This window comes from Oncorhynchus tshawytscha, unplaced genomic scaffold (genome assembly GCF_018296145.1).
Source record: "Oncorhynchus tshawytscha isolate Ot180627B unplaced genomic scaffold, Otsh_v2.0 Un_contig_210_pilon_pilon, whole genome shotgun sequence".
Lineage (NCBI taxonomy): Eukaryota > Metazoa > Chordata > Actinopteri > Salmoniformes > Salmonidae > Oncorhynchus > Oncorhynchus tshawytscha.
The window spans coordinates 50,830-170,000 of NW_024609700.1; the positions used below are offsets into that span (position 1 = coordinate 50,830).

The 119,171-nt window shown below is 43.3% G+C and overlaps 12 protein-coding genes across 32 annotated transcripts in view; 10 read left to right on the top strand and 2 right to left on the bottom strand.

The window, feature by feature from the left end:
* Positions 1-673: 673 nt before the first annotated feature.
* On the bottom strand, positions 674-3,296 carry LOC112239196 (zinc finger protein 263-like). Its single transcript, XM_024407686.2, has 4 exons — positions 2,826-3,296; positions 2,638-2,741; positions 2,466-2,529; positions 674-2,287 (listed from the first exon to the last, which is right to left on the bottom strand). The coding sequence occupies exons 1-4, from the start codon at positions 3,133-3,135 to the stop codon at positions 1,194-1,196; spliced, it is 1,572 nt and encodes a 523-aa protein (XP_024263454.2). The 5' UTR covers positions 3,136-3,296; the 3' UTR covers positions 674-1,193.
* A 757-nt stretch (positions 3,297-4,053) lies between these two features.
* On the top strand, positions 4,054-14,340 carry LOC112239202. Its single transcript, XM_042317058.1, has 5 exons — positions 4,054-4,619; positions 4,740-4,876; positions 5,295-5,507; positions 10,980-11,195; positions 14,278-14,340. The coding sequence occupies exons 1-5, from the start codon at positions 4,322-4,324 to the stop codon at positions 14,338-14,340; spliced, it is 927 nt and encodes a 308-aa protein (XP_042172992.1). The 5' UTR covers positions 4,054-4,321.
* Positions 14,341-14,834: 494 nt separating this feature from the next.
* On the top strand, positions 14,835-36,988 carry LOC121845514 (gastrula zinc finger protein XlCGF53.1-like). 6 transcript variants are annotated; one of them, XM_042317050.1, is made up of 5 exons: positions 14,835-15,679; positions 25,943-26,288; positions 26,795-26,931; positions 27,180-27,395; positions 28,825-30,108. In XM_042317050.1, exons 2-5 carry the CDS (start codon positions 25,991-25,993, stop codon positions 29,920-29,922), a joined length of 1,749 nt encoding a protein of 582 aa, XP_042172984.1. In that variant the 5' UTR covers positions 14,835-15,679; positions 25,943-25,990; the 3' UTR covers positions 29,923-30,108. The 6 variants fall into 6 exon arrangements, with proteins under 6 accessions (XP_042172984.1, XP_042172989.1, XP_042172988.1 ...); XM_042317055.1 differs by lacking the exon at positions 14,835-15,679 and adding an exon at positions 36,769-36,988 and having other exon boundaries at positions 25,940-26,288; positions 28,825-29,040; XM_042317054.1 differs by lacking the exon at positions 14,835-15,679 and adding an exon at positions 33,976-34,266 and having other exon boundaries at positions 25,940-26,288; positions 28,825-29,040.
* LOC121845513 (zinc finger and BTB domain-containing protein 20-like) lies at positions 15,672-24,193 on the top strand. Of its 4 annotated transcripts, none has more exons than XM_042317042.1 (4): positions 15,672-16,025; positions 16,346-16,482; positions 17,985-18,197; positions 22,426-24,192. In XM_042317042.1, exons 1-4 carry the CDS (start codon positions 15,728-15,730, stop codon positions 23,662-23,664), a joined length of 1,887 nt encoding a protein of 628 aa, XP_042172976.1. In that variant the 5' UTR covers positions 15,672-15,727; the 3' UTR covers positions 23,665-24,192. The 4 variants fall into 4 exon arrangements, with proteins under 4 accessions (XP_042172976.1, XP_042172975.1, XP_042172974.1 ...); XM_042317041.1 differs by having other exon boundaries at positions 17,982-18,197; positions 22,429-24,190; XM_042317040.1 differs by having other exon boundaries at positions 17,982-18,197; positions 22,426-24,189.
* On the top strand, positions 24,227-58,571 carry LOC112243848. Of its 11 annotated transcripts, none has more exons than XM_042317033.1 (17): positions 46,284-46,371; positions 49,078-49,277; positions 49,815-49,980; positions 50,072-51,578; positions 52,026-52,195; positions 52,335-52,398; positions 52,792-53,267; positions 53,357-53,493; positions 54,024-54,117; positions 54,232-54,409; positions 54,623-54,762; positions 54,944-55,080; positions 55,847-55,940; positions 56,053-56,388; positions 56,488-56,656; positions 56,788-56,912; positions 57,641-58,571. In XM_042317033.1, the coding sequence occupies exons 4-17, from the start codon at positions 51,383-51,385 to the stop codon at positions 58,019-58,021; spliced, it is 2,697 nt and encodes an 898-aa protein (XP_042172967.1). In that variant the 5' UTR covers positions 46,284-46,371; positions 49,078-49,277; positions 49,815-49,980; positions 50,072-51,382; the 3' UTR covers positions 58,022-58,571. The 11 variants fall into 11 exon arrangements, 9 of the variants coding, with proteins under 9 accessions (XP_042172967.1, XP_042172970.1, XP_042172964.1 ...); XM_042317036.1 differs by having other exon boundaries at positions 46,304-46,560; positions 55,850-55,940; XM_042317030.1 differs by having other exon boundaries at positions 46,305-46,560.
* Positions 58,572-60,241: 1,670 nt separating this feature from the next.
* On the top strand, positions 60,242-65,977 carry LOC112239474 (zinc finger protein 135). 2 transcript variants are annotated; one of them, XM_042317027.1, is made up of 4 exons: positions 60,242-60,545; positions 60,913-61,070; positions 62,965-63,052; positions 63,164-65,977. In XM_042317027.1, exons 1-4 carry the CDS (start codon positions 60,320-60,322, stop codon positions 64,942-64,944), a joined length of 2,253 nt encoding a protein of 750 aa, XP_042172961.1. In that variant the 5' UTR covers positions 60,242-60,319; the 3' UTR covers positions 64,945-65,977. The 2 variants fall into 2 exon arrangements, with proteins under 2 accessions (XP_042172961.1, XP_042172962.1); XM_042317028.1 differs by having other exon boundaries at positions 60,243-60,545; positions 62,980-63,052.
* A 40-nt stretch (positions 65,978-66,017) lies between these two features.
* Positions 66,018-69,376, top strand: LOC112239475 (zinc finger protein 135-like). The gene is made up of 4 exons (XM_042317029.1): positions 66,018-66,369; positions 67,355-67,524; positions 67,878-67,950; positions 68,083-69,376. Exons 1-4 carry the CDS (start codon positions 66,147-66,149, stop codon positions 69,018-69,020), a joined length of 1,404 nt encoding a protein of 467 aa, XP_042172963.1. The 5' UTR covers positions 66,018-66,146; the 3' UTR covers positions 69,021-69,376.
* Positions 69,377-74,177: 4,801 nt separating this feature from the next.
* LOC112239476 (zinc finger protein 200-like) lies at positions 74,178-81,082 on the top strand. Its single transcript, XM_042317026.1, has 4 exons — positions 74,178-74,775; positions 75,136-75,293; positions 76,174-76,243; positions 79,786-81,082. Exons 1-4 carry the CDS (start codon positions 74,550-74,552, stop codon positions 80,178-80,180), a joined length of 849 nt encoding a protein of 282 aa, XP_042172960.1. The 5' UTR covers positions 74,178-74,549; the 3' UTR covers positions 80,181-81,082.
* A 187-nt stretch (positions 81,083-81,269) lies between these two features.
* On the top strand, positions 81,270-84,827 carry LOC112242272 (zinc finger protein 696). The gene is made up of 4 exons (XM_042317023.1): positions 81,270-81,731; positions 81,858-81,949; positions 83,242-83,350; positions 83,463-84,827. Exons 1-4 carry the CDS (start codon positions 81,479-81,481, stop codon positions 84,656-84,658), a joined length of 1,650 nt encoding a protein of 549 aa, XP_042172957.1. The 5' UTR covers positions 81,270-81,478; the 3' UTR covers positions 84,659-84,827.
* Positions 84,828-85,103: 276 nt separating this feature from the next.
* On the top strand, positions 85,104-91,042 carry LOC112239473 (zinc finger protein 629). Of its 2 annotated transcripts, XM_042317024.1 has the most exons (4): positions 85,108-85,631; positions 88,667-88,764; positions 88,846-88,948; positions 89,212-91,042. In XM_042317024.1, the coding sequence occupies exons 1-4, from the start codon at positions 85,328-85,330 to the stop codon at positions 90,045-90,047; spliced, it is 1,341 nt and encodes a 446-aa protein (XP_042172958.1). In that variant the 5' UTR covers positions 85,108-85,327; the 3' UTR covers positions 90,048-91,042. The 2 variants fall into 2 exon arrangements, with proteins under 2 accessions (XP_042172959.1, XP_042172958.1); XM_042317025.1 differs by lacking the exon at positions 88,667-88,764 and having other exon boundaries at positions 85,104-85,631.
* A 13,850-nt stretch (positions 91,043-104,892) lies between these two features.
* Positions 104,893-113,035, top strand: LOC112239471 (fibrinogen-like protein 1). Its single transcript, XM_042317059.1, has 8 exons — positions 104,893-104,952; positions 105,383-105,551; positions 105,802-105,961; positions 106,250-106,262; positions 106,387-106,525; positions 107,057-107,145; positions 111,262-111,458; positions 112,289-113,035. Exons 1-8 carry the CDS (start codon positions 104,893-104,895, stop codon positions 112,515-112,517), a joined length of 1,056 nt encoding a protein of 351 aa, XP_042172993.1. The 3' UTR covers positions 112,518-113,035.
* A 746-nt stretch (positions 113,036-113,781) lies between these two features.
* Positions 113,782-119,171, bottom strand: part of LOC112239472 (microtubule-associated tumor suppressor 1 homolog A) — a 34,140-nt gene continuing 28,750 nt past the window's right edge. The window contains exons 8-10 of the mRNA XM_042317062.1: positions 119,163-119,171; positions 117,910-118,007; positions 113,782-114,950 (exon numbers count right to left, since the gene is read on the bottom strand). The exon at positions 119,163-119,171 is cut by the window's right edge and continues 108 nt beyond it. Coding sequence (XP_042172996.1) covers positions 114,734-114,950; positions 117,910-118,007; positions 119,163-119,171 — 324 coding nt within the window. The 3' untranslated portion in view covers positions 113,782-114,733. The remainder of the gene's footprint in view (positions 114,951-117,909; positions 118,008-119,162) is intronic.

Below are 119,171 nucleotides of genomic sequence, written 5' to 3' on the forward strand. Positions count from 1 at the left end.
AAACAACCATTTGATTCATGCCTTCAGCTTGATACCAGCAGCATCCCATTGCTGGTTTGCCTCTGAAGCTAAGCAGGGATGGTTCCTGGATGGGAGACCAGGTGCTGCTGGCAGTGGTGATGTAAAGCCAGTAGAGCACCCCCCTCTGGTCTAAGGAGATCCCCAGGGCAGTAGAGGGGACATTGCCCTACGAATGGTGCTGTCTTTCGGATGGGATGTTAAACGGGTGTTCAGACTCTCTGTGGTCATTAAAAATCCCATGGCACTTATCGTAAGAGTAGGCGTGTTCACCCCGGTGTCCTGGCTAAAATCCTAATCTGGCCCTCATACCATCATGGCCACCTAATCATCTCCCCAAATGGCATATATCACTCCTCACCTTTCTAGCTGCTGTTTGGTAAGCATTCTGGCACAAAAATGGTCACTCTACATCACCTTGGTGGTGGATGAGGTGAGTTTCTCCCTTACTATGTAAAGCACTTTGAGTACCTCAGTTGGTAGAAAAGCACTATATAAATCCAATCAATTATTATTATTCAATTACATTAGCCTACTTTATTGTATGAGGACAGACACTAAATATATATTAATTCCATCACATCTCTATAATTTTCTTGTAGCCTATCAGTCTTATAGTACATCAATATTGTTGAGAGGCAAAAGGAAATTGGAATTCTTATGAGATTGATCTTTATTGAATTTCGCTTGCTTATATTTCTGCGTGTTAACTATGGCTTTTAACTAGGTCTATGTATTGTAATTTACCCCCAGGACATTGCTGTAAATCACAATGTATTCTCAGTCAACTCACCTGGTTAAATAAATAATAAATACAATTCAAATAAATTACTGTACTGCACCAATGATTTTTAAAATCTTCACCTGTTATAAATTATGGATTATCAGTCCACTCTGGACCAAGCATCAAGCCAGTTGAACTGAAAACACAACCACTACACACAGAGGGTAGTGTTCAATGTGGTAACTATCCAAACTAGAGGTCGACCGATTAATTGAGGAAAAACTCCTGGCCCTACTTATCATTATGCCAGGTGGAGTAGTGTGAAGTTACCCCTAGAAGCTGATCTTCGGTCAGTTTAGTATATTTTTTTCCACTAATGCTTAAGGTTAGGATTGGGGAAGAGGAAGCTGATTCTAGATCTGTACCTAGGGGAAACTTCACCTTGGAACACTCAGGGCAGCACAACGTCCTGTGGCCTGCTGCCAGTGTGGATAAGGAGATGCCTCTTCATGTGGCCGGACTGGGTGAAGCACTTCCCGCAGTAGATGCAATGAAATGGTTTCTCTCCGGTGTGGACTCTCTCATGCATCTTCAGCTGGTGGCTGTGGGAGAAGCGCTTGGTACAGTGGCTGCAGCCATACGGTTTCTCCCCCGTATGGACCCGCATGTGCCTCCTTAGGTATGCCGGCTGAGGGAAGGGCTTTCCGCAGAGGCTGCACCGGAGCTGCCTCTGGGTGGAGTGAGACGTCAGCTGTTGTGGCTGCTTTTCTATGCCTTTCAATGAAGAAGTGGAGCCTCTGTTGAAATTCGGGAAGGGGGCTGGCTTCCCTCTTTGGGGAACCTGGTGGAGGGTAACCCTTGGGGATGAAAATCTGTTTCGGTTGGACAGTCCACTGAAATCTGGCAACTTGGACCTTGATCCTACAGTTGTCCCTTGTTCTGCATGTTGAGTGTCAGGGGGACACTTTGTCTGTCCAGACTCCATTCTCCCTCTTCCTCTGTTGTCCACAAGCTGCCTGCTGTCTGAACAAACCTCTCCAGATGTCACCTCTTGGCCAGTTATGCTCCATTCTGAACTCATATCTGCCTCCACTTTAATGGGAACTGAGTCCACCATCACCACATCAGGCACCCAGTCCAGAGAGCCTGAAGTAGGCATGCAGACCCCAGAGTTACCAGGCACCCCTCTCCTCTCTGGATGTTCAGACAGCCTCTTGGATTCTGGCCCTGCATTGTGAGGAGCATTCACAGTTGGGTTGTCAGTCTCTTGGTTCTCTGTCCATTGGGACAGGCTGTATTCTATGGGTTGATGGTCAGTTTCCCAGGTCACACCCTCAGCAACCTGATGGTCCTGTCTTGCTCTGTTGTATTGTGACGCTGGATGCTGGAACGTCTGGTTTTCAGGGTCTATATTGAGTGAGGTGTCTGGAGCTCTGTGTCTGTTGCCCTGCTGGTCCAGAAGGCCTGTGGGTTCAGTATAGGATGAAGAACCTGGTTCTGCCACAATGATCTTCTCACTGCTCTCACTGACTGGTTGGACAATCTCTGAAATGGGTCAACGTAAAGCACAGCATCAGCTTCCTGTAGTGGAGACGGATTCTTCTTTGCCTTATTTATTAGTTATTGGTAATGACTAAGAAGTTAATCAAATACAGCAATAAACATTGAAGGCTTTACTCAACATAAAGTGTAAATTGCATAGACATGATAAGTTGCATAATACCTTCGGTTATGCTGGTGTCAAGATTTTCCATTTTTATATGAGGTGCCTCTTGCATATCTGCCATCTGTGTTTTTGTATTCACCAGAAAATGTTTTATTAGAAATATATCCTCACCAACATTTGAAATATGAGAACACAAATAATCAATTTGACCCTGTCTATGACAATTGACCTGCATGGCCCCATCCTGGTCTGTCGCTGTGCGTCCTGCGTCTCTCCGGTTGGTGACATCCTGCATACATTTGCCCCCTTCACTGTAGGCAGAACGATTTTCCACTGCACCAGAAAAGAGAACCCTTCATAAACGTTACATTACACGTCATTTTTAATATGTTAAAATTTAGTTTAAAAAAGACCTACAATATCCAAGTCTGCTTTTTGCCTTTTCTACGAAGCTCTCTCTCTCCCGGGCAACATGATCGGTGTCCACTCGCCTGTGAACTGTGCGTCGCAGGGCTCCAAATCTCTCTGCGCTCCGTCGAGAATTCTGGAATTTTGTCAAAACCAGCTTCCTCCGCAGGTTATCAATTTCTTTCTGACTATGGGAAATTTCCAAACGTAAGGCAGCATGGCCATCATCTACAAGTTTGCAGATTTCGGCAACGGCTGCATTCGCCAAAACCTCAATGATGGAGGCTAGCTGAGCATGAAAGACAACGGTATTGGACATGCCCTTCCTTGGATTGGTACTATTTATATGTTAAACACTTGTATTATAGTCCTACTAGCTCATTTGCAATGCAGTGTTCAGTTAATGTCCTGAGACGTCACACCATAGATATGCGGTATGCTTCGAACACATCTCTATTTCGTTTGTTTTTGTTCCGGAAACAAAAGGTTGTCGGCTACTTCCTCGATATTTTTCCAAAATAAAGGTTGCAACACACAATATTTATGTTAGTTTCAACATTGCCACCTACTGTATCGTAGCTGCTACTTAAAGGAATCAAATGTTTTACAAATCAGCCTTCTTTGACTTATAACAAAACAGTGAATTAACTCAAACACACACATTTTCCTTCAACAATGATTATTTACTATTTAGTTCAAGTACAAAAATACACAATCATCATACAATATGACGTTCAAATGAATAAATCAATGACCTCAATAAAAGTAAATCGAAGAGTAGACTCAGGGTTAATACTTGTCTCAAAACTAACTGAAAAACCACACTGAGAATGTACTCTTAAGTAAACGCTTGCTAACTCTGAACAATGTAACAGTTTAAAGAGAAAAATATTTGAATATAGCATAAATAGCTAATGGGACTGAGTGGATTGATCATGTATAAATTATGACAGCTGAAGATTTTAAACATCCCTATGAATTTGCTTCCATGTAAGCATTTCACGGAAAGATTGTATTGGGCGCATGTGAGAAATAAAAATGTGATTCAATATGTTTTGGTGCAGTGGCAAACCAAAGAACGGTATTTAATCATTTAAATTTGCATCTCAACAATATAGATGTACTATTAGACTGATCGGCTACAAGCAAATTATAGAGATGTGATGGATGGAATTAATATCTATTTAATGTCAGTCATACTGTTGTTATTGCTGTTTTTATCATGAAACGTGGTTTACACCAGAAAACATGTTTATTATGGAGCTACAACATTGTTGTTATTGTGGAACACTCCTTTACAGTAGGTGGCGGTGTCCAACTTTCAACTCTACCATCCAGCATAAGGAAACATAATCTCACCAGCTAAAAACAAAGCTAGCCAGCGATGTGTAGTTTCTGATATGATTCTCTTTATTTTAATAGCTAGCTAGATAACTGTAAATTATCATAACATAGAAAACATAAAAACTGTTTCATTGAAAAGGGGCCAAAAGCGTCGGGGGACAATGTCGGGTTCCGTGGTCGAGTTCCAGGCGCAGATAGCCTCAATCATGGAGGTGCTAGCCAACGCGGCTGTAGCCGAAATCTGCAAAATTGTTGACGATGGCTATGCTGTTGTACACCTGGAGATGTCCCAAAGCCACAAGGACAACGACTTTCTCCGGAGGAAATTGAAATTGATGGAATTTCAGATCGCGAGGTTTCGGGCTGAGAGAATAAAGTCTTCAGAGGGGTCCGTCCACAATCGCTTCCATGGAATACGCCTCCTAAACAGACACAACCATCGAGAGAAGGCAATGACAGGTTGGTGGTGATGATGAATGTGACAGTGTACAGATAGTCTAAATCGCTAAATCGTTGTTTGGTACTTTGTAAAGCACCATTGATGGATGGGGTCAAATTAACCTCCCCCTTTACTTCCAGGACCTACTTGGCAAAGCAGAGCCAGACTTTCGAACAGGAGTTTTGGGAACAGCAGCATTCAAAGAGACAGACAGCCCATAGACGTGGACCAAGACGATGTCTCTCCATCAAAGCATATGGAGGCTACAAGTAATGAGGTAAGTTCCAATTTTAATAGGCGATTTTAGACTGTCACAGACTTATGTCTGTTTTAGTCTCGGACACCAGACACTTCCTTCCGCCTGGGGATGAGGTTATGTCTGTATAGATGTGTATGTCAGCACATTATAACTAGTGATGTTGTGGTTAAAAATATGGTAAAAAGTGATTGCCGTTTGCGGTGAGTAAAGTAACACTCCCTATACTTTCAATGCATTTTTGTGCCAAAGGGTTATAAAGGAATGTGTAACATACAGACGGTGGAGTTTACCCTCCACTACACCACTGATTATAACACAATAACAACAAGACAACTTCTATGAATTTCACTAAATTCCATGTCATGTCCATATCTCCATTCAGTAGATAGTGTATGCTCTGTCTCACTCACTCATCTCTCCCACTTAACCCCATCAGCAGTCAGCAGAGACAGAGGAAGGGGAACCAGACCTGCTAATCATCAAGGATGAGGGGGAAGCAGATGACCAGGACTCTAGGATCAGCCACCCAGCTAGAACAATGGAGGGCAGCAGAGAACTAACCACCCAACCGGCTGCAGCCACCACAGAGGACCCCGCCTTCCAGCTCAGTGGCCCCAGAGGCAACAACAACTACAACACCGCTATGGAGGTCAGTGGATCTGACGCCGTCCTCCTCCAATCAGAAACAGGGAATGTGAACCAGGGACCCCAGCAACACACAGGATTTGAACCCAGAGCAGAGAGACAGAGTCTGGACACTAAGTGTGACATGAACAGGGACCTCAATCTCCTAAGAGGTTCTTTAAACCAGGTGTGGAGAGAGGTAGTAGGGACGGATGATGGCGCCTCTGCTGCTCACACTAAAGTAATGGACCTAGGGAATGGCCCAGTGGGCCCAGAAACACAGAATAGCTCAGACATAGAAATGAGAAGTGTAGGGTTAGAAAACCACAGGTTTTCCCCCAAGTCGTTCCATTCTTCATCAGAAAATGTGATAGTGATTGACTCTGTATCCAGTGGCCAGCAGGTAGATAGAGATTTAGAGTGGGGTCAGGTGGGTACAGCTACTACACAACAGGTCAATGGGACTGGAAATAGGCAGGGAGTGGGAGTGTTTGAGAGGAACGCACCAATGATTCGCCCCGTTCACCCCGAATCGATGAGAGACAACACTATGCAATTGGTTTCACCCGGATTCCGGCCCTCAGAGATAAATACAGGCATGCATCTTGACACAGGAAATGCAGGTGAGGCCAACAAAGCTAGTTGGTGTTCGTTGGCAAGCTTCCATAGACACTCTGAAATACCAGGAAGAGGAGCTCAACAACCAGCTCATGCCTCACTTCCTTTCTGCCATTTTAGACCAAGCACCACAACTTCCTGTCACTCGAATAATCTTGCCACAGACATTACACCTGGCACCATAGAACGACCGTATGGTTGCCCAACATGCCATAAGAAGTTTGTCCACGAGAGTGACTTGCGGCGGCATGTGGCCATCCACACCAGAAAGCGATCATTCTCCTGCACCTTGTGTGAGAAGAGCTTTGTGTGCGCCAGCCATCTCCAAATGCACCTGAACGTCCACACTGGGGAGAAGCCCTTCAGTTGTGCACAGTGCGGGCGCAGGTTCTCCCACTCCAGCAATCTGAAAAGACATCAGAAGCTTCATCATTGAGACAAAGGCTGTGACCGTCATGGAGTTTTGGATGGTGGTAATTGATCAGCCTAATAACCTTGGTCACCATTATAACCGTTTGAATTGCAAAAGACAAACATTTTCTTCTTTCCTCCGCTCCTGAATAGTTTCAGCAAGGAGCAACAACGTTTCATCACATTGGAGAGTCCATGTTACAGCAGAAACCATGGAGATCCTATTAAATTACTAGAGGGGCTATGTCATAAACACTCAAAGTTCTAGAGTGGGGTGAAAATGTCAGCCATTTTAGTCAGGGAAAAATCCAAACCAGTCTAATTGGAATGAATGGCAGTAGAGGCAGAGGTGATTCATAGATGCAGTAAAGAGGTCAATGGAATGCAGACCGCGGGGAATAGAAGAAGGATGCCAGATTGGCGCAAGTTCAACAAATCTTAACTAACAAAGTGGATATTCACAAATCCGTCATGATTGTGCCTCTGGAGTGGAGCAGCGGTCTAAGGCACTGCTTCGCAGTGCTAGCTGAGTCACTTCAGATTCTGGTTCGATCCCAGACCCATGAGGCAGCGGACAATTGGCCCAGGGTCGTCCGGGTTAGGGGACAGCCGGGTTGTCCTTTTCCCATCGCACTCTAGCGACTCCTGTGGCGGTCCATGCGCAATGCACCTCCACATTAGTGCGTCTGGCTTCCAGGTTAAGCGAGCAGTGTGTCAAGAAGCAGTGTGGTTTGGCGGTGTTGTGTTTCGGAGCACGCACGGCTCTCGACCTTCGCCTCTCCCGAGTCCATACAGGAGTTGCAGCGATGGGACAAGACTGTAACTACCAACTGGGGAGAAAAAGGGGTAAAAAAATTCAATACAAATCCGTCATGATTGATGTATTGTAACAGGTCCACAATGTGGTTACTAAAGTCCCATTTGGATATATTTGGCTGTTTTCGCTGCATAACATTTAGAAGTAGTCCCTTTTCAGATTTAGAAGAAGTGACTGCTAAATGCTAACTCCCGTTCAAATAAACTGTTAGCATTGCTAGCACAGAGCAATCGTTGGTGGTAGTTTTTAACTGTAATGCAGTTGAATGATGAAGATAACATGAACATATATTGGGGTTGACATCCATACAACCATTATACTCTGATTTTTTACCTCAACATAGTGTGAAATACACACATAAACAATAGCCTAAATGTAGGCTAATTTAGCTGGGTGGCAACAAGGAGATTCATTCCTCTACGGCATCTTTCACCCACACGTTTCAATGGCATTCATATTGTTTTGGTCGAATTCCATTGACCTCAACTGCATGTACTGTATTTCTCTATTTTACTTATGCAGAACAATTCAAGTAAGGCGTGTGATATCAGAGATTGTGTAATAGAATGATTGTTAACCTAAAATATTGTCATAAAATTATAAATACAGTTTATATAGGTTTTATACACATTTTCTGTATAAATAGTCTCTAAAATATATATAAACAGACCATACATGTCTCACGGTTGGTTTCTTTGAAAGCTGTGAATGTTGTAATATGATACAATATCAGTACTTATTGCATTTACAACTTGTATAAGACCTATCATCAACTGATGTCAGCCAGTGTATGGCTGTGGATTGACTGCACTGTTTGTATGGAATGTTGGCATATTGGCAGTTCATTTGAACAATTATTGGAAATCATTCAACTTAAACTGGCTGGCTAGTTAATAAATATACTGTGCAGATAATCTTCAATGTATTGTTTTACACAATATCTTATCGCAGCACACTGGCTGACCATGGCTGACCAACTCACTGAACAAAATGGCTGACTTTAATACTGTTATAAGACCTTTCATGTCCATTCTTGTGTTCTAATTCCTAATTCTATGGCAGAAACGGACTCGGCCACAAGAAAGCCTGACTGTCCCATTTTCTGTCAGCTGTTCGATCCGCAAAAAAGCGTTAATTGACATGTTTTTGCGGTTATGACGGTTAATTTACTTTTCATGATGGACTTCATCCATAGCCATCAGTTACAGGGTTGTACGGTAATTGTGCCAACCCTAGACACAGAAGCAAGAGATTCCTATGGAAAACAATCTATGGATAACCTTCATGTCAGTTAGGTTATAGCAATACATTATTTTTATTGTCATTTATTTATTTGTATTATTTTTTGTATTTATACATATTTGTATTTTTTAAATATATATTTTTACTCTGCGTCGTTGGGAAGGGCTCGTAAGCAAACATTTCATAGTAAAGGCCTGGATTCAATCACATCAAGCGTTAACCTGGCTGGTTAACCTGGCTGTGTTCAAGGTGGAACTATGTTGGAGTTGTAGCCGTCAAATCGATGAGCAGCTGGTCTTGTTATCATTGTCACAAAGCCACATCCGCCCCACTTGCGTTAGAAGTTCGGAACGTGAAAGTGTAGGCTATTAAACAAAATAATGAGGATTTCTATCAGCCTAATCAAGGTGTGGATTACATCTCACATTCCAGTGTTCGAACTTGTAAACAAGGCTGCATGGGATTTCTCTTAATCCAACTCTGTGCATCCAATGGCGATGTACGCTTTAGGTATAATGCCAGGAGCCGCTTGTGGATTTGACAGCTCTAACGCAGTTCTACCTCTGACACGCCAAAATAACCACTATGTGGATGTCGGCTAAAGTGGATCTGATTTAATAGATCGCAAAATCTGCACCCATTGTATTTGGCACATGTGACTTGAAAGTCCTGCCTACTTCCTGGATCATGTCCCTTGCTGTTTTTAAATGGGATTCAAGAGTATGAAATCAAATTCATATAAACGCTGTCTTTTAATATACACTCATTACCAAAAGTATGTGGACACCTGCTCGTCAAGCATCTCATTCCAAAATCATGGGCATTAATATTTAGTTGGTCCCCCCTTTGCTGCTATAACAGCCTCCACTCTTCTGGAAAGGCTTTCCATAAGATGTTGGAACATTGCTATTTCTGTATGGACTTCGCTTTGTGCACGGGGACATTGTCATGCTGAAACAGGAAAGGTCCTTCTGTTGCCACAAATTTGGAAACACAGAATCATCTAGAATGTCATTGTATGCTATAGCGTTAAGATTTCCCTTCACTGTAATGAAGGGGCCTAGCCTGAACCATGAAAAACAGTCCGAAACCATTATTCCTCCTCCACCAAACTTTATAGGTGGCACTATGCATTGGGGCAGGTAGCGTTCTTCTGGCATCCGCCAAATCCAGATTTGTCCGTCGGACTGCCAGATGGTGAAGCGTGATTAATCACTCCAGAGAACACGTTTCCACTGTTCCAGAGTCCAATGGCGGAAAGCTTTACACCACTCCAGCCGGCGCTAAGTGATCTTAGGCTTGTGTGCGGCTGCTCAGCCATGGAAACCCATTTCATGAAGCTCCCGACGAACAGTTATTGTGCTGACGTTGCTTCCAGAAGCAGTTTAGAACTCGATAGTGAGTGTTGCAACCGAGGACAGACGATTTTTACATGCTTCAGCATTCGGCTGTCCCGTTCTGTGAGCTTGTGTGGCCTACCACTTCACGGCTGAACTGTTGTTGCTGTTGACGTTTCCACTTCACAATAACAGCACTTGCAGTTGACCGGGGCAGCTCTAGCAGGGCATAAATTTAAACAAACTGATTTAAAATGTTAAAAATTAAATAAAAAATGTAAACATTTTTTACCCAATTGGTAGTTACAATCTTGTCACCGTACGGACTCGGGAGAGGCAAAGGTCGAGAGCCGCCGTCCTCCGAAACACAACCCAACCAACCCAGCCGCACCAATGTGTTGGAGGAAACACCGTACACCTGGCGACCATGTCAGCGTGCACTGCGCCAGGCCCCCTGCCGGCTAAACCGTCCCGTAATCCAGACGGTGCTGGGCCAATTGTGCACCGCCTCATGGGTCTCCCAGTCTTGGCCGTCTGTGACAGAGCCTGGACTCTAACCCAGAATCTCTAGTGGCACAGCTAGCACTGCGATGCAGTGCCTTAGACCACTGTGCCACTCAGGAGGCCACTGATGAACTGATTTGTTGGAAAGGTGGCATCCTATGACAGTGCCACGTTGAAAGTCACTGAGCTCTTCAGTGAAGTCATTCTACTGCGAATGTTTGTCTCTGGAGATTACATGGCGATGTCCTTGATTTTATACACCTGTCAGCAACGGGTGTGTCAGAAATAGCCAAATCCACTAATTTAAAGGCGTGTCCACATACTTTTGTATATATAGTGTATATGCACAATTATATTCGTATAAGTGGATTAATTTACTGTTACCCAAAGTCTTTTAAAGATTTTTGTGCAAAATACAAGTATACCCTCCAGTTCTCCACTGATAAGAACACAATAACAAGGAAACTGCAATAACTTTCACAAAATCGATTGTCATGTCCATATCTCCATTCAGTAGATAGTGTATGCTCCGTCTCACTCACTCATCTCTCCCACTTAACCCCATCAGCAGTCAGGAGAGACAGAGGAAGGGGAACCAGACCTGCTGATCATCAAGGTGGAGGGAGAAGCAGATGACCAGGACTCTAGGATCAGCCACCCAGCTAGAACAGTGGAGGGCAGCAGAGAACTAACCACCCAACCAGCTGCAGCCACCACAGAGGACCCCGCCTTCCAGTCCAGTGGCCCCAGAGGCAACAACAACTTCAACAACACCGCTTTGGAGGTCAGTGGATCTGATGTCGTCTTCCTCCAATCAGAGACAGGGAATGTGAACCAGGGACCTCAGCAGCACACAGGATTTGAACCCAGAGCAGAGAGACAGAGTCTGGACACAAAGTGTGACATGAACGGGGACCTCAATCTCCAAAGAGATTCTTTAAACCAGGTGTGGAGAGAGGCAGTAGCGACTAACAATGGCACCTCTGCTGCTCACACTAAAGTACTGGACCTAGGGAGTGGCTCATTGGGCCTAGAAACACAGAATAGCTCAGACATAGAAATGAGAAGTGTAGGGTTAGAAAACCACAGGTTTTCCCCCAAGTCATTCCATTCTTCATCAGAACATGTGATAGTGATTGACTCTGTATCCAGTGGGCAGCAGGTAGATAGAGATTTTGAGTGGGGTCAGGTGGGTACAGCTACTAAACCACATATCAATGGGACTGGAAATAGGCAGGGAGTGGGAGTGTTTGAGGGGAATGCACCAACGATTCGCCCCTTCACCCCTGATTCGATGAGAGACACTATGCAATTGGTTTCACCCAGCTTCCGGCACACAGAGAAAAATACAGGCATGCATTTTGGCACAGGAAATGCAAGTGAGGCCAACAAATTTAGTTGGCACTCGTTGGCAAGCCTCCATAGACACTCTGAAATACCAGGAAGAGGAACTCAAGAACCAGCTCATTCCTCACTTCCTGTTGGCCATTTTAGACTAAGCGCATCAACTTCCTCTCACTCCAGTAATTTCGCCACAGATGTTTCACCTGGCACCGTAGAACGACCGTACGGTTGCCCAAGCTGCCATAAGACGTTTGTCCACAAGAGTGACTTGCAGCAGCACATGGTCATCCACACCAGAAAGCGGGGATACGCCTGCACCTTGTGCGAGAAGAGCTTTGTGTCCCCTAGCAAGCTCCAAGTGCACCAGAACGTCCACACTGGGGAGAAGCCCTTCAGTTGTGCACAGTGCGGGCGCAGGTTCTCACACTCTGGCAATCTGAAAAGACATCAGAAGCTTCATCATTGAGAACTGACATGGAACAAGAGATTCCTGTATCATGAGTTCAAACGTCATTGGTTCTAACATAGTCGTTTGTTTGCAGGATGTTTGCCCTGGTCTCATACGTCTACAATACAACGTGGTTCATATTTACATTATCTACAAAGACTGTTACGTTTTCTTGGCTTCTTTAAGGCCAACAGCATCACTCACATTGACTGTTAAGGTTGATCATGGTTGTGTTCTTCTAATAATACTGTGTGCGTCACACTAAAGTTATAGCAGATACTGAAATTCTACTGTGAGACTGAAAAAGTTATGTTTTTCTGTAACAATTTGACCAATGCCTGTTGCTGTTTATTCATTCATTCCTATAATTCCATCAATAAATAATATTTTTCAAATAATTCCATGGTGCTTCTTTACCCTATAGAGATTGATCTTAAATATACAGGTAACTCCCTAAAAACACTTGAGTAAATGAGTGATACAAAGCATATTGAAAGCAGGTGCTACTACAACGGTGTGTTTCCTGATTTAATTAAGCTGTTAACATGCCATCATGCTTAGGGTCCTGTATAAAAATGCTGGGCAGGCTATTATTTTGGCTACCATGGCTATGCTGCCATAGGATGATAATGCCCCCATCCACAGGGCAGAAGTGGTCACTGAATGGTTTGATGAGCATGAAAACGATATAAACCATATGCCTTGGCCGTCTCAGTCACCAGATCTCAACCCAATTGAGCACTTATGGAAGATTCTGGAGTGGCGCCTGAGAGAACATTTTCCACCACCATCAACAAAACACCAAAATAATGGAATTTACCGTGGAAGAATAGTGCTCCAATAGAGTTCCAGACACTTGTAGAATCTATGCCAAGGTGCATTGAAGCTGTTCTGGCTTGTGGTGGCCCAACACCCTATTAAGACACTTTATGTTGGTGTTTCCTTTATTTTGGCAGTTACCTGAATATTGACCCTAAATATATACACTACCGGTCAAAAGTTTTAGAACACCAACTCATTCAAGGATTCTTCTTTATTTTTACTATTTTCTACATTGTAGAATAATAGTGAAGACATCAAAACTATGAAATACACATGGAATCATGTAGTTTGACTGGTAGTGTATGTAGATTAACCCGAAATATATATTGACCCTACCTATATATATATATATATATATATATATTCTCACATTACTTCCAAATGAAATCAGGCAGATCGAAGGAAAGGAAATTATTGCAGTCCAATATTAGTTTTAAATGTTTTGAGAACAGATAAACTTCATATGTTCTGTGTCAATGAGTTAAATCAGTAAATTAACAACTTAATTCAATCCATTTGATCAATAATATAGCCTCATAATAGCTGAGTTATAATAGAAATGTATTTGTTTGAGAGCTTTGTAGAGATCATGCCTGTCTACTTAATTCCTCCCTCCTCTTGTCAGGCCAAATCTACTGTGGAACAGGGGGACACAGAGGGGGAATAGAGTCTGGACAGACAGAGAAGTGTCCCCCTGACACTCACAACGCAGCGCTATGGGGAACTGTAGGGTTGAGGTTCAAGCAGACACTACGTCACTGCCAAATCTAAGGGTAGAGCTCGAAAATTCAGGCCCCTTGGGTGCTGCCATAGAGTTACATTAGAAGTGCCCATCCAAGAAGGCTCAAGGTCATTGGCCACAAACATTACACAACAAGTTGGAAATTGCAAATTCAACAATTAGTGGTTTGGAAGGGATCAGTGACTGCAAGCATTGCAAAGCAATCACTAGCCTGCTATTCAGTGGAGTGGGTGTGTGTTCCCAATTTTAATTTTAAGGTTGTCTTTTACAAATTTAAAATGATAAACATTCAATATTGGCCATGCTGTCAATCCAGCATGATTTATGCTGCGCTCAAAACAACTGTTAACTCAGAACTGGAAAATCTGACTTCGGTGAGTTCAAGACAACTGAGAACTCAAGCTCCGACTGGGAAAATACGTTTTGAAAGGTCATCTAACTTGGAATTGTAAATCAGGAACTCGGGCCTCTTTCTAGACCTGATTCAACCTTGTTTTTTTTTCTCTCAAGTTCCCAGTTGTCTTGAAAGCACCATACATCCAGAGAATGCCTGACTTTGATGACAAAGTTTGATGACAGAATTTGCCCACGAAGGACCGCCACGCCACCTTCCTGTTCAATTGAGCACAGCACAACAAGGTTAGTCCAAAAATGTCTTGTATGCTGCTGCATAAATTATGTAATATGACAGGGAGATATGTATACTGTAGCTAAGAAAGTAATGCTAAGTGTATGTTGTATAGTAAGCTGTTAGTAACCCATGTGCCTCACCCTAATAATGTGGTCTATTTTCCCCTCTTAATTTTGCCTACTGTTCTGACTTGGTGGTGCACATGTAGCCTATAACCTGTTTTAGAGAAATGTAATCATTGGATATTGTAAGAGCTTTCATTGTCTGCTTATATGCCCCCTTTATTTATCCTACGGTTCTGACTTAGTGCACAGGGAGAACACTGTAACAACGGCCCATGTTCTGAAATCTGACGCTGTACATTTCAAATGTGCTGAACAAATAGTTGACCACGTCCGTTCTAGCTTGCTCATTAATGTCTTAATCGAAATTATGGATTGCCTCTTTAAAAAACAATCTGATATGGCTGACTTGCTTCAACAAATGTGGTTTCTATTGACAATTGAGATGTATAAACTAGGGCATAAGGGGGCAACAAGTGGATAAAAGGCAGTAAATTAAGCTGGATTAGCTGTTTCGCTGCCAGACAAAGCTCTGCTGATAGCCAGGTGTAGCAGTGGAAAGGTGTTGAGACTGCTATTGGGACTCTGCTGTTGGGACAGCTTTATGTAGGCCCTAACAGTTTGTGGGCCCCGTTTGTCACCGTTATTGTGCAATTAATGTATTGTTTAGTGTTGTGTTGAATAGTGGCTTTGCTGGCATGCACCCCCAATTTTTGGGGGGGTTTGCCCAACCAAGATTTACATGCAAAAATCGCCATTGAGTTCAAGTTTCCAGATTTCAACGAATGGCCACCCGAAACAACTTTTCATCCCCAACGGTTACTCTCTGCCAGGTTCCCCGCAGAAGGAAGCAAGCCACATTCGCAAATTAAGAATTGAAATGTCCCTTTGCCTCTCAACAAGATATATTTACTGTTTACTATTTATAATAGAAATAACACAAATAGTGTAATGCTTTTTTAAATGTTTAAATCATGAAATATTGTTTCAAGCAAATATCATGTTTATAATAGCTACAACATTGTTGTGGTGTAGCACTCCTGTACAGTAGGTGGCGCATATGATCACATGAAAGTGATGAGGAACAGGAAAAAATGATCTCAACCGCAAGCTAACGTTACAAACAAAGCTAGCTAGCTATCGATGTTCAGTCTCTGATATTATTGTATTTGTTTTACTAGATTGCTAGATAACTATATTTCGTCATAATATAGAAAACATAAAGACTGTTTTCATATTGAAAAGGGGCCAAAAGCGTCGGGGGACAATGTCGGGTTCCGTGGTCGAGTTCCAGGCGCAGATAGCCTCAATCATGGAGGTGCTAGCCAACGCGGCTGTAGCCGAAATCTGCAAAATTGTTGACGATGGCTATGCCGTTGTACACCTGGAGATGTCCCAAAGCCACAAGGACAACGAATTTCTCCGGAGGAAAATGAAATTGATGGAACTTCAGATCTTGAGGTTTCGAGCGGAGAGAACAAAGTCTTCAGAGGGGTCCGTCCACAACCGCTTCCATGGAATACGCCTCCTAAACAGACACAACCATCGAGAGACGGCAACGACAGGTTGATGATGAATTTGACAGTGTGCACATAGACTAAATTACATGAGTCTTCAATTGATCCCATCCATCAATTGTGTTTTACAAAGTTTAAAGCAAGCATAATACATCCATGATGTATGTAAAGTCAAAACATTTAGCGCCCAGCTGTATTATTGACATTCCATATATGACGTTTCATGCTTACTTTGTACTGTCAATACAGCTAGGGTCCCTCTAGCTCTATATACACATTACACACGTCATGAACGTATTATGCTTGCCATGTTCTTTGTGAAACACCATTGATGGATGGGGCCAAATTAACCTCCCCTTTATTTCCAGGACCTACTTGGCAAAGCAGAGCCAGACTTTCCAACAGGAGTTTTGGGAACAGCAGCATTCAAAGAGACAGACAGCCCATAGACGTGGACCAAGAGGATGTCTCTCCATCAAAGCATATGGATGCTACAAGTGATGAGGTACAGTTGAAGTTGGAAGTTTACATACACTTATGTTGGAGTCATTAAAACTTGTTTTTCAACGACTCCACACATTTCTTGTTAACAAACTATAGTTTTGGCAAGTCGGTTAGGACATCTATTTTGTGCATGACACAAGTAATTTTTCCAACAATTGTTTACAGATTATTTCACTTATAATTCACTGTATCACAATTCCAGTGGGTCAGAAGTTTACATACACTAAGTTGACTGTGCCTTTAAACAGCTTGGAAAACTAAAAAAAATTGAGGTCATGGCTTTAGAAGCTTCTGATAGGCTAATTGACATCATTTGAGTCAATTGGAGGTGTACCTGGCCTACCTTCAAACTCAGTGCCTCTTTGCTTGACATCATGGGAAAATCGAAAGAAATCAGCCAAGACCTCAGAATTTTTTTTGTAGACCTCAACATGTCTGGTTCATCCTTGGGAGCAATTTCCAAATGCCTGAAGGTACCACGTTCATCTGTACAAACAATAGTACGCAAGTATAAACACCATGGGACCATGCAGCCGTCATACCACTCAGGAAGGAGACGCGTTCTGTCTCCTAGAGATGAACGTACTTTGGTGTGAAAAGTGCAACTGCACATTGGACAAAGGTCATACTTTTTGGAGAAATAATCTCTGGTCTGATGTAACAAAAATAGAACTGTTTGGCCATAATGACCATCGTTATGTTTGGAGGAGAAGAAAAAGGGGGAGGCTTGCAAACCAAAGAACACCATCCCAACCGTGAAGCACGGGGGTGGCAGCAGCATGTTGTGGTGGTGCTTTGCTGCAGGAGGGACTGGTGCACTTCACAAAATAGATGGCTTCATGAGGAGGGGAAATTATGTGGATATATTGAAGCAACAACTCAAGACATCAGTCAGGAATTTAACCTGTTTTGGAGACTGGTTAATGTTTGTAATTTTGGATGACTGATGTGCCCAAAGTAAACCTTAACATTCTTAAAATTAAGTGGTGATCCGAATTTTTACTTGGATTAAATGTCAGGAATTGTGAAACTGAGGTTAAATGTATTTGGCTACAGTGTATGTGAACTTCTGGTGTATGTGAAGTCCCAATTTTAACAGACGATTTCAAACGGTCACAGACTTGTCTGTTTTAGTCTCGCACACCAGACACTTCCGCCTGGGGATGAGGTTATGTCTGTATAGACGTGTATATCAGCACATTCTAACCAGTGATTTAGTGGTAAAAATAGGTGGGTAAACTCTTATCACCTATACTTTCCCCTATACTTTCCCCTATACTTTCAATGCATTTTTGCACTAAAGGTTTGTAAACGCATGTGTAAAATACAGAAGTTTTGTTTAGTTGGAGTTTACCCTCCACTACACCACTGATTATAACACAATAACAACAAGACAACTACTATGAATTTCACTAAATCCCATGTCATGCCCATATCTCCATTCAGTAGATAGTGTATGCTCTGTCTCACTCACTCATCTCTCCCACTTAACCCCATCAGCAGTCAGCAGAGACAGAGGAAGGGCAACCAGACCTGCTGATCATCAAGGTGGAGGGAGAAGCAGATGACCATCACTCTAGGATCAGCCACCCAGCTAGAACAGTGGAGGGCAGCAGAGAACTAACCACCCAACCGGCTGCAGCCACCACAGAGGACTCCGCCTTCCAGCTCAGTGGCACCAGAGGCAACAACAACTACAACAACACCGCTATGGAGGTCAGTGGATCTGACGCCGTTCTCCTCCAGTCAGAAACAGGGACTGTGAACCAGGGACCCCAGCAACACACAGAATTTGAACTCCATAGCAGAGACACATAGTCTGGACACAAAGTGTGACATGAACAGGGACCTCAATCTCCTCATCAGCATGCTTCAGTTCAGCTGGTGCCTAGCCGAACCGTACGAGTGTGCTTGCATACTCCCTTAAAAGACCTTCACTTAAAAAACAAGAAAAATACGGCAATTGTACTGTTTGTCCATTTTTAAACATCGTCGCCAGTCTATACCTCCTCAAAATGGTCCGAATGAATCTAAGATAACTCAAGAAATCTTAATTTCAATTTGCAATTTTACATCTAACTAAGATGTTTGGTGCTGTAGTTTTCAATGAAAAAATGTGCATGAAAACGAGTCGTCTCTTGAATGACAACAATTACTTTATTGAAGAATCCCTATTGTTGACCAATCACCAACGAAGGGGCGTAGACTTCCGCTCTGAACTTCAGCATGCCTCCAGAAAAAAAATTCTGTGCCCGAACAGCTGAAAAAAACCGAAAGTCCAAAACGAACAAAATTCTCACATAATGTTGTCATAATACATGCACGATCTCGACCGAACTGTTTTCGACTGGGAAGCATGCAGACGCCTTAAGAGACTCTTTAAATACAGCCACCCATCTTGACACAGGAAATGTAGGCGAGGCCAACAAAGCTAGTTATTAAGCCTCCGTAGACACTCTGAAATACCAGGAAGAGGAGCTCAACAACCAGCTCATACCTCACTTCCTGTCAGCCATTTTAGACCAAGCTCCACAACTTCCTCTTACTCGAGTAATCTTGCCACCGATATTAGACCTGGCAATGTAGAACGACCTTACGGTTGCCCGAACTGCCATAGGAAGTTTGTCCAAGAGTGACTTGCCGCGGCATGCAGTCATCCACACCAGAAAGCGGACATTCTCCTGCACCCTGTGTGAGAAGAGCTTTGTGTGCGCCAGCCATCTCCAAATGCACCAGAACGTCCACAGTTGTGGTGAAGCCCTTCATTGTGCACATTGTGGGCGCAGGTTCTCCCACTCCAGCAATCTGAAAAGACATCAGAAGCTTCATCATTGAGAACTGACACCGATAGGGCTGTGACTGTCAAGGAATTTTGGATGACGGTAATTGGTTATAACTGTTTGAATTGCAAAATACTCACATTTTCTTCTCAGCTCCTGAATAGTTTCAGCAAGGAGCAACAACAACTTGGAGAGTCCATGTTACAGCAGAAACCATGGAGATCCTATTATATTACTAGAGGGGCTATGTCATAAACACTCAGTTCTAGAATGGAGTGAGAATGGCAGCCATTGTGGTCAGGGAGAAATCCAATCCGGTCTAATTGGAACGGATGGCAGTAGAGGCAGAGGTGATGCATTTCCTGCTTTTATGAATTATAAAAGTAAGACATGTGATATATCAGAAATATAATGATTGTTAACATAATATATTGTCATGAAATTATAAATACAGTTTATACAGGTTTTATACACATTTTCTGTATAAATAGTCTCTAAAATATATATAAACAGACCATAAATGTCTCACTGTTTGTTTTCTTGGAAAGCTGTGAATGTTGTAATATGATACAATATCAGTACTTATTGCATTTACAACTTGTATAAGACCTATCATCTGCTGTTTTCAGCCAGTATATGGCTGTGGATTGACTGCACTGTTTGTATGGAATGTTGGCATATTGGCAGTTCATTTGAACAATTATTGGAAATCATTCAACTTAAACTGGCTAGCTAGCTAATAAATATCGCAGCACACTGGCTGACCGTGGTTGACAAACTCCCTGAACAAAATGGCTGACCTTTTATACTGTTATAAGACCTTTCATGTCCATTCTTGTGTTCTAATTCCTAATTCTATGGCAGAAACGGACTCAACTACACAAATACCCGGCCTTCCCGTTTTCAGTCAGCTGTTGGTTCCCAATAGAAATATCATTATTATATACATTACCAGTCAAAAGTTTGGACACATCTTCTCATTCAAGGGTTTTTCTTTATTTTACTATATTCTACATTGTAGAATAATAGTGTAGACATCAAAACTATGAAATAACACACATGGAATCATGTAGTAATCAACGTGTTCAACAAATCAAAATATGTTATATTTGAGATTCTTCAAAGTAGCCACCTTGATGACACACTTGTCATTCTCTCAAACAGCTTCACATGGAATGTTTTTTCAACAGTCTTGAAGGAGTTCCCACATATGCTGAGCACTTGTTGGCTGCTTTCCCTTCACTCTGCAGTCCAACTCACCCCAAACCATCTTTATTGGGTTGAGGTCAGGTGATTGTGGGGGCCAGGTCATCTGATGCAGCACTCCATAACTCTCCATGATGAAAGGGCCCTTACACAGCCTGGAGGTGTGTTGGGTCATTGTCCTGTTGAAAAACAAATGATAGTCCCACTAAGCGCAAGCCAGATGGGATGGCGTATAGCTGCAAAATGCTATGGTAGCCATGCTGGTTAAGTGTGCTTTGAATTCTAAATAAATCACAGACTGTGTCACCTGCAAAGCACCATCACACCTCCTCCTCCATGCTTCACTGTGGGAACCAGATCATCAAATTTGGACTCATCGGACCAAAGGACAGATTTCCATCCGTCTAATTTCCATTGCTCATGTTTCTCGTCCAAGCAAGAGTCTTCTTATTATTGGTGTCCTTTAGTAGTGGTTTCTTTGCAGAAATTCAACCATGAAGGTCTGATTCACGCAGTCTCCTCTCAACAGTTGATGTTGAGATGTCTGTTACTTGAACTCTGAAGCATTTCTGAGGCTAGTAACTCTAACGAACTTCTCCTCTGCAGCAGCGGTACCTCTGGGTCTTCCTTTGCTGTGGCGTTCCATTTTTGCGACTGCACTTTCAAAGTTCTTGACATTTTCCTGATTGACTGACCTTCATGTCTTAAAGTAATAATGGACTGTCATTTCTCTTTGCTTATTTGAGCTGTTTTTGCCATAATACGGACTTGGTCTTTTACCAAATACGGCTAACTTCTGTATACCACCCCTACCTTGTTACAACACAACTGATTGGCTCAAACGCATTAAGTAGGAAAGAAATTCCACAAATGAATCTTTAACAAGGCACACCTGTCAATTGAAATGCATTCCATGTGACTACCTCATGAGAGAGAGAATGCCAAGAGTGTGCAAAGCTGTCAAGGCAAAGGGTGGCTACTTTTGATAAATATCAGATCTCAAATATATTTTGATTTGGTAAAAAAAAAAAAAAAAAGTGATGTCTTCACTATTATTCTACAATGTAGAAAATAGTTTAAAAAATAAAGAAAAACCCTTGAATGAGTGGGTGTGTCCAAACTTTTGACTGGTACTGTATAAAAACGGTTATGACGGTCTTCATCCATAGCCATCGGTTACAGGGTTATACGGTAATTGTGCCAACCTACTTCCTGGATCATGTCCCTCGCTGTTTTTGAATGGGATTCAAAAGTTATATAATCAAATTCATGAAAACGCGTACATTTAAGATATATCTTAAGTTATGGGCGGAAGGGTAGCCTAGTGGGTAGAGTGTTGGACTAGTACCCGAAAGGTTGCAAGTTTGAATCCCCGAGCTGACAAGGTGAGAGTCCAACACAAATCTGTCGTTCTGCCCCTGAACAGGCAGTTAACCCACTGTTCCTAGGCCGTCATTGAAAATAAGAATTTGTTCTTAACTGACTTGCCTAGTAAAATAAAGGTAAAATAAAAAATAAATAAATAAACTGGATGGTTCGAGCCCTGAATGCTGATTGGCTGACAGCCTTAGTATATGAATTTGTATACCACGGGTATGACAAAACATATTTATTTTTACTGCTCTAATTTAGTTGATAACTTAGCACTCTGCATTGCGTCTTGGTAAGAACAGCCATTAGCCGTGGTATATTTGCCACATACCACACCCCCTCAGGGTTTATTGCTTAATTATATTTGTATTAGTGGATTAATTTACTTCTAGCCAATGTATTTTATGATGGTTTAAGCAAAATACAGAAGGTGGAGTTTACCCTCCACTACACCACTGATTATAACACAATAACAACAAGACAACTACTATGAATTTCACTAAATCCCATGTCATGCCCATATCTCCATTCAGTAGATTGTGTATGCTCTGTCTCACTCACTCATCTCTCCCACTTAACCCCATCAGCAGTCAGCAGAGACAGAGGAAGGGGAACCAGACCTGCTGATCATCAAGGATGAGGGGGAAGCAGATGACCAGGACTCTAGGATCAGCCACCCAGCCAGAACAGTGGAGGGCAGCAGGGAACTAACCACCCAACTGGCTGCAGCCACCACAGAGGACTGCGCCTTCCAGCCCAGAGGCAACATCTACAACAACAACAACTACAACAACACCGCTATGGAGGTCAGTGGATCTGACGCCGTCCTCCTCCAATCAGAAACAGGGACTGTGAACCAGGGACCCCAGCAGCACACAGGATTTGAACCCAAAGCAGAGAGACCGAGTCTGGACACAAAGTGTGACATGAATGGGGACCTCAATCTCCTAAGAGATTCTTTAAACCAGGTGTGGAGAGAGGTAGTAGTGACTGATGATGGCGCCTCTGCTGCTCACACTAAAGTAATGGACCTAGGGAGTGGCCCAGTGGGCCTAGAAACACAGACTAGCTCAGACATAGAAATGAGAAGTGTAGGGTTAGAAAACCACAGGTTTTCCCCCAAGTCGTTCCATTCTTCATCAGAACATGTGATAGTGATTGACTCTGTATCCACTGGCCAGCAGGTAGATAGAGGTTTCGAATGGGGTCAGGTGGGTACAACTACTACACCACAGGACAATGGGACTGGAAATAAGCAGGGAGTGGGAGGGTTTAACAGAAATGCACCAATGATTCGCCCCAAATCGATGAGCGACAACACAACACTTTTGGTAGCACCTGGTTTCCATCCTCCAGAGAAAAATACAGGCATGCATCTTGACACAGGAAATGCAAGTGAGGCCAACAAAGATAGTTGGTCTTCATTGGCAAGCTTCCATAGACACTCTGAAATACCAGGAAGAGGAGTTCAACAACCAGTTCCTGCCTCACTTCCTGACGGTTATTTTAGACCAAGCGCCACAACTTTCTCTCACTCCAGTAATTTCGCCTCACACTTTAGACCTGGCACTGTAGAACGACCATACGGTTGCCCGAGCTGCAATAAAAAGTTTCTCCACGAGAGCGACTTACGGCATCACATGACCATCCACACCAGAAAGCGGGCGTTCGCCTGCATGTTGTGTGAGAAGAGCTTTGTGTCCCCCAGCAAGCTCCAAGTGCACCAGAACGTCCACACTGGGGAGAAGCCCTTCAGTTGTGCACAGTGCGGGCGCAGGTTCTCCCACTCCAGCAATCTGAAAAGACATCAGAAGCTTCATCATTGAGAACTGACATGGAACAAGAGATTCCTATGTAAAAAAAAGCTATGGATTAGCATTATGTCAGTTCGTTTTATAGCAACACGCTGTGAAAGTCCTGCCTACTTCCTGGATCATGTACCTTGCTTTTTTTTTATGGGATTCAAGAGTAAATAATCAAATTCGTGAAAACGCTGTCATTTGATATACAGTTGGGTCCAAAAGTATTTGGACAGTGACACATGTTGTTGTTTTGTCTCTGTACTCCAGCACTTTGGTCATATTTATGATTTTTATGCCGAAAACTCTCACTCGTCATTATTCACGATTCATTCATGATTATCTGCAATCATGGTAGCATCCATATTAATGTGGACGTGTTTAGAAACACATTCTATTCTTATTTACAATAAAAGTGACTCCAGAATGACACAATACATGATGTACCATTCACAGCTTCTACCCTCAAGCCATTAGACTGCTAAACTGTTCATCAAACGGCTACCCAGACAATTTGCATTGACCCCCTTTTTTACACTGCTGCTACTCGCTGTTTATCTATGCATAGTCACTTTACCCCTAACTACATGTACATATTACCTTGACTAACCTGTACCCCCCTGTATATAGCATTGTTATTGTTATTTTATTGTGTTACTTTTTAAAATTTGATTTGATTTATTTTGTGCAAATATTTTCTTACTTAAAAATAAATTCTGCATCGTTGGTTAAGGGCTTCTAAGTAAGGATTTCACGGTAATGTCTACTACACCTGTTGTATTCGGCGCATATGACAAATACAATTGGATTTGATTTCTATTGGGTACAAAATTATCTGTAAAACAACCAAAACAAAATGCAAATGCATCCAACAAGTAGAGTCACACGTTTGATGAAGGTAGGAATATCGCACAAATATGATGAATGGTTCATTTGATAGAAGACAACCTATCTTGACATTGTCAAGTCTTGAAATCTGGCACGAATCCCAGACTTGTTTTGTGATCAAAAAGTCGTATTTCTCTTAATTTCCAATGTAGTGAGAGGGGTTTTATCGCAATGGTACATCATACCGGCCAAATTTCTACCTTCTTGAACGGCAATAGCTCCTATACCCATGAAAACCCCTTACCCCTGGTATCAATAGAGCATCGCTCACACAAAAACAATATAACGTTCAAAATGGATGAATCTTTCCTGTAAAGTTTCCAGTCTGTAATTTAACCTCCTAGTCATTGTATCAGTTCAAACTCAAAGTGCTGGAGTACAGAGCCAAAAGCACAACCAAACATGTTCCCTGTCCAAATACCTTTGGACCTCACTATAAGCAGGCAACAGTGTGTGAATCATGTTGGACATATTGGAATCAGAATCAAATAGATTTACACCAAAACAGTCTTTATGGGCAGCAGTGTTTTACATGATTCTAAACAAATGATCTAATTTACTCAATTCATACATTAACCACCATCAAATGATATTATTGCACCTATATTGGATTTTGGACACCATATTGGATTTGAGGTCAAATCTAGGGTGCCCCCCAAAATAATCTGTGGTTTAATTACATGAGTAGGGGCATAAGATACAAAATCCTTCAAGGAACCTTGGACCCAAAATGTTTAATTTTGATGTCTAAGCCCACTTGTTGTCTTTAGAGCTGATTACAATAGCCACAACAACAACAACAACGTGTAACTATGTATTTTTATCAGGCAGGACCAAACAGGGCTGAATGAGAGCAATGACTTGGGAAGTTGTCTATTATTCAGCTACCAAAAAGTATACATTCGTCATAAATATTAATAGTTGATATTTCCACCTATTGTATCTCTGTGTTTACAGGTCTATATTTCCAAGATACATTAAGATATCCTGATGCTGTTTGCCTGTGTATGTGGGGCAGACCGCAAATATTGGGTTACATATGGTTATGTGGGAATGCCACTTCCAGCCAGGCATTATTGTGCACTTTTCTTAGTTTAGGGCGTTTGTCACAATATCTATCAATTAACCACTTCTTCAGCAAAATAATTTTACACAATCATCCATTTGAATAAATGACAGCCATTATAGATGTGGAAAAAAACATGTTTTGTAATAGCTCGGGTACAACGTTGTTGTGATGGAGCACTCCTGTACAGTAGGTGGCGGTGTTAAACTTTAATTGCACAGTCCAGCATAATGATGAAAAGGAAAGAATCACCGGCTACAAACAAAGCTAGCGATGTTTCGTTTCTGATAGGATTGCCTTCATTTTAATAGCAAACTATATCCTGTAGATGATTATAATATTATAGAAAACATAAAGACTGTTTTCATATTGAAAAGGGGCCAAAAGCGTCGGGGGACAATGTCGGGTTCCGTGGTCGAGTTCCAGGCGCAGATAGCCTCAATCATGGAGGTGCTAGCCAACGCGGCTGTAGCCGAAATCTGCAAAGTTGTTGACGATGGCTATGCTGTTGTGCACCTGAAGATGTCCCAAAGCCACAAGGAGAACGAATTTCTCCGGAGGAAAATGAAATTGATGGAACTTCAGATCGCCAGGTTTCGATCGGAGAGAACAAAGTCTTCAGAGGGGTCCGTCCACAACCGCTTCCATGGAATACGCCTCCTAAACAGACACAACCATCGAGAAACTGCAACGACAGGTTGGTGATGATAAATGATTACCGTGTACACAAAGAACATCTTAGAATCAACATTATTGAAAATAATATAATTATTATAATACTTATTTTAGAAATCCTTAGCCCTTCTTGAAGGCGCAGAAGGCCCATTGTCACCCACTGTGTATGTGGTAGCACTAATTTGTAGAGTGGCTCTATTGTTCCTCACAACATGATTTTTTTCACTATCCTTAAAGTCTAAATAATCCCTATGTTGTACTGAAATATGAACACAGAAATACATTAGAGCAGGTGCTGTAAATGTTTTGTACACTCAGTGTATGCCGTGCTTACTTTGTACTGTCAACACAGCTAGGATCATTCCAGCTCTATAGACACATTATAATACGTCATACAAGTATTATGATCCCCTTGTTCTTTGTAAAAACACCATTGATGGATGGGGTCATATGGAAGATGATCATCATTTTGTTAACATCATAGTTATTCATTATTATTATTTTTTTTACCTCCCCCTTTATTTCCAGGACCTACTTGGCAAAGCAGAGCCAGACTTTCCAACAGGAGTTTTGGGAACAGCAGCATTCAAAGAGACAGACAGCCCATAGACGTGGACCAAGACGATGTCTCTCCATCAAAGCATATGGATGCTACAAGTGATGAGGTAAGTTCCAATTTTAACAGACAATTTTAGACTGTCACAGACTTATGTCTGTTTTAGTCTCGGACACCAGAACGCTTTGCCTGGGAATGAGGTCATGTCTGTATAGCTATGTATGTCAGCACATTCTAACACAATAACAAGGCAACTACTATGGCTTTCACTAAATCCCATGTCATGCCCATATCTCCATTCAGTAGATTGTGTATGCTCTGTCTCACTCACTCATCTCTCCCACTTAACCCCATCAGCAGTCAGCAGAGACAGAGGAAGGGGAACCAGACCTGCTGATCATCAAGGATGAGGGAGTCGCAGACGACCAGAAATCTAGGTCCAGCCACCCAGCCAGAACAGTGGAGGGCAGCAGAGAACTAACCACCCAACCGGCTGCAGCGACCAGCAAGGATCCCGCCTTCCAGCTCAGTGGCCCCAGAGGCAACAACAACTACAACAACACCGCTATGGAGGTCAGTGGATCTGACGCCGTCCTCCTCCAATCAGAAACAGGGAATGTGTACCAGGGACCACAGCAGTACACAGGATTTGAACCCAAAGCAGAGAGTCAGAGTCTGGACACTAAGTGTGACATGTACGGGGGCCTCAATCTCCTAAGAGATTCTTTAAACCAGGTGTGGAGAGAGGTAGTAGTGACTGATGATGGCGCCTCTGCTGCTCACACTAAAGTAATGGACCTAGGGAGTGGCTCAGTGGACCCAGAAACACAGACTAGCTCAACCATGGAAATGAGAAGTGTAGGGTTAGAAAACCACAGGTTTTCCCCCAAGTCATTCCATTCTTCATCAGAAAATGTGATAGTGATTGACTCTGTATCCAGTGTGCAGCAGGTAGATAGAGATTTTGAGTGGGGTCAGGTGAGTACAGCTACTACACCAGATGACAATGGGTCTGGAAATAAGCAGGGAGTGGGAGTGTTTAACAGAAACGCACCAATGATTCACACCGAATCAATGAGAGACAACATGACGCAATTGGTTTCACCCGGCTTCCGGCCCTCAGAGATAAATACAGAAATGCATCTTGGCACAGGTGAGGCCAACAAAGATAGTTGGTGTTCGTTGGCAAGCCTCCAGAGACACTCTGAAATACCAGGAATAAGAGTTCAACAACCAGCTCATACCTCACTTCCTGTCTGCCATTTTAGACCAAGCGCCACAACTTCCTCTCACTCCAGTAATCTCGCCACAGATGTTTCACCTGGCACTGTAGAGCGACCGTACGGTTGCCCAAGCTGCCATAAGACGTTTGTCCACGAGAGTGACTTGCGGCGGCATGCAGTCATCCACACCAGAAAGCGGACATTCTCCTGCACGTTGTGTGAGAAGAGCTTTGTGTGCGCCAGCCATCTCCAAGTTCACCAGAACGTCCACACTGGGGAGAAGCCCTTCAGTTGTGCACAGTGCGGGCGCAGGTTCTCCCACTCCAGCAATCTGAATAGACATCAGAAGCTTCATCATTGAGAAGCGACACAGAATCAAGAGATTCCTATGTAAAAAAAAGCTATGGATTAGCATTATGTCAGTTCGTTTTATAGCAATACGCTATGAAAGTCCTGCCTACTTCCTGGATCACATCCCTTGCTGTTTTTGAATGGGTTTTAAGAGTATATAATAAAATTCATGAAAACAGTCTTAAGATATATGTGCAGTTATATTTGTATTAATGGAATAATTTACTTCTGTCCAATGTCTTTATGAAGGTTTTTGTGCAAAATACAAAAGTTGGAGTTTACCCTCCACTACAGCACTGATTACAACACAATAACAACAAGACAACTACTATGAATTTCCCAAAATCCCATGTCATGCCCATATCTCCATTCAGTAGATAGTGTATGCTCTGTCTCACTCACTCATCTCTCCCACTTAACCCCATCAGCAGTCAGCAGAGACAGAGGAAGGGCAACCAGACCTGCTGATCATCAAGGTGGAGGGAGAAGCAGATGACCAGGACTCTAGGATCAGCCACCCAGCCAGAACAGTGGAGGGCAGCAGAGAACTAACCACCCAACTGGCTGCAGCCACCACAGAGGACACCACCTTCCAGTCTAGTGGCCCCAGAGGCAACAACAATTACAACAACATCGCTATGGAGGTCAGTGGATCTGACGTCGTCTTCCAATCAGAAACAGGGAATGTGAACCAGGGACTCCAGCAGTACACAGGATTTGAACCCAGAGCAGAGAGACCGAGTCTGGACACTAAGTGTGACATGTACGGGGGCCTCAATCTCCTAAGAGATTCTTTAAACCAGGTGTGCAGAGAGGTAGTAGGGACGGATGATGGCGCCTCTGCTGCTCACACTAAAGTAATGGACCTAGGGAGTGGCCCAGTGGGCCTAGAAACACAGACTAGCTCAGACATAGAAATGAGAAGTGTAGGGTTAGAAAACCACAGGTTTTCCCCCAAGTCGTTCCATTCTTCATCAGAACATGTGATAGTGATTGACTCTGTATCCAGTGGACAGCAGGTAGATAGAGATTTTGAGTGGGGTCAGGTGGGTACAGCTTCTACACAGGTCAATGGGACTGGAAATACGCAGGGAGAGGGAGTGTTTGAGAGGAACGCACCTACGATGGCAAGCCTCCATAGACACTTTGAAATACCAGGAAGAGGAGTTCAACAACCAGCTCATACCTCACTTCCGGTCGGCCATTTTAGACAAAGCGCCACAACTTCGTCTCACTCGAGTAATCTTGCCACACACGTTAGACCGGACACCATAGAGCGATTGTACGGTTGCCTGAGCTGCCATAAGAAGTTTGTCCACGAGAGTGACTTGCGGCAGCATGTGGTCGTCCACAACAGAAAGCGGGCGTTCGCCTGCAACTTGTGTGAGAAGAGCTTTATGTCCCGCACCGATCTCCAAATGCACCTGAATGTCCACACTGGGGAGAAGCCCTTCAGTTGTGCACATTGCGGGCGCAGGTTCTCCCACTCCAGCAATCTGAAAAGACATCAGAAGCTTCATCATTGAGAAATTGGACAGAAGCAAGAGATTCCTATTGAAAAAAGCTGTTCTAGCAATATTATGAGTTCAAACTTGATTTGTTCTACAGTGCATTTATGGAAGTATTCAATCTATACACACTACCCCATAATGACAATACAAAACAGGTTATACATTTTTGTATGTATATATGTATATATGTGTATATATATGTATATATGTATATATACTCTGTACTTTGTTGATGCATATTTGGCAGCAATTACAGTTTAAGTGTTCTTGGGTATGACGCTACAAACTCGGGGAGTTTCTCCCATTCTTCTCTGCAGATCCTCTCAAGCTCTGTCAAGTTGGATGGGGAGTGTCGCTTCACAGCTTTTTTCAGATTTCTGCAGAGATGTTTGATCGGGTTCAAGTCCGGGCTCTGGCTGGGCTACTTAAGGACATTGAGACTTGTCTCGAAGCCACTCCTGTGTTGTCTTGGCTGTGTGCTTAGTGTCATTGTCCTGTTGGAAGGTGAACCTTCGCCCCAGTCATGTCCTAAGCGCTCTGGAGCAGGTTTTCATCAAGGATCTCTCTGTACTTCACTCTGTTCATCTTTCCCTCAACCCTGACTAGTCTCCTTGTCACTGCCACTGAAAAACATCCCCACAGCATGATGCTTCCACCAACATGCTTTCCCATAGTGATGAGCAGTGCCTGGTTTCCTCCAGATGGGATGCTTGGCATTCAGTCTAAAGAGTTCAATTTTGGTTTCATCAGACCAGAGAATCTTGTTTCTCATGGTCTGAGAGTGCCAAAAGGCAACTAATGAAAACTCCAACCGGGCTGTCATGTGCCTTTTTACTGAGTGGCTTCCATTTGGCCACTCTACCATAAAAGGCCTGATTGGTGGAGTGCTGAAAAGATGGTTGTCCTTCGGGAAAGTTCTCCCATCTCCACCGAGGAACTCTGGAGCTCTTTCAGAGTGAACATCGGGTTCTTGGTCCCCTCCCTGACCAAGGCCCTTTTCCCCCAATTTCTCAATTTGACATGGGGCGGCCAGCTCTAGGAAGACTCTTGGTGCTTCCAACTTCTTCCATTTAAGAATGATGGAGGCCACTGTGTTCTTGGGGACCTTCAATGCTGCAGAATTTCTTTGGTAGCCTTCCCCAGATTTGTGCATCAACACGAACCTTTCTCGGAGGTCTACGGACAATTCCTTCAACGTTATGGCTTGGTTTTTGCTCTGACATTCACTGTGAACTGTGTGACCTTTTATACAGACAGATGTGTGCCTTTCCAAATCATGTCCAAGAAATTGAATTTACCACAGATGGACTCCAATCAAGTTATAGAAACATCTCAAGGATGATCAATGGAAACAGGATGCACCTGAGCTCAATTTTGAGTCTCATAGCAAAAGGTCTAAATACTTACAGTACCAGTCAAAAGTTTGGACACACCTACTCATTCAAGGGTTTTTCTTTATTTTTTACTTTTTTCTACATTGTAGAATAATAGTGCAAACATCAAAACGATGAAATAATACATATGGAATCGTGTAGTAACCCAAAAAAAGTGTTAAACAAATTCAAATATATTTTATATTTGAGATTCTTCAAAGTAGCCACCATGTGGCATTCTCTCAAACAGCTTCACCTGGAATGCTTTTTCAACAGTCTTGAAGGAGTTCCCACATATGCTGAGCACTTGTTGGCTGCTTTCCCTTCACTCTGCAGTCCAGCTCATCCCAAATCATCTTTATTGGGTTGAGGTCGGGTGATTGTGGAGGCCAGGTGATCTGATGCAGCACTCTATTACTCTCCATGATCAAATGGCCCTTACACAGCCTGGAGGTGTGTTGGGTCATTGTCCTGTTGAAAAACAAATGATAGTCCCACTAAGTGCAAGCCAGATGGGATGGCGTATCGCTGCAGAATGCTGTGGTAGCCATGCTCATTAAGTGTGCCTTGAATTCTAAATAAATCACAGACTGTGTCACCAGTAAAGCACCATCACACCACCACCTCCATGCTTCACGGTGGGAACCACACATGTGGAGATCATCAAATTTGGACTCATCAGACCAAAGGACAGATTTCCACCGGTCTAATGTCTATTGCTCATGTTTCTCTGTCCAAGCAAGTCTCCTCTTCTTATTGGTGTCCTTTAGTAGTGGTTTCTTTGCAGCAATTCGACCATGAAGGACTGATTCACACAGTCTCCTCTGAACAGTTGATGTTGAGATGTGTCTGTTTCTTGAATTCTGTGAAGCATTTATTTGGGCTGCAATTTCTGAGGCTGGTAACTCTAATGAACTTATCTTCTGCAGCAGAATCTCACATATAAGATATATTTTGATTTGTTTAACACTTTTTTTTTTACTACATGATTCCATACGTGTTATTTCATAGTTTTGATGTCTTCACTATTATTTTACAATGTAGAAAATAGAACAAATAAAGAAAAACCCTGTAATTTTGTTTTTATTTATTTAACTAGGCAAGTCAGTTAAGAACAAATTCTTATTTACATTGACGGCCTACCCCTAACCCAGACGACGCTGGGCTAATTGTGCGCCGCCCTATGGGACTCCCAATCACGTCCGGTTGTGATACAGCCTGGAATCAAACCAGAGTCTGTAATGATGTGTCTAGCACTGAGATGCAGTGCGTTAGGCCGCTGCGCCACTCAGGATTCCCCATCGGGAATGAGTAGGTGTGTCCAAACTTTTGACTGGTACTGTATGTAAATAAGTTATTTCTGTTTTATTTGTATACATTTGTGAAAATGTCTCTTTGTCATTATGGAGTTGTGTGTGTAGATTGATGAGAAAAAGAGCTTGTCATCCGTTTTAGAGTAAGGCTGGAACGAAACAAAATGTGGAAAAAGGGAAGACTTTTCCAATCCACTGTATGTCTTCAGGATGTTATCCCAGGTCTCTTATGTTTTATAATACACCACGAGGTTCATATTTTACATTATCTGCATACACTTCAACCTTCTCTTATCCACTGTATGTCTTCAGGATGTTATCCCAGGTCTCTTTATAATACACCACGAGGTTCATATTTTACATTATCTGCATACACTTCAACCTTCTCTTCTTGCCCAGGGACCCCCTCCCAGGCAACCGATCATATGTTAGCCAAAAAAATGACATCTTGAATGATAATGGCAAGGAGAAATAGTAAACTTTTTATTTTATTTTTTGTAGATTCAGTATTTTGACATACCCACATTTTATCATTTGAAGAAGTTTAAACTCTAACATGGCCTACTGGCTAGCAAGTTAACTCCAAACACAATTTCGCTAAGTGCAGCTATTTAGCTGATTTTAAACAAAGGTTAGCCATGTGTTGACAGAAGTCTATGTTAAAGTAAAGAACTTACTAGCAGTCAGTGGCACTTGCCACACTGGTAGCCTATTCACAGGTGCTTTTTCAAAGCCTATGAATGCCAGTGTATTTGGCTCCAGTGAGTGTAATTTACCCAATATTAGGAAATGTGTTGACATCTTTAGAAATAAAATATTATCTCTTCTAATTCAAAATGTGTTTATTCTGTTTTTGCGAATGATATTCATAAACATTGTAAATACACTTTTTACATGTATATATAATTATATATTTATTTTTTTGCAGACCCCCCTGCAGTTTTTGTTGATCAATTCCTATAATATAATCAATAAATAATATTCTCACATTGACCCTAAAATATACAGAGAGAAAACAGGCAACATGTAAAGTGTTGGTCCCATGTTTCATGAACTGAAATAAAAGATCTCAGAAATGTTCCATATGCTCAAAAAGCTTCTCTCTCAAATGTTGTGTACAAATGTTTACATCCCTGTTAATGAGCATTTCTCTTTTGCCAAGATAATCCTGACAGGTGTGACATATCAAGAAGCTGATTATACAGCATGATCATTACACAATAGATTTTTTTGTCGATGGCCATTTGAATGCACAGAGATACCATGACGAGATCCTGAGACCCACCTCCATCACCTCGTCTTTCGGCATGATAATGCACGGCCCCATGTCACAAGGATCTGTATACAATTCCTGAAAGCTGAAAATGTCTGTTCTTCCGTAGCCTGCGTACTCGCAAGCATGTTTTGGATGGATCGACATGTACGACAGCGTGTTCCTGTTCCCTCCAATATCCAGCAACTTGAAGAGGAGTGGGACAACATTCCACAGGCCACAATCAACAGCCTGATCAACTCTATGTGAATGAAATGTCACACCAGATACTGACTGGTTTTCTGATCCACGCCTCTACATATTTTTTAAGGTACAGTGTCTGTAACCAACAGATGCATATCCATAGATTAGGGCCAAATGAATTGTTTTTAATTGAATGATTTCCTTATATGAACTGTAACTCAATTGTTGCATGTTGCGTTTTCTTTTTGTTCAGTGTATACTGTATTCAAATCAAATTGTATTTTTCACATGCGCCGAATACAACAGTTGTAGACTTTACCGTGAAATACAATGCTCTTATTCAGAGTGATTTAATAAATGACTATCTGAACTAAAAGACTAGTGCCCCATAGTACTCATTTTGTCATCATGAAATGCTTTGAGAGGCTAGTTAAGGATCATATCACCTCCACCTTACCTGACACCCTAGACCCACCTCAATTTGCATACCGCCCCAATAGATCCACAGACAATGCAATCGCCAAAGTCATCGCACTGCACACTACCCTATCCGGACAAGAGGAATACCTATGTAAGAATGTTCTTCATTGACTAGTTCAGACTTCAACACCATAGTACCCTCCAAGCTCATCATTAAGCTTGAGGCCCTGGGCCTGAACACCCTTCCCTGTGCAACTGGGACCTGGACTTCCTGAGGTAGGAAACAACACCTCCACTATGCTGATCCTCAACACAGAGGCCCCACAAGGGTGTGTGCACAGCCCCCTCCTGTACTCCCTGTTCACCCATGACTGCGTGGCCACGCACACATCGAAAGTCAATATTCAAATTTGCAGACGACACCACAGTAGTAGGCCTGATTACCAACAATGACGAGACAGACTACAGGAAGGAGTTGAGGGCCCTGGCGGAGTGGTGCCAGGAAAATAACCTCCTACTCAACGTCAACAAAACATGGACTTCAGGAGACAGCAGAGGGAGCACGCCCCTATCCACATCGACGGGACCGCAGTGGAGGAGGTGAAAAGTTCCCGGAGTACACATCACTGACATCTGAAATGGTCCACTTACACAGACAGTGTAGTGAAGAAGGCACAACAGTGCCTCTTAAACCTCAGGAGGCTGAAGAAATTTGGCTTGGCACCTGGAACCCTCAAACTTTGACAGATGCACAATAGAAAGCATCCTGTCGGGCTGTATCACCGCCAGGTACTGCATCGCCCGCAACCGCAGGGCTCTCCAGAGGGTGGTGCGGTCTGCCCAATGCATCATTAGGGGCACACAGCCTGCCCTCCAGGACACCTACAGCACCTGATGTCACAGAAAGGCCAAAAATATCATCAATATCAACCACCTGAGGCACGGCCTGTTCACCCCGCTATCATCCAGAAGGCGAAGTCAGTACAGGTGCATCAAAGCTGGGAACGAGAGACCAAAAAACAGCTTCTATCTCAAGTCCATCAGACTGTTAAATAGCCATCACTAGCCGGCTACCACCCGGTTCCTCAACCCTGCACCTTAGAGGCTACATGTACATAGACATGGAATCACTGGTCACTTTATTAAAGTGACTAGTGTTTCATTATTAATGTTTACATACTGCATATGTATATAATGTATTCTACTGTATTTTAGTCAATGCCACTCCAACATTGTTCATCCTAATATTCCTTAATTCCATTATTTTACTTTTCGATTTGTGTGTATTGTTGTGAATTGTTAGATACTACTGAACTGTTGGAGCTAGGAACACAAGCATTTCATTACACCCACAATAACATCTGCTAAATATGTGTATGTGACCAATAAAATTAGATTGTATTTAGTTAGTGCATTCATCTTAAGATAGCTAGGTCGGACAACCACATATCACAGACAAAGTAAGTACATTTTAAAAATGTTTTAGCGATCAGCAAAGTCAGAGCTAGTAGGAGGGAAAAAGTGAAGAGCGAGTGTTAGTTCATGAAAGACAATTATGGGAGATTCTGGAGCTTTTTCCACCACCATCAACAACACCAAATGATGGAATTTCTAGAGGAAGAAATGTCGCATCCCTCCAGTAGAGTTCCAGACACTTGTAGAATCTATGTCGAGGTGCATTGCAGCTGTTCTGGCAGCTTGTGGTGGCCCAACACACTATTAAGAAACGTTGTTGGTGTTTCCTTTATTTTGACAGTTACCTGTATATTCTCACATTGCGTCCAAATTAAATCAGGGAGTTGGAAGGAAAGGACATTTTCCTATTAAAAGTACAGGGAATTACCGCAGACCAATATTAGTTTTAAATGTTTTGAGGACAGAGAAGCTTCAGATTTTCTTTGTCCATGAGTTGAGTCAGTAAAGGAGCAACTTCATTCAATCCATTTGATCAATAATGTAGCCTAGTCACTTTTACCCCTGTATTACCTCAACAACCTCGAACTCAGGAACATTGAATCGGTACTGGTACTGGTACTCCTTGTATATAGCCTCGTTATTGTTTTAATTGTGTTACTATTTACTTTTTTATTTAGCAAATATTTGTATTTTTACTGTACTGTTGGGAATGGGCTCTTAAGTAAGCATTTCACTGTAAGATCTACACCTGTTGTATTTGGAGCATGTAACCAATACAATTTGATTTGATTTAGTAATAGCTGAGTTATAATACACCTGTATTTGTTTGTAGAGTTTTGTAGAGCTCATGCCCGTCGACTTAATTCCTCCCTCCTCTTTTCAGGCCAAATCTACAGTCAAAAAGGAGGACACAGAGGGGGAATAGAGTCTGGACAGACAGAGATGTGTCCCCCTGATGCTCAAAACACAGAGTGAGGGAGAACTGTAGGATCCAGGTCCAAATTGCTAGATTTCAATGGACTGTCCACCCGAAACCGCTTTTTCATCCCCAAGGGTTACTCTCCACCAGGTTCCCCAAAGAGGGAAGCCAGCCCCCTTCCCGAATTTCAACAGGCTCCACTTCTTCATCAAAATGTATAGAAAAGCAGCTGCAACAGCTGACGTCAGCCAAGAGGCAGCTCCGGTGCAGCCACTGCTTCAAGGGCTTCTCCCACAGCCACCAGCTAAAGATGCATGAGAGGGTCCACACCGGAGAGAAACCATTTCACTGTGTCTACTGTGGGAAGTCCTTCACCCAGTCCTGTCACATGAAGAAGCACCACCTCATCCACACTGGCGGAAGGCCACATGACGTTGGGTTGCCCTGAGTGTTCCAGGGTGAAGTTTCCCCAAGGCACAGATCTAGGATATGCTTCCTCTCTCCCAATCCGAACCTTGACTGGTTGTGGAAAATAAAATTAAAACTGACCTAAGATCAGCATCTAGGGGCAAATTCACACATCTCCACTTGGCGTAATGATAGGCACGTGGTGTGAAAAAACTCCTGGCCCTGGTCGTAAGGGAAAAAGCTCCACACTTCTGGGGTTTTCATATAAAAACTGGGTCCATGTGTTAACAGTTTGGAAGGTTTCCACATTGAACACTACCCTCTGTGTGTAGTGGTTGAGTTTCAGTTCAACTGGCTTGATGCTTGGTCCAGAGTGGACTGTTAATGTATATTATTAAAGGTGAAGATTTTAAACATCCTTATGAATTTGTATTGGTGCAGTGATGATCCAAAGTACAGTAATACATTTAAAAAATCATGAAAATTCATGAAATGTTTACACGAAATAGCATGTTTCTTTCGTATGTACATTGTTGTAGCACTCCTGTACGGTAGGTGGCGGTGTTACACTTTAAATTCTACAGCCCAGCATATGATTACATTACTGTGACGAGGAAAATAAAGCTAGCTACAATCAAAAGCTATCTGTCGATGTTTAGCTTCTGATATGATTGTATTTGTTTTACTAGATTGCTAGATAACTATATATCGTCATAATATAGAAAACATAAAGACTGTTTTCATATTGAAAAGGGGCCAAAAGCGTCGGGGGACAATGTCGGGTTCCGTGGTCGAGTTCCAGGCGCAGATAGCCTCAATCATGGAGGTGCTAGCCAACGCGGCTGTAGCCGAAATCTGCAAAGTTGTTGACGATGGCTATGCTGTTGTACACCTGGAGATGTCCCAAAGCCACAAGGAGAATGAATTTCTCCGGAGGAATATGAAATTGATGGAACTTCAGATCGCGAGGTTTCGGGCTGAGAGAAAGTTTTCAGAGGGGTCCGTCCACAATCGCTTCCATGGAATACGCCTCCTAAACAGACACAACCATCGTGAGACGGCAACGACAGGTTGGTGGTGATGATGAATTTGACACTGTGCACATAGACTAAATTACATGAATCTTCAATTTGATCCCATCCATCAATTGTGTTTTACAAAGTTCAAAGCAAGCATAATACATCCATGATGTATGTAAAGTCAAAACATTTAGCGCCCAGCTGTATTATTGACATTCCATATATGACGTATCATGCTTACTTTGTACTGTCAATACAGCTAGGGTCCCTCTAGCTCTATATACACATTACACACGTCATGAACGTATTATGCTTGCCATGTTCTTTGTAAAAAGACCATTGATGGATGGGAGCATATAGAAAGTGATCATAATTTATTAAACTGTCATACACTATATATATAAAGGTATGTGGATACTCCTTCAAATTATTGGATTCGGCAATTTCAGCCACACCGTTGCTGACAGGTGTATAAAATCGAGCACACAGCCATGCAATCTCCATAGACAAACATTGGTAGTAGAATGGCCCGCACTAAAGAGCTTGGTGACTTTCAATGTGGTACCTCCATAGGATACCACCTTGGCAACAAGTCAATTTGTCAAATTTCTGCACTGCCAGAGCTGCACCGGTCATCTGTAGGTGCTGTTATTGCGAAGTGGAAATGTTTAGGAGTAACAACGGCTCAGCCGTGAAGTGGTAGGCCACACAAGGTCAAAGAACGGGAACACCGAGTGCTGAAGCGCAGAAAAAATTGTCTGTCCTCGGTTGCAACACTCACTGCTGAGGTCCAAACTGCCTCTGGACAATACATCAGCATAAAACTGTTCGTCGGGAGCTTCATGAAATGGGTTTACATGGCCCGAGCAGCCGCACACAAGCCTAAGATCACCATGTGCAATACCAAGCATCGGCTGGTGTGGTGTTAAGCTTGTTGCCATTAGACTCTGAAGCAGAGTGATGAAACACTCTTCACCATCTAGCAGTCCCACGGTCGAATCTGGGTTTGGCGGATGCCAGGAGAACGCTACCTGCCCCAATGCATAGTGCCAACTGTAAAGTTTGGTGGGGGAGGAATAGTGGTCTGGGACTGGTTTTGGTGAGGCCCCTTAGTTACAGTGAAGGGAACTCTTAACACTTCAGCATACAATTACATTCTAGACAATTCTGTGCTTCCAACTTTCTGGCAAAAGTTTTGGGAAGGCCCTTTCCTGTTTCAGCATGACAATTCTCCCATGCACAAAGAGAAGTCCATACAGAAATGGTTTGTTGAGATCTGTGTGGAAGAACTTGACTGGCCTGCACAGAGCCCTGACCTCAACCCCATTGAACACCTTTGGGATGAATTGGAACGCCGACTGCGGGCCAGGCCTAATTGCCTAAAATCAGTGCCCGACTTAAAGCAAGTCCCCGCAGCAATGTTCCAACATCCAGTGGAAAGCTTCCCCAGAAGAGTGGAGGCTGATATAGCAGCAAAGGGGGTACCAACTCCATATTAATGCACATGATTTTTTAATGAGAGTTTTGACAAGCAGGTGTCCACATTATTTTGGCCATGTAGTTCTAATTATTATTATTTTATTTCTAGGACCTACTTGGCAAAGCAGAAACAGACTTTCCAACAAGAGTTTTGGGAACAGCAGCATACCAAGAGACAGACAGCCCATAGACGTGGACCAAGACGATGTCTCTCCATCAAAGCATATGGATGCTACAAGTGATGAGGTAAGTTCCAATTTTAATAGACGATTTTAGACTGTCACAGACTTATATCTGTTTTAGTCTCGGACACCAGACACTTCCTTCCGTCTGGGGATGAGGTTATGTCTGTATAGACGTGTATGTCAGCACATTATAACCAGAGATGTTTGCAGTTAGTAAAGTAATACTCTCTATACTTTCAATGCATTTTTGCACAAACGGCTTGTAAACGTTCACGTAAAATACAGAAGGTGGAGTTTACCCTCCACTACACCACTGATTAGAACACAATAACAACAAGACAACTACTATGAAGTTCACTATATCCCATGTCATGCCCATATCTCCATTCAGTAGATAGTGTATGCTCTGTCTCACTCACTCATCTCTCCCACTTAACCCCATTAGCAGTCAGCAGAGACAGAGGAAGGGGAAACAGACCTGCTGATCATCAAGGTGGAAGGAGAAGCAGATGACCAGGACTCTAGGATCAGCCACCCAGCTAGAACAGTGGAGGGCAGCAGAGAACTAACCACCCAACCGGCTGCAGCCACAACAGAGGACCCTGCCATCCAGTCCAGTGGCCCCAGAGGCAACAACAGCATCCACACTGCTATGGAGGTCAGTGGATCTGACCTCATCTTCCTTCAATCAGAAACAGGGATTGTGAACCAGGGACCAGAGCAGTTTACAGGACTTGAACCCAGAGCAGAGAGGCAGAGTCTGGACACTAAGTGTGACATGAACGGGGACCTCAATTTCTTAAGAGGTTCTTTAAACCAGGTGTGGAGAGAGGTAGTAGCGACTGATGGTGGTGGCTCTGCTGCTCACAATAAAGTAATGGACCTAGGGAGTGGCCCAGTGGGCCTAGAAACACAGACTAGCTCAGACATAGAAATGAGAAGTGTAGGGTTAGAAAACCACAGGTTTTCCCCCAAGTCATTCCATTCTTCATCAGAAAATGTGATAGTGATTGACTCTGTATCCAGTGTGCAGCAGGTAGATATAGATTTGAGTGGGGTCAGGTGGGTACAGCTACTGCACCAGATGACAATGGGTCTGGAAATAAGCAGGGAGTGGGAGTGTTTAACAGAGACGCACCAATGATTCACACCGAATCAATGAGAGACAACATGACGCAATTGGTTTCACCCGGCTTCCGGCCCTCAGAGATAAATACAGGCATGCATCTTGACACAGGAAATGTAGGTGAGGCCAACAAAGCTAGTTGGAGTTTGTTGACAAGCCTCCATAGACGCTCTGAAATACCAGGAAGAGGAGCTCAACAACCAGTTCATACCTCACTTCCTGTTGGAATTTTAGACCAAGCACCACAATTTAATCTCACTTGATTAATCTCACCACACACGGTAGACTATGCACCGTAGAACAACCGTACAGTTGCCCGAACTGCCATAAGAAGTTTGTCCATGAGAGCGGCTTACGGCAGCACGCTGTTGTCCACACCAGGAAGCGGGGGTTCGGCTGCACCTTGTGTGAGAAGAGCTTTGTGTGCGCCAGGCAGCTACAAATGCACCTGAACGTCCACACTGGGGAGAAGCCCTTCAGTTGTGCACATTGCGGACGCAGGTTCTCCCACTCTAGCAATCTGAAAAGACATCAGAAGCTTCATCATTGAGAACTGACAAGGAAGCAAGAGATTCCTATTGAAAAAAGCTGTTATAGCAATATCATGAGTTCAAACGTTGTCATATGTTTGCCTTAGTCTATCTATTGCATGTTAAAAAATGTTTTTATCATTTGTTACATTTTAGTAATTTAGCAGACGCTCTTATCCAGAGCGACTTACAGGAGCAATTAGGGTTAAGTGCCTTGTTCAAGGGCACGTCGACAGATTTTTCACCTAGTCGGCTCTTGCAGAGCGCTACAAATTTGCAAAACGTATGACATATTACGAATTACAATTTGTGTTGGCTAACGTTAGCTAGGTGATTAGATAGCTGGGTTAAGGTTATGTGTTAGTTTAAAGGGTTATGGTTAGGGGAAGGGTTAGCTAAAATGCAAAGTAGCTAAAGTTGTCCATAATGAGATTTGAACACTCAACCTTTCGGTTGCTAGACTTTTGCGTTGTTCACCCACCCATCCACGCCGACCAACCACACTCCTTTCATTTTTGCCTTAAGTAACCTTCTTTCTTATGTAACTATACTAAACGTAACATATATTCTTTTGAGGGTCACAGATTTAGATGTACTATGTTACATCTAGTCTATGAGACAAGGCTGGTTTACAATACAATGTGGTTCATGTTTACATTATCGGCATAAACTGTTAAGTTTTCTTAGTTCCTTGGCTCCTTCAAGGCCAACAGCTTCACTCACATTCACTTGTAAGGTTGATAGTGGTTGTTTTCTCATAAGAATACTGCGTGCCTCACAACATAGCAGATTCTGCATTTGTACTGTGAGAGTGAAAAACTGTCCTTTTGTACCAATTTGTTCATTAAATCCTATAATTCCCTCAATAAATAATATTTTTCAAAGAATTATGGTGCTTCTTATTTATTAAATTTTTTTACCCACTTTTTCTACCCGATTTTGTGATATCCAATTGCGATCTTGTCTCATCGCTGCAACTCCCTAACGGGCTCAGGAGAGGTGAAAGTCGAGTCATGCGTCCTCCCAAACCAATGTGTCTGAGGAAACACCGAAGTCAGCCTGCAGGCGCCGGGCCCGCCACAAGGAGTCGCTAGAGCGCAATGAGCCAAGTAAAGCCCCCCAGCCAGACCCTCCTCTAACTCGGGCGGCGCTAGGCCGATTGTGCGCCGCCCTGTGACTCCCGGACACGGACGGTTATGACACAGCCTGGGATCGAACCCGGGTCTTTAGTGATGCCTCAAGCACTGTGAAGCAGTGCCTTAGACCGCTGTGTCACTCAGGAGGCCCCTCATGGTGCGTCTTGACCGTAAATACAGTTTATTAGGTACACCCATCTAGTACTAGGTCGAACCCCCCTGTAGCCACGAAGGGAGGCACCTGGTCAGCAAAAATGCTCAGATACGCTGTGGTGTTCAAACGTTGCTCAATTGGTATATTCCTGTGCCAGGAAAACATTACACCACCTCCACCAGCCTGTACCGTTGACACCAGGCAAGATGGGGCCATTGACTCATGCTTCTTGTGCAAAATCCTGACTGCATGACGCAACAGGAACCAGGATTCGTCGGACCAGTGCTAGCCAACGTGGCTGTAGCCGAAATCTGCAAAGATGTTGACGATGGCGATGCTGTTGTACCACTCCTCAATTGTCCAACGTTGGTGATGGCGTGCTCACTGGAGCCGCTTCTGCTTGTTTTTAGTTGATAGGAGTGGAACCCGGTGTGGTCGTCTGCTGCAATAACCCATCCTTGACAAGGACCGACGAGTTGTGCGTTCTGAGATGCCGTTCTGCACACCACTGTTGTTCCTCGCCGTTATTTGTCTGTCTGTGGCCAGCCTGTTAGCTTGCATTATTCTAGCCATTCTCCTTTGACCTCTCATCAACAAGTTGTTTTCGTCCACTGGACTTCCGCTGACCGGATGTTTTGTTTGTCGTACCATTCACAGTAAATCCAAGAGACACGGTTGTGCGTGAAAATCCCTGGAGGCCGGACGTTTCTGAGATACTGGAACCGCGCACCCGGCACTGACAATCATACCATGCTCAAAGTTTCTTAGGTCGCTTGTTTTACCCATTCTAGCGTTCAATCAAACAGTAACTGAATGCTTTGATGCCTGTTTGCCTGCTTTATATAGCAAGCCAGGGCCACCAGACTCACTGTCTGTAGGAGCGGACCATTTTCGTGAAGGGGGTGGTGTACCTAATAAACTCACATTGACCCTAAATATATATTCTCACATTGACCCTAAATATATATTCTCACATTGACCCTAAATACATATTCTCACTTTGACCGTAAATACATATTTTCACGTTGACCCTAAATATATATTCTCACGTTGACCCTAAATATATATTCTCACGTTGACCCTAAATATATATTCTCACGTTGACCCTAAATATATATTCTCACATTGACCCTACATATGTATTCTCACATTGACCCAACATATATATTCTCACATTGAGCCTACATAGTGTATTCTCACATTGCTTACGAATGAAATCAGTCAGTTGGCAGCAAATTATGTTTTCCTTTCAAAAGTACAGGAAATTATTGCAGTCCCAATTTTAGTTTCAAATGTTTTGAGGACCGAGAAGCTTCAGATTTTCTGTGTCCATGAGTTGAATCAGTAGATTAACATCTTAATTCAAGCCATTCGATCAATATTATAGCCTAGTAATATCTGAGTTATAATAGACCTGCATTTGTTTGAGAGCTTTGTAGAGCTCATGTCTGTCTACTTAATTCCTCCCTCCTCTTTTCAGGACAAATCTACTGTGGAAGGGGAGAGAGACCTCCAGCCATGGAAGAAAGAAGATGGTCTGAGGGAGATGCCAGGTAATGATTTATGGATTGCTGTAATGAAAAATGACATACTGATTGACAACCTCATTGTTTTATTTGACTGCATAATGACCATCATGCTTTTGCTGTCTCTTCAGGCACTGATAGTGGCCACAGAATGACAGACCCAAACACACCGACCTCTCTAGACACGGACCAAACAGAGCTCACTGAGCAGCTCAGAACCAAACACAGCATAGTGACTGTCAACAGATCAGACAATGTTTTCAAGTCAGACCCGGAGCCTGAGAGCCTGAGCCAGGTGTTCCAACTCACAGGTCCAGGACCTGTTGCTAAACAGCAGCGCAGCCTAAACTGCGAGAGAACAACCGATCTGCCTGTAAACTCCCGTAAGCGAAGAGGCAGTGATATAGAGAATGATCGGCCGTCTTGTTCTAGTTATGTTGCAGAGACAGTCTCAGGAAGCCCCTCGCCTCTCAAAAAGGTGAACCCCATTCCCCCACTTCCTCAGATGGTGAGGGGTGAACACGAGAATTCCCAGGGCAGTTCAGAGGTCAAGTCTGAGGTCATAGTTATTGACCCCCTCCATGTTGACGAGGGGGAAGATGGGGATGGCACGCCCTCGTCCTGGAGACAAGGTGACATCATGGAACACGGGCATCATCATGGAGGACATAGTGAAGCAGATGCCATGCTTCTCGGAGGACATTCGAGTAACGCTTATCATCATCATCATCATCCTCACCCAGGTGTCCAGCCAGCAGCGAGACAGAACTCATCTGACAATCACTTTTACACCATCGGCTTGGATGGCGCATTCAACAACCGCCTCGGCACCTTTCAGAACCCCGCAACCACCGCCACTCCATACGCCACGGGAACCGAGGAGCTGCAGTACCCCACCTGGGTGGATTTCCCTGGGAGCGCCCCCGACACCCACCTGGGCGACGTGACTGGGACTCATCAGGACAGAGGGTCTAGGGAGGAGGGGGCGAGGTCCTACAGGTGCAACTTCTGTGAGAGGGAGTACCCTCACCTGTGCCAGCTCAAGATGCACCAGAGGGTTCACACAGGGGAGAAACCGTACGAGTGCGCCCTGTGTGGGAAGCAGTTCAGCCAGCTGTGTGGCCTGAAGAGGCACCAGAGAGTACACACAGGGGAGAAACCTTTCAGATGCGCTCAATGCGGGAAACAGTTCTCTCATTCCAGCAACCTGAAAGTGCATCAGAGTGTCCATACAGGGGAAAAACGTTTCCACTGCACCCAGTGTGGAAAAAACTTCTCCTTTCTGAGCAATCTGATAAGACACCAGGCAGTTCACGCAAGGAAATGATAGGTTGTATTGATTTGTTGTGTTGATTTAGGATTGTGTTTTCTGAATTGATTGGAAATTGAATGAGGTGTGTGATTGCTCTGGCTAAATGCTGCAACTCTGAATTTTTCGACTTGTTAGTTATACACGTGTTCAACCAGTTAGCAAGTCAGAGGTTTCCCAGTTCCGACAAGCACCTACACGCGGCATTAAAGGTCGTTACCTGTTCTTTGTATTCACTATTATTTTGTATTCTGGAGCAATTTGTAAAACATTTTTATTTTTAAGAATGACTCAATGTTTGCTGCAGATTGTTGTTATATTAGTTCAACATACAGTAAGTATCATGTTGTCTATAAAGTTAAACTTTTATTATACAACTTCCTACAGTATTTGTGTGTTTGAAAATAATCAGGCCAGAATAAGATTGTCACAAGGAACATGCTTGTGTTAAAGTTAGCGTTTTTTGTGATGTTTTGAGAAATAAACCAACTCATGGGAAATGAGATGAACATATTTTGTCTTTGAGAATAATGCATAAAGCTTTATCATCAGACGGTAAACTGTGATCTCAGTGTTTACGCCCTCTCCGGAAGTAGATGGTTTAACCCCGGAAAAGGGTATTGCTAGCTAGCCTGCCAAGTAAGGTTGGCTTCATAGCAATCACAGAAAAATAAAGTGGTGACAGCTGCATAGAAGTACGGTATTTGACAAGAGTTAAAGGGTATATTGGGGGGTGGTGTCTCGTCCCCCCAGGCCGTTTGCATGGTGTACTGTACTACCCGATAGGATCATGTAGTGGCATGGTAACGTTAGTGGGTTTTTAATGAGTGTAGGTAGCAGCTGCAGAGAAAGACCTTGGAGTACGAGATTTTACTGCAGAATAAGTAATTATGTTGGGGGCGGGGGTGATTTGAATGAAATAGGGGTATATACTGTAGGTGTAGGGTTAGTTGGTGGATTTATTTATTTTAGGAACAGGAATAATGAGAATTTAATGTAGGTAGGAAATGACTGGCCTCACTTTAGTACAGCAGCGGTGTATGTACATTTAAATTGTATGCGATAGGCCAATCCCGAAGAAGGAGAATCAAATCAAATGTATTTATAAAGCCCTTCTTACATCAGCTGATATCTCAAAGTGCTGCATAGAAACCCAGCCTAAAACCCCAAACAGCAATGCCGGTGTAGAAGCAATGCAGAGAAGAGGCTAGCTGGCTTGTGCTTGTAGTCAAATAATAAAAAAAGATGTTCAACGAAATCGTTTTTCGTGCGCGTGTAGTGTCCGTTATGGAAACTTTAACAGCAGCAGCTGTGCGAGCAGTGTGTCACATAATGGAAGAAAGCTACGCTGCCCTTCGTGTGGAAATGGAGTGTAGCCATGAACCGAACAGGAAGCCCCTGACGATGGAGAAGGAGACTGTGCAAGCATTCAACCCTTGCCGTTCTCCTGATCGTATACAAATGGAAGGTGAGATCACAAATCAAATTATTTGTCACATGCGCCGAATACAACGTGTAGACCTTACCGCGAAATGCTTACTTAACATTACAAGCCCTTGACCAACAATGCTGTTTTTTTAAGTAAGGGGGGGAGGCAATATACCAGGGGTACCGGGTCAATGTGCTGTGGTACAGGTTAGTCTTGGTAATATGTACTGTACCAGTCAAGTTTGGACACACCTACTCATTCAAGGGTATTTCTTTATTTTCTGCATTGTAGAATAATATTGAAGACATCAAAACTAGGAAATAACACAAATGGAATCACGTAGTAACCAAAAAAGTGTTAAACATTTCAAAATTAATTTTATATTTGAGGTTCTTCAAAGTAGCCACCCTTTGCCTTGATGACAGCTTTGATCACTCAACCAGCTTCATGGAGTAGTCACCTGGAATGCATTTAATTTAACAGGTGTGCTTTGTTTAATGTTAATTTGTGGAATTTCTTTACTTCTTAAATGTGTTTGAGCCAATCAGGTCTGTTGTGACAAGGTAGGGGTGGTATACAGAAGATAGCCCTATTTGATAAAACACAAAGTCCATATTATGGTAAGAACAGCTCAAATAAGTAATGAGAAACGACAGTCCATCTTTACTTTAAGACACGCAAGTCAGTCAATCTGGAAAATTTAAACTCATAAAAAAGGTGCCATAGATTTTTCAACTAACCTGCTCTTGGCGATACTAAAATATAATTTCAAAATGGTCTGAGAAGAACAACATTGGCAGGGCAATTCAAGCGTAGACAATATGCAGTAATGTATTGGGCCTGTAGCCTACTGCACAAACCTCATTGCTACTGAACTGTTTTTAATTGGTTAATGTTGCGTACATGGGCTTAGTCATGTTTTTTTTTTTTTTATCTGAGCGGAAGAGCTCGGCTGGCATTTTGACTCCGTGATCTTGACTCAGAAAAGGTTGGTGACCACTGATCTAGAGGTTAGCTCTGCCCTGGACCCGAGCTAGAAGATAGCTAGCTACCTATAACCCTGTATGGGTGGTTGCTTGGCCCACACTCAATCTTGGGTTAGGGTTAACTATCAACTAGCCCTTTTGACTCCAATATGGCTTGTGTAAATGAGAGCAAGCGATCACCCAGGTAAACACTACACATTGGGGGTGAATGAAGGAGTCAGTTGTCCCCAATAAATGTGGGATCCAATGTAAATCCCTTTAAGTACAGATCATCATTAGCTGTAACACTATGCAGTCAATGTTATGGCAACTCTTTTTTTCTAGTAAGTTAGATATTATGGAATATGGGCCTTCGTAGCTAGGGTACTAAAGGTACTGTGATTCACATTGTATATTAATGCGCCTTCTGCCTTACTATTATTCGACCATGCTGGTCATTTATGAACATTTGAACATCTTGGCCATGTTCTGTTATAATCTCCACCTGGCACAGCCAGAAGAGGACTGGCCACCCCACATATGCTCTCTCTAATTCTCTCTTTCTTTCTCTCTCGGAGGACCTGAGCCCTAGGACCGTGCCCCAGGACTACCTGACATGATGACTCCTTGCTGTCCCCAGTCCACCTGACTGTGCTGCTGCTCCAGTTTCAACTGTTCTGCCTTATTATTATTCAACCATGCTGGTCATTTATGAACATTTGAACATCTTGGCCATGTTCTGTTATAATCTCCACCTGGCACAGCCAGAAGAGGACTGGCCACCCCACATAGCCTGGTTCCTCTCTAGGTTTCTAGGTTTTGGCCTTTCTAGGGAGTTTTTCCTAGCCACCGTGCTTCTACACCTGCATTGCTTGCTGTTTGGGTTTTTAGGCTGAGTTTCTGTACAGCACTTTGAGATATCAGCTGATGTACGAAGGGCTATATAAATAAATTTGATTTGATTTTGATTTGATACCCAAATCTTAACTGGTATGTTACCCCACCAGGTTTGAGAAAGACCCCTGTTGATGAACAGCAGGATGAAGACGAGGCCAGCGGTGCTGATATGGAAGATGATCCCATGGACCACAATGATCCCACAGGTCATGATGATTACACTCCACTGTTACCGATGTCATCGCAAGGACCATCACAGCCTGTTAAACCAAAGACCACATCCTCTCTGGTTAAGCTTACGGAAGATGAGGTCAGTGGAGCTTGTGATCATATACTGGGGGCCTAATTCATAAATGAGACTATATGAATTATACTCACATTTCGTAGCAAATTATACGTTTCAACGACATGTACGGACAATACCAAGGTAAACAATGCAACTTCTTAATGTTAAAATAAATAAGAAGCATAATTTAAGGTTTCATATCTAGATAGCTAACTTGTACTAAGAGTTGGCTGGCTGGCTGGCTAACGTGAGTTGGCTGGCCGGCGTTGCTTTCATATGTTTGGGACATTGAATATATGTGAACATTCCATGATATTTGCTATCCACAGTGTGTTGCGTTGGAGCCAGTAATGTGTTATTGTCCGTGGTTGTTTGTGTGTGATGTCAGATATATATATTTTGTATATTAATGCGCCTTACCCCTAATACTTAATATAATCCTATCCTTTCTGCATACACTTTAATTGATACTCCAATAAATATGGCACCATAGAACTCTGTTAAGCCCCACAATTAGCCGATCTCATTATTTTTTTACTGACATGAAGTTATTTGTTTCAGGTGCACCATTCGATTGTTCCTGTCAATTCTCTACTATCACTCACAAGATGCACAACCTGCTGCAAATTGTTCCACTGTCCACTTTGTCTCAGCTTTAAACCAACCAAACGCTCAAGATTACAGCGCCATGTTGATGTGCACATGAAAAATGCGGTGTCTTTCAAAGGTATGCAGATGTTTTAACCATGTAGTCTGGTAGATTGTATTATCATTCTTGTCAAGATGTGCATTTACTCATTTCCATCTAATTTTTCTAGATAAAAAGATTTGTAAATGCAATTTGGACTGTAGGACAGATGGCCATTATCACTGCCCCCAGTGTGAGAGAACTATCATCAGGAGGGATGCCATGACAAGTCATCTGCTGTTGTGTCAAGGGGCTTCAGCTCCTGTTTCATCAGCTGCACTGCACTCTACGCATGCTGTACTGCCCACACCTGCTGTAAACCAGCGTATTAAAATCACCACCCATATCCAACTGCCTCAAAGACCAGCCTATAGGACTCTGACGACTATGTGTGATCACTGTGGCTTTGTGCTCCTGAGAAAGAACTTGAAGCAGCACCTGCTGAGGAAACATCCAGAGATAGCCACTCCATTGGAGGGAGCACAATCAGATCCTGTGTCTGTGGCACAACAACACGGCACCATGAAACATGCTGAAGGGACCAGGCGGAGACGGAGACTGGCCGCCACCTGCACCATATGTGGGCGTACGGTGACCATGAAGAACATGCGAGCACACATGAACAGAAAACACCCTGATTCCTGGTAGATGCCTGCTTTGCAAACAGGCATTATAGCCTGATCCCAGATCTGTTTGTGCTTTTGCCTTTTGTCATTGAGAAGCAAAACAATTTGGCCAAGAAAAAGAGTACAAGGAGTGGAATGTTAGCAAAACAGGTTCTGGATTTCAGGATATAGGCTTCATGCATCAACTACTTAATTGATGGCTGAATTCTATACATTTTTTTTATAACAAATCTTGTACATTCATGTTGTATATATTTTTTTACCATACAAATGGAGAAAATTGCATTTGTTAATCTGACCCTTCAGTCTATTGGGTTACGGTTATGACCTGGCTGCCAGTTCCATTTCCAAGGCCTGAGTGCTGGTCTTGCAAACAAGCACAACAAACAATTGGAGAGGAAAACTATAAACATTTTGTTATTTTGAACATTTCTTGCAGTCTCTATAACTTGTTAAAGTTTACTATTGTACAAAGTATGTTGAAAAGCTGGGGAATCATGCTCCACTCACTCACACCAAATAATGGTGGTTCAAATCTAGGCTGTAATCTGCTGTAATCAAGTTATTTAGTTTAGAACAAAAGATGTAAGAAGCTGCTAGACTCAAGGGCGTATCTAAACGTGTATTTACGGTATTTCACCGGCCCGCCCAACCTCATCAGCTGTCCGGAATTAATCTAAAGAAAACTTCCGGAGGAGGTGAAGAGGTGTGAAAAGGTGAAGCCACCATCTGATAACAAAGAGGATGTTCACTGTAGCCTTCTCACATCACAGTAGGAACAAATTAGATTGATTATTGTAGTCTACTTGGTAACCATGTCTCACGAACTCGCTTTTCGTTGTCGCGTCACCTCCATTATGGAAGCTTTGACAGCAACAGTCGTGCAAGAAATCTGTCAATTTATGGGAGAAAGCTATGCTGCTCTTCGAGTGGAAATGTTGCATGAACAAAATAAAAAAGAGACAAGGATGGAGAAGCCAGCGAACTGCCCCAAGAACTTTTCAAAACCTGGTGAGATGTTAACAGTTAGCTATTTGGTGTACAACACAAATTTTAGCGTCTGGTGTACATCCATGGTTTAATTAGGCAATAATGTACGAGGGGGTGTGGTAAATGGCCAATATACCACGGCTAAGTGCTGTTCTTCTGCACAACATCGCAGAGTGCCTTGACACAGCCCTTAGCCGTGATATATTGGCCATATACCACAAACACCTGGGGTGCCTTATTGCTATTATAAACTGGTTTCCAACGTAATTTAGAGCACTAAATATAAATGTTCAGTGTGCGGTCTGAAATACCATGGCTGTCAGCAAATCAACATTCAGGGCTTGAACCACCCAGTTTATAACACGCAATAAACCCAGAGTGCTAAACCACCACTATAGCGGTGTCTGTAAAAAATGTTTTTTATATATAAAATCATTAATGCGTCTATTTTCATTATTTGTATGTTAGTTAGCCCACCAAGTTTGGGAAACTTTCCAATCGTGGGGCAGATCCTGAATAAACAAGAGGCCAACTATCATTGGCTAGAAGACGGTGCTGTTTTTGAAGGCCTAGCATCACCGGTGCCAGAGACGGAGAGACAAGAGCCATCACAGCCCCCTGGTCAGATTACAGACACGGTAAATTCAGTTTGGTTTGTCCCACCTACTTTGTAAGTGAGGACCACCACACGAGATGTTTGTGTTGTTGTTGCATCCCCAACATAACTGGCGGTAGTTTAGAACGTGATTCATCAATAATGACCTTGTCTTTTGGAAGGTACCATGGCCAGTATGGCTCATCAAACAGGAGGAAATGGCTGATGATGATTTGGAATCGGAAGGTTAGTTGAAGCAACTATATTCAATCACGATGTAAAGTATTTTATTTCACTTGTATTACATTGTGTATTTGTCACTTATATATACATTTATTTTTGTAATGTCCATTTAAAAAAAAATCTATTCCATAAACAAATTGTGTGTGTGTGTATACGAACAACAATTTAGACACACAAACAGACTACATCTCATCTGCCCAGACCAGCATGCTCACACCCCATCCCTGGTGCCTGCATTATTGTTTGCCGCTTGGCCTTAAATTGAACCGATTTATTTTTCTTGGTCGCCCTTACTAATTCAATAATGAATCATTACATTTGTCCATTGTGTCAATGTCAGCGGATTGATTGACTTCCAAGTTTCTGTATACGTTGTTTTGTTTTTTTCATTTCCAGGTTACGGCGAGTGGATTCCAGAGACTCCCAAGGCAAGCCAGAATATCACAGGAGAAAGTGATGAGGAAGAGAGAAGTCAAGCCTCTGGGGGATCCAGAGAACTTGGACTCGACGACTTCAAGAGAGAACAGAGTCCGTTGTTGGTGTCAGCTGAGGATGCTGTGACACCCATAAAGACAAAGTATAAAGCACGCATGTTAGAACACACTGGGAAGCCACGTTTCCGCTGCGATATCTGCGGTGAGAAATTCCAGCGTCAGAGCGGCTTGACCAGGCACCAGCGGCACAAACACAACACCGTGAAAACCTACAGTTGCACTGTGTGTGGGAAAGGGTTCACCTACATCAAATCTCTCAACACGCATGAGCTCACGCACTCTGATGTCTCTATCAGTTCAACTATAACTCTGGATGAAGCCAAGGCAAGGAAAAGAGGTCTGACTGATGAACCCACAGACCGAAATGCAGCAAGAGATGTGAGTTGTGTAAAATGTTGCCCATTACCAGTACCTTGAAGATGCACGACTGATCACAAGGCGTCCATTGTTTTGATGTGTTTTTCTAGATGATCAGTGCCATCCTTCACTCAAAGCCAGGTGGAGAAAAGGTATTCCAGGAGTATGGGAAAACCAAAGGTCTTACGGATAGCACACGGAGACTGATGGTGAACATTATTGTGGCCGACATGATGGAAAATCATGGGTACGTATCATGACAAATGGTATAATATTTAAGTGTATGATTTGTCAAACTTAAAGGTATTAGACACCCCAAAATGAAAGTCTGCTAGATGTTTTCAGACCTTAAAAGCAGACTACTGTCAATATACTATATGTCCACATCATTGCTTGATAGATTTTTGTTGCCAATTCTTTCCATTCATTTTGAGGTATAGTTACTATATCCACAAACCAATGGTTCAGAATGGAAACATGGCTCGACAGTAGTGTACTTTTGAGGTATGAAAACATCTTAAAAGCTTTCATTTTAGGGTGCCCTTTGACACAAGCTCCATTACTGTGGCATTGTGATTTTAGGTCTGAAACACCAGTCATGCATGCATTCCCTGTATGTAGAGTACAAGCCTGTCTGTTGATACCGAGGGGGTTTCCCTAGAGACATCGCTCTGCTTTAGATCACAACATGTGGTGGGGCTTCAGTTTAGCTGAGAAATTAATCACTGATTATCGCTTTTACTAGAATTGTTACTGTTTATTTTATCTTCCTCAAAGTAGGATCCCCCCATCAAGTGTCCGCACCAACTACGCCCTGGGGATTGTGACTTTATTCCCCTTCTTGAATGATCCAGATTCAGAGCATGGCTATGTAAGTATGGACGGATGACTGAATTCTCTCTCAGCGGATACCAGGCCTACAGTTCCAGGATGTTAAATTAAATGGTGTTGATCATTTTGAACTGTTTCCTTTTTTGATTGACAGGAACAATATTACGACGCAGCTAGTGGGTCTGGTTATCTGACCTGGAGAATAAAGACAGTGGGGCGCAACAAATCATGTAAGACCAAGAGGAGAACCAAGTCCACCTATCAAAAAGGTCCAAAGGCTCAACACAGTTCCCCTTCAGCTGTTGAGGAACTGTTAGGTGATGAATGCAAAGGCACAGCTAAGTTACTCCTGCACAATATTATCCCAATTCTTTGCTAATTTCACTCATCTGTTATCAGTTGATCGAGACATTTGGTAAATCATTTTTGTGTTGTTTTTGTAATGTCCATCAGATTGTAGTTAGAGCTCTTTAGCAAATAGTAGTAATGGTAGGGAGTTTTTTTTCAGAATTTTCCCTGAAAGTTACATCTTTGTAATCTTTCAGATGAACAAGTGTCCATGTCTGAGGTCTTGATCTGCTCAGTTGGGTCTGATTCCTCTGGATCAGCTTTAACTCTGGAAAAATCCAAGGCACGAAAAAGACGTCTGACTGATGAACCTACAGACAGAAATGCAGCAAGAGCTGTGAGTTGTGTAAAATGCTGCTGTTAGCTCCACTACTAGCGCGTTAGTGATAATACTTTAAAACACGTGTAGCTGTTTCTGTTCCGCCTATTTACATACCCTTGTCTTCTTGTCCATTACCAGTACCTTGAAGATGCTCGACTGATCACAAGGCGTCCATTGTTTTGATGTGTTTTTCTAGATGATCAGTGCCGTCCTTCACTCAAAGCCAGGTGGAGAAAAGGTGTTCCAGGAGTATGGGAAAACCAAAGGTCTTACGGATAGCACACGGAGACTGATGGTGAACATTATTGTGGCCGACATGATGGAAAATCATGGGTACGTGAATAATTCAATGTGTTAGAAATGTGTGATGACGGGGCCTACCGGGTGGCGCAGTGGTCGCAGTGCTAGCTATTCCACCAGAGACTCTGGGTTCGAGCCCAGGCTCTGTCGCAGCCGGCCGCGACCGGGAGGCCCATTGGCCTAGCGTCGTCTGCGTTAGGGAGGGTTTGGCCGGCGGGGATATCCTTGCCTCATCACACACTAGCGACTCCTGTGGCGGGCCGGGCGCAGTGCACGCTGACCAGGTCGCCAGGTGTCCGGTGTTTCCTCCGACACATTGGTGCGGCTGGCTTCCGGGTTGGATGCGCGCTGTGTTAAGAAGCAGTGCGGCTTGGTTGGGTTGTGTTTCGGAGGACGCATGGCTCTCGACCTTCGCCTCGATGCAGCGATGAGACAAGACAGTAACCACTAACAATTGGATGCCACTAAAAAGGGGGTAAAAGTAAAAAATGAAATGTGTGATGACCAAAGCTGTTATGTTTAACTGCATGATTTTAGTCAAACTTCAAGTACCTGTGTGTTCATACTGGTGGGTATGAACAGCTTTAGATCAAACCATGTAGCGGGGCTGAGAGAACATCAATTTTTTAAATGTTTTATTCAACCTATTTAACTAGGCACGTCACTTCAAATAACTGTTCATTTCCTGATGGAACTTCCTATGTACTGATGGGTGGATACATACAATACACATTAAAACATAAAACAGTATTTTATTTAAAACATTTTATTTAGCTATTTTTTGTAATCTTCCTTGAAGGAGGATCCCCCCATCAAGTGTCCGCACCAACTACGCCCTGGGGATTGTGACTTTATTCCCCTACTTGAATGATCCAGATTCAGAGCATGGTTATGTAAGTATAAATGTAGGACTGAATTCTCTCTCGGGATACCAGGTCAAAAGGTCCAGGACATTAAAACGGCGTTCATCTTTTTTTTTTAAACTGTTTTCTTATTGATTGACAGGAAAAATATTACGATGCAGCTAGTGGGTCTGGTTACCTGGCCTGGAGAATAAAGACAGTGGGGCGCAACACGTCATGTAAGACCAAGAAGAGAACCAAGCCCACCTATCAAAATGGTCCCAAGGCTCAGCGAAGTTGCCCTTCAGCTGTTGAGCAACTTTCGGGGGATGAATGCAAAGAGGCGATATCTGTGCTTCAGCATACAACAACTAATGAGTCACTGGTTCGAGAGAAGATGATGGCAACGTTCCAATACAGACAGCAGGTGGTTCATGATCCGGGGAAGTCCTCAACTGTCCTAGATGTCTTCCCCAGATTCCTTGACACTACAGGCTTGGTAAGACTGTATGAATAGAATTCATAATGTTTTGGTGATGTTAAAAGAAAGTGTAAAGAGAATTCATTTTGAATGTTTTTGTTGTTGAATGTACTTCAGATCAACCAAGATTTCACCAGACTTTTCGGAGAGGTGGTGTCTGGGACATTTATGGCGAAGTGGCCAACATTTTTCAAACCCAGGGTCATCGCAGATTGCAAAACCCTTCCCTTCAGCGAACCTGTGGAAGACCTCCTCTCATCTGCTCAGCAGGAATCGAATGATTATGGTACTAGTGCAGAACTCAAACATGTTCTTTTGGTATTTCCAATGACTTTTCTAACTTGACCATACAATGTCTGAGTGAAACTGGCATGTGAGCTTTTACTGAGCATTTCTTGTTTTCCACTGAAAAATTAGGATGGGAGAGTGACTTGGCAGCCATTTTGTTGCTTCTGCATCTCCTACCCCCGACCTCAAAGGGCCCAAAGACCGCAAAGATCCGTACCTCTCAAGCTGCTGACCATCTGGTTAGATTTATGAAGGTTTGTGCACCTTTCTTTAGGACAGTAGTTGTTAACCCCAGGGGAGGAGCTCTGTATTGTTAACAGGAGCTTTATGACAGTTTCACATAATGTTCTCCAGAGGTGTAGCCAAAGTCAATTATATCCCATGTAAATAGGATAACCATCCATTTTATGAAACTCTGAGTGCATATTTGAGTTAAAATATAGTTAAACTAAACCCTCATTGCTAGGTTGCTTAGATTAAGATTATGATCACTTTATTGGTCAATTGCATATAAGGTCCAACCGAAATTTGACTTTCGCTTTTAACCCAACCCTGCTGAAAGACACATGCATATTCAGGTTTTGGAGAGGTGCGGGGGCTGCCACACTGGGTGCCTGGGGAGCTGCTGTTGTGGGAAGTAAAGTGCCCGTGGGCACAACGGAAGGCAATGGCATCTAGAATGGAACTGGCAACCCTCTGCCTGCTTACTCACCTCTAACCGCTAGGCCAGCGTTTCCCAACTCAAGTACCCTCAACAAGCACACGTTGCATCACCTGACAAACTCACTTGATTCAACTTAACGGCTTGATGATTAGTTGACATGTTTCAGGTGTGCTTGTCCAGTGCTACAATAAAATGTGTACTGTTGAAGGTACTGGAGTTGGGAACCACTGTGCCAGGCTGCCTACCTAGTGGTCATGTGGTCTGCCCTCGGGATTGTGGAACACGTTATTTACTGTTGTCTTGTACTCTTTTCCTCAGGTAGGGACAAGTATGGTGACCTTCCTTGAGACAGTTGGATATGAGCAGCAGCCCTTCCTCCTCTGTGTCGGTGAAAGGAAGAACAGCCTTCAGAAGTTTTACATCGTCGTTGACCAGAAGGCCATCCCATGCAAGGCCCAAACATCAGTGGCAGCTTTTGACGAGCTCTTTAAGGCACACTATGTCTTCAGTGTGTCCTACCATGAAGCGTTGTGTAACTTCTACACATTCATCCAGACCACTGTGTACGGTATCGACGTGGGGAAGGCAAAGGAGTCCTCAAGAGTCAAGGAGATTAGAGTAAGGCTGCTTAACAAAGACCAGGGGAGTGGTGCCGCCGGAGCGCAAGGGAGCAGCGCTCCCGCCCTTTTTGCAATTTGAGAATATAAGTTAGTAGTTGAATAGAATAGAGCAGTATCACCATCTGCTCTATTTCGCTCCTGAAACAGTAACTCAAGAAGATCTAAGTGCGTATCCCCATGAAGCTGATTGAGATCAAATGATTGTCATGCAGATGCAGTTTGGACATTTCACCGGTAAAACTCAAATAATTATCGTTCACCAATGACACTGATGGCCTATTTGTAAATTAGATACCCTCAAACACCAAGTTAGGCATATTACATTTTAGTGAGAGAGTGTGGGCATGGGGCAGATGTTGCAGTTGGAGGATGCATTTTGTGCATATTGTATTATACTATTAATTACGTTACATCTGTCAGTACAAACTTTGATTGTAAAATTATGTAATTGACGTTTTGGGGGTTGGCTCCCGAACCTAACAAAAACAAATGGCACTATACCACTTACATAGACATGTGAATTGAGATGTGTTTACATGTTTTATTTGTAAAATACACTACAGCAGTTGTGCATTGCTTTTTTGACAAGTTTCATCATGGTTTGTCAATAAAATGTAATTGAATCTGGACAGCAGTTGTTGTAGATGATAATACATCAGTCAATTTAAATAAATCAATTAACTAATCTATGGATGTCACATAACTGGAAATACAGATATGCATACATTTAGTACATTTCACTATATGTAAAAAAGCAAAAGGTAGGGGCGTGGATCAGAAGACCAGTCAGTATCTGGTGTGACCACCATTTGCCTAATGCAGCGAGATATCTCCTTCACATAGTGTTATTCCAGCTGTTGAATGTTGTCCCACTCCCCTTCAATGGCTGTGTGAAGTTGCTGGATATTGGTGGGAATTGGAACATGCTGTTGTACACTTCGATCCAGAGCATCCCAAACATGCTCAATGGGTGACATGTCTGGAGTATGGAATTATGTTTAGATCCTTGCAACATGGGGCCGTGCATTATGCTGAAACATGAGATGATGGCGGCGGATTAATGGCATGACAATGGGCCTCAGAATCTCGTCACGGGACCTCCGCATTCAAATTGCCATCGATAAAATGCAATTGTGTCTGTTGTCTGTAGTTTATGCCTGCCCATAACATAACCCTCACCGCCACTCTTATCAACATTGACATCAACGAACCACTTGCCCACATGACGCAATACACGCAATCTGCCTGGTTCAGTTGAAACCGGGATTCATCTGTGAAGAGTACATATCTACAGCCTGCTAGTGGCCATCGAAGTTGAGCATTTGCCCACTGAAGTCGGTTTCCTCGCAGAATTGCAGTCAGGTTAAGACCCTGGTGAGGATGATGAGTTTCCCTGAGACGGTCTCTGACAGTTTGTGCAGAAACTCTTTAGTTGTGCAAACCCATAGTTTCATCAGCTGTCCGGGTGACTGGTCACAGACAATCTGGTGAAGAAACTAGATGTGGAGGTCCTGGGCTGGTGTGCTTACACATGGTCTGTGGTTGTGAGGCTTGTTGGATGTACTGCCAAATTCTCTAAAATAACGTGGCAGGCAGCTTATGGTAGAGAAAATTATTAAAATTATAATTATTGAATTATTATTATTAAAATTAAAGTATCTGACAACAGCTCTGGTGGACATTCCTACAGTCAGCCTGCCAATTGCACACTCTCTCAACTTGAGACATTGCGGCATTGTGTTGGAACAAAACATTTTAGTGGCCTTTTATTGTCCTCAGCACAAAATGCACCTGTGTAATAACCACGCTGTTTAATCTACTTTTTTTGATATACCACACCTGTCAAGTGGATGGATTTTCTTGACAAAGGGGAAATGCTCACAAACAGGAATGTAAAACAAATGTGTGCACAGTTTTAGAGGAATAAGCTCTTTGGAAAAGCTGGACACTTTCTGGGATCTTTTTCAGCTCATGAAACACTACATGCTACGTTTATATTTTTCATTATAAATTATGGAATTGAGATTCTTCTGATGTAAATCCGTTTTTTTTCTTATTTTGTATACAACACAAATATTGCGGGAAAATGGAGGCCGATGAAGGTCGTCACTAGTTACCACAGCTGCAAAGTCATACATCCCGCCTATTTCTACAATTTATTCTAAAGTTGTATTTTAATCCTAATATTACCTACACTGCTAACCTTAAATAAAGACCAAAAAGCAAATTTTGTTTTTAAAATTCTTTACGATATAACCAATTATTACTTTGTGGCGGTGGTAACCTCGTCAGCTGTCCGGAACGAAACTGCTAACACCAACTCAATTGTTCCGCAAGTAGTTAATTTCCTAGTTCACTCCTGTAAACTCCTGTAGCCATGTCTTTCGAACTCGCCTTTCGTAGTCGTGTTGCCTCCATTATGGAAACTTTGACAGCAACAGCCTTGCAAGACATCTGTCAACTTATGGGAGAAACCTATGCTGCTCTTCGAGTGGAAATGGTGCATGAACAAAATCAAAGTTCGAGGACAAAATTGCAGGCGATGGAGAATGGGACAGGGGTGGAGAATCCAGCGAACTGCATGGAGCGCATTCATAAACTCAGTGAGATTAAATATTTTACGATAGTTATACCTATATGCTAATTGTCTATAGGAAGTGGGGATAGATATACAATAGCTAGCTATGTCGTCTAGTTAGCTAGCAGTCGCCTATTTATGAAAGTCCGAGAGCGCTATTATTCATGACGTCGCCTGATCCTTCAGCGCTACAGTAGGCCTATTGCTGTGCTCCTAATGTAATGTCTTTAGCTTTAGTGAAGGTGCTTTACAAATACAATATATTTATCCGATAAATATCTACCATCATGGGTGGTGATTGCATATTTCCACTACATGTTTTTGAAGTTTCAGTCTCGTATAACCAACATTTTCAGAATCTCAAGCTTTATTTGTGTTCGTTTCCCCGCCAGGTTTGAGAGACTTCCCAGTTGTCGAGCAAATCCTCAATGAACAAGAGGCCAATGGTCTTTGGCTAGAAGGTGATCCTACTGTGGAAGACGAAGGTCCACCCTCACTGGTGCCAGAAGGAGAAGAGCCAGCACAGCCTCTTAGTCAGACAACAGACATGGTGAGTTGAGTTTGCTGATTTTGTAAAGGTAGAGGCAGGTAACTGCCAAAATAAAATACGTGAAAATATTGTGTTAATAGGGTGTTGGGCCACCAGAACGCCTCCAATGCGCCTTGGAATAGATTCTACAAGTGTCTGGAACTCTACTGGAGGGATGCAACATTTATCCATGAGAAATTACATAATTTGATGTATTTGTTGATAGTGGTGGAAAATGCTGTCTCGGGTGCTGCTCCAGAACCACACAGAGACACACTTTAACCCCCCTCCTTTTAGACCCCTCTTTCAAGGTGTCTGAGAGTTCTTCTAGCCATGGTAGCCTAACTAATGGGCAACTGGGCATATTTATACATTCCCTAAACATGATGGGATGTCAACAGGGCCTAAAATGAACTTTTTGGTCCACCAGCCACTGTAAGGTAGATTTAAATATCTACCAGCCACTCAGATTTTATTTACCAGCCAAAATATTATCTTTAAAATTACACCAACAAAAACCAAGAAAATGGATGAGCATGCTTTGTAATGTTTGAAACAAATGTATTACTAGTAAGAAGTAAAGTGGTGTATTGTTTTCATTTCATTTCATACGACCTGAATCTTTTAACCAAAATATCATAGATGAGACAAATGTTTTCACCTTGCCCTTTAAGGGTGGGAGGTTACCATGATAATGCTACTTGAGTCATGTTTGTGCCTGTGAGTGAGTCTGACTAGTAGCAGCTGTCTTTTCCCTAGGAAGTTGAAATGCAAACATTGAAAAAAAAATAACCTACCTTGTGGAAAAATTTTTAAATATCCAAGAAACAATGTCTCACTTAAGCAGACTTTAGTTTAAAGTAAATTAGACCAACTTGAATGCCTTACTTTCATTGTGCGCACAGCCCCCAGCCAGGCAGTGTTGCAGCGCAAGGTGGGATATGTTATATACTGTAGGATTCGTAGTTACTTGACTTTGAGTCATTTATACTTGCTTGTATGAACTATTTTCCTTTAGTAATTTATAACTGTGCAAATCATTTGACATTTTGACAACTCGGATGACATTTTCTGTAGGCTGCCGCAATGACCCATTGGAACCCAAACTTGGCATGAACATTTAGCTTACAAGACGTTTTAAATGTAAGGTCTGGTAGATGATTCAGTCAGTGCCATTAGTGATGATATGACAAGGCACTGGCTGGTTTGTGGGTCTGGGATGAGGGCTGTGTGTGTGGCAAAGCACTGCCGTTTGGCGTGCAGCATGTTGGCAGTGCTTGCTGTGACTTGTAGTGCAGCACATCGCGGGCTGTATGGAAGTGTGCCAAAATGACTTGACAACCCAATGTGCCACAGACCGGATTTGGCACGAGATATAGATATAGGAGGAGAATGCAGATTAAAGAAGTATTTTTAAGCCTTGAGACATGGATTGTGTATGTGTGTCATTCAGAGGGTGAATGGGCAAGACAAAAGATTTAAGTGCTTTTGAACGGGGTATGGTAGTAGGTGCTGGGCGCACCGGTATGTGTCAAGAACTGCAACACTGCTGGGTTTTTCAGTTTCCCGTGTGTGTCAAGAATGGTCTACCACCCAAAGGACATCCAGCCAACTTGACACATTGGAAGCATTGAAGTCAACATGGGCCAGCATCCCCGTGGAACGCTTTCCACACAATCTAGAGTCCATTACCCAACAAATCAGGCTGTTCTGAGGGCAAAAGGGGGTACAACTCAATATAGGAAGGTGTTCTTAATGTCTTGTACACTCAGTGCATTCCATGATGTGTTCAACATATTCCATTATTTTGGTGTTATTCCCCCTGTAATGTTTTCTATAGATATTTTTTTAATTTATGAAAATGACCAAGATGTTAGTGTTATCATTTTATTTATGATTACTAGTTTAATTAAAGGCTGTCTTTTGGAAGGGGGTGGAGACATGGCCTGCACCACCGGTCATCAAACAGGAGGAAATGGATGACGACGACATGGAGTCTCAAGGTCAGTTTCATCTTTTACTCTAATCTATGTTCAATACAAAAGCACAGACTAGCTCAACTACACTAACTTGTAACAATTATAGTCACTGTGTGTTGTTGTTGACTTCTTCAGCGTACGACAAGTGGATTCCAGTGACACACTGGGCCAATCAGAATATCACAGGAGAAAGTGACGAGCAAGAGAGAAGTCAATCATCTGGGGGATCCAAAGAACTTGGACTTGACGACTTCAAGACGGAACCGAGTCCGTTGCTGGTGTCAGCTGAGGATGCTGCTCCACCCATAAAGAAGAAATATGATAAAAGGTACACCTGTGAAATATGTGGAAAGACTGAGAACAAGAAAGCCAGAATGACGAGTCACATGCGAAAGCACACAGGGTTGCCCTTTAACTGCGATATCTGTGGCGAGAAATTCCAGTGTCAGAAATTATTGACCAGACACAAGCGCTTCAATCACTACACAGGGATCATCTACAGTTGCTCTGTGTGCGGAAAAACGTTCATGCAGGTCACATCTCGCGACACACATGAGCGTGGTCACACTGGAAAAAACTATTGGTGCTCAGACTGTGGCGAGACATTCAAGGAGCGCCAGGAACGCGACACACATGAGTGTATTGTTTACAAGGGAGACCGGCCCTTCAGCTGCTCCGAGTGCAACAAGGACTTTGAAAGGCAGTACCATCTCAAAAAACACCAGCTGGAAAAACACTCTCTAATGGTGGAGCAGACTGTCGAACCAGAACCTGAGTCCAAGGACATTGAGGACCAACAGAGTCAGTTTGAATCTGAGAGTTCTGAGGCACCCACACATTTCACCTGTGACATATGTGGAATGACTATTATGAATAAAGGCAACATCAACAGACACATGTTAACACACACAAAGAAGCCCTTTAGTTGCGATATCTGTGGTGAGAATTTTAAGCGCAAAGCCCAATTCACCCGACATCAGGGCAAACACGCGAAAGTTGAGAAAGTAGAAAAACCCTACAGTTGCACTGTGTGCGGAATGATGTTTGTGTATTCTAAAATGCGCAACAACCATGAGCGCAAACATATTGGAGAAGACTATTGTTGTTCAGACTGTGGCAAGAAGTTCAAGGAGCGTCAGGAGCACGAGTGCATTGTTTACAAAGAAGACCAGCCCGTCAGATGCTCCGAGTGCAATGAGGACTTTGAAAGGCAGTACCATCTCAAACAACACCAGCTGGAAAAACACCCTCTAATGGTGGACCAGACAGTCGACCCAGAACCTGAGTCCAAGGACATTGAGGACCAACAGAGTCAGTTGTTTGAGTTAGCGGAGAGTTCTGAGACTGAGGCACCCACGCGTTTCACCTGTGACATATGTGGTATGATTATTATGAATAAAGGCAACATTAACAGACACAAGTTAATACACACAAAGAAGCCCTTTAGTTGTGATGTCTGTGGTGAGAATTTTAAGCGCCACACCTGTTTAGCCAAACATCAAGGAAAACACAAGAGTGTTGAGGAGAAAATAGAACCATACAGTTGCTCTATGTGTGGAATGAGGTTTGTATTTCCTAAAATGCGTGACAACCATGAATGCAAACACATTGGAGAAGACTTCTGGTGCTCAGGATGTGACAAGACGTTCAAGGAGCGAGGGGATCGCGATGAGCACAAGTGCACTGTTTACAAGCGAGACCGACCCTTCAGATGCTCAGAGTGCAATGAGGACTTTGAAAGGCAGTACCATCTCAAAAGACACCGGCTGGAAAAACACCCTCTAATGGTGGACCAGACACGTCCCGGACATGATACTGCAACGGTAGTACATGGAGCACAGCCTTCAAATGACAATGACCCTAAGGCCGATATGAGTACGTTAGGTGGAAAAGTTCCAGTAACAAACTCGGGTTAAGTTGACACAAGTGAAATGGCTTCAACTGAATGAAGTTGTTTTGTTCAGTACAAAAAGGATAGACATGGATTTGAATGAAGGGGTGACAGATAGCGTTGGAAATAGTGTGTAGAACAGTGATGGGACTGGGATTCAACCCCACACAGGCAGGATATCGCATCTCCGCCTTTACTGCACAACTAACTTCAGGCACCTGGATAATGTTTTTCAGCCATCTTTAATGCTCATGTTGGGCCTAGATTCGATCTGGACTGTTACAGCGTGCTTCACGTTTCAAATTACGTTTCCGATTGCAGCATTTAACGTGAATAGACTGTGATTCCCAAACCACCCCCTCACCCCTACCAACTCACTCGGAGGGCTCTCCGTTGTCACGTGTTGTTGTCAACTCCCGAGGGTGACTTCCAAAGAGAGGCGAGGGGATCAATAAACTGTCTACTTCGGGACACACTCGTGGGTATACTGATGATTTGTCTGGACTTATGGTTTGTTTACATAGCAGGTTAGGAGAACTAACGCAGCCGGTTAGGATAATTAACATAGTAGGTTAAGAAAAGGGTTAGAGTTAGGCTTAACTAAAATGCTACAGTTGTCAACAAATAGATGGAGCTGTAGGTCTACTCCGTCTAGCCACAACCATCAGCTATGTCAGGGGTTCCCAAACCCAACCCCCTCCCCTCCCCTCCCTTCCAACATTGTGGAACATCCTGTGCCCCACTTCTATTTTCTAAGTATATTTCTCTGTTCACACTTCCCTTGATGGCGGGGAGAATTTTGCAGGTTTAAAGCTCATTTTTCTTATTCTATACATTTAGCCAAATCAGTGTGTTAATGCGATATGAGTGACTCAAACATTACAACAATCTATGGCCTAAAAACGTCTTGACAGAAAGGGTTGTATTAGAGTTGTTAATCAAAATGGAATTGAGAAATATTTGTGACTCTGGTTTCAGTAACAGCATTTATTTTTTAAAGGTTTGTCAACTCGATATGTTCTTGTTTATTGAGAGGAATAAAAATGTGTAAAAACCTGTATCGTTTGGTTTTATTTTGCAAATCGAGGAGGCAGATAAACGAGTGTTTATGGTATATCACCGGTGCAACCTCGTCAGTTGTCCGGAAGCAAACGTCTATCAGCAATTCAAACACTCCAACAGTAACTTAACACTGCAAACTAAGCGTGGTTAGTGAGTTTTGTAGCCATGTCGTTCGAACTCGCTTTTGGTTCTCGTGTTGCCTCCATTATGGAAGCTTTGACAGAAAAAGCCGTGCAAGACATCTGTCAACTTATGGGAGAAACGTATGCTGCTCTTCGAGTGGAAATGTTGCAAGAACAAAATCAAAGTTCGATAAAGTTACAGTCGATTGCAAATAACATCGAGAAGGAGAAGCCAGCGAACTGCATGGAGATCATTCAAAAACCAGGTGAGTCAAAGCTAGCTACGTTGGTTATGCGTATAGGCTGTGTCTGTAGGAAGCTTGGCTACAATTAGCTAGCCATGTCACTTACTCACTTGAAGCCTACAGTAACTAACGTTACACATCTCCCGGTCGAAGAGGAGATCTAATAGTCGCATGTCTGGGGGACGCTCAACCTCCAAGTCTGGACAGTAACGTTAACTAGCCTCAACGATTCCGGGAGACTCGTCTCTAACATGTATCGTTAGGCTCACTTTTTGTTAACAGTCCCAATCACAAGTCAGATTGTTGAATAAACTTTATTTTACAAGTTGCCTGCAGATTTTTGTCCTTATGTTGGAGGTAAATCTGAGACACTACGCTGGTCTGTATTTGTCTTTCTGGTTCGTATTTTCAATGCAAACCCAATTCGCACGCCACTTGCACAATATGTCAACAATGGCCGAGTTTAACCGAAGCACCGACCAAACATTGTCCCACGCAATCACCTGGTAAATTTCACAAACGCACCCAGTTGATTAAGAAGGAATGCGCTTTGGTTGACCATGTTCGGCTATTGTTTACACATTGTGCATCACGTGAAATGCGTCAGGAGAAAATACAAGCAACAGAACCTACTGGTGCAGCAGAAAGTCGGGTTAACACTTTCCACCGCTAAAAGGACTATCGGACAACCGGTAAAGTATGTTAAAATGGCATTGTATTCACAATTCTGGCTTGTAAAGAATTGCTTCTTTTTTTACAGCAACTTATTTCTGACTTATGTCCATGGAGTAACCTTGGTAACAGTCTGTAGGCGGATTACTATGTTATCACCTCTTTAGTAAAACGTAGCTATAGCAAATGCAACCTAGTTCTCAGAAAAACATAGTTACGCCATCCTGCCATGAGTAATGATTGCATGTGTCCAATATGTTTGGGAAATCGGAGCCTCGATATCTCAGTTTTGTGTTGAACAATTAAAAAAAAAAAATCTGTATTTGTATGTTAGCTTCCCCAACAGGTTTGAGAGACTTCCCAGTCGTGGAGCAAATCCTCAATGAACAAGAGGCCAATGGTCTTTGGCTAGAAGGTCACCTTACTGTTGAAGACGAAGGTCCACTGTCACTGGTACCAGAGGAAGAACAGCCATCACAGGCTTTTGGTCAGATGACAGACATGGTGAGTTTAGCTTGTGGTTTGGCTGTCGATTTTAGATATGTCTCAGAGCTGCACTGACTACTCCCAGCCAGATGTCATTGAAAACCATGCAAAGTTTCAAGTCCTGTGTAGCAGGCCTGTAATTGCAAGTAAGGCTTTGAATGACACCTAGGCAAGCTCTATACTGTCTAGGCTACAGATGATAATACGTTTAGGGCTCCTTAAACATAAATGCCCTTCTGAAAACATTTGTGTAAAATATATTCCATAATTTGTGTCATTCCCCCTGTTTTTGTCATTTAAAAAAATGCTAGTGTTGGTGTAATTGTTGCTGTATGATCAGTTTAATAACATCATTGGTTGTCTTTTGGAAGGGGGTGGAGACATGGCCTGCACCACCTGTCATAAAACAGGAGGAAATGGATGATGACGACATGGAGTCTCAAGGTCAATTGACGCTATTATTTTAATATGTTTAATACAAAAATCACAACTCTGCAGCATGAGTTATTCTTAGCTTCTGTATTTGTCACTGAGAAATATCCCTGTGAAATGTTTTGTTGGTGACTTCCTTTTCAGGTTATGGCAAGGATATTCAAGACACTCACAAGGCCAACCAGAATATTACAGGAGAAAGTGATGAGGAAGAGAGAAGTCAAGCCTCTGGGGGATCCAGAGAACTTGGACTCGATGACTTCAAGAGAGAACAGATTCCATTGCTGGTGTCAGCTGAGGATGCTCCGGCACCCACGAAGAAGAAATGTAATAAAAGGTACAGCTGTGAAATATGTGGAAAGACCGAGAGAAGAAAACGCAGAATGACAAGTCACATGATAACACACACAGGGCTGCCCTTTAGCTGTGATATCTGTGGTGAGAAATTCAAGTTTCAGAATTATTTGAACAGACACCAGCGATCCAAACACACAGTGAAAACCTACAGTTGCTCTGTGTGTGAAAAAACCTTCCGGCAGGCCACATCTCGCGACAGGCATGAGCGTGGTCACGCTGGAAAAAACTATTGGTGCTCAAACTGTGGTGAGATGTTCAGGGAGCGCGGGGATCGTGACGCGCACGAGTGCATTGATTACAAAGGAGAACGTCCCTTCAGCTGTTCCGAGTGCAGTGAAGCTTTTCAAAGGCAGTACCATCTCAAAAGACACCAGCTGGAAAAACACTCTCTAATGGTGGAGCAGACTGTCGACCCAGAAAATAGAGTTGAGGAGAAAAGCGAAAAACCCTGCAGTTGCTGTGTGTGTGGAATGATGTTTGTATATCCTAAATCGCGGGACACTCATGAACGTAAACACATTGGAGAAGACTACTGGTGCTCAGGATGTGGCAAGACGTTCAAAGAACGCCAGGGTCGCGATACGCACGAGTGCATTGTTTACAAGGGAGACCGGCCCTTCAGATGCTCCGAGTGCAATGAGGACTTTGAAAGACAGTACCTTCTCAAAAGACACCAGCTCGAAAAACACCCTCTTAATGGTGGACCAGCCACATCCCAGACATGATACATTGTTTTGTATGGTTGAAAAAAAATAATGACCATGCCCAGACCTAATTGCTCACACCCCCCTCAGCCCCTGCCTCAAACTCCACCATTTTGTCTCTCTCCATTGTTCAACATTTATTTATGTTGTAATACTTCTGACAGCACACTTTCTAACTCTGCCTGTAACCTTTGGATTTTATAGCATTCCCAGAAGGTATGGATTGTCAATTTTAAATATTATTCATTACTACATTTAGCTAACATTACATAGTTTATCTAGAGATTCTTACCCTTGCCTTGATTTGGCATTCCAGATCATCATGGTATTTGTAGTTTATGATACACATTAGCAACTAATTAGCGTTTCATTTAGGGGGGGTGAATATATTGATACACCACCTTGTCCTAGAGAGATTTACACCTATCAAAACGTCACAGGGTAAGCCTAAACAAAACACAGCCCTTATTTTAAGTGTTTCTAAAATCCCCAATGGGAAAAAAGATTGGATTCATTTCTGTTTGACCGCTGGGTATTATGACATACTGTGGCACTCAGTTCTTGGTTCCAATAGTTAATATTTTTTTTCTAAGAGTTTGTCAGTTGGATAGGCTCTCTGCAAAGTTTTGAATAGCTTACCTATCATATGAATATCCTTCTTTGACTCCAATAGGACTCCCTCAAGATGTTCTGATGTCCAAAAAGATTTCAAATATAAATGTCGTGATATTAAATTTAAGTTGCATGTATTTGAAAATCTCTACATTGGTCAGTCCAGTTTTATTTTTTCTCCCCCATGGACTGTCTCAATACATCGCATCCGGCGACCTTCCACATCTGCAGTGGAAGGTGGCCGAGCTACAGCAGTGTAGGTCAGACCATGAGACATCCCGAAAATTGGTTTATCAGGAAAACGGCTGTAGCGTACAAAAGGTTTGGCCTGGGGAAAGATGAGACTGTACCGAACACGATGGTGGTCTACATTTACTCTGACCCCACCCCGTCCAAACTATTTTGGCTACAAACTAATATGACTCCATGGTGGAAAGGGGAGATTCTCACCAATTGGTTTCTTGGACCAATCAGATCAGTTGTTTGCGTTCTAGAAATAATCTGCAAGGCCTCAAATTCAAACTCATTAGAGAATACACTTTTTTGTTGGCATGGCGTTTGGGTAGCCAGGCAAAGGGATCGATAAACCCATCAATTTAGAACACACTTGTGACTTGAATGATGCAATTCATGTTCCACTTCAATAATAAAACGAGCATGAAATTCAAAACAAATCCCCCTGTTTTACAAGATATAAACCTCCGTAACAGTTACACATTTTCATTTGGGAAGTATTATATCTTTTACATGTCATGTCTCAATCTGCCATAAATGCACATAGCCTGTAATCAGGCACCCGCCATTTTGTGTGAAATTGCACCAATTCAATAACTCTGTGCCTTATGTGATTTCACTTTGCTCTGAAGCTGCCAGTGTTGCTGTAATGGAGGATCTAATTAATTAGCAGGTTAGAAAGACTAATGTAGCAGGTTAGGAGAATGAGGTTAAGGTTAGGAAAAGGGATAGTTAGGTTTAGCTTATCCATCTAGCCACAACCATCAGCTTTGCAAACAAACCAGAAGTCCGACAAACCATCCAGAGGAGTCTGAGGGGAGGATGGCTCATAATAGAATGTAATTTGCTACTATTCCACTCCAGCCATTACCACAAGCCCATCTTCCACAATTAAGGTGCCACCAACCACCTGTATAACACTGGTCTTAATTGATTTTAGGATGTATTGTGTTACCTGAAATTGTGTGTTGTTTTGAATATTGTATTGCTTTAGCAACAATGGATTTTCCCTTTTCATGTATATAAACTTCTTTTTTTTTATCTGGACAGCAAAGGTTGTGGAAGAACAGTTGATCAAAAGGAAGGAAATTAGATTTTTCTTGACTCATCAGGGGTTTCAGTAACAGTATTTTTTTTAAAGGTTTGTCAACCCAATATGTTGCCTTCTGAGAGGAATAAAGATTTTTTTCAACCTGTCGTTTAATTATATTATTTTGCATGTATGACACAAATATTCAAAGTTGGTGAAATTAAGGAGGCAGATAAGTGTTTACGGTATATCACTGGGGCAACCTCGTCAGCTGTCCGGAACCAAACGGCCACCAGCAATTCAAAGGTTCCACCACAGACAGAAGGGTTTCGTTTTAATTTATAACATATTTGTCTCCACGGTCATTTCATTCTAGCACACTAGCTAACATTTACCAAGTCAATTAGCCATGTCTGTCGAACTCGCTTTTCGTTCGTGTTGCCACTATTTTAGAAACGTTGATAGAAAAAGCCTTGCAAGACATATGCTTTTCATCGGCAGGTTCTTGTCATGGTCCTTAATTTATAAACATAATTTTTCTCCACACAGATGTTATATATGGAATAATCGGGATTTATTGTATAAAAATACCTTTCTGTTTTTAGAATATTGGTTCCGAAATAATATCCTATTGGTGAGCCAACTGGTAAATGCAGAGGGTCTTTTACTCAGTTATAAAGAATTCTTATCACTTTACAAGGTCCCTGTAACACCTAAAGATTTTGCAATTGTTTTAGATGCCATTCCCTCAGGTGTTGCTATGTTATTCAGGAACGTGTCAAGACCTGACCCTCAGAGCCTATCTTCTATTGACCCTGTTGACTCATCAGTATATATTAAACAGTGTTATCATTACACAGGTGACTCTTGTGCTGGGGACAATAAAAGGTCACACAACACAGTGCCACATATGTTGTCTAAAGTTGAGGGAATGTGCAACTGGCATTCAATGTTCAGTTCTCTACCATAAGTCGCCTCCACCATAATTTCAGAGAATTTGGCAGTACGTTCAACCTGCCTCAACCGCAAACCACGTCACCCCAGGACCTCCACATCCGGGATCGTCTGAGGGGGTGCTGAGGAGTATTTCTGTCTGCAATAATAATGCCTATTTAAGGTGAACAACTCATTATTGTTGGCTGGGCCTGGCTACCAAGGGTGTAGTTTTATGCCATCCCAAGCCCACCCATGGCTGTGCCCCTGCCCAGTTATGTGAAATCCATAGATTAGGGCCTAATATGTTTATTTCCATTGACTGATTTTCCCTATGAACTGTAACTCAGTAAAAATCTTTGAAATTGTTGCATGTTTGGTGTATATTTTTGTTCAGTGTAAATCAGTGATGGAATTGATATATCTTTCTTCTGACTTATCAGTTGTTCCAGTAACAGCTTTCCTTGTCAACTTTTTTAAAAAACATTTGGAGAGGAATAAAAATCAGTTAGTGATATTTACATTTTATTATTTTACAACACAAATATTGATAACAGCAGGTACATTTTAAGGAGGCAGATAAAGATTGTCTATTATATTGACAAGATATTCAAGTGACTGCTGCCCCTGTCTACGGCCTCATCACCGACCTGCCTCTCCCCGTACCCACCGCAGACTCCCAGGTAAATGCACTACCACAGGTTCATTGAAGTGTAGTTTACCCAGTAGATATCTGGCTAATACCGACATAATACCTACATGTGTAAGTTAAGGAGACTACTTGGCATGCAGTTTAGACGCCCCAAGAGGTTTAATGTAGCAATGTTTCATCAGGACAGACAAATACCCACAGACTGAACCGGTTCTTCTAGTTAGAATCATTGGGGTCATCTATTATACACTGCTCAAAAAAATAAAGGGAACACTTAAACAACACAATGTAACTCCAAGTCAATCACACTTCTGTGAAATCAAACTGTCCACTTAGGAAGCAACACTGATTGACAATAAATTTCACATGCTGTTGTGCAAATGGAATAGGCAACAGGTGGAAATTATAGGCAATTAGCAAGACACCCCCAATAAAGGAGTGGTTCTGCAGGTGGGGACCACAGACCACTTCTCAGTTCCTATACTTCCTGGCTGATGTTTTGGTCACTTTTGAATGCTGGTGGTGCTTTCACTCTAGTGGTAGCATGAGACAGAGTCTGCAACCCACACAAGTGGCTCAGGTAGTGCAGCTCATCCAGGATGGCACATCAATGCGAGATGTGGCAAGAAGGTTTGCTGTGTCTGTCAGCGTAGTGTCCAGAGCATGGAGGCGCTACCAGGAGACAGGCCAGTACATCAGGAGACGTGGAGGAGGCCGTAGGAGGGCAACAACCCAGCAGCAGGACCGCTACCTCTGCCTTTGTGCAAGGAGGAGCAGGAGGAGCACTGCCAGAGCCCTGCAAAATTACCTCCAGCAGGCCACAAATGTGCATATGTCTGCTCAAACGGTCAGAAACAGACTCCATGAGGGTGGTATGAGGGCCCAACGTCCACAGCTTACACAGTTGTACTTACAGCCCAACACCGTGCAGGACGTTTGGAATTTGCTAGGGAACACCAAGATTGGCAAATTCGCCACTGGCGCCCTGTGCTCTTCACAGATGAAAGCAGGTTCACACTGAGCACATGTGACAGACGTGACAGTCTGGAGACGCCGTGGAGAACGTTCTGCTGCCTGCAACATCCTCCAGCATGACCGGTTTGGCAGTGGGTCAGTCATGGTGTGGGGTGGCATTTCTTTGGGTGGCCGCACAGCCCTCCATGTGCTCGCCAGAGGTAGCCTGACTGCCATTAGGTACCGAGATGAGATCCTCAGACCCCTTGTGAGACCATATGCTGGTGCCGTTGGCCCTGGGTTCCTCCTAATGCAAGACCTTATGTACCTTATGTTGCCGGAGTGTGTCAGCAGTTCCTGCAAGAGGAAGGCATTGATGCTATGGACAGGCCCGCCCGTTCTCCAGACCTGAATCCAATTGAGCACATCTGGGACATCATGTCTCGCTCCATCCACCAACGCCACATTGCACCACAGACTGTCCAGGAGTTGGCGGATGCTTTAGTCCAGGTCTGGAAGAAGATCCCTCAGGAGACCATCCGCCACCTTATCAGGAGCATGCCCAGGCGTTGTAGGGAGGTCATACAGGCACGTGGAGGCCACACACACTACTGAGCCTCATTTCGACTTGTTTTAAGGACATTACATCAAAGTTGGATCAGCCTGTAGTGTGGTTTTCCACTTTAATCCAGACCTCCATGGGTTGATAAATTTGATTTCCATTGACACATTTTGTGTGAATTTGTTGTCAGCACATTCAACTATGTAAAGAAAAAAGTATTTAATAAGAATATTTAATTCATTCAGATATAGGATGTGATATAAAATGCTTCGTTGAACAAATTCGACAATTATTTCCTCCATACAAAAATTCCCCACTTTCGTAAACAGATTTCGGGCTGAGTAAAACGTCTCGCTTCGCCTCTTCCTCTGGTATTTATTGCAATTTATACTCCGAGCTGTGAAAGGCAGCAATACGCAACAAAGCGTCTAAGTGTGCCGAAAAACCACACAAAGAAGGAGAATCGATATCCCTGGAAACGGCTAACAATTCTTCAACCATTCCGCCAGTAGATAATTTCCTTCCACTGTCAGGTGTTGAACCACGCTCATCAACTTTTGTATTTGTGTAACTATGTCTTTCGAACATGCCTTTCGTTCTCGTGTTGCCTTCATTATGGAAACCTTGACAGCAACAGCCGTGCAAGACATTTGTCAATTTATGGAAGAAACGTATGCTGCTCTTCGAGTGGAAATGTTGCAAGAACAAAACCGAAGTTCGAGGACAAAATTGCAGGCGATGGAGAATAGCAAGGGGAAAAAAAAGCCTGCGAACAGTATGGAGAGCGTTCAAGAAGACTGTGAGATGAAATATTTACAGATAGTTATGCCTGTTGACTATTTGTCTGTAGGAAGCTAGGAGACAAATAATACACTAGCAGGCTAGCTAACAGTCGCCTGAATGTGCAGCCCCGGAAGGCGCTGTTATTACTGACTGAATATTAGTGCTCCCTGCTGGACCTTATGGCTATAGTCTGTAGGGGGCACCCTACTCCCTCAGTAGTGAAAAGGTGCTTTGCAAATACTATTCTAAATATATGCAATCATGACGAGTGATGGCATATTTCTACTACATGTTTTTGTGAAATCTGAGCCTTATTATCCCTGTATGACCAACATTTTCAGAAAAACTCCATTTGTATGTTTACCCCCCTCATCAGGTTTCAGAAACTTCCCAGTCGTGGAGCAAATCCTCAATGAACAAGAGGCCAATGGTCTTTGGCTAGAAGGTCACCTTACTGTTGAAGACGAAGGTTCACCGTCACTGGTACCAGAGGAAGAACAGCCATTGCAGATTTTTGGTCAGATGACAGACAGGGTGAGTGGAGCTTTGGCTGGCGATTTTTGTAAGGGTAGATATGTCTCACAGAGACGAGGCCCAGACATATTTAATTGAAAACCATGCAAGCTCATGCCCAGCAAAAAATGTGTAGCAGGACTTTAACTGTAAATAGTATATTAAGGCTTTGAATGACCCTTAGATAAATTCAATAGGGCTTTCCGAGTGGCGCGGCGGTGTAAGGCACTGCATCGCAGTGCTAGAGGCGTCACTACAGATCCGGGATCGATCCCGGTCGGCTGCAACTGGGATACCCATGAGGCGGCGCACAATTGGCCCAGCGTCATCTGGGTTAGGGGAGGGTTTGGTTACCGGGATGTCCTTGTCCCATTGTGCTCTAGCGACTCCTGTGGCGGGCCGGGTGCAGGCACGCCGACACGGTCGCAAGTTGGGCGGTGTTTCCTCCGACACATTGGTGTGTCTGGCTTCCGGGTTAAGCGAGCAGTGTGTCAAGAAGCAGTGTGGCTTGGCAGGGTCGTGTTTCACAAGATGCATGGCTCTCGACCTTAGACTCTCCTGAGCCCATACAGGACTTGCAGCGATGGGACAAGACTAACTACCAATTGGATATCACTGAAAAGGGCTAAAAAATATATAGAAAAACTCAAAATACCATCTAGGCTACAGATAAATCTTTTTAAGGGCTGTTTTCAAAGATTCTCATTTAAGCATAAAATATGCCCTTCTAAATATATTTGTTTGTATTAAATATATTCCATGATTTTGGTGTCATTCCCCTGCTGCATTATGTTTTGTAATGGAAACCCCTGCAACAAGATGCTTGTCTAACTGTTGCTGTATGATCTACTCTCTTAAAGGCTGATAAGAGTTAATAACACCATTGGTTGTCTTTTGGAAGGGAGTGGAGACATGTTCAGCACCGCTGGTCATTAAACAGGAGGAAACGGATGATGTCATGGAGTCTCAAGGTCAGTTGAAGCTATTGTATTACATGTTCAAGCTCTGCAGCATGAGTTACAGTGCCTTCAGAAACTATTCAAACCTCTTGACTTATTCCACGTTTTGTTACACCCTGAATTCAAAATGGATTAAATAAAAAATACAAAAATTCTCACCCAATAATGACAAAGTTAAAAACATGTTTTAAGAAATGTTTCCAATTTTGAGCAACTCCCGCCACCGCTTGGCATTGCGCATGGTGATCTTAGGCCTGTGTGTGGCTGCTCGACCACGGAAACCAATTTCACGAATCTCCCGACAAACAGTTTCTGTGCTGACGTTGCTTCCAGAGGCAGTTTGGAACTCATGAGTGTTGCAACCAAGGACAGGCGATTGTTGTGCGCTACGCACTTCAGCGGTCCCATTCTGTGAACTTGTGTGGTCTACCACTTTGTGGCATTGTTGCTCCGAGGACGTTTCCACTTCACAATAGCAGGACTTACCGTTGACTGGGGCAGTTCTTGCAGGAAAAAACATTTTTACGAACTGACTTGATGGTAAGGTGGCATCCTATGACTGGGCCATGTTGAAAGTCACTGAGCTCTTCAGTAAGGCCATTTTACTGCAAATATGGAGATTGCATGGCTGTGTGCTAGTTTTATTTTTTTAAATGTAAAAGAAATTAATAGTTTTTACACCTGTCAGCAACAGGTGTGGCTGAAATTGCAGAATCTGCTAATTTGAAGGGGTGTCCACATATTTTTTGTATACATAATGTACCTGACCTGCCGGCCCTACCTACCTGGCCGACCAGACCCTAAGTCAGTACTTTCAAGGAGCACCTTTGGCGGAAATTACCGCTTTGTGTTATCTTGTGCAGAGCTGACAGACGTTCCCATCTGGATTTGGGTATTTTCTCTTTTTTTCATTGTAGATTTTTTTCAATCTCTGTTAAATTAGATGGGGAGCGGCGGTGAACAGAAATCTTCAAGTCTTTCCACAGATTTTCAATGGGATTCTGGTCTGGCCTTTAGCTGGGCCACTCAATGACTTACATTGGCTGTATACTTGGGTTTGTTCTGTTGGATCGTAAATATTCACACCAGTCTAAGGTCATTTGCACTCTGAAGCAGGTTCCTATCAAGGATTTGTCTGTATTTGACTCCATTCATTGTTCCCTCTGTCCTTACTAGTCTCTCAGTCCCTGCCGCTGAAAAGTGTCCCCATAGTATGATGCTGCCACTACCATGCTTCATGGTAGGGATGGTGTTAGACAGGTGATGAGCTGTGCCTGGTTTTCTCCAGACATAGCTCTTTGCATTCAGCCCAAAGAGTAAAATGTTGGTCTCATCGGACCAAATAATCTTTTTCCTTATGCTCTCTTTCACATGCCTTTTTGTAAACTCCAGCCGTGATGTCATTTGCCTTTTTCTAAGAAGTGGCTTCCGTCTGGCCACTCTTAAATAAAGCCCAGATTGGTGAAGTGCTATAGAGACTGTTCTAGCAGGTTCTCCCATCTCAGCCAAGGAACTCTGTATTTATGTTGATGGTTATTGGTCACCTCCCTGACCAAGGTTCTTCTTGCCCGGTTGCTCAGTTTGGTTGGACAACCAGTTCTTGGCAGAGTCTGGGTAGTTACGTATTTTGTCCATTGCCCAATGATGGAGACCAATGTGCTCTTGACTGTTTCCAACACTGGAAATAGTTTTCTAACCTTACCCAGATATAATTCTTTCAGATCTACATACAGTACCTTGGACATAATGGAATAGTTTATGCTCTGACACGTGCACTTTCCATTGTGGTAACTTTATATAGACGGAGGTGCGTTCAGTGTGTGCCCCCCCCATTTTTTACATTTTTATTATTGAACAGACTTTTGGGGTTTGTTTGTTCCCGTTTCGGTGGGTGTGGTGAGCTTGAAGCAATTAGTGTGGCGTACAGTATTTAAAGGGCAGTGGCCATACTGACGAAGTTCCCCAACCCACAACCAATGACACAGTGCATTCAGAAGTATTCAGACCCCTTGAATTTATCCACATTTTGTTACCTTGCAGCCTTATTCTAAAATGGATTAAGTTGTTTTTTCCCCCTCGTCAATCTACACAACACCCCATAATGGGAATGCAAAAACAGGTTTTATTTTTGTGTAGCAAATGTATTAAACAAAAAACAGATCACATTTACATAAGTATTCAGACCCTATACTCAGTACTTTGTTGACGCACCTTTGGCAAAGATTACAGACTCGAGTCTTATTGACTATGACGCTACAAGCTTGGCAAGCCTGTATTTGGAGTTTCTCCCATTCTCCTCTGCAGATCCTCAAGCTCTGTCAGGTTGGATGTGGAGCATTGCTGCACAGCTATTTTCAGGAGATTTTCGATTGGGTTCTGGCTGGGCCACTCAAGGACATTCAGAGACTTGTCCCGAAGCCACTCAACGTTGTCTTGGCTGTGTGCTTTAGGTCGTTGTCCTACCGGAAGGTGAACTTTCGCTGAGGTCTCGAGCAGGTTTTCATCATGAATTTCTCTGTACTTTGCTCCGTTCAACTTTCCCACAATACTGACTAGTCTCCCTGTCGCTGAAAAACATACCCACAGCATGATGCTGCCACTACCATGCTTTGCCGTAGGGATGGTGCCAGGTTCCCTCCAGACGTGACCCCAAAGAGTTCAATCTTGGTTTCATCAGACCAGAGAAAATTGTTTCTGGCTTTTGGCAAACTCCAAGTGGGCTGTCATGTGCCTTTTTAATGAGAAATGGCTTCCGTCTGTCCACAGTACCATTAAGGCCTGATTGGTGGAGTGCTGCAGAGATGGTTGTCCTTCTGGAAGGTTATCCCATCTCCACAAAGGAACTTTGGAGCTCTGTCCGAGTGATCATCGGGTTCTTGTTCACCTCCCTGACCAAGGCCCTTCTCCCCTGATTGCTCAGTTTGGCCTGGCAGCCAGCTCTAGGAAGACTCTTGGTGGTTCCAAACATCATACATTTAAGAATGATGGAAGCCATGTGTTCTTGGGGACCTTCATTGCTGCAGAAATGTTTTGGTACCCTTCTCCAGATCTGTGCCTCAACACAATCCTGTCTCTGAGCTCTACGGACAATTCCTTTGACCTCATGGCTTGGTTTTTGCTCTTACATGCACTGTCATCTATGGGACCTTTTATATAGACAGGTGTATGTATGCCTTTCCAAATCTTGTCCAAGCAATTGAATTTACCACAGGTTGACTCCAATCAAGTTGTAGAAACATCAAGGATGATCAATGGAAACAGGATGCACCTGAGCTCAATTTTGAGTTTCATAGCAAAGGGTGTGAAAGTTATTTCATTTTCAATAAATGTGCAAAAATGTATAAAAACATTTTCACTTTGTCATTATGGCGTATTGTGTAGATGGGTGAGAACAAATATTTCATCCATTTTGAATTCGGCAACGAAATGTGGAATAAGTCAAGGGGTATGAATACTTCCTGAAGGCACTGTATGCTCTTAGCTTCTAATGGACAATATGACGAGTCACTGTGAAGCAAACCTGTAAAATGTATTGTTGGTGACTGCCTTTCCAGGTTACAGCGGGTGGATGCCAGAGACTCACAAGGCCAACCAGAATATCATAGGAAAAAGTGATGAGGAAGAGAGAAGTCAAGCCTCTAGGGGATCCAAAGAACTTGGACTCGACGACTTTAAGAAAGAACAGAGTCTGTTGCTGGTGTTAATTGTGGATGCTGCAGCACCTACAAAGAGGAAGAAATATAACATAAGATACACCGGTAAAATATGTGGAAAGACTGGGACCAAGAAAGGCAGAATGACAAGTCACTTGATAACACACAAAGGGACTTCTAGTTGTGATATTTGTGGTGACAAATTCAAGCATCAGAATGGCTTGACAAAGCACAAGCTACTCAAACACAGTGTGAAAACCTACAGTTGCTTTGTGTGCGGAAAGATGTTTTTATAGTCTAAAATACGTGACTACCATGAGCGCATACACGTTGGAGAAGACTACTGGTGCGCGGACTGTGGCAAGACGTTCAAGGAGCGCCAGGAGCGCGACATGCACGAGTGCATTGTTTGCAAGGGAGACCGGCCCTACAGCTGCTCCGAGTGCAACAAGGACTTTGAAAGGCAGTACCATCTCAAACAACACCAGCTGGAAAAACACTCTCTAATGGTCGAACCAGAACCTGAGTCCAAGGACATTGAGGACCAACAGAGTCAGTTTGAGTCAGCTGAGAGTTCTGAGGCACCCATAAGGAATGAACCGATACAATACACTTGTGAAATATGTGGAACAACTTGGGCGGCTCAAAATAGCATGCGCTCTCACATGTTTATACATAGAAAAATACAAAGGAAACACTATACCTGCGACGTCTGTGGCAAGGTATTTAGGCTCAAATCACCTTTCACCAAACATCAGCTCAGACACAAGGTAGACCTGCCCTTTAGCTGCTCAGAGTGCAACCGGGACTTTAAAAGTCAGTACCAGCTTGAAAAGCACCCTCTAAAGGTGGAGCAGCCATGTTCTGATCTTGTATGGACAGCGACCTGAAGGCCTTTGGTTGGTAAGTTCAGGTCCCACAACCTGAGTTGAACAATGATCGTGGTGATTATGTCTAACGTGCGTTCTGTCTGAGAATGTCAGCTACCATTTATGCTCTTCACTGAACATGACCCAAATAAAATGGCTGTAATTGAATGAACATTTTTAAGTGTAAGAATTTATGGTTTAAATGTCTCATTTTTTCCCTCATATTTTTGGCTTTGGCAAAATTGGATTTTTCCTTTTGTTTGAAAAGCATGATTTAGGCTTCATCATTGTTAAGTAGCTTGTCGTATTTGAATAAAAACATATCCAGACTTACGTTTCCATTTTATAAACAGGGCAACTATGGAATGAGTGAGCGATTACTGATTTGTAAATACAGAGCAACTTTCTCCACCTGGAACTGAATGTGTTTACTTCTGTGACATGGTGAGTTCTCCTATAGAGGGAGGCGGAATCCGAGTAGAACAGCATCCTAAATCAATTGGGTCGATAAACTGGTATTTACGGTAGACCAACGTCATGACCTCTGCCACCCGGAAGTAAACAATGACACGTTAACGGCTAGCGAGCTGAACACAAACAATATCGCCGAAGATTTTCACATAAATGTAGTTAGTGCTTTTTGATGACATGGTACTTTTACTCTACAAACCATTCATCCAATACACTTAATGTGTAAGCTTTGAGTGAAATAACGTTATGCGATAATGTCGAATTCTGTACCTTTTCACTCTCAGCTCGCCTCCATCATGGAGGTATTGGCTAACGCGGCAGTGGCAGAAATCTGCCAACTTGTAGACGATGGCTATGCCGTGTTGCGCCTTGAAATATCGAGAACTCAGAGCGAAAACCAGGCTTTGAAGAACAAACTACACCTGGTGGAGGTTCGTTCTAGGGAACGATCTGTCAAAAGAAACATCGTACCCCCATTGTCGAGCTGTTTTGGCGCGCAAGGAACAGGTGAGTTTCTATAGTTTACCAATGCAATGATAGACATGAGTTTTTGTGCAGGAAATATTATTTGTGGACGGCATGTTCTCAATGCCGTGCATGTCATGAATCTATTGTTTTTCCACTCCGATATAGATCAAGTCGAAGAGAAGCAGTCCCCCAGTGTAAGGAGAAATGGAGGATCCGTGGTGTTGGGGAACAGGAGCACTAGGACTGTCAGTGAAGAGGTTAATGGATTCTAAGTTACATATCTGATATAGTTGCAGACCAATATATCAGCACTCTTGCACTTTTCTTAAAAAGTTCCTCATTTGTTAAATAAGTACTTTGATCACCAGATTTTCCACATGGCTTATTTTTGTACATTTAAGTTGAACATTTTAATTTAAAAAAGTAAAGGCGATGGCATGGTGACAATTATTGGCACCCCGGAGCTAGTACTTGGTTGCACAGCCTTTAGCCAAGATAACTGGAGACAAGCGCTTCGTGTAGCCATCAATGAGCTTTCCACACCTTTCTACTGACAATTTGGCTCACTTTTCAGCCATGAATTGCTATAATTGTTTAATATTGGAGGGATGCCATCAACTGCTGTTTTTAGATCTCGCCTTAGGTTTTTGAGGTGATTCAGATCTGGACTTTGCTGGCCACTCCAGAACACTCCAGCCTCTCTTCTTAACCATTCCTGGTTGCTTTTGTGTGTGTTTGGGCTTGTTGTCCTGCTGGAAGACCTATAACCTTCAACAGAGACCCAGACCCAGTTTTTGGACACTGGGTTTAACATTAGACTACAAAACACCTGAATCTGCTGATGTCATGATGGCTTGCGCACTACCAGAGGTAGGGAGGGTGTTATTTTCATTGAATGCTTAATTTGGTTGTCAGTAAACACAGAGCTGATCTGTATTGCCAAAAAGTTCTTTTTTTTTTATTGGTCAATAGAACATTTGGGTGGATTTTGGTAAGTTAAATCAGGCATTTTGTGTCTCCTTCAGCAGTGTGATCGTCGTATGTCTACCAAAAACCAAACAAAGCATTCAAAGAAAATAACACCCTCCCCACAATCAATTATGGGGGCCGTTTGACAATACTGTGGGGTTAATTTGCTGCTTCTGGTACTGGGGGCCTTAAATGTTTGCAAGACATTATCAAGGTGTTTTGGAATGCAATGTTCAACTCAGTGTCTCTGTTGAAGGTCCTCTTCCAGTAGGACAACAACCTCAAACACACACAAAAAAAGCACCCTGGAATGCTTCAAGAAGAAGCGCTGGACTGTTCTGGAGTGGCCAATGAAACTTAAGTTTACAAAAATAACATTGCAGAATCAATGTTGAAAATCCAATAAGGTGTGGTGACCAAAAGTTAGACACAAATGTATTTCAATTTATTTTAGAATAAATGGGGAATTATTTAAGAGCGCACTCCAACTGTACTTATAGACTGTGGTTATTCCTGGAGTGAACTTGAGGATACAGCAGGACAGTTAGAGTTCAGTCCAATTCCTCCTCTTGTTTTGCAGAACCTTGACACGACTGAGCATCCTGAGGTAGTGGTTGTAAAAGAAGAGAAATTGGAAGAGGAGCTGAGAGACTGTGGCTCAAAGCACAACCAGCAACCCAGGAGACTGGGTAGGTACCACACTTACCAATAGGATGGGGCCATAATGGTCTAGTTACAAAAAGTATACAATCGCATCATGAAATTATTGTTATCTTCTCTCTCTCTCATTCTTGTCCTCAGTTAGTGTGTCTCGGTCTCTTGTTGCTGTGAACGATCAAATCCTGAATGCAGAAACGTCACCTGTGGAGGTAGCTGAGGAGAAGCGGGATGGCGACAACCAGAGGCTCCAACAGACCACGAACGGACACAGCACGGCAAGCCAGCACACACACAGCTCGGACTGTGTGACATATCAGAGAGAGAGTCATACAGCAGCTGGCCTCTCTCGCATAGAGGATGGTAGAGACATGCTTGATCCATCTTGTTCTTATTTGGTGGAAACGGACTCTACTAAGCCACTTGATGCCCAACCGCCCTTGACTCCGAGTGGGGTCACAACCTTGTGTGACAGTATGGCTTCCTCTGCCTCACTGGGCTGGAAGCAGGAGGCCGGAGGAGTTGACACTCTTAAAATGGAGGCAGGAATGCCCTCCTGGACCAAAGGGAGGGATATTGGAATGGGCCTGGCTGCTCAGTGTGGAGTTGACGTCCCTGGGAAAAACAGGGAGGGTATTCAGCTGGGGAACGGCACAAACGTCTGTCCTCAGAGCAACGTTAACTTAAGGGAGAGCGAGTCACCGGAAGGGCGCAGGTCCAGCGAACCGGATGTAAAAGGATTCGATACCTCCTTAGACTATTTTTTCTCTCCGTCGGAAATGGCCGGGATACAGACTCACCACCGAGGAGATGGCGCTGGAGGCGAGGAGCTGACCTCTTGTCCGTATCCCGGCGACGATGGTTTCGTCAGCCCTTCAAACTCGACACAAGGGGTCCTCCCCTTCTCAAACAGACTGGTCAACTGCCAGGAATGTGGACGGCTGTTCTCCAACTCGCTAGACCTCGCACTGCATCAAAGAATTCACATGGGGGAGAAACTCTTCAGCTGCGCCCAGTGTGACAAGCAGTTCCTCCACCTGCACCAGCTCAAGACCCACCAGAGAATACACACCAGGGAGAAACCCTTTAGCTGTTCCCAATGCGGGAAGCGCTTCTCCCAGTCCAGCCACATCAAGAGACACATGAGTGTTCACACAGGAGAAAAGCGGTTTGGCTGCAGCGTATGCGGCAAGAGGTTTTCACAATCCTGTAGCCTCAAAGTGCACCAGAGCGTCCACACCGGAGAGAGACCGTTCAGCTGCACTCAGTGCGGGAAGAGTTTCTCTGTGCTCGGGAACCTAATGAGGCACCAGAGTGTCCACAGAAGAACGCAGGATTAAGTCTTGAATAATTAATGGACACTGCATTCTGTTTATATCGTGTTGGTAAAATATTGATATAATGCATTTTGTACATCGTGCACGGTAAACATTGTTTTGTAATAATATCCTGATGTAAACTTTTCTTGGTGTGATGTGAACATATTAAAATATTACCCCTGAAAATGAATGTGGAGTTATCATGCTTGTTCAGTGCATTGAATGAAAAACTGCTCCAAGTCACTAAATGATGAGCCTATTGCTATTAAACCTACTACTTCATCAAAGGCTGCTCTGCAAACGTGGGTTGTCAAGATTTATTCCAATTTTTGGGGGTAAGGCTATTATGTGTAACAATTAAAAATTCTATGAAAAATATTGGTTGTGTGTGTCCGCTCTCGTGCAGTGTAATGTTTTGTTTAGAATAGTTGTTTTAGTCCTGTCTCTACTTTCAAACTCAGAAGGTGGCGGTAATGTGCTAATCCAGTCAAACGAGAAGAGCGCACGTCATCAACAGGCGACACGATAGCATCCTTCTAGACCCGAAGCAGTATCGTTATTCAACAATAACAAGCTAGGGCTTTACATAAGTATTCAAACTAGTATAATCATCCGACATTTTTAAGCAACGATAGGCAATTTGGCTTAAGTATTTCGGTTGTAGATTAAACCAGTGCATGAAGAGCAGAAATGGCAACAATGGCGGACTGTGTTGGTTATCAATTGCAAATAGCTTCGATAATGGAGGTGCTAGCCAATTCGGCGGTGGTCGAGATCTGCAAAATTGTTGATGATGGTTATTCCTCTCTGCGTTCCCAAATGGAGCAGGAAAGAGTGCAAATTGAGAGGGAGAGAGAGCAAACCGAGAAAGAGAAATATGTGCTCCGACGAAAATTACGCGAAATGGACGTGAAGATGCGGAGCTATGAGCGAAGACTCAGAAGACGCGATCTACGGAATGAAATGCATGCAGTTAATTTGAGACCACATGAAGGTACCGACAGCCTATTATTATTTATATATATATAAACGGGTTATAAACAGGGCTGGGTTTCTAAATGCAATCCGTTAGTTACCTGTCAAATTGTAATCAGTAATGTTTGGCTTGCCCAAACTCCCGAACGTAATCTGATTACTTTCCCTTTAAGAGGCATTAGAAGGTAAAAATGAATATTACCAATTGAACGACAGCTATTGCGGGATACATCAATGTTCGCGTTTACATAGATGGCCATAAATCGATGTTGCATTTTACTGTATGGGTTGGCTTTGTAGGCTTCTTCGAACCCATTACTTTCTACTACAGATAATAATACAATTAGGTTATCTTTACATCAACAAAGTCTGTCCGATTTCCAGTCATTCCAATTAATTGAATACCCCATGATCTTGAAGAAATATATATTAGCCAAATTATTTTACCGGAGCATAACCCAAAAACGAAAGATTTATAAACCTACTTTGTTGTTTATCTTGTCATGGAGGACAGATCGGCCTCATTGCTTCGAGTTGAAAAATAAATGCTGCTCTCATGGAATGGCATGCATTGAGCACTACCGAAAAGTACCGTTTGCTTAAGAAAAATGAATGACATATGCTGCATTTGCTATATGCCTAATGTTTATGTTTTTGTTGCTGACGCTTTGATATTTCCATAATTTGCATCTATCAAAAGTGCGCGAGTTTGAGTTTGTGTCTGTTAGGTAAATGGATTCCCATACAAAACAAGATTTTAGTTTTGAAACGGCAGTAAAAGTGCAGTCGACTGGTATTTTGGACTGCAAAATTACTGCAGTAAAAAAATACTGTCCTTTTGAACGAAGTATTTGCGACATACTGCAGTTTATACTTCCCTCTGACTGCAATCTTTTTTTGTGAGGGCAATTTTTGGGAATCAGCACAAATTAGATTGAGCAATAAAAGCCCCACTCGTGGACTTCTTAAATTAAACTTGTGTTTGACAGTATGGAGCACAATAACACGGAGGAGTGTCGAAGGGAGGAACTCCCTCAAACTGTTATTCCATAGGGTGGGATCAACATTATGCAGCTGTTGCGAGAGTGCATACTTCACTGGCTGTACAATTAAACCAGTATTGGGATAAAGTACACACAGTGTCAGTGCCTTCAGAAAGTATTTGCACCCCTCGACTTTGTTGTGTTACAGCCTGAATTCGGAATGGATTAAATGTTTTTTTCTCACCCATCTACACACATCACACCAGAATGACAAAGTGAAAACATGTTTTTAGAAATGTTTGCACATTTACTGAAAATTAAATACAGATATTTAATTGACATTAAGTATTCACGCCCTGAGTCAATACTTTGTAGAAGCAACTTTGGCAGCGTTTACAGAGGTGTCTTTCTGAGTTCGTTTCTAAGAGCTTTCTACACCTGGATTATGCAACATTTGCCACTTATTATTTTAAAAATTCTTCAAGCTCTGTCAAATCGGCCATTGTCCTGCTGAAAGGTGAATTCATCTCCCAGTGTCTGGTGGAAAGCAGGCTGAACCAGGTTTTCCGCTAGGATTTTGCCTATACTTAGCTCCATTCAGATACTTTTTATCCTTAAAAACTACCCAATCCTTAATGATTACAAGCATACCCATAACATGATTCAGTCATCACTATGCTTGAGAATATGAAGTTGTGTACTCAGTAATGTTTTGTTTTGGATTTGCCCCAAAAAGTGAATTACTTTGCCACATTTTTTGCAGTATTACTTTAGTGCCTTGTTGCAAACAGGATGCATGTTTTGGAATGTGTTTTATTATGTACAGGCTTCCTTCTTTTCACTGTCAATTAGGCTAGTAGTTGTTCATCCCTCCTCCGTTTTCTCCTATCACAGCCATTAAACTTGAACTGTTTTAAAAAAGTCACCATTGGCCTCATGGTGAAATCCCTGAGGGGTTTCCTTCCTTTCCGGCAAACGGAGTTAGGAAGGACACCTGTATCTTTGTAGTGACTGGGTTTATTCATACACCATGTAATTGTAATTAATTAATAACTTCACCGTGCTCAAAGGGATATATTCAATGTCTTTTCATGTTTTATTCATTTGTAAACATTTTTAAAAACATTTTTCCACTTTGACATTTGGGATATTATGTGTAGGCCAGTGAACAAAATCTCAATTGAATACATTTTAAATTCAGAATGTAGCACAACAAAATCTGGAAAAGGTCAGGTGTGAAGGTGTGAATACTTTTTGAATGAATTGTACACATTTGTGAACAACCATCAACCACAATCTGGCAAAGGTGCAAATGGCTAAATGAGATACCAGCAGTGTGATTCACATCAATGCGCTATGTAGATATCAATAGTAGGTGATATCCGTATTGTCCGTAGGCTACAACACCACTGCTGTCATCCTAACCTCCAAGTGTTTATTCAAGTTGGATTATCTTTGGATGACGACAGCAGTCGCACCATTGGAAGACATAGCTTGGACTGTAGCCTACAAAAGCCTATTCCTGCTCTTTTCCAGCAATCCATCAAACACCTTGGGTGTGACATCATAGTGGTCTCTGACATCATAGTGGTCTCTGACATCATAGTGGTCTCTGACATCATAGTGGTCTCTGACTTGTGGTCAGACTCACTCAGGTGAAACAAACTTAACTTGCGCCTTTTTTCAATGCTGATTTGAATATCATCGAGAAAACAGAAACATTCACGCAAACATCGTTTCTGAATTTAAAGGTAATCCTAGGAGTAATCCTAGTTTTTCAAAAGTATCTGTTATCTAATTACAATAATCCGTTACTCCCCTACCCTGGTTATACATGTTTTCCTGTCAGCCAGGACCTGTTTCACTAAGCATATCAGAATATGAGTGCTGATTTAGCATCAATTTAGCCTTTTAACCTGAATCATAATTTAATAAGAGCAGGGCACCTGATGGGCAGGGCACCTGATGAGCAGGGCACCTGATGCTAGATCATCACTCCTACTCTGAGACACTTTGTGGATATGTGCCCAGATCTTCATACAATGATCCTAATAATGACAATGCTTCGTAGTTTCAGTGTCTTCAATTGCCATGCCAGTGAGTAATGACCAGGCCCGAGGCCCCCTGGCTACAATCGAGGACCATTCACAATACCACCACATGCCTCAGGTGTGTTTTTGCTGTCAAAATGAACGTAAATGACATGGAATAGGCTGAAACGTAATCTGTATTTTTCTATTTTATTTACAGGAAGACAGAACTGCATTGTCCCTAATCAAGCAGGAAAGAGTGGACAGCTGTGGCGTGGACCTGAAGGTAGAACAAAACATCCGCTCAGAGAGTAGACCCACTGGTAAGTTTCAGTGCAGATATAGATTACTTAGAACACTTTTTTATTTACAATCCACTCACTGTTGAAATACCCAACACACAGGCTACTACTGGCCTTAACTGAAGACATCAACTCTTAGCCCTTAACTGAAGACATCAACTCTTAGCCCTTAACTGAAGACATCAACTCTTAGGACTTGTGCTGTGTTTAAAGGCAACCTATTGTATATGATTAGGAATGTCTGATCATTGTGTTGATTACTCCTTTTTCATCCTTGATGGTAGTTCCAGAACCCAACGACGATGACAGCGAGAGCCATAACATGGCTGACACTCACAGCTCGCCCACTGCAGCCACAGAGGACCCCACTGAGCCCACTAGGACCAGTGGATCCGAAGCTAACCTCAAGTCAGAGATGGGGACAGAGGGTGTGAACCAGAGACCCCAGCAGCCAACAGGACCAGATCTCAGCACAGAGATACTGAATAGCCCTGGTTTGGATCTGGCTCTGATGCAGGAGAGGGTCCTGGGGCATCTGGGGCTTTCTTTGGCCCAGGCAGCAGCCGCAAACGCAGAGGCTGCTGGGCATCCATCTTGCTCCTACCAAACCCAGGCTGACGTAGAGAGCCAGTCTAGACAGTTCCCCGGCAGTGATATGGGCGTCTTCGCCCCCTTTGACATGACAGCTCCTCCTCCTCCCGCACCGCCAGTGAATCAGAGGCAGCCGCATGGAGCCACAACGACGAACGAGCCAATGGGCTGTAACTTCTGCGGCCGCATCTTCCACAGCCAGGCGTCCCTGGAGGTGCACCAGAGGGTCCACACGGGACAGCGGCCGTTCAGCTGCCCACACTGCGGCAAGTCATTTGCGCAGCCCAACAACCTCCGGGTGCACCTGCTAATCCACAGTGGCGAGAGGCGGTACCGGTGCTCGATCTGCGGGAAGAGTTTCATTTCGTCAAGTCACCTTAAGAGACACAGGACCGTTCACACCCAGGAGAAACCCTACATCTGCTCTCGGTGCGGCCAGTCCTTCACTCAACTCTGCAGCGTCCGGAGACACAGACAGCAGTCGCGGTGCGGAGAGCCGCCTCACGCTCAAAACGAACTTTCTGCTTGACTGTAGAAAAGGTGTTGTACAGTACGTGTGTGTGTTAGCTGTATCTGAAGTGATTTACAATAGCTATAGGTTTCCTGATCAAAACGTTTCGCCTTTTAGTCTCTTGGATGATAGGTCCACAGATAGAAGTTGAGAAATGTATGTTGTTAACTCTAAATTCATATTTACCTAAAGATGACACTGTCATTAGCTTTATGTGACTGTTTAGTACAATACATCCCGTCTTACCTTGGTCATAAGGTAAAATGGGGTTGTCCCTGGGAAAGGCTTGTTTTTAGAGTAGTACTTTATTGATCCCAACTTGGGACATGGTTTTATTTTACCACTAGAAGAAGTCCAGGAGGACGAAGCAGGACATTACGGAGCCAGTGGATTGGACTGAGCCCTCGTCTGGCATGGCTGACTTCACTGTGTGACTGAATCACAGGGATGAACGATGCAACTAATAAAAAGTTTTCCTGCATGTTTTGAAGGAGTTTGCTGACAGGGTCATTTGAGACCAATGCACGTTCACGTGCTAGTCGGAACTAGGAAACGCTGAAATTAATGACTTGCTAATTGGCTCTAGTTATCATAGGTGTTTATACACTTGCTGCGCTGAACCAGTTAGCAAGTCGGAAATGTTTAAGTTCCGACCAGCACATGAACGCGGCAATACTGAGGTATAACACAGGTGAGAAGCAGTTTACACAGGCAACCCAATTCTGATATTTTTCTCCAAATTGGTCTTTTGACCAATCACATGAGATCTTTTCACATCCAATCTTTTTCAGAGCCGATCTGATTTGTTAAAAGACCAATTAGTTGGGGGAAAAAGATCTGAATTAGGCTGCCTGTGTAAACACAGCCGTTGAAATGCACAGTGCGCGGACAGTTTACACAATCAGGTATCGCAAGAGAAGGGTTAATACATGACAGAGGAAGTGAAGGTTTATGCTGTCAAATCAAATAAATGTCAATTAAATTAATGGGGAATTGCCCCCTGGATAGCTTTTTTCTGCAGTATTTGTATTAATTGCTTACACCAATCACTTATATCTGCTTCCTTGTAAGTAATCACAGCTCTCCAATTGGTTGGATTGGTTATACATATCCAATCAATTGTCTATATATACACACACACACACTGTATGTGCTAACCTCAAGAAACAAGAATGGATGCATTACTTAACCAAATCCCTATCGCGGAAATTCAGCATTACAGTGTGATTGAAATGTAAAGGTTGATGTTCCCGCGTTAATGGAGACTGCATTCACTGTAAACGTTGCAGATGTCGGCGCAATATGAAATCCCATTTTTCACACGCTATCTGTAATGCTTCAGCAATCCAGATTGAATAGAGCTCCTAGACCATGGTTCTCCAACAGGTACACTACCCTTCAAAAGTTTGGGGTCACTTAGAAATGTCCTTGTTTTTGAAAGAAGAGCAAATGTGTCCATAAAAATAACATCAAATTGATCAGAAATACAGTGTAGACATTGTTAATGTTGTAAATGACTATTGTAGCTGGAAACGCCTGATTTAAAAAAAAAAATGGAATATCTACATAGGCGTACAGAGGCCCATTATCAGCAACCATCGCTCCTGTGTTCCAATGGCACATTGCGTTAGCTAATCCAAGTCTCCTAGGCAGAGTTGCAAAGAAAAATCCATATCTCAGACTGGCCAATAAAAAAGAAAAGCTTAAGATGGGCAAAATAACACAGACACTGGACAGAGAAACTCTGCCTAGAAGGCCAGCATCCCAGAGTCGCCTCTTCACGTTGAGACTGGTGTATTGCAGGTACTATTTAATGAAGCTGCCAGTTGAGGATTTGTGAAGTGTCTGTTTCTCAAACTAGACACTAATGTACTCTTGCTCAGTTGTGCACCAGGGCCTCCCACTACTCTTTCTATTCTGGTTAGAGACAGTTTGCGCTGTTCTGTGAAGGGAGTAGTACACAGCGTTCTACGAGATCTTCAGTTTCTTGGCCATTTCTCGCATGGAATAGCTTTCATTTCTCAGAACAAGAATAGACTGACGAGTTTCAGAAGAAAGGTCTTTGTTTCTGGCCATTTTGAGCCTGTAATCGAACCCACAACTGCTGATACTCAACTAGCCTAAAGAAGTCCAGTTGTATTGCTACTTTAATAAGCACAACAGTTTTCAGCTGTGCTAACATAATTGTAAAAGGGTTTTCTAATGATCAATTAGCCTTTTAAAATTATAAACTTGGATTAGCTAACACAATGTGCCATTTCAACACAGGAGTGATGGTTGCTGATAATGGGCCTCTGTACGCCTATGTAGATATTACATTTAAAAAATCTGCAGTTTCCAGCTACAATAGTCATTTACAACATTAACAATGTCCACACTGTATTTCTGATCAATTTGATATTATTTTAATGGACAAGAAAATAGTATTTTCTTTTCGAATGGTAGCGTATATGGCGAGCTACCAGTAACTCTGCAGCCCACCTATGAGCTACTATCCAATCAAAGCCACATTAACATTATCCCACCCCTGGTTAGCCACTTTTGGCTTAAAAAGACAAACGTAACACAATATCTGCCAAATAATTTCCAGCACAATTTTTTTTCCAGAAGTCACAATTGTTCTTCTGATGTGATTTGAGGATTGTTCGTTGTTCCTCTATGAATAATTGTAATATTGAGTAAAAAATATAATCTATTTTTTTTTTATTCTTGGTATATTGACATAAAACGGATATTGTACACCAAGGACCCGGGGAAGAGTTGCAGGGTAGAGGAGAATCAAATAATGTGCTATAAATTGTGTAGCTCGAGAAATGTTTAGTTTTTTTAAGTATCTATCATGCTCGAAAAGTTTAGAGGCCCCTGCCCAAGACATTTACTGCGGATTATACCATGTGTTTACGGTAAATTAAAATGTACGTGAACACGTCATCATTAAGCGACACCAACCATGGCTATTATTGTAATTTATGAAAACAATAATTCGCTTTTTGTTTTGAATTTAATGTTAGGGTAAAGGTTAGTGTTATGTTTAAAATCAGATTTTATGAAGATAAATTGTAGAAATAGGCGCGGTTTAGCCATCCAAGTGGGGTGCTTCATTTTGGTAGTAGTGAAGGAGTAACGTTAGTTAACTACCTAACACGGATTCCATGGACTGCGGTGGTTCAACTCAAACTTAATCTGACTGAGTCATACTACGGAAAAAAACAGCGAGACACTGTGATGAGACCGTGCTTCCTGCCTGCCAACGGACTTTCTCTCCCCGATTGACCACCTCCCTCAGATGACCACTTAAACCATGAACTTTCGAATTACTTGTTTTTATAAATTACAGTATTTGTCTTTTTGTGCGTTTTGAGATTATTTCAAAAGGCGCTATATAAATAGAAGACATTATGACTTTGTGGCTGTTGTAACTAACTTTAGTGAAAACTCATGTAAACCAGCCTTTCTTAAAGTATGGGTCGCGGACCTGTTCATGTTGGGTCGCGACGTGTCAGAGTAAATGTATAATTATGTAATGAATTACTGGAATTGATTTGGCCAAGTGCAACTGCGGTCTCTGTTCAGTGCGCTCTGTTTAGCAGCGCTCTCAGTTTAGCAACGGTCTCTGCTCAGTTTATCACCTGTTTGTGTGGAAGATGCCCATGTGCTTCGCGGTTTACCTGATCTTTTTTCTTGAAGATCCCTCCGCGACCCACAAGCTGCTGCGCTGTCTTTCAGCAGCAGATGATGCGCTGTGGTTCAGCGATGCGCTGTGGTTCAGCGGCAGATGATGCGCTGTGGTTCGGCGGCAGATGATGCGCTGTGGTTCGGCGGCAGATGATGCGCTGTGGTTCGGCGGCAGATGATGCGCTGTGGTTCGGCGGCAGATGATGCGCTGTGGTTCGGCGGCAGATGATGCGCTGTGGTTCGGCGGCAGATGATGCGCTGTGGTTCGGCGGCAGATGATGCGCTGTGGTTCGGCGGCAGATGATGCGCTGTGGTTCGGCGGCAGATGATGCGCTGTGGTTCGGCGGCAGATGATGCGCTGTCAGCCACTGATTTGTCATTCCCACTCGCCATCAAATTGTCTCATGCTAGCAACAAGTTCTGACAGCTCAATCGTCATGAGAAGCCAATACACCGATGATTTTCTCGCTCTGTCATACAAACTTTGAGAAATAACGAGGACCTCCATCAATGTGTTTTGTGCTTGAAAGTGCTTAGTAATGAGTCAATCAAAACGAACAAATTCATATAACGACACGTCCTAACGGTAACGTTATACCGAGGCAATTATTTCAGAACAGGGCAGAATGCTTCAGGAAACAGTGCTTCGACTGTGGGAAAGTAAATCCGCTAGCAAGGCATTGTTGTCATTTTATAACAGGTGATGATAACCAGAAATAAGGGAGTACTCTCTCATAGTAGTAGATGTGAGTTTCTCTTTCAAACAATCCCCTGGCCTTGTACACAGCTAATAGCTAACGTTAGCCTGATAGTGCAACAGTACAGTACAGATGAAGATGAAAAATTATCAGGCCTACTGTACATTTTACCTGTAGAAATAGTTTAGATTGGAACTGTTGCTGTTAAAATACAAGTCATAATTTTTATTCTGAACTGAAAGAAACTGATTGAAGCGAGATACTTTTTGAGGCAAACACACACACACAGGTCTGGGTTGCTCATCTACAGCAGGAAGCGGTCTCCTGCCTAACTGAGAAAGCAGTAGTTTTTCTGGTCCAGTTTGGCACCACATACCCATGTCAGTCAGGGTTCTCAACTCTGGGTTACTTAAAAAAACAAGTACTTAAAACAAAAACAATGACCTCAGTGTTGCACTGTCAAAAACTGATCCCAGAATAGACATGCTTGTTGAAAACTTCAACCAGCCACACACCTCATTAGGACGGTGTGTGTATTTTCTGCTCTACATCCGTGTCATTGTTTTTTTGAAACATTTTTTATTTAAATTGAACCTTTTGATTTAAATAGGCAAGTCAGTTAAGAACAAACTCTTATTTACAATGACGGCCTACCCCGGCCAAACCTGGACGATGCTGGGATAATTGTGCGCCGCCCTATAGGACTCCCAATCACAGCCAGATGTTATACAGCCTGGATTAATCAGTTTATTCCAGTTCAGAATAAAAGTTATGACTTCTGTTTTAACAGCAACAGCTCCAACCTAGACTGTCTTTCGGCAATCATTTCTACAGTAAGATGTACAGTAGGCCTGAACATTTTATCTGTACTGTTACTTAGGGTTGCACTATCAAAAATCCTGCTTGTCTGTTCTGTATCTGTGTGATGTTATCAATCAGTTTGTTCCAGTTCAGAATTACAATGATTTATTTAATTTTAACAGCAATAGTTCCAACCTAGACAGATATGTAAGAGTTTTTAATGGGTGAAAATAAACATGACTAGCTATTTATATGGCAATTTAATTTCATTGTTATTTGTTTTTTGTCTATATTGCATTTGTTTTAGGCATAAGGGCAATGAAATGTACCAATATTTACATATAGTTGCATATGTTCCTAAACTTGGGTCCCAGGAAAACACCATTTCTAATTTGGGTCTCATGCTGAAAAAGTGTAAGAACCTTTGATGTAAACAATCAAGTCTACCTTTGTAAGGGTTTTCAGCCAAACAGGACAGGTTTCATTCATAAACTGATTGTTTGGTAACATTATTTTGATGTTCAGATGGAATCACGTTCTGGTTGTATCGGATTCAGACTGCATTTTGCAACACAGGTAGCGTCGATCATGGAGATGTTGAGCGAAACCGCCGCAGCAGAAATCTGCAAGCTCTTTGAGGATGGCTCCTCCAATTCATATTTGGAAATAAAGCAAAACATGGCTCAAGAAATACAATGCTATGAAAGAAGAATTAAACATTAATTGAAAGTAATCTAAACGAGCATGGAAGGACTACTTGCCACACAGGCAAGTGACAAAAACCAACATTTGGTGACAAAACCAACATTTGGTTAGCAGACTACACTAAATTCCTAGATTCATGATGGAGTTGAGTGGCGAATATTGTGTGCGGACAAGTTCCAACGTCACATAAAATACATGTTTTTTTAAATGAAAATCAACGATTTCCGAGTCCGTACGGGAGTTGCAACGATGGGACAAGACTAACTACCAACTGGATAAAAATAAAGATTTCAGCACACAAAGTAAATGCGTGCTATTCCTTGGGTGCTAAAATGCGCAGACTGGTCTCATAGACTAGACGTAAAAAAGTAAACCTAAATCCGGGATACTGAAATTAGTATATATTACATTTGGTATGGTTACATAAAATGGGTTACTTAAGGCAAAAACAACGAAGGTTGCTTGTTCGAATCCCGAAGCCGGCAAGGTGGAAAAATCTGCCGTTCTGCCCTTGAGCAAAGCAGTTAGCTCCCCCCACAACATCTGCTCCCCGGGCACAGATGACAGAAACGTCAATTAAAGCAGCTCCCCGCACCTCTGATTCAGAGTTGGGTTAAATGCTGAAGACACATTTTGGTTGAATGCATTCAGTTGTACAACTGGCTAGGTATCGTCTTTCCAAAAGGTAACATGTTCAAATCTTGTCACAGGCAACTTTAGCAACTTTGCAACTACTTATTACTGTTTAGCTACATTGCAACTCCTTAGCATGTTAGCTAACCCTTCCCCTAACCTTAACTTTATAACCTAATGCCTAACCTTAACCCCTAATCCCTAGAGCTAGCTAACGTTAGCCACAACAAATTGGAATTCATAACATATTCTACATTTTTGCACATTCGTAACATATTGTACAAATTGCAATTTGTAACATAATGTACAAATTACATTTCGTTGTGCTGAGTAATTAATGCTTTTTGAGGTCGTATCGGTTATACATTTCTTTGTCACAGTTCGATTTCGGTTTAGCATATTTTTTTCAACAATAAATGCATTATGAAATAATGAGATTACAATGATTTTAGCTTGTTAATGGAAATTCCAGAGTTTATAAACCCAGAGGCGCAACATTGTGAGACTTCCGGGAATTGCGAAACAGACCAGGCTGATGTTTGGTGTTTGATAAGTCAATGAGAGAAGTGAAAAATTCTTCCTTAGTTGTTCATTTTCTCGAAATCTAAAGGCACAACCTAGATTTGAGCCAACATCTTAAGTAGTTGAACATGTTATTACTCCAACCCATGAAGGTTTCAAACTGACACATTTAAATTTGTCACAAACAACTTTATATCAAAAGGAGTGCCTTTGAGTTCACGGCCTGCACATGCGCAGTTCGGTACGAGACGACCGTTAGACCGATGGTGTGTTTCTGCGCATGAGCTTAGCTCGCAAACATCTCCATGACGAGACCTAGAAGTGTGATCGGGGGCGATTTCATACTGTTTATTTTTTATTTATTTATTTCACCTTTATTTAACCAGGTAGGCTAGTTGAGAACAAGTTCTCATTTACAACTGCGACCTGGCCAAGATAAAGCATAGCAGTGTGAGCAGACAACACAGAGTTACACATGGAATAAACAAATTAACAAGTCAATAACACAGTAGAAAACAAAGGGGGAGTCTATATACAATGTACAATGTGTGCAAAAGGCATGAGGAGGTAGACGAAAAGTTACAATTTTGCAGATTGACACTGGAGTGATATATGATCAGATGGTCATGTACAGGTAGAGATATTGGTGTGCAAAAGAGCAGAAAAGTAAATAAATAAAAACAGTATGGGGATGAGGTAGGTGAAAATGGGTGGGCTATTTACCAATAGACTATGTACAGCTGCAGCGATCGGTTAGCTGCTCAGATAGCTGATGTTTGAAGTTGGTGAGGGAGATAAAAGTCTCCAACTTCAGCGATTTTTGCAATTCATTCCAGTCACAGGCAGCAGAGTACTGGAACGAAAGGCGGCCAAATGAGGTGTTGGCTTTAGGGATGATCAGTGAGATACACCTGCTGGAGCGCGTGCTACGGATGGGTGTTGCCATCGTGACCAGTGAACTGAGATAAGGCGGAGCTTTACCTAGCATGGACTTGTAGATGACCTGGAGCCAGTGGGTCTGGCGACGAATATGTAGCGAGGGCCAGCCGACTAGAGCATACAAGTCGCAGTGGTGGGTGGTATAAGGTGCTTTAGTGACAAAACGGATGGCACTGTGATATACTGCATCCAGTTTGCTGAGTAGAGTGTTGGAAGCCATTTTGTAGATGACATCGCCGAAGTCGAGGATTGGTAGGATAGTCAGTTTTACTAGGGTAAGCTTGGCGGCGTGAGTGAAGGAGGCTTTGTTGCGGAATAGAAAGCCGACTCTTGATTTGATTTTTGATTGGAGGTGTTTGATATGAGTCTGGAAGGAGAGTTTGCAGTTTAGCCAGACACCTAGGTACTTATAGATGTCCACATATTCAAGGTCGGAACCATCCAGGGTGGTGATGCTAGTCGGGCATGCGGGTGCAGGCAGCGAGCGGTTGAAAAGCATGCATTTGGTTTTACTAGCGTTTAAGAGGAGTTGGAGGCCACGGAAGGAGTGTTGTATGGCATTGAAGCTTGTTTGGAGGTTAGATAGCACAGTGTCCAATGACGGGCCGAAAGTATATAGAATGGTGTCGTCTGCGTAGAGGTGGATCAGGGAATCGCCCGCAGCAAGAGCAACATCATTGATATACACAGAGAAAAGAGTCGGCCCGAGAATTGAACCCTGTGGTACCCCCATAGAGACTGCCAGAGGACCGGACAGCATGCCCTCCGATTTGACACACTGAACTCTGTCTGTAAAGTAATTGGTGAACCAGGCAAGGCAGTCATCCGAAAAACCGAGGCTACTGAGTCTGCCGATGAGAATATGGTGATTGACAGAGTCGAAAGCCTTGGCAAGGTCGATGAAGACGGCTGCACAGTACTGTCTTTTATCGATGGCGGTTATGATATCGTTTAGTACCTTGAGTGTGGCTGAGGTGCACCCGTGACCGGCTCGGAAGCCAGATTGCACAGCGGAGAAGGTACGGTGGGATTCGAGATGGTCAGTGACCTGTTTGTTGACTTGGCTTTCGAAGACCTTAGATAGGCAGGGCAGGATGGATATAGGTCTGTAACAGTTTGGGTCCAGGGTGTCCCCCTTTGAAGAGGGGGATGACTGCGGCAGCTTTCCAATCCTTGGGGATCTCAGACGATATGAAAGAGAGGTTGAACAGGCTGGTAATAGGGGTTGCGACAATGGCGGCGGATAGTTTCAGAAATAGGGGTCCAGATTGTCAAGCCCAGCTGATTTGTACGGGTCCAGGTTTTGCAGCTCTTTCAGAACATCTGCTATCTGGATTTGGGCAAAGGAGAACTTGGAGAGGCTTGGGCGAGGAGCTGCCGGGGGAGGAGCTGTTGGCCGAGGTTGGAGTAGCCAGGCGGAAGGCATGGCCAGCCGTTGAGAAATGCTTATTGAAGTTTTCGATAATCATGGATTTATCGGTGGTGACCGTGTTACCTAGCCTCAGTGCAGTGGGCAGCTGGGAGGAGGTGCTCTTGTTCTCCATGGACTTCACAGTGTCCCAGAACTTTTTGGAGTTGGAGCTACAGGATGCAAACTTCTGCCTGAAGAAGCTGGCCTTAGCTTTCCTGACTGACTGCGTGTATTGGTTCCGGACTTCCCTGAACAGTTGCATATCACGGGGACTATTCGATGCTATTGCAGTCTGCCACAGGATGTTTTTGTGCTGGTCGAGGGCAGTCAGGTCTGGGGTGAACCAAGGACTGTATCTGTTCTTAGTTCTGCATTTTTGAACGGAGCATGCTTATCTAAAATGGTGAGGAAGTTACTTTTAAAGAATGACCAGGCATCCTCAACTGACGGGATGAGGTCGATGTCCTTCCAGGATACACGGGCCAGGTCGATTAGAAAGGCCTGCTCACAGAAGTGTTTTAGGGAGCGTTTGACCGTGATGAGGGGTGGTCGTTTGACTGCGGCTCCGTAGCGGATACAGGCAATGAGGCAGTGATCGCTGAGATCCTGGTTGAAGACAGCAGAGGTGTATTTGGAGGGCCAGTTGGTCAGGATGACGTCTATGAGGGTGCCCTTGTTTACAGAGTTAGGGTTGTACCTGGTGGGTTCCTTGATGATTTGTGTGAGATTGAGGGCATCTAGCTTAGATTGTAGGACTGGCGGGGTGTTAAGCATATCCCAGTTTAGGTCACCTAACAGAACAAACTCTGAGGCTAGATGGGGGCGATCAATTCACAAATGGTGTCCAGGGCACAGCTGGAGCTGAGGCGGTCGGTAGCAGGCGGCAACAGTGAGAGACTTATTTCTGGAGAGAGTAATTTTCAAAATTAGTAGTTCGAACTGTTTGGGTATGGACCTGGAAAGTATGACATTACTTTGCAGGCTCTCTCTGCAGTAGACTGCAACTCCTCCCCCTTTGGCAGATCTATCTTGACGGAAGATGTTATAGTTGGGTATGGAAATCTCTGAATTTTGGTGGCCTTCCTGAGCCAGGATTCAGACACAGCAAGGACATCAGGGTTAGCAGAGTGTGCTAGAGCAGTGAGTAAAACAAACTTAGGGAGGAGGCTTCTGATGTTGACATGCATGAAACCAAGGCTTTTACGATCACAGAAGTCAACAAATGAGGGAGCCTGGGGACATGCAGGGCCTGGGTTTACCTCCACATCACCCGCGGAACAGAGAAGGAGTAGTATGAGGGTGCGGCTAAAGGCTATCAAAACTGGTCGCCTAGAGCGTTGGGGACAGAGAATAAGAGGAGCAGGTTTCTGGGCATGGTAGAATATATTCAGGGCATAATGCGCAGACAGGGGTATGGTGGGGTGCGGGTACAGCGGAGGTAAGCCCAGGCACTGGGTGATGATGAGAGAGGTTGTATCTCTGGACATGCTGGTTGTAATGGGTGAGGTCACCGCATGTGTGGGAGGTGGGACAAAGGAGTTATCAGGGGTATGAAGAGTAGAACTAGGGGCTCCATTGTGAACTAAAACAATGATAACTAACCTGAGCAACAGTATACAAGGCATATTGACATTTGAGAGAGACATACAGCGAGGCATACAGTAATCACAGGTGTTGAATTGGGAAAGCTAGCTAAAACAGTAGGTGAGACAACAGCTAATCAGCTAGCATAACAACAGCAGGTAAAATGGCGTTGACTAGGCAACGGGGGCCGACAGATAAAACATAAACAGGCAGAATGGAGTACCGTGATTAATGGACAGTACTGTATTGTCTTGGGTGTATCCTTGCAGAGATCTTTATCTGTCTGAGCCGGGAAAATTTATTATTGTCATTGTAGTTAATTACCACGTTTTTGCACTAAACTAGGGTTGAATATAGGCTTAGTGAAAACTACAACTCCCTTCAGACCAGCGTCCCACATAGTTCCTGACTTGATTTCTCTCTAGAGTGTAATTCAAGTAATTTAACTGACGTTGGTCAATTAGTTGTTTAATAACCGAAACCCCGAAATGTCCAGTGTCCCAGCATAGTAGATCTGAGTAACAGAATGTTGAGTTGGCTACCACTTGCATGCTAACTTAATCTAATGATACATTTATAAACCAAACAACCACATCTGATCATTGGTCAGGTGGTTGGAAGTTGTAGTTTGTGACATAGATTCACTCACTCATGTGTCATCATTCTGACAGAGAATGGCAATGTCCCACTTTCTCCAGGAGAGGGAATCCTCTGCATGCAAACTTGCAATTTGACTGAGGATGAGCACAACACTGTGCAGTGTGCTGGTGAGCCCACTACATCACTTTATATGACTATCCATAATATTCCACTTGAAAATATCAGAATAATATTCCTGAATGAAAAACGGTTGTTTATTTCTACAGGAGGCAAGCGCCAAATTGCCAGGAGTCAAACAAGAACATGTTGCATGTTGGGACGGTATTCATGAAATGGACACAATGAGCCGTGGAACCAACACTGCTCTCAAGTCAGAGGCAGACACTGAGGGAATGATCCAGACAAAACAGCAGTCAGGAGCTGAACACAGTGAAAGTGTCTTCCTAAGTCTGAACCCGATTGTTTGAATTCGGCCTCTCTGCCCCAGACACCGAAGACTCCTCGTGTTCCTACGCCACAGACACCAGAAGACAGTCGACGCAGTTCTCAAGACACCCCAGCTAGAGCAGCACTGCCGGCAGCATAGCTCCAATACAGATTCCCCAAGACAGGCAAGGAACCGCTACACTGCAAACAATGAGGCAAGACTTTAAGCCAATACCCAGTGCTAGAGGCACATGAAAGAGTGTGCTCAGGGGACAAGACGTATATGTGCGAAACGTGCGGCAGGGGTTTTCGCAAGTCGGAAATCGCAACATGCACCTAAAGTTTCACGCCGGCGAGAAGCCGTTCGTCTCCACGTTGTGTGGGAGGAAGTTCATGACCTTGAGTCACATGAACATCCATGGTGAAGGAATCAGGTCAAATGCTGCAAGTGCAGGAAGTGGTTCCTGGATATAGACAGCTGCCAAAAGCACCAGGTGGCATGGCGCGGCACGGTGTGACCAACACCAACACTAACCTTCTCAGCTGTGAGGAAAGTTGTTCGCTCTAGCCTGTCATCTGAACAGACGGAGACAGAAACAACGGCAGTCACAATGAACAACAGAATCAATGGTTGTCTGTCTCTATCTTTCTGTGTTTGTCTGTCCGTCGGTCATTATGAAGAGAAGGCTGAGGAACTTGATAGACATTCATGGGTTCAAATCCCATTTCTTGTGCTTTAGTGGACATTTCCACAAATGTCACTGTCAAAATGACAAAGAAACTATTAAATGTGAAAGAGATGGTTGCTCTAGGGGTCGAGGTCATGCTTTTCATCCATGAGTTATGTGTTCGAAAACCCATCTCTTTCTCTTCTGCTTTAGTCACTGAATGTCGATGTCTAAACTACAAAGAGAAGTGTAATGAGTGTGAAGGAGTCTGTGGTTGGATCTCACCCCATTAGCACAGGGCTGTAGGTTTGAACCCAGTGCTCTGGAAGAGGGTTACCTCACCACTGAGGACTCCACTGGGTGGGACTGAAACACATAGAAGGGCACGATCAGTAGGTTTGGTTAAATCCTGTGGTTTCAGAACAGTAATCAGCAATGGCTGGGACAAGTAGACAACCCAATGCTTACAAGGCAAAAACTCTATGACTGAGCCAACACCTCCTTCGCTTCACTTCTCTTCCTATGATAGAGTTAAAGGAAACATTGATGAGTCCACTAATAAGCCCATGTTGGAGCTGAAGATGGCAGTCTGTTAGCTCTGTGGCACCCACACTGGGTTTCCCTGTGACCTCTACTAGTCAGGGTCAATAATGTCGGCATCAACAGGCTTTCTGTAGGTCACCCAGCATCAATTGAAGGTAGCTGGAGTTGGATACATGGCATCTCTACGCCAGCCAGCTCTCCCTCAGACACTTGCCTGGAGGCCTGGTCACATCAGACAAATACCTCTGGGCAGAATCACATCAGCATGTAAACATACCTCACCTCTGGAGCGATCAGACCATTCAGGCCACACCTCTGAACACACCTCACTACAGCTCACCTTAGCTATCATGTGAACCAGCGGTCTTCAAATCTTACCCTATAAGGTCTAGAGCCTGCTGGTTTTCTGTTCTACCTGATAATTAATTGCGCCCACCAGGTGTCCCAGTGTCACAACTTCTGCCGAAGTCGTTGCCTCTCCTTGTTCGGGCGGTGCTCGGCGTCACCGGTCTTCTAGTCATCATTGATCCATTTTTCATTTTCCATTGGTTTTGTCTTGTCTTCCCACACACCTGTTTTCAATCCTATTCATTACTTGTTGTGTATTTAACCCTCTGTTTCCCCTCATGTCTTTGTCAGAGATTGTTTATTGTCAGTGTAGTGTTTTTGTTGTATAGGTGCGCGACGGGTCTTCGTACCCATATTTGTTTATGTTCTTTTTCCTGTTTAGTGTTATGGAGCATGTTACTATGACATTATTAAAAGACTCCATTTTACACTCCGTTTGACTCTCCTGCGCCTGACTTCCCTGCCACCTATACACATATGCCTGACACCCAGGTCTAAATCAGCCCCTGATTGGAGGGGAATAATTTTTAAAAAACAACAGTGGAACTGGCTTCACGTCCTGGGTCCGTATCCACAAAGTGTCTCATAGTGCTGATCTGAGATCAGTTTAGCCTTTTAGTTCATAATGAATAAGACTGAATGGACAGATACATTTATCAAAAACACATTCCACCAAATATTAATATATATTTTTGATATGAGGAAGAAAAGCCTTATGCATGTATTTTGTTTAACTAGGCAAATCTGTTAAGAACAAATTCTTATTTACAATGACGACCTAATTATGAAAACAGATCTGAATCAAACCCATTGAATTAATAGAAGTAAATCAAAACTAGAGCTAAAACATGAAACAAGGGGAATGTTGACTTTAGGCAGGGAAAGTTACAAGTCGTTGAACTCATAAGAGTCGGAAGGGCCATGTTTAAGAGGACGCCAGTAAAAGGTGGTATTGTATCACCAGTTGGGTTATGAGAAGGGAGCATAGATAGAGGGAAGACACTACAAAAGGCAGCCCTCTTCCTACGCAATAGACCACGAGACACAACAAGGTTTAATCAGAAGGTCAATGGCCAGACTATGGTGGGAAGTCACTAGCCATTTTTCAAAGTACAGCAGAACACTCGTGCTGACTCCGATGTTTAGACACTAGTGGTCTGCGTCCCAAATGGAACCCTGTTCCCTATATAGTGTACTACTACTGACCAGGTGCCATTTGGGATGCAGCCAGTGTCTTCCATGGTGGGTTGTCAGAGGGTAGGGTGAACAGAGCGTCAGTAACACTGGTGGTTGAACATAGCTCACACGCCATGGCAGGAGCGTCCACCATAGTAGTTTTGGGGCTTTTGTTCCTCACGGAATGCCACTCGGTAAGATTTATTTACATTTTGATTGGCTTTGGTTCATATTGTGCATAATTCTACTTCCTTAACACCCACATACGTTGTGATGATGACATTTTATGTGCCATTTTGGTGTATTCTGCATGCACCTGCATGTATGTTTGTGTGTGTGTCTGTTTGTGTGTGCATGCATCGTCTGTCTCTGCATCCAAATATAGTTCATATCAGATTACATCATAACAGGTTTCTTAATTTATGCTATTGTTTAATGTACTGAGATTAGCATTTGTAGGCTAACACATAAAATGGACAAACTTGTTCCTTTATCTTATCTTGAAAACTGTGACAGAACAGATCATTCTGATGACTTAAAAAAAAAACAGTTTTGTTAAATGAGTTGTATAGCCTGAGAGCGTGAACAGGATCCCCCTCTCCCCCTGTCCGTCCTGTCCACTAGGCCCCAGTGCAGTGTGGGGAGATGGTGGGGCGTCTGCAGGCTGAGATGGAGGACCTGGTGAGGGTGATCAACGACCAGCACCACTACATCCAGGGGCTTCACCTCAGCCAGGCCCAGAAGCTGCCCCAGATCCCCCAGACACACCTCCAGACTGGGGGCCAGTACAAAGGTCAGGTAGGGGGTAGAACCCCATAGCTCCTTTTGTTCATGTGGAATTCTATGGGTAGAACATAGAATGAATGGAATGTCTTTTCTTTTTACTGAACTGAATTTAGTTTTTTTGTGTGATTCATGTTTGATTAGCAATTCAATTTAGTTTTTAAAACAGACATAAATAGTGAAAGATAATGTGCTGTATAAGGAATGGATTGGGTGCCATTTTGTGTGCAAGCACTGTAACCATGTCCTCTGTGTGTTAGACTGTGCTGAGATCTTTAAGGATGGGAACTCCGTTAGTGGCCTGTATATGATCAGACCGAACCAGGCTCCCTCCTCCTTCATGGTGTTCTGTGACATGAGTGATGGAGGAGGCTGGACTGTCGTCCAGAGGAGAAAGGACGGCACGGAGTCCTTCGACAGGTAGGTGGAAAGAAAACGTGCGATACAAGGGCCTAAAGTGGCTACAATTAAGATCTACACGTCTCCTGTAAGACCTTATGACCTGTGAACCGTACCAGACAACATCATGGTGTCATCATGCTCTTTATAATGTGATCTAACTGATGGAAAATGTCCAGACTCTGACATTCACATTCATTTATTCAACACTATAAATATGAATATCTCAAAACAACATTTTTTGATTTAAAACAAATGTTAAAGACATTGTTTGGAACAATATACCCTACAAGTACACCATATTTCCAGAGTGGGCACTTTGGTACTTTTACTGATATAACTCAAACATCTTTTCTCCCAATGACATTTTTGTGAGAATTGCCAAAACAATCTGAGATACTTAAACATTTTCTGCTCCCGCTGGCGTGGAATCTCGTTGGTTTCAGGTTTGGCATCACGTGCATGTGGGTGTGTCTCCCTCCCTCTACAGAGCATGGGTGGAGTATAAGCATGGTTTTGGAGACAGCGAGTCAGACGGAGAGTTCTGGCTAGGGAACGACCCCCTACACTACCTCACCTCTCAAGGTGAAGAGGAAAACCTACAACTAGGGCCAAGAGCTTTTCCCCACCACTTGATCTGACCAGGAAAAACTCCCGGCCCCTAGGAACAGGCTGTAATAGTAATATGACCCAGAGTTTTTCCTGGCCTTAGTCAGGTTATAACTAGGACAGAGTTTTCCTAGTCAGGTAACAACTCTTGGCTAGAAAAAACATATAAAAGGCATGTGGCCAAATTCACATGGAATGTACCTAATAATGAGTTGCTTTTATATTACATAGACCTTTTAACTACAGTAGAGCTTAAAGAGCCCAATTTACAACTTGAGATAAGTTGACTTAAAATGGACTCAAGTCCAAAAATGTTGACATAAGTCAATCTTTTATTGGCTTACATCCTTGTTAAGTTCACTCATCTCAAGTCTGATCATGGCCCCGAGTGCTTTACATTGTAGAGGCCACAGCAACTCATCCACCACCACTACTGTCTCACCCACCTGGGTGACAATCGGTGGCCATTTTGGCTCTTTATGACCGATATTTGACTCTGTTTTCTAGGCGACTACAACCTAAAGATCAACATGGAGGACTTTGACGGAAACCAGCGCTTCGCCAAGTACAAAAACATGAAAGTTGATGATGAAAAGGTACACGTGAACACAACAGTCTTCACAGCAGACATTCCTCACATGGAACAGACACGGTTTTCCCATAACATTGGGTGTCACTATTTTGTCTACTCTTGTTCAAACTGTACAAAAGGCAGTTGAGATCTTGATAGAACGTAAAGAACAAGAACGTTTGTAGTATCTCTCCTTCCTTTCTCTCTTTTAACCCAACCCCCCCTTCCCTTTCTTTGTTGACATACAGTGCCTTGCGAAAGTATTCGGCCCCCTTGAACTTTGCCACATTTCAGGCTTCAAACATAAAGATATAAAACTGTATTTTTTTGTGAAGAATCAACAACAAGTGGGACACAATCATGAAGTGGAACGACATTTATTGGATATTTCAAACTTTTTTAACAAATCAAAAACTGAAAAATTGGGCGTGCAAAATTATTCAGCCCCCTTAAGTTAATACTTTGTAGCGCCACCTTTTGCTGTGATTACAGCTGTAAGTCGCTTGGGGTATGTCTCTATCAGTTTTGCACATCGAGAGACTGAAATCTTTTCCCATTCCTCTTTGCAAAACAGCTCGAGCTCAGTGAGGTTGGATGGAGAGCATTTGTGAACAGCAGTTTTCAGTTCATTTCCACAGATTTTCGATTGGTTTCAGGTCTGGACTTTGACTTGGCCATTCTAACACCTGGATATGTTTATTTTTGAACCATTCCATTGTAGATTTTGCTTTATGTTTTGGATCATTGTCTTGTTGGAAGACAAATCTCCGTCCCAGTCTCAGGTCTTTTGCAGACTCCATCAGGTTTTCTTCCAGAATGGTCCTGTACTTGGCTCCATCCATCTTCCCATCAATTTGAACCATCTTCCCTGTCCCTGCTGAAGAAAAGCAGGCCCAAACCATGATGCTGCCACCACCATGTTTGACAGTGGGGATGGTGTGTTCAGGGTGATGAGCTGTGTTGCTTTTACACCAAACATAACGTTTTGCATTGTTGCCAAAAAGTTCAATTTTGGTTTCATCTGACCAGAGCACCTTCTTCCACATGTTTGGTGTGTCTCCCAGGTGGCTTGTGGCAAACTTCAAACGACACTTTTTATGGATATCTTTAAGAAATGGCTTTCTTCTTGCCACTCTTCCATAAAGGCCAGATTTGTGCAATATACGACTGATTGTTGTCCTATGGACAGAGTCTCCCACCTCAGCTGTAGATCTCTGCAGTTCATCCAGAGTGATCATGGGCCTCTTGGCTGCATCTCTGATCAGTCTTCTCCTTGTATGAGCTGAAAGTTTAGAGGGACGGCCAGGTCTTGGTAGATTTGCAGTGGTCTGATACTCCTTCCATTTCAATATTATCGCTTGCACAGTGCTCCTTGGGATGTTTAAAGCTTGGGAAATCTTTTTGTATCCAAATCCGGCTTTAAACTTCTTCACAACAGTATCTCGGACCTGCCTGGTGTGTTCCTTGTTCTTCATGATGCTCTCTGCGCTTTTAACGGACCTCTGAGACTATCACAGTGCAGGTGCATTTATACGGAGACTTGATTACACACAGGTGGATTGTATTTATCATCATTAGTCATTTAGGTCAACATTGGATCATTCAGAGATCCTCACTGAACTTCTGGAGAGAGTTTGCTGCCCTGAAAGTAAAGGGGCTGAATAATTTTGCACACCCAATTTTTCAGTTTTTGATTTGTTAAAAAAGTTTGAAATATCCAATAAATGTCGTTCCACTTCATGATTGTGTCCCACTTGTTGTTGATTCTTCACAAAAAAATACAGTTTTATTTCTTTATGTTTGAAGCCTGAAATGTGGCAAAAGGTCGCAAAGTTCAAGGGGGCCGAATACTTTCGCAAGGCACTGTAAGTCCTTGTTTGCAAAACACCGAACCAATCTACCGTTCATACTGTATAAACTGGGGATTTCCAGGACTAGTATACAGAGCATGCGCTGATCAGCTGACATTTTCCACCTCTACCTGACCATGTCTGTAATAGCTTTTGTGTTTCAAGTTAACCACTATAGTTCCTGTGCCAAAGGAGGCCAAGGTAACTTGTCTAAATGTCTACTGCCCTGTCGCACTCACAACTGTAGCAATGAAATGCTTTGAAAGGCTGGTCATGGCTCACATCAACACCATTATCCCAAACACACTGGACCCACTCCAATTTGCATACCGCCCCAACAGATCCACAGATGACGCCATCTCCATTGCACTCCACACTGCCCTCTCCCACCTGGATAAGAGGAACGCCTATGTGAGAATGTTGTTCATTGACTACAGCTCAGCGTTCAACACCATAGTGCCCTCCAAGCTCATTACTAATCGCAGGACCCTGGGACTGAACACCTCCCTCTGCAACTGGATCCTGGACTTCCTGCTGGGCCGCCCCCAGGTGGTGAGGATTGTCAACATTACATCCACCACACTGATCCTCAACACGGGAGGCCCTCAGGGTGCGCGGCCGCGCACAACTCCAATACCGTCATTAAGTTTACTGACGGCATGACAGTGGTAGGCCCGATGACCAACGACGATGAGACAGCCTATAGCAGGGCTCTCCAACCCTGTCCCTGGAGAGCTACCTTCCTGTAGGTTTTCATTCCAACCCCTGTTGTAACTCACCTGATTCAGTTAATCAACCAGCTGATTATTAGAATCAGGTGTTCTAGATTATGGTTGCAGTGAAAACCTACAGGATGGTAGCTCTCCAGGGACAAGGATTGAGACCTCTGGCCTATAGGGAGGTCAGGGACATGGCAGTGTGGTGCCAGGAGCTGATTGTGGTCTCCAGGAAATGGTTGGTCGAGGACGCCCCCATCCACATTGACCGAGCTGTAGTGGAGTGGGTCGAGAGCTTCAAGTTCCTCGGTGTCCACATCGCTAAGGAACTAACATGGTCCATACACACCAACACAGTCCTGAAGAAGGCACGACAATGCCTCTTCCACCTCAGGAGGCTGAAAAGATTTGTCATGGGCCCTCAGATCCTGAAAAAGTTCTACAGCTGCACCATTGAGAGCATCTTAACTGGCTGCATCACTGCTTGGTACGGCAACTGCTTTGCATTCGACCACAAGGTGCTACAGAGGGTAGTGCATATGGCCCAGTCCATAACTGGGCCGAGCTCCCTGCCGTCCAGGACCTCTATACCAGGCGGTGTCAGAGGAAGGCCCTAAAAATGATAAAATACTTCAGCCACCCAAGTCATGGATTGTTCTCTCTGCTCCCACACGGCAAGCGGTACCGATGCACCAAGTCTGGAATCAACAGGACCCTGAACAGCTTCTACCCCCTAGCCTTAAGACTGCTAAATAGTTAACCAAATAGCTACCTAGATTATTTGCATTGACCCCCATCTGCACTAACTCTTTTGACTCATCACATATGCTGCTGCTACTTCTTATTATATATCATGTTACCTAGTCACTTTACCCCTACCTATATGTACATATCTACCTCAATTACCTCGTACTCCTGCACATCGACTCGGCTATGTACACGGGGTACCAGTACCAAGGTATCGCTACTCATTGTGCATTTATTAATAAGTGTTATTACTTTTCTATTATTTTCTTTCTCTCTGCATTGTTGGGAAGGACCCGTGAGTAAGTATTTCACTGTTAGTCTACACCTGTTGTTTACGAAGCATGGGACAAATACAATGTGATTTGAATGTCCTTGAGCAAAGGTCCTGGGGAAAACCAGCAATCCTCTTCATTCACCTTCTCATATTAGCCCATCGTGGAACAAGATCAATATTTGTTGAAAGCAGTTTTCAAAAAGAGACATCTCAGCAGTGCTCTGTTTAGGAGAACATTGACTGTGTTACAGTATAAGCATGTTACATACCTTGGTCTATCACTCCTGGTCATCAGCCTATTACCTAAAGTTGTGGTACCTTTTACACTTGGCGTGGGGAATTCTGGCCCAGGACTTCTGCAGTGTGTGCACACCAATGTAGGCATTTGTTTGAGGTCTAAATTGAAGACTACACTTAGTTGAAATTTGAGATCAGGTGTTAGGTTAAAGGGGATAGTTCAGTGATTTTACGTAGTTAAATATTCAAAATCACTGAATTATTTCCCCATAAAATACTTAAAGTTACTCCCTAAAATACTCCTCTTCCCCCTCCAGAACCAGTATAAGCTTCATCTGGGTGAGTACACTGGCAATGCGGGGGACGCCCTCCCCGAAGCCCACTCCCGTCCCAGTGGGCAGTGGAACAGTCTAGGGGCCGGTCAACTGGGAGTCAAGTTCAGTACCTACGACCATCCCAACAAGGACGATGAGAAGTGTATCCGCCATGACATGTCAGGCTGGTGGTTCAGCAAGTATGACCTTCTGTATTACTGTGGAGATTTAGTCACCTCTCAACAGAGTATTGACCTTCTGCATTACTGTGGAGATTCAGTAACCTCTCAACAGAGTATTGACCTTCTGCATTACTGTGGAGATTCAGTAACTTCTCAACAGAGTATTGACCTTCTGCATTACTGTGGAGATTCAGTATTGACCTTCTGCTACTGTGGAGATTCAGTAACCTCTCAACAGAGTATTGACCTTCTGCATTACTGTGGAGATTCAGTAACCTCTGAACAACAGAGTATTGACCTTCTGCATTACTGTGGAGATTCAGTAACCTCTCAACAGAGTATTGACCTTCTGCATTACTGTGGAGATTCAGTAACCTCTGAACAAGAGTATTGACCTGCATTACTGTGGAGATTTAGTAACCTCTGAACAAGAGTATTGACCTTCTGCATTATGATATTTATGCCTCTAACTTTCTCACTAATCATTATTCACGATTCATTCACAATTATCGTAATCATGATTGTAATAATGGTAGCATCCACATTAATGTAGAATTGTTGAGAAATATTATATTCTTATTTACATTAAAAGTGACTCTAAAATGGCAATACATTATTTGCCCTTCTTTTCTATTGGGCACAACATAATCTGAAACACAACCAAAACAAATCAACCAATGGTTGCGTGCCATCGACAGTGTTATTGACTGATAGATTGCTATAACATATATGGTTAGCCTGTAAAATATGTATCCAGGAGTTGTAAGATCTGGCAATGTCCAAGCAATGGAACGCAACCTTTTACTCTGAATCTCAGATGTTGGTGTCATTCTGCGTCTCTCCACCAGGTGTGAGTCTGGCAACTTGAACGGTCACTACTACAACGGGCCGTACCAAGTGGTGATGGATGACGGGGTGGTCTGGTACACCTGGCACGGCTGGTGGTATTCAATCAAATCCGTAGTCATGATGATCCGGGCCTCCGACGTCCATCCGGCTGGATCTGATGTCCAACTGACCAGAACGCCAGATGACATCGATCCTGTTAAGAGTTTTGCCTCAATTAGGATAGGCTGAAGGTGGTGTTACATCATAGAGAACATCCAATCATAACAATCTTGATGCTAATTGAGGTAAAACAGTAATTCTGCTCATAGATTATTAAAGGATTACATTTATTTTCATCGTCAATTGCAGACCAAAAATGTATTTCAGCTTTTAACCCAACCCCTTTGAATCAGAGAGGTGTGGGGGGCTGCCACATCGGGTGCCAGAGGAGCTGTTGTTGTCCATTCCAACTGGCAACCTTTTGGTTATTTGCCCAACGTTTTAACTTGCTAGGCCACCTGCTGCTAGCCCATATGCATGTGATCTACACATCCAGCCCAAAGCAGGAGGTTTAAAACATACTTTCTTAGTCGCCAATGTACCGGAGCATGTCTTTCACTGTTAAAAATAACAACGTGAATGTGACTGTTGGCCGATTTTGACATGTTTTTCTTTTATAAATAATGGTACAATGTGTGTACAATTGTGTACTTTCCACTCAAATAATTTCCGATTGTGACTCAATTTTAATAAAATGTTAACTATGATCAACTCTTACTTTAACAGAAATATTGCCTATATTTCCCCCCCCAGAGTTCTCACTTGCAACCAGACTGGGCACGTTCTAGGTCGTTCTCGCTGGGCACGTTCCAATCTCAAAAGAGACTGCTCTATCATATAAATGGGCTTCCTCAGACAAACAGTTCTCCAGACATTGTGAGATCTAATCTACTGCACAGATCCACTGCACTAAAGACAACCTGGAACACGCCCATTTTTCTCCCTGTGTTTTAAGCCAACCCTTAAAACCATTCACTAGTTTCTACCTGTTAATACTGCAGCCAGAGATAACAGACACTAGACATGACTGAATAGTGTGTGCAAACAAACCAGTAGTACATTACAGACAGACAGAGCACCAAAACCTCACCAGTGAAAAGAGAGTGCATTACTTCCATGTTAAAGCACAGTAGAGTGGTCGTAGAGGAGATTTGAGGCCACTGAGGTAGGTGTTAAATGGGAGATCTGTGCCGTCCAGGGTGGATTCCTTTCTCTAGGTACTACTGAACAACGGCAAGATTGAGCGTGCGTGCGCACGCACACACACACACACACACACACACACTCTGCTTCGACATAGCGGTCAATCATTTTGACAGGTAAAGGACTTGTGTGTGTGTATAACCAATCTCTTCCAATGTATCACATTATACAAATACCTATATGTCCCTAATCATATCCACTATTTAATTATGTATTTATAGAGGGATAATAAATATAACATTGACATTTATTTTTTATTTTTATCGTTTGTTTATTTACCTTTTAAAATGAAACAAAATGATGGTCAGTTTGAGGCATTCTTGGAGACGTGGGGAGGTTTGAGAGAACATTGGCTCAACACAACGTTGTGGAGTTTTGGATCGGGAACATTCTGAGCGATACAGCACAGATGGGTAAATACATTCCACACTTTTATTACGGTAGAGAGATGAAGGGTTGGGATTAAAGTTCACTTTAACGGAATATCCGCGCCCAGATAGACTGTTTATACAACGGGTCAAAAGCTCGTTGGATAAAGCTCTGCTCTTCAATAAGTCACCCGAAAAGTCTCTACCAACGATGGCGGATAAATGAAGATGCCCCACTCGGGCCATTTACCATAGATTTTTTTTTCATTGACTGTATATGAACCAGAAAAAAAGGGAATGTCTCACTTCCACTTCCGTCTCTGGCCTATACCATTTTAACATTTTCAAAACTACATCCAAGGTTTTTCACACAAACGTTATTCGGGGAGCGGGGAACACGATGCACAAATAAAAGAAGGAGAATCAAAACGAGCTGAGAAGCTATGTACAAACCCTGAGGTTTAAGTTGCCTGTTCTTTCTCTCTGCTGAGGGGAAAAAAAGTGAGAGAAATCAGGCAGAAAAGAACGAAGGCAGAATTGTCCCACGCTTTAAGTAAGTGCATCTGTGCAACATTGTCTTCTCTTTCTGGGAGCAAAGAAAACGTCTGTACAAGTCATTGTGGGCAGAAGCCAAAACTGCAGCGTCATCATTGGAAGTAGTCCATCCGTATTTGGAATAGCTTTGTCTCCTTGAGAGGCTGGGGTTGGTGATCTGGAAGGGGTAGGAGGTAAGGTACTGTAGAGGGGGGTTGTCTCTAGGGTGTGTTGGAGGGGGTATCCACACAAACACTCACACACTCTCTTTCTCTCTGTCCCCTTGGTATCCAGTTTGGGTTATCTGCTGGGCGAGAGTGGGGCTGCGGCGGTGGGGAAGGAAGCCGAGTTGCCGGGCGAGTGGAAGGGCGAGGAGGGTGAGAGGCGGCGGGGGCTGGCCAGGTCTCCGTTGTGCAACTTCCACAGTAGCTCCTCATTCTCCATGGAGAGACGCTTGTTGACCTTGGACTCCTTCTGCAGGGTCTGCTGCAGCATGGCCTGCTCACTGGATAACTGCCTGCAGGAGACACAGAGAGGAGAGAGATGTCAGAGAGGGAAGATATACACAGAGGAGAGAGAGAACAGAGAGGAGAGAGAGGAGAGAGAGGAGAGAGAGGAAAGAGAGGAGAGAGAGGACAGAGAGGAGAGAGAGGGAAGATACACACAGAGCGGACAGAGAGGGAAGATGCACACAGAGAGGAGAGAGACAGAGAGGAAAGAGAAGTCAGAGAGGAGAGAGAGGACAGAGAGGGAAGGAGAGATCAGAGAGGAAAGAGAAGTCAGAGACAGAGAGGAGAGAGAGGAGAGAGAGGAAGATGCACACAGAGAGAGAGAGAGAGAGGAGAGGGAAGATGCACACACAGAGAGGACAGAGAGGGAAGATACACAGAGAGGAGAGAGAGGACAGAGAGGAGAGACAAGTCAGAGAGGAGAGAGAGGGAAGATACACACAGAGAGGAGAGAGAGGAGAGAGAGGGAAGATGCACACAGAGAGGAGAGAGAGGAGAGAGGGAAGATGAACAGAGAGAAGAGAGAGGAGAGAGAGGAAGATGACACAGAGAGGAGAGAGAGGAGAGAGAGGGAAGAGAAAGAGAGGAGAGAACAGAGGGAAGAGCACAGAGAGAGAGAGAGAGGAGAGAGAGAGAAGAGGAGAGAGGAAAGAGAGGAGGGAAGATGACACAGAGAGGAAAGAGAGGAGAGAGAGGACAGATGAACAGAGAGGAGAGAGAGGAGAGAGACACAGAGAGAAGAGAGAGGAGAGAGAGAGGAGAGAGAGAGAGAGAGGAGAGAGAGGTCAGGAGGAAAGGAAGTCAGAGAGGAGAGAGAGGAGAGAGGAGAGAGAGAGTCAGAGAGGGAGAGATGCACACAGAGAGGAGAGAGGAGAGAGAGGGAAGATACACACAGAGAGAGAGAGAGGGAAGATACACACAGAGGGAGAGAGAGGACAGAGAGGAGAGACAAGAGAGAGAGAGAGAGGGAAGATACACACAGAGAGGAGAGAGAGGAGAGAGAGGGAAGATGCACACAGAGAGGAGAGAGAGAGAGAGGAGAGATACACAGAGAGAGAGAGAGGGAAGATGCACACAGAGAGGAGAGAGAGGGAGAGAGGGAAGATACACACAGAGAGGAGAGAGAGAGAGAGAGGGAAGATGCACACAGAGAGGAGAGAGAGGAGAGAGAGGGAAGATACACACAGAGAGGAGAGAGAGGAGAGAGAGGGAAGATGCACACAGAGAGGAGAGAGAGGGAAGATGCACACAGAGAGGAGAGAGAGAGAGAGGGAAGATGCACACAGAGAGGAGAGAGAGGAGAGAGGGAAGATACACACAGAGAGGAGAGAGAGGTCAGAGAGGGAAGATACACACAGAGGAGAGAGAGGAGAGAGAGGGAAGATGCACACAGAGAGGAGAGAGAGGAGAGAGAGGGAAGATGCACACAGAGAGGAGAGAGAGAGAGATACACAGAGAGGAGAGAGAGGGAAGATACACACAGAGAGGAAAGATACACACAGAGAGAGAGAGGAGAGAGGGAAGATGCACACAGAGAGGAGAGAGAGGAGAGAGAGGGAAGATGCACACAGAGAGGAGAGAGAGGGAAGATACACAGAGAGGAGAGAGAGGAGAGAGAGGGAAGGCACACAGAGAGAGAGAGAGGAGAGAGAGGGAAGATACACACAGAGAGGAGAGAGAGGAGAGAGAGGAGAGAGAGGAAGAGGAGAGAGGGAAGATACACACAGAGAGAGAGAGAGAGAGAGGGAAGATACACAGAAGAGAGGAGAGAGAGATACACAGAGAGGAGAGAGAGGGAAGATACACACAGAGAGGAAAGATACACACAGAGAGGAGAGAGAGAGAGAGAGAGGGAAGATACACAGAGAGGAGAGAGAGGAGAGATACACAGAGAGGAGAGAGAGGAGAGAGGTCAGAGAAGAGAAAGATACACACAGAGAGGAGAGAGAGGTCAGAGAGGGAAGATACACACAGAGGAGAGAGAGGACAGAGAGGAGAGAGAGGGAAGATACACACAAAGAGGAGAGAGAGGACAGAGAGGAGAGAGAGGACAGATACACACAAAGAGGAGAGAGAGGACAGAGAGGAGAGAGAGGGAAGATACACACAAGAGAGAGAGAGGACAGAGGAGAGAGAGGGAAGATACACACAAAGAGAGAGGGAGAGAGAGGAAGAGAGAGAGAGAGAGAGAGGAGAGAGAGGGAAGATACACACAAAGAGAGGAGAGAGGGAAGAGAGGAGAGAGAGGGAAGATACACACAAAGAGGAGAGAGAGGGAAGAGAGGAGAGAGAGGGAAGATACACACAAAGAGGAGAGAGAGGACAGAGAGGAGAGAGAGGACAGAGGAGAGAGAGGGAAGAGAGGAGAGAGAGGACAGAGGAGAGAGAGGGAAGAGAGGAGAGAGAGGGAAGATACACACAAAGAGGAGAGAGAGGACAGAGGAGAGAGAGGGAAGAGAGGAGAGAGAGGGAAGATACACACAAAGAGGAGAGAGAGGACAGAGAGGAGAGAGAGGGAAGATACACACAAAGAGGAGAGAGAGGACAGAGAGGAGAGAGAGGACAGAGGAAAGATACACACAGAGAGGAGAGAGAAGACAGAGGAGTGAGAAGTCAGAGGAGAGAGAGGTCAGAGAGGAGAGAGAGGTCAGAGAGGAGAGAGAGGTCAGAGAGGAGAGAGAGGACAGAGAGGAGAGAGAGGAGAGAGAGGACAGAGAGGAGAGAGAGGACAGAGAGGAGAGAGAGGACAGAGAGGAGAGAGAGGACAGAGAGAGAGAGAGGACAGAGGGAAGATACACACAGAGGAGAGAGAGGAAGACGCACACAAAGTGAAGGTGGTTCACTGAACAGCCTCTATTACAGCAACACAGAGAAACGGACACATAGGAACACACACATTCTTATAACTACATTCTGCAAGATGAGGATTCTGGAGAGAGATGAGTCACTCCTCTCTGCAGTACGTACTTGGAGAGTGCGGTGTGTTTGTCCATGCGGGCCCTGTAGTCTTCGTTCTCCTGCTGGACTTTGTTCAGACGCTCCTCCAGCTTCACGTTGCTCTCCATCTGGCGCCAGACAGACAACACAAATGGAAAAGTTTAAATGAGATATTTCTCTCTCCGCTCCTGTACTTGAATCATGCCATGATAATATGTACTTGTTTACATTTATAGATTTGCTCGCAGCATCGCATTAATGGAAACAAAGACTGTTCTCCGGGCAGGCCTATGTTTGAATCGTGTCTGGGACAATTTTAGCATTTTAGCTAACCTCTTTCCTAACCTTAACCTAATTCTCCTAACCTGCCAGGTTAATTCTCCTAACCGGCCACGTTAATTCTCCTAACCTGCCAGGTTAATTCTCCTAACCTGCCACATTAATTCTCCTAACCTGCCAGGTTAATTCTCCTAACCTGCCACGTTAATTCTCCTAACCTGCCACGTTAATTCTCCTAACCTGCCACGTTAATTCTCCTAACCTGCCACGTTAATTCTCCTAACCTGCCACGTTAATTCCCCTAAAGTGGCACCTTAATTCTCCTAACCTGCCACGTTATTTCTCCTAACCTGCCACGTTATTTCTCCTGGGAAGAGTCTTGGTTTCCACTAATGCGACACAGCGATTTGCTCACTCGATCACGTGACATATGCAATGAATCTCTAATAGAAGGCTGGTGTCTGTGCTCACCATTAAACACTGATGATGGCTTGATGCACAAACGGTTGTGTTTTGTTTTCAGCTTTTATTTATGCACAATAAACTTCTGGACACCAGAATGTCCCAAAAGCTGTGGATGATCTCAGTGTGCAGGTCTCAGGATTCTAACCAGCACTTTGAGACAAAGGTATTTGTTTTACTAGGTTGCTCTGAAGCCTGCGGCGAGGCAGACTCAATCTTTCCAATCATGACTCAATATTCGTGGGGTATTTATGCAGTTTTGTTTTGCAGCGAAATGCCTCTTTATGTGTTGACTCCCAAGGCTGAAGACAATCTATCACGAGCTTGAACGGCAAAACAAACCCTTACTAAAACACTCCGCCTTCACAGGAATGTGTGTGTGTCTTATAAGGGATGACATAAGATGGCGCACCCTTTCAGTGATGTACAGAGAGAGCTAGCGAAGACAACAGCGAACATACACCAGGGCAAGCTCAGGGCATGCGCGTGTGTGCGTGTGTGTAGGTGCATTTTCATCGACGTGTGTGTGCGTACGTCCTCACCAGCTTGTC

Excerpts from the sequence above, each read along its gene's own strand:
- LOC112239196 (XM_024407686.2), bottom strand. The coding sequence starts at position 3,135 with ATGTCCAATACCGTTGTCTTTCATGCTCAGCTAGCCTCCATCATTGAG. Across the intron at positions 2,530-2,637 it reads ACCAGGATGGGGCCATGCAG|ATGGCAGATATGCAAGAGGC; the intron begins GTCAATTGTCAT and ends ACAAAAACACAG. Across the intron at positions 2,288-2,465 it reads TGACACCAGCATAACCGAAG|AGATTGTCCAACCAGTCAGT; the intron begins GTATTATGCAAC and ends GACCCATTTCAG.
- LOC112239202 (XM_042317058.1), top strand. The coding sequence starts at position 4,322 with ATGTCGGGTTCCGTGGTCGAGTTCCAGGCGCAGATAGCCTCAATCATG. Across the intron at positions 4,620-4,739 it reads TCGAGAGAAGGCAATGACAG|GACCTACTTGGCAAAGCAGA; the intron begins GTTGGTGGTGAT and ends CTTTACTTCCAG. Across the intron at positions 11,196-14,277 it reads TCAACAACACCGCTTTGGAG|TTCCCAGTTGTCTTGAAAGC; the intron begins GTCAGTGGATCT and ends TTTTCTCTCAAG.
- LOC121845513 (XM_042317040.1), top strand. The coding sequence starts at position 15,728 with ATGTCGGGTTCCGTGGTCGAGTTCCAGGCGCAGATAGCCTCAATCATG. Across the intron at positions 16,026-16,345 it reads TCGAGAGACGGCAACGACAG|GACCTACTTGGCAAAGCAGA; the intron begins GTTGATGATGAA and ends CTTTATTTCCAG. Across the intron at positions 18,198-22,425 it reads ACAACAACACCGCTATGGAG|CAGTCAGCAGAGACAGAGGA; the intron begins GTCAGTGGATCT and ends TAACCCCATCAG.
- LOC121845514 (XM_042317050.1), top strand. The coding sequence starts at position 25,991 with ATGTCGGGTTCCGTGGTCGAGTTCCAGGCGCAGATAGCCTCAATCATG. Across the intron at positions 26,289-26,794 it reads TCGAGAAACTGCAACGACAG|GACCTACTTGGCAAAGCAGA; the intron begins GTTGGTGATGAT and ends CTTTATTTCCAG. Across the intron at positions 26,932-27,179 it reads TGGATGCTACAAGTGATGAG|CAGTCAGCAGAGACAGAGGA; the intron begins GTAAGTTCCAAT and ends TAACCCCATCAG.
- LOC112243848 (XM_042317033.1), top strand. The coding sequence starts at position 51,383 with ATGTCTCACGAACTCGCTTTTCGTTGTCGCGTCACCTCCATTATGGAA. Across the intron at positions 55,081-55,846 it reads GACATGATGGAAAATCATGG|GAGGATCCCCCCATCAAGTG; the intron begins GTACGTGAATAA and ends TCTTCCTTGAAG. Across the intron at positions 56,913-57,640 it reads ATCTGGTTAGATTTATGAAG|GTAGGGACAAGTATGGTGAC; the intron begins GTTTGTGCACCT and ends TCTTTTCCTCAG.
- LOC112239474 (XM_042317027.1), top strand. The coding sequence starts at position 60,320 with ATGTCTTTCGAACTCGCCTTTCGTAGTCGTGTTGCCTCCATTATGGAA. Across the intron at positions 60,546-60,912 it reads GGAGCGCATTCATAAACTCA|GTTTGAGAGACTTCCCAGTT; the intron begins GTGAGATTAAAT and ends TTTCCCCGCCAG. Across the intron at positions 61,071-62,964 it reads TTAGTCAGACAACAGACATG|GCTGTCTTTTGGAAGGGGGT; the intron begins GTGAGTTGAGTT and ends GTTTAATTAAAG.
- LOC112239475 (XM_042317029.1), top strand. The coding sequence starts at position 66,147 with ATGTCGTTCGAACTCGCTTTTGGTTCTCGTGTTGCCTCCATTATGGAA. Across the intron at positions 67,525-67,877 it reads TTGGTCAGATGACAGACATG|GGGGTGGAGACATGGCCTGC; the intron begins GTGAGTTTAGCT and ends GTCTTTTGGAAG. Across the intron at positions 67,951-68,082 it reads TGACGACATGGAGTCTCAAG|GTTATGGCAAGGATATTCAA; the intron begins GTCAATTGACGC and ends CTTCCTTTTCAG.
- LOC112239476 (XM_042317026.1), top strand. The coding sequence starts at position 74,550 with ATGTCTTTCGAACATGCCTTTCGTTCTCGTGTTGCCTTCATTATGGAA. Across the intron at positions 74,776-75,135 it reads GGAGAGCGTTCAAGAAGACT|GTTTCAGAAACTTCCCAGTC; the intron begins GTGAGATGAAAT and ends CCCCCTCATCAG. Across the intron at positions 75,294-76,173 it reads TTGGTCAGATGACAGACAGG|GGAGTGGAGACATGTTCAGC; the intron begins GTGAGTGGAGCT and ends GTCTTTTGGAAG.
- LOC112242272 (XM_042317023.1), top strand. The coding sequence starts at position 81,479 with ATGTCGAATTCTGTACCTTTTCACTCTCAGCTCGCCTCCATCATGGAG. Across the intron at positions 81,732-81,857 it reads TTTTGGCGCGCAAGGAACAG|ATCAAGTCGAAGAGAAGCAG; the intron begins GTGAGTTTCTAT and ends ACTCCGATATAG. Across the intron at positions 83,351-83,462 it reads CCAGCAACCCAGGAGACTGG|TTAGTGTGTCTCGGTCTCTT; the intron begins GTAGGTACCACA and ends TCTTGTCCTCAG.
- LOC112239473 (XM_042317024.1), top strand. The coding sequence starts at position 85,328 with ATGGCAACAATGGCGGACTGTGTTGGTTATCAATTGCAAATAGCTTCG. Across the intron at positions 85,632-88,666 it reads TAATTTGAGACCACATGAAG|TTTCAGTGTCTTCAATTGCC; the intron begins GTACCGACAGCC and ends AATGCTTCGTAG. Across the intron at positions 88,949-89,211 it reads CTCAGAGAGTAGACCCACTG|TTCCAGAACCCAACGACGAT; the intron begins GTAAGTTTCAGT and ends CCTTGATGGTAG.
- LOC112239471 (XM_042317059.1), top strand. The coding sequence starts at position 104,893 with ATGGCAGGAGCGTCCACCATAGTAGTTTTGGGGCTTTTGTTCCTCACG. Across the intron at positions 105,552-105,801 it reads GACTGGGGGCCAGTACAAAG|ACTGTGCTGAGATCTTTAAG; the intron begins GTCAGGTAGGGG and ends TCTGTGTGTTAG. Across the intron at positions 106,526-107,056 it reads ACACTACCTCACCTCTCAAG|GCGACTACAACCTAAAGATC; the intron begins GTGAAGAGGAAA and ends TCTGTTTTCTAG.